The sequence below is a fragment of the Loxodonta africana genome, chromosome 4, assembly GCF_030014295.1.
Source record: "Loxodonta africana isolate mLoxAfr1 chromosome 4, mLoxAfr1.hap2, whole genome shotgun sequence".
NCBI lineage: Eukaryota > Metazoa > Chordata > Mammalia > Proboscidea > Elephantidae > Loxodonta > Loxodonta africana.
In genome coordinates, this window is record NC_087345.1 from 134,122,757 (window position 1) to 134,265,181 (window position 142,425).

At 47.0% G+C, this 142,425-nt stretch overlaps 3 protein-coding genes across 4 annotated transcripts; 2 read left to right on the forward strand and 1 right to left on the reverse strand.

The window, feature by feature from the left end:
• The first annotated feature begins 7,181 nt into the window (after window positions 1–7,181).
• SCNN1A (sodium channel epithelial 1 subunit alpha) lies at window positions 7,182–44,138 on the forward strand. Its single transcript, XM_003410784.4, has 12 exons — window positions 7,182–8,955; window positions 26,096–26,363; window positions 28,795–28,985; window positions 35,299–35,405; window positions 36,031–36,194; window positions 36,633–36,731; window positions 36,954–37,071; window positions 40,251–40,329; window positions 40,461–40,518; window positions 40,684–40,739; window positions 40,896–40,971; window positions 41,473–44,138. The coding sequence occupies exons 1-12, from the start codon at window positions 8,525–8,527 to the stop codon at window positions 41,851–41,853; spliced, it is 2,028 nt and encodes a 675-aa protein (XP_003410832.2). The 5' UTR covers window positions 7,182–8,524; the 3' UTR covers window positions 41,854–44,138.
• A 4,634-nt stretch (window positions 44,139–48,772) lies between these two features.
• TNFRSF1A (TNF receptor superfamily member 1A) lies at window positions 48,773–65,516 on the forward strand. 2 transcript variants are annotated; one of them, XM_064284711.1, is made up of 10 exons: window positions 48,778–49,038; window positions 59,118–59,271; window positions 59,524–59,652; window positions 59,922–60,071; window positions 60,329–60,407; window positions 63,445–63,518; window positions 63,635–63,745; window positions 64,059–64,087; window positions 64,262–64,556; window positions 64,663–65,516. In XM_064284711.1, the coding sequence occupies exons 1-10, from the start codon at window positions 49,000–49,002 to the stop codon at window positions 64,968–64,970; spliced, it is 1,368 nt and encodes a 455-aa protein (XP_064140781.1). In that variant the 5' UTR covers window positions 48,778–48,999; the 3' UTR covers window positions 64,971–65,516. The 2 variants fall into 2 exon arrangements, with proteins under 2 accessions (XP_064140782.1, XP_064140781.1); XM_064284712.1 differs by lacking the exon at window positions 59,922–60,071 and having other exon boundaries at window positions 48,773–49,038.
• PLEKHG6 (pleckstrin homology and RhoGEF domain containing G6) lies at window positions 65,512–82,452 on the reverse strand. The gene is made up of 15 exons (XM_064284714.1): window positions 81,888–82,452; window positions 80,483–80,638; window positions 79,384–79,548; window positions 77,207–77,302; window positions 76,914–76,964; window positions 76,366–76,515; window positions 75,325–75,435; window positions 75,023–75,226; window positions 74,669–74,806; window positions 74,250–74,369; window positions 73,778–73,910; window positions 73,528–73,643; window positions 67,892–68,043; window positions 66,276–66,971; window positions 65,512–66,121 (listed from the first exon to the last, which is right to left on the reverse strand). Exons 1-15 carry the CDS (start codon window positions 82,035–82,037, stop codon window positions 66,112–66,114), a joined length of 2,448 nt encoding a protein of 815 aa, XP_064140784.1. The 5' UTR covers window positions 82,038–82,452; the 3' UTR covers window positions 65,512–66,111.
• Between the last annotated feature and the right edge of the window lie 59,973 nt (window positions 82,453–142,425).

Consider the following 142,425-nt stretch of genomic DNA (forward strand, 5'->3'; position numbering starts at 1 on the left):
CCATAGGGTTTCCAAGTCTGTGGGTTTAATCTTTATGGAAGCAGACTGCCACATCTTTCTCCTGCAGAGCAGCTGGTGAGTTGTAACTGCTGATCTTTTGCTTAGCAGCCAATCGCTTAACCACTGTACCACCAGGGCTCCTTATCCACAGGTATTGTTGTTGGGCACTGTCAAGTCAGTTCCAACTCTTTGCAACCCTTTGTAGAACAGAAGGAAACACTGCCTGGTGCTGTTCTATCCTCACAGTTGTTGCTATGTTTGAGCCCATTGTTGCAGCCACTGTGTCAATCCATCTCGTTGAGGGTCTTCATCTTTTTTGCTGATCCTTTACGTTACCAAGCTGATGTCCTTCTCCAGGGGCTGGTCCCTTCTGATAACATGTCCAAAGTATCCTCACTTCTACAGAGAATTCTGACTATACTTCTTCCAAGACAGATTTGTTTGTTCTTCTGGCAGTGCATGGTATATTCAATATTCTTCACCAACACCATAATTCAAAGGCATCAATTCTTCTTTGGTCTTCCTTATTCATTGTCCAGCTTTTGAATGCATGTGAGGGGACTGAAAATATCATGGCTTAGGTCCTGCACACCTTAGTTCTCAAAATGACATCTTTGCTTTTGAATACTTTAAAGAGGTCTTTTGCAGCAGATTCGCCCAATTCAATACATTGTTTGATTTCTTGACTGCTGCTTCCATGGGTGTTGGTTGTGGATCCAAGTAAAATGAAATCCTTGACAACTTCAATCTTTTCTCCATTTATCATGATGTTGCTTATTGGTCCAGTTGTGAGGATTTTTATTTCCTTTATGTTGAGGTGTAATCCATACTGAAGGCTGTAGTCTTTGATCTTCATCAGTAAGTCCTCTTTGCTTTCAGGTTCTGTCATCTGCATATCACAGATTGTTAATGAATCTTCCTCCAGGCCTGATGCCCTGTTCTTCCTATAGTCTGGCCTCTAGGATTATTTGCTCAGCATACAAATTGAAGAAGTATGGTGAAAGGATACAATCCTGATACATACCTTTTCTGATTTTAAACCATACAGTATCGACTTGTTCTGTTCAAACAACTGCCTCTTGGTCTATGTACAGGTTCTTCATGAGCATAATTAAGTGTTCTGGAATTCTTTGCAATTTTAGCCATAATTTGTTATGATCCACACAATCAAATGCCTTTGCATAGTCAATAAAACGCAGGTAAATATCTTTCGGGTATTCTCTGCTTTCACCCAAGTTCCATCTGACATCAGCAATGATACCCCTCGTTCCATTTCCTCTTCTGAATCCAGCTTGAATAGGGTTAGGTTTTCAATACATATTTTTTGGTGACATGATTCAGTCCATAATACCATGTATCCCACTCAGAACATTTCCTGCACCCCCAAAAGTTCCCTTTATGCTCTTCCTAGTTACCTACTTCACAGGTAACAACCGCCTCAGATCCTTTTTAACCCCAGCTAGCTGAACTGTATTCTTCTTTCTGCTGCCAGTCCCATGCTGTTTCTTTAGCCCTCAGGGGCTCTCTAGGTCCTAAGGAAAGAAACCTAATATCTGGGTTTTAATCCTGGCCCCTTCACTCTTTTGTGCGGTCGACTGTTGGTTTGCTAGGAGATCTATTCTCTGCCCTTCCCTGCTCTGCCCTGTATCACTGGAAACTACATTTCCCAGACTCCTTTTCCCTCTGGCTTCTGGGTAGTTTCAACTAATAGGAGGCACTGGTAGAAGATAGGCAGGTGAGAAGAGGAAGAGACCAGGCTATTTCTCCCCATCTCTATTTGCTACGGAGTCTCCGGGTCATGCAAATGTTAAGCTCTTAACTACTAGTCGAAGTGTTGGCAGTTCGAACCCATCCTGAGAAGATAGGCCTACTGAGCTGCTTCTGAAAGGTCACAGCTTTGAAAACACTATGGAGCAGTTCACATGGGGTCACTACGAGACTTGATGGCAGCTAACAGTAATAACTGTGCTTTCTCGTATCTCTTGCTGAGATTGTGTTTCCTCCTTTCGCCATAATCCCATCTTCTATCAAGCAGTCCCCACGATTTAGTTAGTTTCTGTCAAATAGTCCTGGAGGCTTGTCTCTCCAGCCTTAGAGATGGTAACCTCACCCCCCACCCCCCGCCCCGTTGGCCTCTCACCTCTTCCATCACTTATGTACCAGTTCCCTGTGTTAAATTTCTTTTGTTTGAATGACTTAGAGTGTTTCCTATTTCCTGGCTGGACCATGGTTGATAAGTACTATCAGTAAATGATTGTTATAATGCCTACCCAATTTTCTCCAGGATGATGAAGGGAGGCTCACATGGATAAGATTCTTTGTGGGCAGGGCGTTGTCTTTGCTTCTTTCCTTCCATGTCCTTAAGTTTTATTGAGTTCCACTGGGCAACACCAGACCCAGACTGCTGCAGAGAATCCTAGAATGTGGGAGGGGGCTTCTCTCCCAGGTCTTCTTCATCAGAGGGGATTGCTGACAGATGCTTCTTCCCACAGGTGCATGAATAAGGGAATGGTCAGCAGGAATGGATTCTTCTAAATACTTTCATTCTCTCCTCCAAACTGCTCTCAGCCAATTTGTACCCTTGGGAAGGGTCTGGTAAACACGAAGAAGTACGTGACTGATGAGGGTTGCCCTTTTTATGGGTGTTTGCATTTTCACTGGGGACAATGTCTCAACCCGTTTGTTCTTAACTAGGGGCGATTTTGACCCCCAAATGACATTTGGCAGTGTCTGGAGACATTTTTCATTGATGACCGGACAACGACGGAGGAATGGTGCTAATGGCATCTAGTAGTTAGGGGCTAGGGGTGCTGCTAAACATTCTACAATGCACAGGACGGTCTCCAACAACAAAAAATTATCTGGCCCAAAATGTTAATAGTGCCAAAGTTAAAAACCCTGTTTTAACCCAAAGGAGTAAGCTTTTAATAGTGAGCTTCTGAACATGCTGCCAGGTGACTGGACTAAGAGTGTCAGGGAAAGATTTTCTGGTATATCATATCAGGTTAAAGAGAAATTCATACTACATTAGTGCAGACAAGGGGACCACCATTTTCCACAATGAGAAGCCCAGATAGAGAGCCTTGCTAGCTTGAAGTAATGAGCATAAAGGACTGCATTTAACTGACTAACTCATTTTTATCCTAGAGGGGATAAAGGCTTAAAAGGAAAAAGTTTGAAGGACAGTTAGATAAACTAATGGATCACAAATTAATGGGTTATTAGATGGAATTAAAGGAGTCCTTGTGGCACAAATGGTTAAGGCTTGACTGTTAACCAAAGGGTTGACAATTTGAACCCATCCAATGTCTCCAGGTAGAAAGCCCCAGCAATAGGCTTCTGTAAAGGCGACAGCCAAGAAAACCCTATAGGCAGTTCTACTCTGTCACATGGGTTGCTATGAGTCGGAACCAATTTGATGGCACCTAACAAAAACAACAGAGGAAATTAGGACATTTGATGTTTGGGGGATGCTTTCTCAGCACATCTGCTGTCTTCTGTAGAACAGATCAACAAACAGTGAACACTAGACACTGAGGTCACCTGGGTGAATAAGCCTGGTCCCTGCTCTCAGGGACTTCATATTGTGATCCACACATATATAAACACACCCCAGGATAAGTGCCTCAACAGAGTTACAAACGTGGGTCTCTCTATGGGAGCATGGAGGAGAAAGTGATGAAATCTATCATCTCCTGCTCCCAGGAGAGCAAGGGGCGGTAACTCATAGCACTCATTCAACAGCAGACCCTCTTGTTTCACTTCTCTTTCTGTAGCCCTTGTGCATTTCACAGTCACACCACAGGGCTTGAGGATGGCTAAAGTTGGGAGGGAGAAGGCAGCCCTGGGTTAGAAGGAAGGGCTGAGGCTCTAGGAGAGGCTGAGGGGAGCTCTGAGGGGAGAATATCTTTTTGAGGCAAGGTCTACAAGGCCCTGGCCCCCACAGAACAAGACTGGCCTTCTCTGGAGGTCATAGAAGTGGGACTAAGCTTGGAAAGGGGAGGCTGAGTTCTCAGTCGGGCCCTGTCCTAACTCCTGGGTGACTCTTAAAGCTGGGAAGGCCCTTTGTGACCACATGGACTGTCCTACCCACCCTCTCCTACCCTTTCATTTTTTCTGTGAGAGGACTGAGGCACTTTGGTAAAGTGCCTTTTCCAAAGTCATATAGTTTAAAAGCAAAAATGGAAGTCAGAATAATACCTATACATGGTCCCACTTATAGGGGAAAAACACTATATGTTTTGTTTTTAAAAAATACATATAATCTAAGATACAGTTATTGGTCTTTACTCGTCCAGAGCAGAAGAGAAAGAAGGAAACCAAAGACTCAAAAAGGAAACTAGTCAACAGGACAAATAGTCAACATGAACCATGGCCTCATCTACCCTGACACCAGAAGAGCTAGATGGTGCTTGGCTACCACTACCAACCGTTTTAATCAGAGCCATGATAGATGGACCCTGATAGAATGGGAGAAAAATGTGGAACAGAACGTCAAATTCTTTAAAAAAAAAAAACAAAAACAAAAAGACCAGACTTACTGGACTGGTTAAGACTAGAGACTCCCTGAGACTGTTGCCCTGAGATGGCTACCACCACTGACTGCTCTGACAGGGATCACAATAGAGGGTCCTGAACAGAGCTGGAGAAAAATATAGAACAAAATTCTAACTCAAAAAGAAAGACCAGACTTTCCGGCCTGACAGAGACTGGAGAAACCCTGAGAGTATGGCCCCTGGACACTCTTTCAGCTCAGTAGTGAGGTCACTCCTGAAGTTCACCCTTCAGCCAAAGATTGAACAGGCCCAAGGAACAAAACAAGACTAAAGGGGCGCACCAACCCTGGGTCAGGGACTGGAAGGCAGGAGGGAACAGGAAAGCTAGTAATAGGGAACCCAGGGTTAAGAAGGGGGAGTTTTGACATGTGGTGGTGGTGTTAACCAATGTCATAGAACAGTGTGTGTACTGTTTGATTAGAAACTAGTTTGTTCTGTAAACCTTCATCTAAAGTACAATGAAAGAAAAAAATAAAATAAATGATAAATGATAAAAAAAAAAATCATGTGTATAAGACCAAATGGTCAACAATTACTTTAAAACAAAGATGAGAATGTAAAGGGGCAGGGAAACTACATTAATGGAAATGGAACAACCAGAATGGAAATAATGAGAATGTTCACGTGTTATGAAGAATGTAACTAATGTCACTGAACAACTTGTGTAGAAATTGTTGAATGGAAACCTAAACTGCTGTGTAAACTTTCACTGAAAACATAATAAAATATTGTTTAAAAAAAATACATTTAAGTATATAAAGGCACACAAAAATAAATAGATGGGTACACAAGTCACAATGACCCCTGGGCAGAGAAGTGGGAATGGAATAGGACAAAGGGGACTTCTGTATACTTCTGTATTGTTGAAAAATTGCATTGCAACAGAAATGTATTTGGGCATTATTTCCATACTTTAAAAAATATTTAAAATGGACCTGTGACAAAAGTGTAGGTCTCTGACCCCTGTTTTTCTTTTGACAACCAGCTTGCTCAAGCCCATTCCAGATCTAGAATACTGTGGTGTCTAAGATTAAGCTGCCACTCTTGTCCCCCTAAAGGCAGTACCAGGTCTTCATGCATTCTCCAGCTGAGCCCACACCAGGCCTTATGATTCTTCTTGCAGAACCCTTGAGGTGAAAACTATTTGCCACGCAGCCTTAAGCCAGTGGTTGGATTTCAAGCACCAGCTAGCAAATAGAAAAGTCAGGGAGGTGCTTCTCAGAACCTTTGTGATTAAACAGGCAGGGAGCTACATACCCTTTCGGTAGGTAGGTGGGTTGGTCGTCCCTAGTTTAAGGGCCTGATTCAAGGGAGATGGGAGCTTCTAGAGTATCTGGGTCCCTTGGGGGAGGTGGGGGAAATGTGGAGAGCTTTTCATAGAACGAGGAAGATCATCAGGACCCAGAGAGCTGATAAATTCATGGACTCTGTGTGGGTGTGAGGGTGTGGACCTTTCCTGGCACTCAGAAGCAGGTCCCCTGATTCACTGTTTGTCTGGGAAGTAAATGGCAAAACCATGAAGTAGATCATCCCAGATGGAGTAGAGGAATTCTGAACTCTGTTTTTAACTCTGCTATTTCGTGACCTCAGTAAAACCAGCTTATCCTTGCTGAGGATCCTTTTCTTCCTCTGGAAAATGAAGAAAAAGCCAGCCTTTCCCTCCCCAGAGTCAGTATCATAAACAGGTGTCAAGGTAAGCACTGGAGTAAGCTTAAACTCATGGTTGACATCAGCTTTCACTTTAAGAAGCCACAAGACTGGGTTGTATGTACCCTGAGCCCGGAATACCTTCTTCCCTCTTCTTGGCCTGGGAAACTCCTTATTCTTCAAGATCCAGCTGAGTTGTCAATTTCCCTGGGAAGTCTTCCTGAGTCTTCTCAGAGTGAGCCCTTCCTCCCCTCCCCCATGCTCCTATAGCACTTTGTTCTTATCTTTGCCACCAGGGTCCTTATCTTATTACAGTGCAGGTGTGCATTTACAGGCCTATCTCCTTCCACAAGTCTGTATCAGTGCTCAGCAGGCTTGTGTCTGCACGTCCGCGTAGGGACGCCCAGGCCTGCTGCTCCAGTGTGCGTCCACACGCATGGTGGACCCCTGCCATCACATGCAGGGCCTGGGCTGTGTGCACGACTCTCCTATGTCTCCTTGGGCCCTCTTTTGGGGCCTGATTTTCTAACCCTTCCCCGTCTACTTGCTCACCCCTTTGGCACTTCACTTGGTATCCTCTTGCTGCATGAAGTTTGGGGGAGAGATTTTGGAGGAAAAACACAGCCCCTACCAATTAGCTTCTCCTTCCTTCCAGGGCTGGTGAAGACTTCAGCATGCCCACTGCCTCCCTCCTGCCACCCAGTGCTGACCACATCCCTGCCGGCTGTCAGTGTCTGCTGGCCCTGCCTCTCCCTAGGCTCTAGCCTGTGCCCACAGTGCCCTGACTGGCCCTGGAGCTCTTCTCTGTGCCCACATTCCTACAACCCCGTGACCACAACAGGGGACATTACGCATTCCTGACCTGGCAGCTAATTGTGTAAAAAAGAACAGAATGTCCCTGGGCCCCGCCCAGCCCCCAGCTTCACCTGGGCCCCTCCCTGGCTTGGACAAGGAGGCGGTGGTGTGAGGAGTCAGGAAGGAAGAGGGTGGACCGGGAGGAAGAGGCAGAGGGGTGCTCCCCCTGAGCCTGAGTGTCAGGTTGAGCCAGGACATGTCCCCACTCTCTTGAGCAGGGAGGAACCTGTGTAGAACCTTCTTCTTCCTCTCCCAGACCTGGAGGTGTGGCTAACCCATGGGTGCCCTTGGAGAGATTCCCATGAGGGCGGGATTCTGGAAGCCCACTAGGGCTCCCTCCCCTTGCTCTCCTTCCTGGCTCTCTCCTCTCACCCTCCTCTCTGTCTCTGTTTGTACCCCTCCACCATCCCTCTCCCTCAGTCCTCGCCCCGTCCACCTCCATCTACCTCCCCTTTTCTGCCTTCCCAGTTCTGGCTTCCTACCCTCCTCTCACTCTTCCTGGATCCTCCTTTCCCTTGTTTTGCCCTTCTGGCTTTGTGTTCAGTGTCCTTCTCCTTGTTCAAGATCTCTGACCCTCACCTGCCATTCTGTCTCCCAGTCTCCTTATTGTCAGCTCCCCATCAACCCCCCTAGTCCAGACTCTTTTTCAGAACCTCTCCCACCTGGCTAGTGCTCCCTGGCTTACCTGCCCTCAGGGCCCTTCTCCCTTTGGAGAACTGCCAGCTCAGACTCCTCCTTGGCCCCTCCCACTGCCCTCCTCACTTAATTGAGATGCTAATGAGGCTTCTGTCACTTCCATCCCTGGGCGGGCAAGCAGGGTGGGCGGGCTCCCAGGCCAGGCAACTGCACCTGTCAGGTGAGGGGGAGGAGAGGCTTAGCTGCCAGATTCAACTGGAAAGGAACCAGTCCCAGTCCAGCCACAACCTAGGATTGCAGAGCAGGAGACAGCCCAGAGCTCTTGGAGCTCTGCGTCCCTGGGTGGAGAGGGAGTCAGGACACAGCCCAGGGGACAGGGCTAGAGACAAGAGGACAGAGCCCAAACTGATAGCGGAAAGAAGAGGAGGAAGAGGGAGAGAGGCAGAATCAGAGAGCATACTGAAAGAAGAGACAAGCAAGAAGAGAGCTGAGAAAGACACCCAAAGAGAACCAGAAGGCAGAGAGAGAGAGGAGCTAAGTCCCAGAGACCCTGGAGGGAAGAAGACCAAAGAAAGTGACTAAGAAGAGCAGAGACTGACTATTGTGGAAACAGAGAGGGACGTGCTAGGACAGAAACCAAAACGGCGGCCTTATCAGGGAAGCAGAAGAGAGGCCACTTCAGGGAAGCCCAGCTCCAGCCCTTCTGGCCCAGACTCCAGCAGGTCACCTGGCTCCTAGGAATATGGAGGGAGGGAGGTGTGGGAGAAAGCAGGCTCAGGGTAGGAAATGGGCATGGCCAAGGGCAGCTTCACTTTGAGTTCAAGGCGGTGATGGGGGTGGGGACCCAGAGCCCAGGGCTTAGCCCTGATCCTTACCCTTGCCCTCCTTGTCCCTCCCAAGGGCTCATGAAGGGGAACGAACGTGAGGAGCAGGGGCTGGGCCCTGAACCTGCAGCCCCAGAGCAGCCCACGGAGGAGGAGGAGGCCCTGATTGAATTCCACCGCTCCTACCGAGAGCTCTTCCAGTTCTTCTGCAGCAACACCACCATCCATGGTGCCATCCGCCTGGTGTGCTCCCAGCACAACCGCATGAAGACGGCCTTCTGGGCTGTGCTCTGGCTCTGCACCTTCGGCATGATGTACTGGCAGTTTGGCCTGCTGTTCGGAGAGTACTTCAGCTACCCTGTCAGCCTCAACATCAACCTCAACTCAGACAAACTTGTCTTCCCAGCCGTTACTATCTGTACCATCAATCCCTACAGGTCAGTTGGCCCCTCTGCCACCTCCCTGGTGCCTTGAGGGGTGGCCTGGCTGCCCTGTCAGGGCACGGGGTGCTCATTGAGTAGGCAAAGCCTTAAACCCTGGGTAGGAGCCAATGATCCTGTCCCCAGATAGACCTCCCTTTGGGAACCCCTGGCCTGATGGACTGGCGTCTCTGCCCAATGGAGCCATCCTAGTGCCGGGGGTTTCTCTAAAGTATGGCTGCTGGTCCAACAGTGCACCCCTCTTCCCTTCCCTTCTCCAGCAAGTGGGAGGGAGTACTGATGAGGTCAAGATGCTGATACCTTCCAAAAGGGCAGGGTAGAGATCAGCCCCATCTCTTCCCTGGAGCCAAATGAGAGCAAAGAACAAGACCTCCTCAACCGCAACAGAAGAATCTGATGCTGAGGTGAGGTGAGGTGAGGTGAGGTGAGGTGAGGTGAGGTGAGGTGAGGTGAGGTGAGGTGAGGTGAATGGAAGTAAGGCCACGTCAGGTGCTGTGGTGGTGGATGGTGGAATCAAGCAGGTCAGTCTTTGTTTAGAAGAGGAGTTTGTTTTGGAGAAAGCAAAGTGGGGTGGCAGTAGTTAGAGCTGCAAAGCAATCTAAGAGGCCTAAAGCTGGGGGAGCGGAGGGGAGGGGAGTTACAGACCTAGAAGGAGAAGGGGGCAGGATAGAAAGCAGTCTCCTGTCAAGCTGCTCCCCAACAACCCAGGGTAAAATGCTGTGGAGGTGATCCCTGCTGGGCTGCACTCTTCACCCGCCCAGGTGCCTAACGTTTAACTGCTTGGGTGTGTCCTGAAGTTTTGGGTTTCATCACTGTGCTTTGCCAATTTTTGGTTTGGAAGCTGAAGGGGGTGGTAACCATGGAGAAGAGAGGCAGGCAGGGCTGCGTGTTTGTATGTACCTTTTAGTTGTATTCACTCAGTCATGCCACACCTTGGGAACACTTGTATCAAACCAGACACAGTACTAGGCACCTGGCAAAATAGATTCATTAATAATTCATACTATCTTTATTGAAAGGTCCCTTGGTGGCACAACTGCTTGTGCTTTGCTACCAACTGAAAGGTTGGTGGTTCAAGCTCACCCAGCAGCTCCTTGGAAGAGAAGGCCTGGTGATCTGCTTCTGTAAAGATTATAGCCAAGAAAACCTGAAGCAGCTCATTTCTACTCTGTAACACACGGAGTAGCCATGAGTCGGCCCTGACTCAAAGGCAGCTAACAACAACATCTTTATTGAAGGCTGGGTACTCTTCTAGACATTGGGGACATAAAGATAAAATAAGTCTAGATGGGCATAGCTGTACAATGCAGCACACCGTGATAAGTACAATAGAATTGGTGTGCGTTATAAAGCCTTTGCCTTCAAGGAGTGTGAGAACCTGTATGAGTGCTTGTGTATGTGAGTGGGTGAGTGTGTGTGTGAATGAGCATTTATGTGTGCAAACACACATGTTCAATATGTATATGATTATGGATGATTGAGATTGGTCAAATGTTGTGGGTGGAGACCCACATTTATATGTGTCCGAAGGTATGTCATGGACTAATAAGTGTTGGGTTGTCTTATCCTGGAGAGAAAAAACTGTTGGGTCATTCCATTGATTAGCTGCCATATAATGTCCAGGGAAGGGGCAATTTACTAAAAAACTGCTCTGTGCACCAGACACTGCTAAGTGTCTACAGGTATCTCATTTAATTCTTATGACAATCCTACGAGGCAGGTACTATTACTCTTATTTTACAGCAAAGAGAGACAAGTCACAAGGTCACAGAGATAGTAAGTAACCTAGCTGTGACTCATTCGCTGTTTGCTTAATCCCCAAACACTGCCTGTTTTTAATACCAAGACATGGAACATGGAATAAATGAAATTTCCAATCAGATATTGGTTACATCTCATTTCAGGCTGTCTTTGCCTCCTCTCCTCAGCCTTATTTCTGTTCCCCGGATGCCCTCAGGCTTTGATCATCTTCTTTCTGGCCCTTTGTAGCCCACCTGCCCTAACCTTTTCACCTCCTCGTCCTGATCCCCTCAGGCCATGGTGGGCTACCAGGCTGGCCTGAGCCACCAGGAGCTGGGGCAGGATAGAGGAAGGGGCATCAGGGAGTGTAGCAGGCACTCGATAAATATTTGTGATTGAAGAGATGTCCGTGAGAGATGGAGAGGGACAGGGTGAAGCTGGCATGTTTTCTAAGGTGCTGCTGAGTGCAGGCCCCTGGATGGTCCAGGAAAGAGCCCCAGGGAGTGAATGTCTTAGCCTCTGCCTCCAGGGACTCGCAGGTTGGGGAGCCCCACACCCACATGGAAATAATCCCACCTATGCAAAGGCTGGAGTTCCTGGGTGGTACAGACAGCTGCTGCAGGAGTTAGGATGGAGTGAACACCCGGAACAGGGGTGATCAGGGAAGGCTCTCTAGCTCAGGGGAAGGAAATTTGAGCACCTACTATGTGCTGGACCCTGTGCTGGGTGCTATAGAAACCTTATCTCATTTAATCCTGGCAAGTCCATGCAGGCAGGTATTATTATTTCCATTTTGGAGATAAAGAAATTGAGGCTCAGCAAGGTGAAAGAATTTGATTAAAGACAGCTAATAATAATAACAACAATAATAGCTGACACTTATATAGTACTTAATATATGCCAGACACTTTTACAAATTAATATAAATGAAATTAGTAATAGCGATTAAATTATTTAGTCCTCACAACATTTTTTTGTGTGTGTACTTCAGGTGAAACTTTACAGAGCAAATTGTTTTCTCATTCAACAATTTATATACAAATTATTTTGTGACATTGGTTGCAATCCCCATGTTGTATCAACATTCTCCTCTTCCACACCCCAATTCCCCATTTCCATCATCCATTATTCCTGTCCCTTCCTGCATTCTCATCATTGCTTTCGGGCACGTGTTGCCTTTTTGGCCTCATATATGTGATTGAAGTAAGAAGCATATTCCTCACTTGTGTTATTGTTTGTTTTATAGACCTGTCTCTTCTTCGGCTGAAGGGTGAACTTTGGGAGTGGCTTCACTTCTGAGTTAAAAGGGCGTCCAGGGCCATAGTCTCAGGGGTTCCTCCAGCCTCTGTCAGATCAGTAAGTCTGGTCTTTTTGTGTGTGTGTGTGCATTAATTTGAATTTTGTCCTATATTTTTATTCTGCTCAGCCTGAGACTCTCTACTGTGATTCCTGTCAGAGCGGTTGGTAGTGGTAACTGGTCATCATCTAGTTGGGTTGGGCTGAGGCTGGTGGAGGCCGTGGTTCTTGTGATTCATTAGGCCTTTGGACTAATATTTCCCTTAAGTCTTTGGTTTTCGTCATTCTCCTTTGTTCCAAATGGATGGGACCAGTAGATGTATTATAGATTGTTGCTCACAAGCATTTAAGACCCCAGATGCTACTCACTGAAGTTGGATGTTAAGACGTTTTCTTTATGAACTTTGTTATGCCAGTTGACCTAGATGACCCTCAAGACCATGGTACCTAACCCTCAGCCCCAGTAACTCAGTCCTCAGGGTGTTTGGGTGTGTCTATGAAGCTTCTATGACTTTGCCTTGGTCAAGTTGTGCTAACTTCTATATTGTGCACTGTCTTTCCCTTCACCAAAGTTAACACTTACCTAGTTAACGATTTCCCCTCCCCAACCCTTCCCTCCCTCATAACCATCAGATTGTTTCTTTGTTTCTTGAGTTTTTATAATAGTGATCTCATACAGCATCTGTCCTTTTGTGATTGACTTATTTCACTCATTTATCAGTGCATAGTCTTCCATCGTGTGTATGTACCATAGTTTGCATCTGCATTCATCTATTGATGGACACTTAGGTTGTTTCTATCTTTTTGCAGTTCTGAATAATGCTGCAGTGAACATGGGTGTGCATATGTCTATTCATGTGACAGCTCTTACTTCCCTAGGATATATTCCTAGGAAGGAGATTTCTGGATTGTATGTATTTCTATTTCTAGCTTTTTAAGGAAGAGCCATATTGTTTTCTATAGTGGTTGGACCATTTTACATTCCCACCAGGAGTATATAAGAATTCCAATGTCCCTGCAACCCCTCCAGCACTAGTTATTTTCTCTTTTTTTTTGATTAGTGCCGGTAATGTTGGGGCGAGATGTTATCTCAATGCAGTTTTGATTTGCATTTCTCTAAGGGCTAATGATCTTGAGCATTTCCTCATGTGTTAGCCACCTGAATGTCTTCTTTGGTGAAGTGTCTCTTCATATCCTTTGCCCATTTTTTAAATTGGATTATTTCTTTTTGTTGTTGAGGTGTTGCAGTATCTTATAGATTTTAGAGGTTAGACCCTTGTTGCATAGGCCGTAGCCAAAAATTTTCCCAGTCTGTAGGTTCTCTTTTTATTCTTTTTTAAATAATTTTTATTGTGCTTTAAGTGAAAGTTTATGAATCAAGTCAGTCTGTCACATATAAACTTATGTACACCTTGCTACATACTCCCATTTACTCTCCCCCTAATGAGTCAGCCCACTCCCGCCTTCCAGTCTCTCCTTTCGTGACCGTTTTGCCAGTTTCTAACCCTCTCTACCCTCCCATCTCCCCTCCAGACAGGAGATGCCAACACAGTCTCAAGTGTCCACCTGATATAATTAGCTCACTCTTCATCAGCATCTCTCTCCAACCCATTGTCCAGTCCAATCCATGTCTGATGAGTTGTCTTCAGGAATGGTTCCTGTCCTGGGCCAACAGAAGGTTTGGGGACCATGACTGCCGGGAATTCTTCTAGTCTCAGTCAGACCATTAAGTCTGGTCTTTTTATGAGAATTTGGGGTCTGCATCCCACTGATCTCCTGCTCCCTCAGGGGTTCTCTGTTGTGCTCCCTGTCAGGGCAGTCATCAGTTGTGGCCGGGCACCATCTAGTTCTTCTGGTCTCAGGATGATGTGAGTCTCTAGTTCATGTGGCTCTTTGTGTTCTTTTTATTCTTTTGGTGAAGCCTTTTTTTTTTTTTTTTTTAATCCATTCTGTCACTCTCTGCATTTTTATTGGTGCATTTAGTCCATTTACATTCTGCATAATTATCGATAGGTAAAAAAAATTAGTGCTGCCATTTTGATGTCTTTTTGTGTGTGTGTTGTTGACAGTTTCTTTTTTCCACTTAATTTTCTGTGCTGAGTAGTTTGTCTTTATATATTGTCTTTTCCTCTTTTTCATTGTTGTTGCTTTTGTATTTGCTGAGTCTTTATGTTTTTCTTGTTTTTTTATTTTGTTGTGTAGGATTGTTAGTTTCCTTTGTGGTTACTTTAATATTTACCCTTATTTTTCTAAGTTTAAACTAATCTTTTATTTTTTTATATCACCTTGACTTGTTCTCCATATGAAAGGTCTATGACTACATTTTTTAGTCCCTCATTTTTGTTTTAATGCTGTTATCTTTTAAGTAATGACATCTCTGTTTCCCTGTTTTGTTTAAGCTTTGACTTATTTTTGTGATTTCCCTATCTAGGTTGGTATCTGGTTGTTCTGTCCTGTGTGCTAGTCTTGGGTTGTTGTCTGATGTTACTGATTTTCTAGCCAGAGGACTACCTTTAGTATTTCTTGTAATTTTGGTTTGGTTTTTGCAAATTCCCTTAACTTCTGTTTATCTGAAGACGTCCTAATTTTGCCTTTATATTTGAGAGAAAGTTTTGCCGGATGTGTAATTCTTGATTGGCAATTTTTTTCCTTCAAGGCTTTATATATGTCATCCCATTGCCTTCTTGCCTTCATGGTTTCTGCTAAGTAGTCGGAGCTTAGTCTTATTGACTCTCCTTTGTAGGTGACTTTTCGTTTATCCCTAGCTGCTCTTAATATTCTCTTTATCTTTGGTTTTGGCAAGTTAGATTATAATATGTCTTGGTACCTTTCTCTTGGGATCTACCTTGTGTGGGTTTCAATGAGCATCTTGGATAGATATCCTCTCATCTTTCATGATATCAGGGAAGTTTTCTGCCAACAAATCTTGAACAATTCTCTCTGTATTTTCTGTTTTCCTGTTCCCCCCCCCCCATTTCTGATATTCTAATCACTTGTAGGTTATTTCTCTTGAGAGAGTCCCACATAATTCTTAGGGTTTCTTCATTTTTTTTTTTAATTATTTTATCTGATTTTTCCTCAAACATGTTTGTGTCAAGTGCTTTATCTTCAATCTCACTAATTTTGGCCTTTGTTTCCTCAATTCTGCTCCTATGACTTTCTATTGAGTTGTCTAATTCTCAAATTTTATTGTTAATCTTCTAAATTTCTGTTTGCTGTCTCTCTGTGGATTCTTGCAGCCTATTAAATTTGTCATTATGTCCTTCTCTAATCTTAAGTTCCTCTAATGCTACTTCTGTGGCTTCTTTGGCTTGTTCTGCACTTTACCTGATCTTCCTGATCTCTTAAAGAGTTCTGTATATTAATCTTTTGTATTCTACCTCTGGTAGTTCCAGGAAATTATCTTCATTGGCAAGATTTCTTGATTCTTTGTTTTGGGAGCTAGCTGAAGCCATCATGGTTCTCTTTATGTGATTTGATATTGACTGTTGTCTCTGAACCATCAATAAGTTATTGTATTTATTTTATGTTTGCTTACTGTGTCCTAGCTTCTTGTTTTGTTTTGTTTTGATATGGCCAAATAAGTTGCTGGAGTTTGATTATTGGTGCCTTTGAAGCTCTAACGCCCTGTCACCAGGTGGTTAGAGCTGTTACTAGGTATGTGGGTCCAGGAGTCCATTTACTTTTCTCGTATGGATTCAGCTCAGGTGTCCAGGTGGTCTATCACCAAGTGCGTGGTGCAGGCTCTCACCTACAGTCTTAGATGAGCAGGGATGATTGGTGTAGGCACAGGTATCTGGCTGCAGTAGGGGGTCACACACTGAGCAAAGCAGGGGACTGACAACTGCCCCTGAGTGTCTGTGAGGAAAGCATGCCCCTGTTCCCTAGAGTGCCTAGGTGGGTGGGTTTTGCAGCTGGACTATGGGCGCCCAATGCTGTTGGCTGTAAGGACTGGGAGGCACCACTTAACCTTGGACTCTTGTTGAGGGTGGGTAGATGGCGTAGGTGAAGCCACCAGTCCTCAGGCCCCTGATGTTCGTAGGTGAGGACCCTGTGTATTAGGCAGAGTGGTGTCAAACATCACACACTTGCCTCTCCACCATATAGCTGAACAGTTGAAGTTAGACTTAAGGTATACACCCTGTTGTACTGTGCTAATGAGGGCCTACGTTGTTGAAATGGGCCCACATAGGTCTATGCAGGGGTGAAAGGCATTCAAAATCCATGGACTGCTTATGTCTGTGCCTAGGCAAAGGAGCTGTTTCTGCCCTGAGTTCCCAGCTTAGGGGAGCCAGCAGATTATTTTTCCCCCTTGTTTATTAATTTGTTCCTTCTCCAAGGCTGGGAGGATGGCTCAGGGCACGTGACAGGTCCTACTTCCAGCCCAGGGAAAGTGGGTATCACTGAAGCTGGCTTGGGACCTGGTGCAGAGTGGGGAGGGGTCAGTTAAATGGGAGACAGTTTTTTCCAAAGCGGTGTTTTTTGGTCCGTGCAGTAGATTAGATGCAGGTACTTATGCTGAGAGCAGCATTTTTCGCTGATTCTGGAGGCATGAGTGAACTTTCTGGTGCTCAGTCTCCATCAGTGTGGAAAACGCATCCTGAACACCACTGCTTGTCTCACTGCGCTTGCGCCAGTGGATCCAGCCTGCAGGGTTCTAGTTCTCACCGGGTCAGGTCTGACAACTCCTTGCTGCTTCTGAACCGTCTCTCCCTCCCCCTGCCATTCACCCTGATTCCTCAACTTTGCCTTTGATGTTCAGGGCTCCTAGGTCATCATATATAATCAATTCACTTGTTTTTTTCAGGTCTTTGTTGTAAGAGGGACTGCCAGAAGCATCTGACTACTGCACCATCTTGGCCCTGCCTCCCTGGTGAAGTCTTTTGACGAACATGTGTTTAATTTTTAGGAGCTCCCAGTTATCTAGTTTATCTTCTGGTGCTTGTGCATGGTTAGTTATGGTTTATATCCTATTTATGCTGTATATTAGGGCCCCTAGTGTTGTCCCTATTTTTTCTTCCATGATCCTTACAGTTTTAGGTTTTATATTTAGGTCTTTGATCCATTTTGAGTTAGTTTTTGTGTATGGTATGAGGTATGGGTCCTGTTTCATTTTTTTTTTTACAGATGGACATCCAAGTATACCAGTGCCATTTGTTAAAGAGACTGTCTTTTCCTATTTAATGGATTTGGGGCCTTTGTCAAAGATTAGCTGACAGTAGGTGAATGGATTTGCTCCTGGGTTCTCAATTCACAACACATCTCTTGGAGTAGGTATCACAATTTCTCTGAGTTTGTAGATGAGGAAACCGAGGCCCAGAGACGCTAAGTAACTTGCCCAAGTTTAGACAGGTAGCAAGTGGTGAAACTGAGATTCAAAAATCAAACCCCCGCACCTAGGAACCAGTGGTCTCAAGTTAGTAGCTGAGTCACAAACCAAGTGTGTTTGATTTCAAAGCTCTTTCTCCCATTGCAGCTTAAGGAAGAGCCAGGACAAAGGCAGCCTAGGGTTGGGGGCAATTGGTGGGAAACAGCAACAATAGGAGGGGTGGGTATTTGTCAGGAGTGCAGGAGGGAAGATCCACATGTTTTTGGTTCCTGTTCAAGGAGACAGGCAGGGGTGGGGTGGACAGGTTAATCCTGCCAGGTGATGACCTGAGTCTTAATCACAGCTAATGGTGGTGGGTGGGGGAGGCAGTGGCTGAGATGAGTGGTTCCCTTGAGAAGAAGCAGGGAGGAGGTAGAAATCAGTGGATGAGAGAGAGGGGCACATGAGCTAACTGGAGTGAGGCAAAGTCAGACCAGGGGTATACATTTGCTGGCACCTGAGCACAGACAGCAGAGGGCTGGAGCCAGCAGAGGGGGTGAAGAAGATGGAGGTGTGGGGCCTTATGCTGCTTTGTACCTTCCAGGAAACGGGAAAGGCCTGAAGACCTTTCTGACTCGGCAAGGAAGTGCTAAGCATCTAACCATAAGGGTCAGCCTTGGCATCCCTTTCTTTCTGGCTAACACAAGTTTTTTTCACCCAAGGCAGAGAGCCAGTCACAGCCATGTCCTTTGAAAACAGAGCCCAAGAAAATAGTTTTTGTTCACTCCTGGGAGGGATTTAAGCTGGACTTACAGACAAACTTGGGCTTCTTGAACAACAAAAGAGGTCATGGAGTCTTCTTTTTGGAGATGGCGGAGTAGGGGACATGGCACCAGGGATGGGGAGGAGGGGCAATGCTTCAGAGATAGAAGCTGCAGGGAGGAGAGAGAGGGGTGAGGGAGAGATTCTGAACTGGGGAGTCTGTCCCTGACTATGGTGGGGAGAACCACACGCCTGCACAATCTGGAAACCAGTCTCTGTGGGGCAGGGAAAGCCCAGAATCTTAGAGCCGACTCCCCTACCCTGACATAACGATTGAATCCTTCTCATATCAGGAACCTCATTACCTCTGTATCAGCTGTTAGAAAGTTCTTTCTTGGATAAAGCTACAGTTTACCTCACGATAACTTCCTTCCTCTGGTCTTGGTTTTGTCACTGAAGCAACCCTAAAGAGGTCTCCTCCTTCCTTACCTGACAGCTATCAGTTCCGATGCAGCTATGATAGTGGTAACTGTTCTGCAGTTTGCATAGTCCACTATCACACTTTGATGCTCAGAGCATGCTTGTTAGGGAAGGAGGGCAAGGATAATCCCCACTCCCTGTAGTCAGATGAGAAAACAGACTCTGAGAACCTAAAAAAAAAACAAAAAACAAACAAACCCACTGCTGTGGAATCAATTCTGGCTCACAGCCACCCTATAGGATTGAGTAGAACTACCCCATCAGGTTTCCAAGGCTGTAAATCTTTACAGAAGCAGACTGTCACATCTTTCTCCCACGGAGTGGCTGGTAGGTTAGAACCTAAAGGCTTTGCAAAGGTCACCCAGCTGTTAGTGGAGGAGTCAGAATTAGAATTCAGGTCTTAGGCTCCACTTTTCTTAAGACCACGCAGTAGTTAAGTGGCAGGCAGTTCTCCTGTGACTCCTTAGCCTTTTCTTCTCCAAGCTGAACATACTGCTAATAGAAACTGTCTTAGTCATCTAACGCTGCTATAACAGAAATACACAAGTGGATGGCTGTAGTAAACAGAAATTTATTCTCTCATAGTCTAGTAGGCTAGAAGTCCAAATTCAGGGTGTCAGCTCCAGAAGGCTTTCTCTGTTGGCCCTGGAGGAAGGCCCTTGTCATCAATCTTCCCCTGGACTAGGAGTTTCAGTGCTGCTTTCTTGGTGGTATGAGGTCTCCATCTCTCTGATTGCTTCTCTCTTTTACATCTAAAAAGAGATTGGCTCAAGACAGAATCCAATCTTGCAGATTGAGTCTTGCCTCATTAACATAACTGCTGCCTATCCCACCTCGTTAACAGCGTAGAGGGAGGATTTACAACACATAGGAAAATCGTATCAGATGACATAATGGTGGACAATCACACAATACTGGGAATCATGGCCTAGCCAAATTGATACACATATTTTTTGGGGACACAATTCAACCCATGACAGTAATAATTACAGTAATGATAATAAAAACAACAGCAGCAGTTATACCATACTCAGCCTGCTAGAAGTCCCCGGGGGTGCTAACAGTTAATGCTCACAGCAGCTAACTGAAAGTTTCAAGTTTCCAGTCTACCCAGAAGTGCCTTGGAAAAAAGGCCTGGATATCTGCTTCTAAAAAATCAGTCGACTCGATGGCAACTGGCTTACTGGTATTCTGCCAGGTACTATTCTCAGTACTTTTTATATGTTAACTGATTTAATCCTCTTAACCACCCTATGAAGCAGGTACTATTATTAGTCCCTTTTTATAGATGATGAAACAGGCTCAGAGAAAATAAGTAACTTGTCCAGAGCTAACCATCTAAGAAGTGGCAAGGTTAGGCTGTGAGCTTGGGAAGCTGAGTAGAACTTAGTTCCTTCAACTTTTCCTTGCATGAAATGGTTTCTAGACTTCTTACCATCATTTCTGTCCATCCTCCTTTAGAACAATTATTGGCTCGTGAACATCTATTGTTCTTAAAATGTCAGGACTGAGCTCCACATGTGGCCTGAGAGCTCAGAATCTGCCTGTGAACACGTTGTAGTATAGGCTGAGTTCACATGGGCCGTGTGTGGAGGGACTCCATCAGGGTCGTGTGTTCACAGCCCCCTGCGAGTGACCATGACCTGGGTAGAAGGGCTGGACTATCTGCTGAAGCCCCTTCTAGGTATTCTTTATCCCCTCTCCCGTACCTGGTATCTTCTTGCCAGGATCCTTCTGCTTGTAGGACAAGATCTGATGTCATTAGTATTGCAAGGTGTGAAATCACCTTGCAGAAAGCAATTTAGCCTTTGTTTTTGATGCATGAGAGCCAGTCCACACCTGAGGTTAATGAGATCAAGAGAGACCACCTGGGGGTCCGATGCGGGCTAATCCTAAAGAGGAAGATATAATCTATGAAGGCTATGTTGAAAGACCAATAAGAGCTCTGAACCCGAGGCTCAGATGAGCTTCCTGCTTGGTGACTATGCATAGCAGAAGGTAGCTCGTCTCTCTTTGGGACATAGAAGCTTCATGCGAGAACACCTCCCAGGCCTTACCCTATGTGTCTCTTCATTTGTACCCTTTTTGGTTATAATAAATCTAAGGAGCCTGGGTGACATAAGCAATTTGTGATCAACTGCTAACTGAAACGTTGGCGGTTTGAATACACCGGGGGCTCCATGGAAGAAAAAGCTTGGTGATCTGCTTCTGTAAAGATTACAGCCAAGTAAACCCTATGGAGCAGTTCTACTCTGTAACACATGGGGTTGCCATGAATCCTAACAACAAGTATGGTATAAACCAAACCAAACCAAACCTAGTGCCGTCAAATTGATTCCGACTCATGGTGACCTTATAGGACAGAGTAGAACTGCCCCGTAGAGTTTCCAAGGAGCACCTGGTGGATTTAAACTGCTGACCCTTTGGTTAGCAGCTGTAGCACTTAACCACTACGCCACCAGCGTTTCTAAAGGGTATACTCTCCATGAATTCTGTGAGTCATTCCAGTGAATTAATCAACTCACAGGGGCAGTGAGAGCCAAGAAGGGCTGGTGTCCACCTATTTGGCAGTCTGAAGGAAGGTGTCCTAAATTGTGAGCTTTGATCTAGCTCCTGGTGGCTTGTATCACAGACAGAGTGTGGCCGCTTAGGTGGCTGTCGATGAGGATGGAGGAGTGGGAAGGTGAGGACTGGACCCATTTCCACACTTGGCGAATTGGATTCATGCTGATCCTTACCATGAAGTTAGTGACGAAGATGGGATTTGATGAAGTGGTTAAGCACTCAGCTGCTAATTGAAAGGTTGGTGGTTCAAACCCACCTGGCAGCTTTGCAGGAGAAAGACCTGGTGATCTGCTTGGGTAAAGAGTACAGCCTAGAAGACCCTATGGGGCAGTTCTACTTTGTCACATGGGGTCACTATGAGTTGAAAAAAAAAAAAACAAAAAACCAAACCTGTTGCCACCGAGTCAATTCTGACTCGTAGCGATCCTGTACTACAGAGTAGAGCTGCACCATAGGGTTTCCAAAGAGCGGCTGGTGGACTCAAATTGCTGACCTTTTGGTTAGCAGCCGAGCTCTTAACCACTTCGCCACCAGGGCTCCTACAACAACAACAACCCCTTGCTTAGAGCAGGTGTGTTTTACCAGAATTCAATTTTCTTAGCTCTAGGTGTAAACTGAAAGGCTCTGCTTCTGATTATAGGAATTTCATGTATCAGGGAGTTGGTGAAAGGTGTATTTCTTTTTTGAGGGGTGATATGTGAATACTCCTTCCTGCGCTAAGCTAGTAGAAAGCAGAGATACAGACTTTGGAGAATGAAGAGGTTCTGTGTGGAGCCTGACCTCTCCTCTTCTAGAGGCCTTGTCACAGGTGTGTGTTTTGGGGGTGGAGGAAGTTAGGAAAATCAAAGGCTGGAAGAGCAGGTTGTGGGGGTGGGTCATCAGAGGTCTCTCCGGAAGAAACAGGAAGAGCTGTATATGATGAGGGGCATGGCAAAAGGGCAGCATGGGGCTCAGTGGGGAGTTATGATGTGACCAGAGAGGGGATAGACAGCTTGGAATTGGTGTGGAGTGTAAGGGAGATGTAGGAGGCAGAAGAGATGCACAGAGAAATGAGGGACCTCTGTGTGAGGGACGTGAGCAAACTGGGGAGCAGGGTGGGAAGGGAGGCCCAGCCAGGGATGTGGTAGAAATAACTCCAGCTAAATTGGGGGATGTGGATTCTTCCTACATGATCTTGAGAAAGAAAATTTTACTTTCTTTCCTGGGCTTCAGGATCAGTGTCTTTCTGATATTCTATGGCCTCTTCACTTTTAACGTTTTCTCATTTAACCTTTCAAGAGCTTCATGTGGTAGGTGGATCTGGTGTTATGCACATTTTACTGATGAAGAAGCCAGGGTTGAGAGTCAGAAAGGTTGGGTTATTTATGCAATATTACACAGCTAGAAAGTAGTGTGCTGGAACACCAGTACCCATATCTGGCCAGCTCTGGCTCTGATGCTCTTTTTGAGCACCATGCCCAAACCAAAACCAAACCCAAACCCGTCGCCGTTGAGTTGTTTCTGACTCACGGCAACATTATAGGACAGAGTAGAACTGCCCCCATAGGGTTTCCAAGGCTGTAAATCTTTACGGAAGCAGGCTGCCACATCTTCCTCCAGTGGAGCGGCTGATGGCCTTGAACCACCAACCTTCCGGTTAGCAGCCAAGTGCTTAACCACTGCGCCACCGGGGCTCTTTGGGTACCATGCAGCCCTTCTAAGATAGCTGGAAGTAGCAAGGTCAGAATCAGGGACTGTGTGATTGATAGTTAGAGTGCTTCCTGACACATTTCCTTGCCATGTGACCATGCCTCAGGTTTTTTACCCATAGGAGGGAATGACAATAGTAGCTAATGAAGGCTAATAGTTACCTAACAGAGTTACATTGAGGATTTAGTTAAGTAATGGACATTCTAATACCTAAGTGCTTGGCTCATAGTAAGTGCCTAACCCTTTCAAGACCCAATTATTTTCTGCTTTGAATTTTTTGTTGATACCATGTATTTTCATTCATGGAAACATGCTGAATCATTGAGTGTTGTTGAATTTTTGGTGGGTAGTATGGATTTTTTTGTCTCGTCCCCTCCCACAAGCCTACTGTTAGAGTCCAGAGGAATATAATGTCCCATTAATTTTACCCCCAGGATCTCTCTGACCCTTTTCAAAATTTCTATTTTTCTCACCAAAAATGCACACACCTAACACAACACCCAGTAGAAACAGTAATTTGCGATACATGCCCATTTTATTCAATTTCAAACAATCATAAAGGCTCCTCCTGCCTTTTGGCAGCATGCACTGTCAATGGGAAAGCAGCTTCCCAATGAGTCTGAGAGGCAGAAGATATTGGTGGGCAACTGTGTATCCCACTGGTCATGAAAAGGCTAATACATGTTCTTGTGTGTCATCTAGTCAATTTTGACTCCTAGTGATCCCATAAGACAGAGTAGAACTGCCCCATAGGGTTTCCTCGGCTTTAATTTTTATGAGAGCAGATCACTAGGTCTTTTCTCTCACAGAACCCGTGGCGGGTTCGAACCACTGACCTTTTAGTTAGCAGCTGAGTGCTTAACCATTGCACAGCCAGGGCTCTTTGCTTAATACATAACAGTCATTACTGCCATTCTTTTAATTACAAATAACAAGCGGGTCTCTCAGAATACCAAGTACACACCTTAGAACTTTTTCCTTGCACGTTTAAAAAATGGTTTGCTTTTTTTCTTGTTGATTTCTAAGAGTTCTTTATATTTTAGGATGAGTCCTTTGTTAAATATTTTTTCTTATTCTGTGGCTTACCTAATCATTTTCTAAATGCTGTGTTGATGAGCAAAAATCTTTAATTTTTATGAAGTTTAGTTTACCATTTTTTTCTTTTTAGTGCATTTTCTTTGGTGCTTTTAGTGTTTTGTCCAAGAAATTTTTGCCTACTCTATTGTCACTGGGTTTTTTTCCATTGTCATGGAGATATTTTTATGTTTTTTTTTTTAGAATCTGTATGATTCTGAGTTTTATTTTAGGTCTATGATCCATCTTTAATTAATTTTTGTGTAAGTGTATGTGGTAAGGTAGAAAGGAGCCCTGGTGGTACAGTGGTTAAGCGCTTGGCTGCTAACCTAGAGGTGGGCAGTTTGAATCCACCAGCCGCTCCATGGGAGAGAGATGTGACAGTCTGCTTCCGTAAGGATTGCAACCTTTGAAAGTCTATGGGACAGCTCTACCCTCTCCTATAGCATTGCTATCTATGAGTTGGAATTGACTCAAAGGCAATGGGTTTAGTAAAGTAGACCAAATTAAAAAAAAAAAAAATCCATTGCTGTCTAGTTGATTCAGACTAATAGCTACCCTATAGAACAGAGCAGAACTGCCCCACTGGATTTCCAATGGATGGCTGATGGATTCAAACTGCCGACCTTGTGGTTAAGAACTCTTAACCACCGCACCACCAGGGCTCCTAGTAAGGTAGAGGTCTAGGTTTATTTTTTTCACCCATACAATATCCAGTTGTTTCAACACCATCTGTTAAATTTTTTTTTATTTTCCCCATTGAATTCAATTGGTGCTTTGGTCAAAAATGAGTCGACCATATATGTGTGAGTTTATTTCTGGACTCTATTTTGTTGATCTATTGTCTGTCCTTATGCACCATACTGTTTTGATTACTTTAAGACATTATACAAAAAACCACCAAACCTGTTGCTGTTGAGTCGATTCTGACTCATAGTGACCCTACAGGACAGAGTAGAACTGCCCCATACAGTTTCCAAAGAGTGGCTGGTGGATTAGAACTGCCAACCTTTTGGTTGGCAGCTGTAGCACTTAACCGCTACGCCACCAGGATAAGACCCTACGGTAAGTCTTAAAGTCAGGTAGAGTAAGTCCTCCAGCTTTGCTCTTCTTTTCCAAAATTATTTTGGCCATTCCAGAGCCTTTGCATTTCCATTTAAATCTTAGAGTCAAGCCTGTCAATTTGCTCAAAATTGTCTGCTGAAATTTTGATAGGCATTGTGTTGAAGTTAAAGATCCATTTGGGGAGACAACAATAATGAGTGTTTTGATCCATGACCATGAGTATCTATTTATTTTGGTCTTTCTTTTGGCAGGGTTTTGTAGTTTGCAGTGTGGCGGTCTTGCACATCTTTTATTAGGTTTGTTCCTAGGTATTTGATGTTGTTTATGCTATTTTCCAATGGTATTGGTTTTGCGATGTCATTTTCCAACTTTTTGTTGCTAGTATATAGAAGGTTCTGAATCCTGAGATGCTGCTTACTTCACCTCTTAGTTCTAGGTGTTTGTTTTGTTTTTGGTAGATTCTATCCCTAAGGCCTTGCCATTCTGAACTTTCAGGTGGAGAAGGTAATAGGGTGTATAGTGAGAAGAAGGAACGTGAAGATTTGTACTAGAGTGTTTAACGTTTGATGTTTGAGCCCTACCTGACACTCATTAAACTGAATCACTGGGGGTGGAGTGGTTGAGTGTTGTATCCCGTAATTTTAAAAGTTCCTCAGGAGATCTTAAACGTGCAGTTGAGAAGCCCTGATTTGGGAGGTGCCTGGGGGCAGGCAGACACAGGCGCAAAGGCAAGGGCCAGACGGGTGAAAAGGCAGGATGACCATCACACCTTGGGTCCGAGGGAGAGACTGGGCCCAGGGTAAGACCCACCCCTCTCCTGCCTTGGGAAAGGGCAGACAAGCTCCGGGTTTCTTTTTCCAGGTCCAGGCGAGTGGGAGAAGAGCGCCCCACCTGCAGGCGCCTCCTGCCTCTCCCTTTCAATAAACAGGCGACAATAAATGCTGTCCCCGCCGGGGCTTGCTGTCCCCTCCACCTCCCCCCTCACCCTGCAATGACAGCCCTGGAAACACCTGAGCGCGCGCCGGTAGGCTTCAGCGCTCTCACCCGCTCTCCGGGATGAACTGACCTCACCGGTTACAGAGGAGGAAGGCCCAGAGGGGCCAGGAATTCGCGCGAGGCCGCCCCCTAGTCCGACCCTTTTCTTGTCACCCCCTCCAGGTATACCGAAATTAAAGGGAAGCTGGAGGAGCTGGACCGCATCACAGAGGGGACGCTTTTCGACCTGTTTAAATACAACTACTCTAACACCCTCGGGGCCCATCCCCGCAGCCGCCGCGACCTCCGGGGGACCCTGCCGCACCCCCTGCAGCGCCTGCAGGTGCCGTCCCCGCCCCACAAGGCCCGCAAGGCCCGCAGTGCGGACTCCAGCGTGCAGGACAACAACCCCCAGGTGAACAGGAAAGACTGGACAGTCGGCTTCCAACTGGTAAGGCCCCGCCCCCAGGCAACCACGCCCACCGACCGGGGAGAAGCCCCACCCGCTCGCCCCTGCCCTTTCTCGCTCCGCCCACTCCCTGGCCTCCGCTCACCTTCCTGCCCCTGCCTCGGTTGCCCAGGGAAATGAGGCGGGCCCGAATAGGCTTGCTGGCAATGAATGAATTAATGAATAAATTATCACATCTCTCTGCCCCGCGGCTTCCGGGGTCTCTTGGCCGAGGGACTACGTGGAGCGTTTACGAAGCCGGGAGTCAAATCTGCTGTGGAAAGTGCACCTTTCAGAATTCCAGGAGTGTCCCCACCTCATCTCCCCCCCCTCGCCCCCCATCCCTCGCTCACCTTTGGACCCGCCAGTATGATGGGAAACCGAGGCTCTGAAGGCCTAAGAGGAGTATAAGGAGACAGCAAAGAAGAATTAAAGAAAAAAAAAAAAAGATTTTAAAATTAAAAATACAGCAGAGAATAAGAGGAAATGGGAAAGGAGGAGAGAGAATGAGAGAGGGAGGCTCCCTGTAGTGAGAGTGTGCCATTCTACCAGGAAACGTGACTTCTAGTCCCAGTTCCTGCTGCTGGGACAAACCTCTTGATCCCTCAGTCTTCCCATCAGTGAAATGGGAGAAGATCCCTTGCCCCACCCACTTTTGGAGGCTGTATCTCAAAACCAAACTAGTTACCGTTGAGTCAATTTTGACTCACGGCGACCCCCTATGTTTTAGAGTAAAACTGGGATCCATAGTTGTCAAGGATGGGACCTTTTGGAAGTAGATCACCAAGCCTTTCTTTCAAGGTGCCTCTGGGTGGGTTCAAACCGTAATTTTTTTTTTCCTGTTCAATTGTTCTTCTTTTCTGTTTTTTGAAGATGATATTTTTATTTGCCTTACAAGTGGTGTGACTATAATGTAAGTGGTTTCATGAATGAGAAGGTTCCTGCTCATCTGCAAGCCCAAACCATTCACCCTTCTGAAGCACAGAGAGCCTCCCAAACTGGTTGGGTTCTGTTGGAGTTAGTTGTACTCATCTTTCCTTTTCTAATTATAATTTTATTGTGCTTCAGGTGAAAGTTTACAGAGCAAGTTAGTTTCTCATTAAAAAATTTATACACAAATTGTTGTGATATCAATTGCAGTCCCCGCAATGTGACAACACTCTTGTCCTCTCCACCCTGGGTTCCCTGTGTCTATTCGTCCTGTTTTTTCCTGTCTCTTCCTGCTTTCTCATCTTTGCTTTTGGGCAGGTGTTGGCCATTTGGTCTCATATACTTGATTGAACTAAGAAGCATGTTCCTCATGTGTGTTGTTATTTATTTTTTTATAGGCCCGTCTAATCTTTGGCTGAAAGGTAGACTTTAGGAATGGCTTCACTTCTGAGTTAGCAGGGTGTCCAGGGGCCATAGTCTCAGGGGTTCCTCCAAACTCTGTCAGACCAGTACATCTGGTGTTTTTTGTGAATTTGAATTTCGTTCTGTATTTTTCTCCCACTCTGACTGGGACTCTCTATTGCAATCCCTGTTGGTGGTAGTAGCTGGGCACCACCTAGTTATTCTGGGCTCAGGCTGATGGAGGCTGTGGTTCATGTGGTCCGTTAGTCCTTTGGACTAATATTTTCCTTGTGTCTTTGATTTTCTTCATTCTCCTTTGCTGCAAACAAGATGGGACCAATAGATGTATCTTAGGTGGCTGCTTGCAAGCTTTTAAGACCCCAAACAGAACATTTTCTTTATGACCTATGTTATGCCAGTTGACCTAGATGTCCCCTGAGACCGCGGTCCCCAGCACTCAGCCCTAGTAATTCAGTCCCTCAAAGTGTTTGGATGTGTCTGGGAAGCTTCTATGACTGCCTTGGCCAAGTTGTGCTGACTTCACTCACATTGTGTGTTGTCTTTCTCTTCACCAAAGTTAACACTTACCTACTATCTAGTTAGTGATTTCCCCTCCCCATCCCTTCCTTCTCTTGTAACCATCAGAGGTTGTTTTTTGCTGTGTGTAAACCTTTTCTTGGGTTTTTATAACAGTGGTCTCATACAGTACTTGTCCTTTTCTGATTGACTTATTTCATTTAGCATAATGCTCTCCAGATTGATCCATGTTGTGAGATGTTTCACGGATTCATCAATTGTACTGTATCGTTGTATAGTACGAACCACCAATTTTTAGTAGTTGAATGTTTACTGTAACCATTTGCGCCACCCAGGTACGTCTTCCTTTTGCCCATCACTCCGTTAATCCCATGCTCTCCTGGTCCATTCTCTCCCTCTGGATTTCTGCTTCTCTCCACCTGTTTCCTCTTTCTGCCTTACCCCTGGCTCTCCACTCCTTTCTAGCAGTCTTCAGGACCCTAAACCTTTCATTCCTTGACTGTGACCCTGCTGAGCTACCTGTCTCCTGTTGCAAGTCCTCTGACCCTCTGGTCTCTTTGTTCAGTGCAACAAGAACAGATCGGACTGTTTCTACCAGACTTACTCGTCGGGGGTGGATGCGGTGAGGGAGTGGTACCGCTTCCACTACATCAACATTCTGTCGCGCCTGACAGACGGCTCGCCATCCCTGAAGGAGGACGCGCTGGGCAACTTCATCTTCACCTGCCGCTTCAACCAGGACTCCTGCAGTCAGGCGTGAGTCCTTCCTGCCTGGGCCTGTGCTCCTGATAGAGCTCCCTTCCCTGGGCCAGCCTAAGGCCCAGCCTGGGCAGGACTCAGGAAATGCTTGTCGATTAAATAAGTGCCTGCTGGCTGGGAAGAGGGTAGCCTTAATCTCAGGTGCACACCTCTGCCCCATTGGATCACGCTGCAGACTTACCTCTTCCTGCTGTGCTGGGGCAGCCCCATATGGATGCCCTGGGAAACTTGGGCCTTGAGTTCTGGCTTTGAGAAGCCAAGGGCTGGAAGCCTGGTTGTTTCTGAGGCCTTTTTCTCACTAGCATCAAAGCTCAAAAGGGCCTGGGAGGTCATCTGTCCCATACTTCCCTTTCTCAGATGAGGTGGGCAGTAGTGGTGTGATAAAATAGCCTTGGATTGAGGGTCCACACCTGAATTCCAGCTCTGGCTCTGTTACTTCCTGGCTAGGTGACTTTGGGCATTTCACATCACTCCTCAGGGCCTCAGTTTCTTTGTTTATAAAATGGGGGGCGGGGAGGAGGAGATTCATTCCGTATTCATTCAACAAATATTTTTGAATGTCAGGGTTATATGACAGTCATTGTTCTTGGCATTTGGGGTACTTCAAAGAAAAAAAATGTAATCCTAGCGCTCTTCGCACTTTGACTCAAGTGATGAAGATGATAATAACCCACCTGGAGAGTTACACCAACTGCATAGGTAACAAATATGAGGGCTCTTTGCAAGCCACAAGATGTTTTGGGAAAGTGGAGTCTCATTACTTTTGTACTCAAAGAGGTGAAGTGACTTGTCCAAGGTCACAGGCAGCCCTAGCTAAGGATTCTTCCCACTCTGTTGTAATGCCTGCCAGGTTTCTTTCTGTTACTACCCTTCGTCATAATACCCTCGCAGAGAGGTCGTGGTGTGCCAGCTCTCGAAGCCTGGGAGAGGCTAGGTCCCCTTCTGTAGCCTCTGGCCCATTTCTACTCCTACCTTCCCCTCCTACTTCTGTTCCTCACTTCGCATGGGCCATCTCTCTGCCTCTGTCTGCCTGAGGAAGGGCCCTAACGCAGCACTCCACAGGGAACCCTCCCCTCCTGTGTCACTGGAGAATGGCAACAGGGCCAGGTGTCACCTGCTTCTGCCCCCGCACTTCACATACTCAGTCTGTCCAGCACACAGTTTTGTTCCTGTCTCTAGTCTTTGTGTTTGAGGACAGAAGCTGCCAGCTGGGAAATGTGGCAGTAGCAGCACCTGCCCACACCTGCCACTTGAGTTGCTCTGTCACTTTCTTGCCTTCCCACCTGTAGTTTTCATCCTGGGCCTCTGACTCTGCCTTCCTATGCTCCCATCCTCCTCATTAACGGAAAGTCTATAGTACATCTTTGTCTTGGCACTTAGGTCACCTTTGCTCAGAGCCTCACCATTTCTCACCTAGATTGTTGTAATCACCTCCTAATTTGCCTTCCTTTCTCTAAACCCTTCCTTCACTCTGCAACCACAGGAGTCTTTATACTTCAGTATTCTGATTCATGGCTGTCAGAATCAAGCTGAAGCTCTTTAGAACGGTTTTCTCATTCCACCTTCCTGTCCTACACCCCCCCATAATCTTATATATATATATAACTTATTTCATTTTGTTAATGTTGGGAAAATACACAGCAAAAACCAAACCAAAACAAAACAAAACCCATTGCCGTCGAGTCGATTCCGACTCATAGTGACCCTGTAGGATAGAGAGTTTCCAAGGAGCTCCTAGTGGATATGAACGCCGACCCTTTGGTTAGCAGCCGTAGCACTTAACCACTATACTGCCAGGGTTTCCAATACACAGCAAAACATACACCAATTCAATGATTTCTAATGTAAAATTCAGAGACATTGATTACATTCTTCAAGTTGTGCAACCATTCTCATCTTCCTTTTCCAAATCGTTTGTTTCTCCCCCGCTAACATAAACTCACTGCCCCTAAGGTTCCTGTCTAATTTTTCGAGTTGCCGTTGTTGGTTTGATCCCATATAAATAGACCTTAAAAGAGCACAATGCTCAAGGCAGACATTATTTACTAGTTAAGCTATTGTTTGGTTTAAAGAGGACGTCAGAGGATATTTTTGGTTTAAGTATAATCTTTTTGTAATAGTTGCTTTATGGAGATATAATTCGCATATCATAAAATTCACCCTCTTAACATGTACAATTCAGTGGTTTTTACTATATTCAGAGAGTTTTGTAACCATCACCACCATCTAATTTTAGAACACTTTTGTCACCCCGGAAAGAAACGTATACCCATCAGCAGCCACTCCTCATCACCCTTCTCCCAGCAACGGCAACCGCTAATATACTTTCTGGATCTCTATGGATTTGCCTTTTCTGGACATTTCATGTAAATGGAATCATACAATATGTGGCCTTTTGTGGCTGACTTCTGTCACTTAGCATAATGTTTTCAAGATTCATTTATGTCATAGCACTCATCATAAGTTCATTCCGTTTTATGGTCAGATAACATTGCGTTGTAAGAATATACTATGTTTCGTTTACCTATTCGTGAGTTTGATAAGACATTTAGGTTGTTTCCATTCTTTGGCTAATATGAATAAGGCTGCTATGAACATTCATGTACAAGTTTTTCTGTGAACATATGTTTAAATTCTCTTGAATATATAACTATGAGTGGAGTTGCTGATGGTGCAGCAGTTAAGCACTCGGCTGCTAACAGAAAGCTTGGCAGTTTAAACCCACCTAGTGGCTCTTGCTCTGGAGAAAGACCTGGTGATCTGCTCCTGTAAAGATTACAACTTAGAAAACCCTATGGGGCAGTTCTACTCTGTCACATGGTGTCTCTGTGAATTGAAATCAACTCTGTAGCCCCTAACAACAACAACAACACGGTAACCCTTTGTTTAACCATTCCAGGAACTGCCAAGCTGTTTTCCAAAATGGTGGCACTATTTTATGATCCCAACAGCAATGTATGAGTGTTCCAGTTTCTCTACGTCCTCCCCAACATTTGTTATTGTCTGTCTTTTTCATTTTATCTACTCCGTTTCCCTAAATCTTAATTGCAAACTTACATAGCTCTTACTATTTACTAGGCACCATTCTAATTTAAATCTCACAACATCCCTGTGAAGTAGGTACTTTTATTATCCCCATTTTACGGATGAGGAAACTGAGGTACTGAGAAATTAAGTAATTTGTTTGGTCCCACAGCTAATACTTGTTAAAGCTGGGATTCAAATAATAAGTAGTCTAGTTCCAGAGTCTGTGCTCTCAACCATCATATTACACTGCCTCTCATAGACAACAATGTTAATATGCTTAATATGTATCTCTTTGTATGTGTTTTGTAAAATATGTATTTAATTTACACAAATAGTATTGTGCTACATGTCTCATTTCCCCTTACTTTTTTCACTAACCCCTGTTTTTAAGATCCATCCATATTACTCCATCTAATCTGTTGCTTCCAGCTGTCAGATACTGACCATGGTGGGCACTCACCACGTTGTATCTGTCTATTCTCCCAGGGAGCTGGGCTTCAGGCCTTCAGGTCTGGCCTCTGCTCACTCTGTAGTGTCTTCTTCCATCACTCCCAGAAACCAGCCTGTGCTCTGGAAGTGCTGACCTCCTAACACTTCCTAGAAGATGCCACAGTGTTTCAGCTAATAACAACAACTAACAATTATCCTGTGCCTTCAAGGCCAATGGAATATTCCAGATCATCTAGTTCCAATCTTGCTTTACAGATGAAGTGAATGAGCTTAGAAAAAATGACTTGCCCAAGTTTATACTAGGACTCAGCCTCCTCACTCCTTATCTCCGTCAGCCTTCTCCTCCCTCCTTTTCCCTCTTCATTCCTCCCCTGCCTCTCACAGACCAAACCCCACCTCCCTCTCCCCTGCTCCCATTCCAGCTCTAAAATGTCAGCATAGTTGGAACGCAGATCTCTTCTGCCCCCTTGCAGGCTCTTGCTGCAACCTGGCACAGCCTCCCTATTTTGGAACCTGTGATTTGCTGTCAAATCCTATTCCTCTTGCAGCAACGTTGCTGCTGTGACTCCTTTCCCTTTCTTTGCAAACTTGTTATAGCCCAGCTTTGGCTCTACAACGCAAGACATGCTGATGCAAGAGGCCTCAGGAAAACACTTGGTCTCATTCTTACCCTGGGAGCTGATCTTCCTCCCCTCAGCCCATGCTCTCCACTGGTCTCATTTTTTCCTCTAACCCTGTTCCCTTCTGTCTCTCCATTTCATTCATTCACCTAACAAACATTTATTAGCTCTCTCTTAAATAAGAGCCTTCACACAAACAGATATATGCACACCCATGTTTATTGCAGCTCTGTTTACAATAGCAAAAAGCTGGAAGCAACCAAGGTGTCCATCAACGGATGAATGGTTAAATAAATTGTGGTATATTCACACAACGGAATACTACGCATCAGTAAAGAACAGTGACGAATCTGTGAAACATTTCATAACATGGAGTAACCTGGAAGTCTTTATGCTGAGTGAAATTAGTCAGAGCAAAAGGACAAATATTGTATAAGACCACTATTATAAGATCTTGAGAAATAGTATAAACTGAGAAGAACACATACTTTTGTGGTTATGAGGGGGGGAGGGAGGGAGGGTGGAAGAGGGTTATTTACTGATTAGTTAGTAGATAAGAACTACTTTAGGTGAAGGGAAGGACAATACTCAGTACACCGAAGGTCAGCTCAACTCGACTGGACCAAAAGCAAAAAAGTTCCCGGGATAAACTGAATGCTTTGAAGGTCAGCGGAGCAACGGCAGGGGTTTGGGGACTATGGCTTAAGGGGACTTCTAAGTCAATTGGCAAAATAATTCTATTATGAAAACATTCTGCATCCCACTTTGAAATGTGGCGTCTGGGGTCTTAAATGCTAACAAGCGGCCATCTAAGATGCAGCAATTGGTCTCAACCCACCTGGATCAAAGGAGAATGAAGAACACCAAGGTCACATGATAACTATGAGCCCAAGAGACAGAAAGGGCCACATGAACCGGGGACTTACATCATCCTGAGACCAGAAGAACTAGGTGGTGCCCGGCCACAACCAATGACTGCCCTGACAGGGAGCACAACAGAGAACCCCTGAGGGAGCAGATCAGTGGGATGCAGACCCCAAATTCTCATAAAAAGACCAGACTTAATGGTCTGACTGAGACTAGAGGAATCCCTGCGGTCATGGTCCCCAAACCTTCTGTTGGCCCAGGACAGGAACCATTCCCGAAGACAACTCATCAGACATGGAAGGGACGGGACAATGGGTAGGAGAGAGATGCTGATGAAGAGTGAGCTACTTGTATCAGGTGGATACTTGAGACTGTTTTGGCATCTCCCCTCCAGATAGGAGATAGGAGGGTAGAGAGGGTTAGAAACTGGCAAAATTGTCACGAAAGGAGAGACTGGAAGGGCTGACTCATTAGGGGGAGAGCAAGTGGGAGTACGGAGTAAGGTGTTTATAAACTTATATGTGACAGTTTGACTTGATTTGTAAACGTTCACTTAAAGCTCAATAAAAGTTATTTTTAAAAAATTTATTAGCTCTCTCTTATGTGACAAGAGGAGCCCTAGTGGCGCAGTGGCTCAGAGCTCGATTGCTAACCAAAAAAGGTCAGCAGTTTGAATCCACCAGCCGCTCCATAGAAACCCTGTGGGGCAGTTCTGCTCTGTCCTATAATGTTGCTATGAGTTGGAATTGACTCAATGGCAATGAGTTTGGTTTGGTTTTATGTGGCAAGAACTGTGCAATTAGCTGAGAGGGTATTAAGAGGATATAGAGATGAGCGAGCTATGGCTCCTGTCCTCAAGGGGCTTACAATCCAACTGGGCAGCCAAGATTTAGACATGTGAGAACTTACTGCAAGGATTTTCATAATGCAACACAGCAACACAAGAGAGGTCACAAGGCAGCACATAAGCCAAGGCTAGTGAGGCTGGATTGCCTGGTAGGGACAGCACTGGGCTAGAAGGTAGACGACCTGGGTTTGAGTCCCAGGTTCATCATCACTGATTGTGTGTCCTTGGGCCAGTTACTTGACCTCTCGGAGCCTTAGCTTCCACTTCTGTGATGCAGGGATGATACCTTCACAGGCTATTGGAAGTAATGACTGAGGGAGCTTGTATAAAGCTCCCAGCGTTGTATGGCACATAGTAGGTGATCAGGAAACAGATGGCTCTGAAAGGCATATATGCAGCAGGAGTTTGAGGGAGAGGAGATTTTCCTCTGCCTCAGCTCCCTGCTGCCTCTGATCCCCTGCACTTTCCCCTCTGACTCTATTCCCTCTCTCCTGATAAGGAATTATACTCGCTTCCACCATCCCATGTATGGGAGCTGCTACACCTTCAATAATCACAAGAACAGCTCCAACCTTTGGATGTCTTCCCTGCCAGGGATCAACAATGGTGAGCACCTCCCCCTTCCCTCAATTCCAGACCTTGACCTCAGCGCTTCCCACCACCTGGCCCACATTTACTGGCCTTGAGCTCACATCCCTGTAAGTAGAGATGCTGTGTACCGTCTGGGCCTACATGCCCACCTCTATCCTGGTAGGAGTCATCTCTGTTCCTTCTCCCTTGTGGGCACCATGTGGTCCATTCCAGGCGTGATAGGAATCCTGGCCCAGGCTTTCCTGCCTGCCCCCAGACTCCAGCTCTGTTATTGTTATTTTGTGCCTTTAAGTGGATTCTAACTCAAGGGACCCTATAGGACAGAGTAGAAGTGCTCCACAGGGTTTCCTAGGCTGTAATTTTTACAGAAGCGGATTCCCAGGTCTTTGCTCCAGCAGAGTGGCTGGTGGATTCAAACTGCTGACCTTTCGATTAGCAGCCAAGCGCTTTAACCATTGCACCACCAGCGCTCCTTTAATTCTAGCTCAGGGGTTGCCAAATCCATTTGTAGGTCTTCCTGGCCTTCATCTCCTCAGAGTATTAGAGACTAGGTGGGATGGACGGGTGGGTTTCCATCCCCTAACTCTTCTCCACAATTCTTTTTCTCTCCCTTTTCCTGCTCCCACCCCCATGCTCCCAGGCCTGTCCCTGGTGCTGCGCACAGAGCAGAATGACTTCATCCCGCTGCTGTCCACCGTGACAGGGGCCAGGGTTATGGTGCATGGGCAGGATGAGCCTGCCTTCATGGATGATGGCGGCTTTAACTTGCGGCCTGGCGTGGAGACCTCCATCAGCATGAAGAAGGCAAGGATGCTGGCTGGGAGATCTGGGAGGAGAGCCCCCGATTGGAGAGGCTCTGGGAGGTGAACTTGGCATCCAGAAGACCGTGGAGGAAAATCATGTAGGGTGGGCATTGAGCTTGTGGAGGTCTTCAGGAGCAGAAATGAGGGGCTGGGGGCTGGCAGAAAGGGCGTTCAGAAGGAGGACCCTGGGGAGTGGGCTTTGGGCGGGAAGGTGCTGAGAAAGGGGTCAGGGGATGCTTGGGAATGGCTCTCTGGGCTCGGTGTCCTTGGAAGTAGCACTGGGATGGGCATTGGGGGCTGCTGGGGACACATGTTCTGAGATGGTGAGCTGATAGAAGAAGCAGATAGGGTGCGAGACCCTGGGACTGAGGGAAGACAGAATCCAGGCAGTGGCCTGGGCTACTTGTTCTGATTTCTGACATTGGTGTGGGGTTCATAGGAAGGCCTGGACAGACTTGGGGGCAACTATGGTGACTGCACCGAGAATGGCAGCGAAGTCCTTGTCAAGAACCTCTACGGGTCCAAGTACACTCAGCAGGTGAGGTCCCACCTATTGGTCAGCCAAGGTGGTAGAGTGTTTTGTGGGAAAGGAAGGCCGAAGGTGGGGCATGGTGAGGAAGCTTGTGGAAAGGGGGCTGGAGGTGCTGTGCGGAGAATTTTTGTCCTTCCCTGCACTACCCCATCTGGGCTGTGTGAGGGGAGGGGGAAGGCAGTCTGTCAGGTCTGAACCCCTTTTCCTCTTCATTCTCCTCTCTTCCAGGTGTGTATTCACTCCTGCTTCCAGGAGAGCATGATCAAGGAGTGTGGCTGTGCCTACATCTTCTACCCAAAGCCCAAGGAAGTGGAATACTGTGACTACCTGAAGCATACTTCCTGGGGTGAGACTCCAGGGAGCCCCCACCCCTCCCCACCTTCCCCCAGGACTTTCCCATGAGCTCTCATGGGGATGGCCTCCGGCTCCCACCAGCCCTGATGAATTCTCCCTCTCATGCTTGTTTTTCAGCCCTTGGCTGTTTTCCTCTCACTCTTTCTGTCTCTCCTCTCTCTGTTCCTTCTTGACAGTTTCTCTTTCTTTGTTTTGGGTTCTGTGTGTTTGTCAAGGAATTGCCCCATTTAAAAATAACCTGCAGCATAAGGAAGGAAGAGCACATGAGGGCGAGGAAAATCTGGAGCAGGAAGGGGCCAGTCATTCCAGTGGTTCCGTGCTCTGTGCACTGAGATTTCAGCCAACATTCTGCCCACTGCTCCCCCAGCTCAGCCCTTGGGCTGCTTACCAGGGATGGCTATTGCCAACACCTTACCCAGCCTCTAGGGTGCTGGTCTCCAAAATGGAGTGCTGGAGAGCACGATACAACTCACTGGAGTGCAGGAAGAAAATGTTAGAAGTTACATGTATTGATCTCATTCCTTAACATTTTCCATTTTATGTATGTTTTATAATGTACATTTTAAATGTATGCAGTGGTTAGTGGGTATAACGTACAGGTATGTAATTTATAAATCATACACATGTATTGGAGGTGCTCGTGTAAAGTTTTTTTACCCATGGGAGGACACAATCAAAGGCAAGCACTGAAATCTCCTTATCCTGGTCTAGGGGAGACAAATCCCTTTTTCTTTCCACTTCAGCTGAGTTATTCAGCAAAGAAGCTGTATACTAGGAAGCTGAGAGAAAAAGCAAATCCCAAACCAGAAAATATGGAACTTCAGGAGTTTGCATTCCTGGTGAACATATTCTCATCTAGCCAGAGATAGCCTTGGCTGGCACAGCTGACCAGGCCTCTCGAGGCCCCTCCTTCTCCTCCTCCCACAGGGTGGTGAGGGAGTGGGTGGGCCACCCATGCTGGGGGAGGGGGAGCCTTCAGGCTCCTCAGGAAACATGACCATGGACACTGCAGACATGGAGGTATTTCCTTTCCCTTCCTCCTGAAGGATTGTTTCACCCCAGAGTTTAGTGAACTTCCCCATCTTGGTTCTGTCTGTTTATCTTTCTTTCTGCCTCATTTCTTCTCTGGGTCTGTTCAGGCCCCTGTTAGCTCCCCTGTCTGTACTTCCTGTCTCCCGCTACCTCCCACTTCCTGTCTCTCTGAACTTTGAGGATCACAGAACCACAGAACTGGAGGGAAATTCAGAGGCCATCTAGCCTCACCTTCTCCTTTCGCAGACGAGCAAACTGAGGCCGAGAAGGGGGACGTGACACATCCCAGGACATGCACAGCTGGGACTCCTAGCCCACTAACCCCTACCCACCAAAAAAAATGACTTCTAAGTTGTGAGTTTGAAGAAGACCTGTGAGAGAAAAATAACAATATTAATTCCTGGGAAGTTGTGAGGACTAGGATGAGGAACTAAGGCTAAAGACAAGGTCTGAGTCTGTTGAGTTTCCTAAGGACTGCTTACTCCCCAGAGAAAAAGACCCAGCTGCTTCTCATTCTTCCTAATTTTAGATTTCCCGGCACTGGTAGATGTAGGGTTTTGGGTCAGTAAATCGGTCCCCCAGACTAGGGGAGATGTAAGAGGGAGGTCTGAGTGACTACAAGTAGCAAGAATGATGAAATAATCTTACTTAGAACTTGGGAAATAGGGCATCCATAATCCCATTATTATTATTACTTTTTAGTGTTTATGTTTCTGTTTGTTTAGGTAAATACCTTGTAGAGGAATAGTTGAGTTGAACGGTAGAGTGTATGTTTGACTTCATGGGAAACTGCCACATCTTTTCCAAAGAGATTGTACCATTTTACAATCCCACCAGCAGTATATGAGTTCCATATCAAAATTCCCATTAAAATTGGTATTGTCAGTGTTTTTGTTTATGCCATTCTAGTAGGTGTACAGTGATAGCTTATTGAGATTTTTAAAAATTGTGGTGGAATATATATAATAAAACATTTGCCATTTTAACCATTTTTACATGTATGATTCAAAGACATTAATTATGTTCACCATCACCAGTGTCCATTTCCAAATTTTTTCATCACCCTTAACAGAAACTCAGTGCCTCTTAAGCAATATATTCTTTTTTTTGGTAAAAGTTTTATTGAAGTATAATTCATGTTCCATACAATTAACCCCTTTAAGTGTATAATTCAATGGTTTTTCAGAATACTCGGAGAGTTGTGCAACCATCGCCACAATCAATTTTAGCACATTTTCATCATCCTGAAAAGAAATGCCGTACCTATTAGTCTCTCCACAATCCCTCTACCCTACCCCACTCTACCCCCAGACTCTGGGAAGCACTAATCTACTTTCTGTCTCTATGAATTTGCCTATTCTGGACATTTCATATAAATGGTCCTTTGTGACTGGCTTCTTTCACTTGGCACAGCATTTTCAAGGTTCATCCATGTTGTAGTATGTGTCAGTACTTCATTCCTTTTTATGGCTGCATAGTATTTTATTTATCCATTGATGGATATTTGGATTGTTTCCACTTCTTGGCTATTATAAATAATGCTGCTATAAAAGTTTGTACAAGTTTCTGTGTGGGCATATATTTTCAATCCTTTTATATACTTAGGAGTGGAATTTCTGGGTCATGGTAACTCTATGTTTAACCTTTTTGGGAACTGCCAGACTGTTGTCCAAATTAACTGTACCCTTTTATATTCCTAGCAGCATACGAGGGCTCCAATTTCTCTACATTTTTACCAGCAAGTGTCAGTATCTGTCTTTTTGATAATACCCATCCTGGTGGGTGTGAAGTGGTATCTCATTGTGGTTTAGTCGCATAATTCTTACACAACAATTTTTCCTACTTTTCTTTTTGACTTTCTAATTTTTGTCCCTATCCCACACATCTTTAAATAGGCATCTCCTGTTTTTGTTTTTCTTTCTTAGCTTAATTTCTTACATGTTTTTTGATGCTGCATGAATACTCAAAAGGATCACTATAATGCTATATATAAAACCATATATATATATATACGTATAATATATGATGTTCTTGTGAAGTGGATGCCTAGGGATCTTTAAGATAAGAGGAAACCACTTGGGTGTGGGGTGGAGAAGGTTGTGGTGCCCTAGGGAAACAGGTACCTCTCTGCACCCACAGGCTATTGCTACTATAAGCTCCAGTTTGCCTTTTCCTCGGACAGTCTAGGCTGTTTCACCAAATGCCGGAAGCCATGCAGGTGAGTGTCCCTTCCCTAGGTCATAGGCTGGGCACCTGGCTGCTTGCCTGGGTAGAATACTGGGAACCTAGCTAAGCGTTTGAGTGGGAGAGGCCGACCCGGCACCACTGAGCACCTTTCCCCATCTCCAGTGTGACCAGCTACCAGCTCTCTGCAGGTTACTCACGGTGGCCCTCAGTGACATCCCAGGTAAAGGCGAAAGGGGGGGGATATGAGAATGTGTGTGAGTCTGTGTGTGTAATGCTGTGGTCCTCCCTGGGCATATGTGTGTAAGGTATGTTTGACCCCACTCCCCAACCCCATAAGTATAAAGAGAATAGGGGTGACCCCACTGATGTCCCCATTCTTCCCCAGGACTGGGTCTTCCAGATGTTATCCCGACAGAACAATTACACCATAAACAACAAAAGGTCAGTCCTAGCCTGGTCCCAGCCTTGGAAAGCAATCCTTGGGAGGGAGCAGATCAAGGAAGAGGAATTAATACACTTGATTGGAGGAAGGTGCTTGTGAGGGTCTGAGAAGTTAATCCCCTGTCATTTTTTCCCACCCTCTCCTCCATTCCAAAGAAATGGAGTTGCCAAACTCAACATCTTCTTTAAGGAGCTGAACTATAAAACCAATTCTGAGTCTCCTTCGGTCACGGTATGTCCTGCCTGAATAGAGCCTGTGATTCTCTTGGGGGTCTGAGCAGGGCGGCTGTCAGAGAAAACAAGGGTTGCCTTTGGGGCGGGCCAGAAGGGTTTGATCCTCTAAAGTAGGTTACCAAGGACAAGGGGCAAGGGATCAAGGGTGAGGTTGAGAGGGTTAGAAGGAGGGGAGCTCAGGCTGGGCGGGGAGGGTGAGGTTTCTGGGGTGGTGGGAGAGATGGGGATGCCAGATGATGGGGAGAAGGCCCTTGAGACATGTCTCAGTTTCAGTTGTCCTAGACTGTGACCCCAACTGGACTGATGGCCACCAACCAGAAGCTGTATGCTCCCAAGGGACAGAAGCAGAAGCAAGGGGCCCAGGGGGCCACTGAGAGACCGAGTGGGGCGGGCTGAGTCCTAGGAATAAAGGACGATGTCTTGGCTGGGGGCAGGGGGCTGTGGGGTTGGAGTGTAGTCCCTCTGCCCCAGTGGTCAGTGTGCCTCTACCTCCTCACAGATGGTCACCCTCTTGTCCAACTTGGGCAGCCAGTGGAGCCTATGGTTTGGCTCTTCAGTGCTGTCAGTGGTGGAGATGGCTGAGCTCATCTTTGACCTCCTGGTCATCACATTCCTCATGCTGCTGCGGAGGTTCCGAAGCCGATACTGGTCTCCAGGCCGAGGAAGCAGGGGTGCCCAGGAGGTGGCATCCACTCCAGCTTCCTCCCTTCCCTCCCGTTTCTGCCCCCACCCCACGTCCCCCTCCCCGTCTCAGCCTGGCCCTGCTGCCTCCCCAGCCTTGTCAGCCCCTCCACCTGCCTATGCTACCCTAGGCCCCCGCCCATCTCCATTAGGGTCAGCAGAGCCCAGCTCCTCTGCTTGTACTATGGGGGAGCCCTGAGGGAGCAGGAAAGTGTTCCCCCACCCAGGCAGGTGCTTCCCTTGGTGGGAGGGGGCCACCCTTGTCAGGATGAAAGGATGTTTTGGGCTTCCTCTCAGAGCTGCCCAATTGCCTTTGGTGTCGGGGAGGGAAACAGGATAGGTAAGGGGCTTAAGAAGTTGCTCTAGAGAACAGGGTTCAGTGAAGTGGCCCAGAATTGCCCCAGCTCCTGCCCTGTTACCCCTGCCCCTGTCTCTAGAGCACTTTGATTTCCCCTCCTAAGTGCAGACAAGTTTCCTTTTCCCTTGGATCAGCCAAGTCAAACTTGGAGCTTTGGCAAGGAACTTTCCTAGGCAACGACTGATAGCCAGAACAAAACACAAACAAGGGCATACAAAGGCGTGCACAGGTTTTCTACCCAAAGACTACTGAAGCCAGCCCTGGACTGGCCTGGCCACACTGCTTTCCTGTGACACAGACAGCTGCTTCTCTTCTTGAACTTGGGTGGGGAACCCCACCTGAAAGCCCCCTTTATTTGTTCTTTGGCAATTCCCCTTCCTTGATTCCCCAGGGCAGGGGCTGGAGCTGACCAATGGAGTGATGGCTTGGCCATTCCCAGTCGGCCCTAGGACTTGTCCATCTTCATCTACCCCATGTCGCCATGGAGCTGCAGCCCTGTGCCTCTGCCCTGTGTCCTTCACACCTCAGCATATTTGCTCAAGCTGTTTCCTCAGCCTGGAAGTTTCCCCCACCTTCTGATGGTTAACTCCTACGCACCACTTAGTACCCTGCTCAGATGCCAGCACTTCTGTGAAAACTTCTGCTTCATCTTGTCTTCCCTAGAATTTATCACTCCCCTCTCCCCTGGGCTCCCATAGCACACTGTACCATATGTTGGAGTGCTGATGCTGTATTATACTTTCTTGTATACCAGATTGGGAGGGAGCTCCCTGTGGTCGGGAACTTAGTCTTGCTCATTTATGTATGCTCAGGGCCTAGCCCAATGTCCTGTTTGGAGCAGGTAGGTAGATGCTCAATAAATGCTTGTTGCATAAAGAAATGGCTATAGAGTCTGACTGAGACTAGAATGACCCCGGAGGTCATGGTCCCCAGACCTACTGTTAGCCCAAGACAGGAACCATTCCTAAAGCTAACTCTTCAGACAGGGATTGGTCTGGACTATGGGACAGACAATGATAATTGTGAAGAATGAGCTTCTTGGATCAAGTAGACACATGAGACTATGTTGGCATCTCCTGTCTGAAGGGGAGACGAGAGGGTAGAGAGGGTCAGAAGCTGGCTGAAGGGACACAAAAAGAGAGAGTGGAGGGAAAGAGTGTGCTGTCTCATTAGGGGGAGAGCAATTAGGAGTATATAGCAAGGTGTTTATAAATTTTTGTATGAGAGTCTGACTTGATTTGTAAACTTTCACTTAAAGCACAATAAAAATTAAAAAAAAAAAACTAAGTTTATTAAATACAAAAAAAAAAAAATGGCTATAGAGTTGGATAAGGGCACCATGAAGGCAGGAGGGGGTGGATGTAAGTCCCTGGGAGCCTGTACTCCTGGGAGGTCCTAGAGGGGGAGGGGACAGGCTTCCATGCCCCTTGCCTTCACCATGGACATAACCATTCTTCTTGGGCCTTGAGAGTTGGGCTGTCCTGCTGGTTCTGGAGAACCCTTCCTCTATGGGCGTTGTGGACCATCTGCTCTGTGTTCATCACCATGTTCGAGTGGAAGTGGAAAGGCAGAGCGCCTCCCTTTGGGGACCTACCATGCAGTCATTGGGAAGACTCTCCCACATCTAACATCTGAACCTCCTTTCTTTCCCTACCTTTGTTACCATCATCATTAATCCTCTGAGTCCCCTTTGGTGAGTCCCATCCACCACCCAGCAGCAATTTCACATCCTCACCTGCTCACTTCTCTATCTCCCCATCAATTTCCAGGTACTGGTGGAGGAGGGTGAGACTTAGCCCAATTTCTTCTGGAACCTCAAAACCTGTATATATTCTTGTTCTCATGTCATTACAGAGGGAGGAGCAGAGGGAATCCTCCCAGCTTTATTACAGGAGAAATTGAGGTTCAGGGAGAGGCTAAGAGATGTCTGTATGGAAACTCTGGTTTTCTGACCCCCAATTCCCCACCCCGACACCAGCATTAGTCCTGGGACCCAGAAGTCACCATTCCTTATTATCTTTGGGGACACCTCCCCTGCTGTCTTGATCATATTCCCCTTAATTACAGTTTCTCTGCCCTGAGGAGCCAAAGGAGAGAGTGCATCTTTGGGGAGGGGAGAAGGGAGTAGGGAGGTAGACAGGGTCATGACCAGGAACTGATGTGACAACTTCTGACTTCCCTTTCCCAGATTCAAGCTGATGAGGGGAGATATGGTAGCGTCACAACAGTCTCTTCTGCTAGAGCCCTCAGGGTCAGCCTGCCTTCCACTGCTGTCTGCCACAGCCTTTCAGCCTTGCCCCACCCCTACCCCCGCCCTCTTCCCAGCTCCCCATCCTTTGCTGGGATGGACAGAACCTGCTGGATAATGCTGGATCTCTTATGGCCTGCAAACAGCTACCATTTCTCCTCCCCTGATGCTTGCGTTTCTCCTTACCTACCTTCATTTCCACCCTGAGATGTTCTCTTATCTCCGTCCCTCATCTACGGGCTACCCTTGGACCCTAGGGTTAAGAGTTAGAATCCCAGCATTAGACAAGAAAGGGTTTAAGTTGGCCCAGTTCAACTGCCTCATTTTCCATCTGGGGCTTAATAGGTGAAGTAACTCACCAAAGTTTTTATAGATGATTCTTACAAAGCCTGGAAGCCAGGTCTCCTCCTATGACCCATCCTGCATTCCTGTCACAGAATCGGAATGGCAAGGTTGAGGCTAGAACCCACATGACCTGAACTTGGAAATGCCCTTTTGATCACTAGGTGTTGCTGTGAGTGAAGTGTGTATGTGTGTGATATGGGGAAGATGAGGTGGGGGAGGTTCTCTGCTATCTGAAGTTTTCTCTTCATCCCTTTGTTGTTGTTATTGTTGTGTGCCATAATTACCCCTCCACAAACCTTAACAGTCAATTCTGTCATCCTCTGTTCCTTTCCTATTTCTCTCTCTCTCCTTCACCATTATTTCTTCTTCCCTAGAGGAAGTAGGGTCTTTCATTTTTACCTCCTCCATGAAACCAGTTAGGTTTTCATATTCCTAGTTCCACCCACCTCTCACCATCTTTTTTTTTTTTTAAACAGAAGTGCAATAACATTTCTCCTAAACAATGAAAGAAATTCTCTATTTGTGCCAGGCTATGTGTAATGGCCTTGCCAGTTTGCACAATTAAAAATCCTTTGTGATATTAAAAAAGGACACGGATGTTATTAATTATTATTACAAAGTATTAATATTGTTATCATTTCTCGAATGCTTACTACATGGCCAACACTGCTAAACACTTTATATTCATTTAATCATGAAACCAGCTCTGCAAGGGGTACTGGCATGATTCTCATTTTTTAGATGAGGATCCTGAGGCTCTCCTCTCTTCTTCACATTGGAAACTGGGCAATCTGACTCTAGCACTTTATTCTAATGACCCTGTTTCTTCAAGAGCTCTGCTTCCGGTCCACTCAAACTGTACTGTGGTCCTCCCTGTGTGTTGGTGGAAAGGTGAGCTCTTTCCCCTGTGAGTCCAGCTTCAACCCTCAAGTCTTCAAAAGCAGGAGGGTGGGGTGAAGTGAAGATGGCTCCCCCCAGTGGTAGGGAGCGCCCAAGCTCCATTGTCAAGTAGATCCCTGGGATCACAGAGGGGAGGAAAGGGAGAGCCAGGGAAAGCGGACGCGGGTAGGTGGTCAGCTGGTAGATCAAAGGGTGAAGAGGCTAGGAGCTCTGATTCCAAGTCACAAAGCCCTAGGACCTCAGTCCTCTCTGGTCTCCCTTCATGTCTGGCAGCTTCAACAGCTGGAGAACCTTTGGCCTGGGCTGGGCATTGTTTGATGGCAGTGGGTTTGGTTTGGTTGGTTTGGGCATTGTTGTTGTTATTGTGTGCCGTTGAGTCAATTCTGACTCATAGCGACCTATATGACAGAGTAGAATTGCCCTATAGGGTTTCCTAGGCTGTAATCTTTATGGAAGTAGACTGCCTCATCTTTTTCCAGAAGATCGATGACCGGCTGGTGGGTTCGAAAAACTGACCTTTTGGTTACCAGCCCAGCGCTTAACCATTGCACCACCAAGACTTGCTTAACCATTGCATCACCAGGGGCACACCAGCCCAGGGACAAGGACTAGAAGGCAGGAGGGGACAGGAAAGTTGGTAATAGGGAACCCAAGGTCAAGAGGGAGAGTGTTGACATGTCATGAGGTTGGTAACCAATGTCACAAAACGATATGTGTACTAACGTTTAATGAGAAGCTAGTTTTTTCTGTAAACATTCATGTAAAGTACAATAATAAAAAAAAAAAAAAGAATCTAATGCCCTTTTGGTCTTTGAACCCTGTGAGGTAGATACGATTAGCTCCCTTTTAGAGAATTAAGTAGCTAGCCCAAAGTCATATAGCTAACAAATACTGGAATTAGTATTGGAAATGAGTTATCTGATTCAAGAGTCCTTTTTAAAGTAATACTACAAAACTTAATTTCAGAGTAACTTAAAAGGTTGTCATGGATTGAATTGTGTCCCCCAAAAATATATGTATCAATTTAGCTAGGTCATGATTCCCAGTAGTGTATGATTGTCCACCATTTTGTCATCTGATGTGATTTTCCTGTGTGTTGTAAATCCTCTCTCTATGATGTTAACGAGATGGGATTAATGGCAGTTATGTTAATAAGGCAGGACTGAGTCTACAAAGTTAGACTGTGTCTTAAGCCAATCTCTTTGGAGATGTAAAAGAGAAAAGCAGGCAGAGTGACAGGGGGACCTCATTCCACCAAGAAGCAAGAGCCAGGAGAATAGTGTGTCTTTTGGACCCGGGGTCCCTGTGGTGAGAAGCTCCTTGACCAGGGAAGATTGATAACAAGGACCTTCCTCCAAAGCCGACAGAAAAGAAAGCCTTCCCCTGGAGCTGATCCTCCTGAATTTGGACTTCTAGCTTACTGGGCTGGGAGAGAATGAACTTCTGTTCATTGAAGCCAAAAAAACAAAACCCGAATCTGTTGCCATCAAGTCAATTTTGACTCATAGTGACACCATGTGACAGAGTAAAACTGCCCCATAGGCTTTTCTTGGCTGTAATCTTTACAGGAGCAGATCACCAGGCCTTTCTTCTGCAGCACCACTGGGTAGGTTCAAATTGCCAACCTTTAGATTAGCAGATGAGTGCAAACTGTTTGTGCTACCCAAGGACCTTATAAAGATATCTGTAATTTCCAAAGCTTTTTCTTGGATGTGGTCTTGTTACTGGAATAAGATTCTTGCCTCTCACTGGTCAAGAATGAGCAGGTAAGGCACGTAAAGTTTTCCACAGGAGCAAAGCTTTATTGAAGAGGCTTGCAAGCGGAGATGAGGAGGGCCTAGAGCAACACTTACGCCTGCCTGTCTCACAGAACAAAAGACTGGCCTGGGTTTTTAAAAATTCTTGGGGTGCGGGAGATTCATGTTTATTCATAGGCACAGGCGGGGATATGTTAACTATGCAAGCAACAGCTTTCTAAGGTGTCTAAGATGGCTCCTGTCCCAAAGGCCTCTGGGATTCGTAGCAGGACTTACTATGGGGTGTCGCGGGATTCGTAGCAGGACTTATTATGGGGTGTCCCGGGATTCGTACCACGACTTACTATGGGGTGTCGCGCTGCACCTGTGCAGTCTCTCGCTCCCTGGGTTCGATTCCTAAGCTGCTGCTGCAGCCCTCACTGCCCTTGGTGGAAGGTCACACAGCAGTCACAGGTGGATGTTCTGCGCATGTCACATGTTGTTGGGGCTGGTTTTCTCCAGCTGCTTCTGAAAAATAGCTTTAAAGAAGTTTACAGGCTATTTTCTGATACCCTGCCCCATTTTTCTGGGGAATGGCTTTGTTTCAGTGCCCTAGCCCATTTTCCGTTACTCTGTTTGCAGTTTTAGTCTCATTAATCCTCAGATAGGCCAGCCATTGTTACCCCATTTAATAAATGAGGAGATGAGGCTCAGTGGAGGTCCTGCCTGAGGTCACACTTTTGGCTGGTGGCAGAGCCAGGACCAGCAGTTGGGGACCTGGCCAGAATGGGGGCGTCAGGGCCGCAGGCAGACCATAAACCTAGAGGTAGGACTTACTCTGAGGTTTGGGTTGGAGGGGTTAATTCCTGAGCAAGTGGGAAGGTGTCAGGGGGAATTCTGGGTAAAAGGGGAGGGTTCCTAAGGAACTCTGAGCACTTACCAAGTGTCAGGTACTTTTTTTGTCCTTTCTTAATAAATCCTTACAGCGACCCTATGAGAGAGGTTATCTCCATTTTACTAGTTGGGAAACAGGCTCAGAGAGGTTAGGTTATGTTCCAAGACCACAGAGCTAAAAAGTGACCAATCTGGAAGAATATAACCAATATCACTGAGTTGTACATGTAAAAATTGTTGAAATAGTGTATCTTTGGCTTTGTATACTTTCACCAAAATAAAAATATTAAAAAAAAAAAGTTTAAACTATAGTTATGTAGCTATGGGGGGGGGGGGGGAAGTGGAGAATTCTGTACTGGAACCCATTGAATTTGACTCCAAAGCCCGGGTCTTTCCGTTGCTGTTCCATTTAGGGAAGGCCAGCTGGGGGTGGGGAGGGAGGGAGCTTACTGCACCTTGGTGACCAGCTGGGAGTGTAAAACTGGCGGGCTGGGGGCACAAGGTGACTGGATCTGGAACTCCAAGCTCTCTGACTGGACTACAAACGGTTAAGAACCTTTAACCCCCCCCTCCCCCGCCTCCTCCCTTGGCTCTTCCTGTCCCGCGGATGTTGCAACACAGCCACACTCCCGTCCCCTCCCACCTCTTCTCTCCTTTCTAGTTTTCTCGGAGCTCTTCCGACTCAGGCCTTCGGAGTCCGAGGTCCCTGGACAAGGACGGGATCTCTACTCGCGCCTCAACTTTCGAAGTCCCGCGCCCCAAGGCCTAGGCTCCACCAGGGAACTCGGGATCCCGCGGACCCCAGGAGACCGCCGCCACTGCCCTGAGCCCTGATGGGGGAGTGAGAGGCCACCCTGGCCGGACATGGGCCTCCCCACCGTCCCTGGCCTGCTGCCGCCATTGGTGAGACCAGGGATCCAGAATGGAGTGGGCTGGGGCGGGGCAGAAGGGGGCGAGATCCCGGCTGGCCCCAGCCTCGGGCCTGCTCAACCCAAACACGGTTCACGTTTCCCCATTCTTATGCCAGTGCAGAGAGGGAGCCGACAAGGCCGATTATTTGAGGGAAATGGAGAAGTTTGAAAGGGAAAGAGTAAAAGGGAGCCCTGGCCCCTGATAGCCAAGGAAGTTTGGTGGGGCCAGGGGGCGTCCGGGAATGTGCGGCAGGTGATAGGCCAAGGATGCAGTAGATTTGGCGGGGGAAGGACAGAGTGGGAGAAGGAAGACCCGTCCTCTCAGTCCAGAAGATTCAGGATTCTGTCCCTCTGGTCAGTTGGCAAGGAGCCCTGGTGTCGCAGTGGTTAAAGCGCTCGACTGCGAACCGAAAGGTTGGCGGTTTGAATACACCAGCCTCTTAGCGGGAGGGCAGTCAGCTTCCTAAAGATCTACAGCCTTGGAAACCCTGTGGGGCAGTTCTACTCTATCTTACAGGGTCGCTGTTAGTAGAAATCCACCGGAACGCAATGGGTTAGGTTTTTGGTTTGGTTAGCTGGCTAGCCGGGCCTGTGTTAGGCTGTGGGGAGGGAGGCTGCCTATGGAACCTGGTTGAGCAAACCCTGTTAGAGGGCTGGAGTTGGATGGCTAGTGAAGCCGGGAAGCTGAGTCCAGGAGAGGGTGAATTGTGGGGTAGGTTTGGGAGGCTACATAGTGGGGGAGTCTTTGGGAGTCGAGTGGGAAACTGTAAGGGGGAAGGACATCTAAGTGGAGAGCGCCCCAGTGCCCTCCCAGGCCTCCCACTTGGGGCATTTGTGGCCCTTCTGCCTGTGGCTCAGCTCCCAGGCAGGGTAGCCTCTGTTGGAATAACACCTCCACCTCCCCACAAGTAACTAGTACCACCTCCACCCAGTATCCCTGCCCCTGTCCTCCCAGCCCCCTCCCTGTAGAACTAAACAACAATCCTTTGGTTTCTCCTTCTTCAGCTCAGTTTGCGGAAGTTGGTAGAAAGTTGTTTTCGTCACTGGTCACTGGAAAATGTCCCTTTCTCTTCCCTCCACCTTGTTTCAGTGTATCCTTGATCTTCGCTCCTTGTCCTTGACTCATCTTTTCCAAATGCCCTGAGCCCCTAGATTCCCCATCTAGTTGGATAGATTATCCCTGCCTGTGCTGACCAGGTCTTCTCTTTCTCCTGGGCCCCTGCCCTTCCCTGGCCCACCTCTTGCTCCCACCATCTCCCCTGTCGTTGGCATCTTATACTCTCTCTCCCAATCATTCCTCCCTTTTCTATCACTCTCCCCTTCTCAGAGTCTCCTTTTTGAGACCTTTTTTTCTCTTATTCTTTCTTGCTGCCCCACTTCTCTGCTCTAGTGCCATGTTTCTAGACCCTGGTTACCCCAAGCACCTCTCTCTATCATGGTCTCACTATTCTTCTCATTCGCTCACCTCCTGTCTCCCTACTCCCATCTTCTCTTCCTTTCTTTCATGGGTGTCCTGCCTCCACGATCTTCCCCCAGTTTACAGCCCTGACATCTTCTGTTCTCTCTTTGGGGTGGATCACCTGGGTTTGAATCCTGGCTGTACCATGTAATAGCTGAGCAAGTTACTTAACCTCTTAGTTTGTTTGTCTGTAAAATGGACATAATAGTCATTACCTCACAACGTTGTTTTCAAGATTAAATGGAATAATGTATGTTAAGTACTCATTGATTTATTAAGTGCCTGGGTGGTACAAGCGCTTAATGTGCTGGGCTGCCAACTGGAGGTTTGAGTCCACCCAGAGGCACTTCAGAAGGAAGGCCTGGTGATTTACTTCTGAAAAACCAGCCATTGAAAACCTTATGAAGGACAGTTCTACTCCGATACATGTGGGGCTTCCATGAGTTGGGATTGACAACTGGTTGTTGTCAGTCTTCATTAGGCACTGTTTTAGGCGCTGGGGTTACAGCAGTGAACAGAATTTCTGCCCTCATGGAGTTTAGTAGAGGACTGTTGTTTTTGTAGCTGCCATCTAGTTGATTGCTGTGAGTTGGGGTGCTGGCTGCAGATGAGGTACATTGGCTGGAAATCAAACCCAGGTCTTCCACATGGAAGGTGAGAATTCTACCGCTGGACCACCAAAGTCCACTAAACCAGAAAACCAAACCCATTACCACTGAGTCAATTCTGACTCATAGTGACCCCACAGGACAGAGTAATCTGCCCCACAGGATTTCCAAGGCTGCCACATCTTTCTCCCGTAGAGTAGCTGGTAGGTTTTAACCGGTCACCTTTTGGTTAGCAGCCGAGCTCTTTAACCACTGTCACCAGGGCTTCCAGCGCCCACTAAGACCAAATGAAACCTGTTGCTGTCGAGTTGATTCCAACTCATATCGACCCTAATGCCCACTAAAAAAAAAAATGCCCGCTAGGGTGTAGAAAATAGAAAGCACTCAATAAACTAGCTCTTCTTTTTTTTTAACGTTAGCTTTTATATTATTAGTATTATTGGTAATTACTCAGTGAACATCTGTGTCTGGAAAACAGAGGGTAAAGTTAGACTGAACAGATAAAGGAAAGTGCCTGGGGGCTGAGGCTGATCCAGCCCAGGCCAGGGTAGGACTGTTACTGGAAAGGAGCCCAGCTTGGAGCTGGAAGGGGTGGGGAACGAAGGGAGGTATGTAAGGCCGCTTTAGGCTGGCTATGAGCTTTGCAATGTCTCATTCAGTGGCCACATAGCACCCAGTGTCTGCTTGTGTGCGTTTGTGCACATGTGCATAAATGAGAGGGCCTGGCCAGTGCATGCACCTGCAGGTAGGGGTGGGAGAGGATAAGGGGAGAGTGTGACAAAGCAAACAGGAGACTGATCCCTGTTCTCACAGAGCTTACAGTCTAGGAGCCAAGACCGCTTAAAGCAAAAAATGATTTCAGAACAATCCAGAGGAAAATATCCACAAAAGCATTGTGACAGATGTCGATGTCCCTGGGCATTGAGAGAGGCAGAACCGGGACGGAGATGAACCTCAGTGTAAGCTGCCTTTGAATTTTTAGGAGATCTCAGCTTTAGTGCTCCACTCCAGGAAACCCGTGACCTTACCCAGGCTGATTCAAGTGCCCTTCATCATCCTCCTACATAGATCAGGGGTCTCCAATCCACTTGTCCCTGACCCAGCTGAGAGCTCTTGAGCACGTGAGCTGTGTATTATCCATCTCTGCCTCCCTGGGACCCAGCATAGGGCCAGGGTGCAGGCACACAGTTGTTGTCTTTCTTAGGTGCCATCAAGTCAACCCCACGTGACAGAGAACTGCCCCATAGGATTTTCTAGGCTGTGATCTTTACAGGATTACAACTGTGAGGATGCCGCAGGACGGGACAGTGTTTCGTTCTATTGTATTTAGGGTCACTATGAGTTGGAACTGATTTGATGGCACCTAACAACAGGAACAATCTTTGTGGGAACAGATTGCCAGTTTTTTCTCCTGCAGAGCCACCAAGCAGGTTTGAACTGGCAACTCTTGGGTTAGCAGCCAAGCACTTAACTGTTGCTCCACCAGAGCACATTCCTCCCCCCTCCCCGACCCCGTTGAATCGATTCTAACCCATAGCAACCCTATAGGACAAAGTAGAACTGCCCCATAGGGTTTCCAAGGCCATACATCTTTAAGTCACATCTTTCCTGTGGAACGGCTGGTGGGTTCGAACTGCCGACCTTTTGGTTAGGAAGCCAAATGCTTTAGCCACTGCGCCACCAGAGCTCCTTCCAGGGCACATCAAACCAAACCAGTTGCCGTTGAACAGATTCTGGCTTATAGCGACCCTATAGGACAGAGTAGAACTGCCTCATAGGGTTTCTAAGGAGAAGCTGGTGGATTCGCACTGCCAGCCTTTTGGATAGCAGCCAAATGCTTAGCCACCCTGTCACCAGTGCCCTCCCAGGGCACACAGTGCCCCTTAAATATTTGTTAAATGAATTAAGGAACAGGGACAAGGGATGGAATGAGGGAGGGAAAGCCTCAAAGAAAAATGAATTTGGAGCTGACATTTTAAGTCACTGACTGGCAGGGTGGCTAGAAAGGAGGGAGGCAGAGGAGTAAGGAGACTGTGTGAGGGAGAATGGAGGAATGGAGAGATGGGATTTTGTGTTGGGGGTGGTGGTGGCAGGTAGCTGAATACCTTGTCTAGAGTGGAAGGACCATGTGGAGAAGAATGGCAACATTGGAGGAAAGGATGAGGGAATAAAAAAAGAGTCTTGAATATGATCTCAGGTGCAGGAATTCATTCATTTGCTCATTGATTCACTCATTCAGAATATATTCTTTGAGGGCCAACTGCCTGGGACTGCTCAGAATAAAAGTGAAGTATGACAATAAGAACTTAAGCAAGAGGGGAGTGACCCAATGGAAATGATGTTTCAGATCAGGCCCTGGAGAGGAAGATTCACACACAGGTGGGGATGAGTTGAAGCCTGAGAGCAGATAAGAAAGCATGTGGGATGGATTGGAGCAGGGAAGAGGCTGGTGGCTGAGCAGTCCCTGGAAGACAGTTGCATAATCTAGGTGGTAGGCAGACTGTGGATGTGGAGAGGACTGAGAGACAGAAGATTAGGGACTGATGAGGTGACCTGACATACTGAATGGCAGCAGGGGAAGGAAGGAGGCCTGGACGGAGGCGTAACAAAGTTCTTGGCATTGGCGCCGTTTATCAAGAAGTTGGTAAAATGACATTTGTCTACGGGAGGAGATTGATGACTTCAGCTTAGGGCATGTTAAAGGTCAGGGGAATAGCCAAGGGGAAGTGTGTACCTGACAGGCTAGAGTAGAAGTTCTGAAACTTTTTTCTACCTTCATAGCACTCATATAGGGGCCCTGGTGGTGCAATGGTTAAGCGCTCAGCTGCTAACCAAAGGTTGGTGGTGCAGTGGTTAAGCGCTTGGCTGCTAACCAAAGGTTGGTGGTTTGAGCCCACCCAGCGGCTCTGAGGCAGAAAAGACCTGTCAATCTGCTCCCGTAAAAATTACAGCCTAGGAAACCCTATGGGGCAGTTCTGTACTGTCAGTTGGGTCGCTCTGAGTCCAAAATTGACTCCATGGCACCTGACAACAACAAACACTCCTATGTGCTGCTTATACTCCTCAGTGGTTCTCAGAAGGTGCATGGGCAGAATCTCCAGTAAGGGGGTGGGTGTGTGTGTGTGCAAAACTCTCCCCCCGGTAAGGGTGTGTTGTGTGTGTGTGTTTGGAAAACTCCCTAGAGATAAATATATTCCAACAGGGGTGGGAAACACTGGTTAACTGGATTTAAAGACAGATCGTTATTAGATCAATCAGTTATATTTATTTTGCCCCGCCAGGTTTCAAGGCCTGGTTCTGGGTGCTGAGAGGAAACCAAGGAGGATAAGACTCTCACTCTGACCAGAACTCTCTCTGATCTCTCATCTCATGGGGTTATGGTCTGTTTGGGGAGATCATATCTACTCACCCAAGATAATCATATTATGATAAGAACCAAAAAGCAGATATAGTTAATTCATGTGATTAAGGTTCACAGGGGCTGAGCTAAGGAGCTTGGATGGGGAAGTTTCACTGATGGAGGGCTTCATGGGAGGGAGATGGGACCTCAACTGGGACCTTGGTGGAGGTGCTGTCATGAGCTGCCAAACATACTGGCATTAAATGAACAGATTTTAATTTAATGAGCAGATTAACTTAGGGAGGGGGATAACTAAGCGGGTCCACATGAGGTGGCTGGGTCAGGGTTAGACCACAGGATCGATCTTAGTTTCCCAGCCCCACTGTGCAACCACAGCACAGGAAGTCACATTTTAAAGCCTCCCCCAGCGGAAGTTGTGGGGGAGTTGGAGGGGTGCTGGGGCCACCTCCTCAACTGTTTCTCCACCAGCCCCCGCCTGCATCCTGCCCTTCCCCTGCGCACTGCGCCAGGCTGGAGTCTGGTTGCTCAGAGCTCACCTCCTGTTTCTGGTGTTTTGCTTCAAGACGGGGCCTCCTCAACAACTACTAAGAATTGGGCTCACTGGAGCCAGCTGGTGCCAACAAATGATGCCTTTGTGGGGAGCCTCAGGGCCCTGGCTTCTAGGGGTCAGAGTGGGCTGGCCCGGGGACAGCTGCAGGTCCACCCTGAGAAACCTGGGCAACAGTGTTGGTTTTGCATTATATCCCTTCTTGCTTGCTCATCCCTAGAAGTGGATGTTCAGGGTGCTGGAGTTTTTCTTGTGTGGCCAGTGGAGCTGGGGGAGGGGCTGTGGAGACTCAGAACTGGACTTATTTCCTCAGGATTGTCTGGGGACTCCAGGGAGGCCCCCAAACCCAACACAACTGACCAGAGCCAGCCAGGCTGTGGGAATGCGGTGAACCCAGGATGAGAGGGCAGCCTTAGTTTGCTTCTTGCTTGAACTGGGGAGTGTCAGGGGGCTGGTGCAAGAGCCCAGGGAACGGGTTTATCAGAAAGAGACCTGGAGGAGGAACGGGGTGGGCGGGGCCAAGTCTAAAGGAAGGATGCCGAGGGGCAGCTGCGGGAGGGGTGGCTAGTGATCTGATGAGAGGAAGCCAGGGGTCGGAGGGAGACTTCCCTTTGGGATGGAATGGGTAGGGAGAGCCATTTCCTGAAAATGGGGGCCAAGTGGCACAGGGGTCCATTGCTTGGCTCTTTTGGGGGGAGGAGGAGAAAGGGGGCTCTGAATGGCGCTGAGAGGGAAAGACTGGCCCACAGGAGGAAGGGATCAGATGGGGTCCCGATTTCTGGCTAGTCCCTTCTGTCTTTCTGCTGACTCATGACCCTTGAGGAGCTGGGGAAGCAGTTAGTTCCCTCTCCCTCCTTCTACCCCCTCCCTCCTTCTGGCTTGAGTCACTGGGGTGGGGCTGCTGGGAAAAGATTTCCCTTTCCCGGATCTGACTTAACCCTCCAAGTGCTGGAGAGGGAGGGGAACAGGAGGCCTGAGAAAGCCAGGCTCTCTACCTCCCCCTCGTGGAGACCCATTCCCCACAGGCCAGAGACCCCTGAAAAGCTCCTCTAGAGGCTGTGTGGGGGCTGAAGCCTCCCAGCTCTTCTTCCTGACTCTGTCTGCTGCTTGGCTTTGCTTCAAGCCCCCTGATGGGATTCAAAGGGCCAGTGACCTCAGGTGCTCGGAACTGTTTTGTCTTCTGGGAAAGGAACCATAACTTTCAGGACTTTCAGGATTGGGAAGTTCTTCCCCTAACCACCCCAAACTTTTCCTGTTGCCCTGGCAGCTCCAGTCCTGTTCTCTGGAGAGATGGCACAGCGTGGGGGCTGACCAGCAAAAGCTGCTGCCCTCTGAGTAGGGGAGGAAGCCCCTGCTGAGGCTTCTGAGCGTGGCTTCCCCAGTTTGTGGCTGAGGCTCTGGCTTCCGGGGGTGCAGCGTCTGGCTGCAGCATCTCCCAGTGGGTGACTCGGGGTGTGACCTGCTCCAAAATGGGAGGCCACTCAGGCTGCAGGGCTGTTGCTGGGCTGCCAGGCCTTCCTTTCGCAGGCTGGGATTTCTGTGATCTGAATAGTTTGTTGCTCCCCAATGTTTAACATACTTAAAGAACATCCTCTTAACTTTACATAAGGTGACTCTTATAACCCAGGAGGAGAAAAAAAAAATCAAGGTCGGGGAAAGCCAGAAGCTAGTCAGAGATCAAAGAGCAAAGTCTGAGTTGGAGCTGAACACTGACTCCTGGCTTTGCTTTCCCGGTATTGAAGCCAGCAGAACAGGCAAGTGATTCAGCTGCCATGTGGTCGGCTGGCCTGAGGTTGTAAAACTTGCCTTCTAGAATGCCCTGGCGTGCAAAAGGCTACAGGCCTTCCTGGCACACCCTCAATGCTAGCTGCATATGACTTAACATCCCTTTGCCCATTCCTGGAAACCCTGGTGGCATAGTTGTTAAGAGCCACGGCTGCTAAACAAAAGGTCAGCAGTTTGAATCCACCGGGCGCTCCTTGGAAACCCTATGGGGCAGTTGTACTCTGTCCTATGGGGAATCGACTTGATGGCAACAGGCTTGGTCCCCACGTAAGCTTTGTGATACACTCTCTAGTGCTGTTCTAACAGAATACCATTAAGTGGGTGGCTTTGAAGAACAGAAATTTCTTTTCTTACAGTTCAGGAGACTATTGGTGGTGGCGGTTGTTAGTTGCCATCGAGTTTGCTCTGACTCATGGCCACCTTATATATAACAGAATAAAACATTGCCCGGTCCTACACCATCTTTATAATTGTTGGTATATTTGAGCCCATTGTTGCAGTTATTGTTTCAGTCCATCTCATGAAGGGTTTCCCTCATTTTCACTGACTCTGTACCAAGCATGATGCCCTTTTCCAGGGATTGGTCTTTCCTGATAACATGTCCAAAGTAAGCAAGATGAAGTCTTGCTATTCTTACTTCGAACGAGTATCCTGGCTGTACATGCTCCAAGACTGACTTGTTCATTTTTCTGGCAGTCCATGGAGTGCCAGAAGTCCAAATTTAGGGTGTGACTCTAGAGGGATGTCCTTCTTTGTCTACTTCAGCTTCTAGTACCTGGCAATTCTTAGAGTTCCTGGGCTTGTAGATTCATCTGCTGCCTTCAAAGTCAGACAGCATCTGCCTTTCCCCTGTTCACAGGTATAGGGATTAGGATTCCAACACATATTTTGAGGGGACTCAATCAGTCCATAACATCCACCTATTCCATCCTTGACCCCTGAACTTCCATCCTTGACCCCTGAACTTCCCTTTTACTCCCTTCCCCATATGTCTTTGCCAACCTGGGCTGGGGTGTTTGTGTAAATTTAGTGGTGGAAGGGGATGGAAAATGGAGTGTGAGGACAGGATCCTGAGTAAAGTTTTGATACAAATTTATAAAGAAACTCTCCTTTTGTCTCTACCCACTCACCAGGAATGGTTCCCACCAGAACATCACTCGCTTCTACCCTAATCTGACTTTTTTTTTTTTTTAACTGATATCACACAATACAGGCAGGTACACAGATCCTCAGTGAATCTTCACCATGTGAACACACTGTGAACCAAGCACACAGGTGGGAAAGCATGTCCCCAGGCTTTGGGGCTGCTTGTTGGAAGTGCCAGTTTCTAATTAAAAAAAAATTTTTTTTTTCTTGAGCATCTGCTCTGTGTCAGCTCTGTTAACTGCTGTGGGGGAACTCAGAATACGGGTCCATAGAGTCCAGGTCTGAAGCCTACTAGCCTTGAGTTGGAGGAACAAAATTAGCATCCAGAAAACAATTGGTCTGTATTCACCTGCAACAACAGAGGAAGGAGAGCCAGGAATAAGGAGGAAGAAATGGAATGTGTGGCTAACTGCTTCCATGAACATCTGCCGCCTTTGCCATGAGACCAGAAAAACTGGATGGTGCCTGGCTATCATTGCTGAACATTTTAACGAGAGATTTTTCCTAATCAAAAGGGGGAAAACGGAGAATTTCAAATTCTCATGGAATCCAGTTTTTCTGGAGCCATGGAAAAGCTGGCTGAACCCCTGAAACTATTGCCCTGAGATCATTTTTAAATCTGAAACCAAAAGTAACCCCTGAAGTCTTGTTAAAACCACACAGTAGTTTAGCCTAACTAGTAAAGAATGTCTGCCTTGAGCATTGTGCCCTTATAAGATCTTCCTGTATGGGATCAAATTGACAACAACAACTAGAAAGCTTAGATAGGAAACTTAGGGGGCAGTAAGTTTCTGTTAATGGGGTGGGAGCAACTCAGAAAAGGATGAGAATGGTTGCACCACTCGAAGAAGGTAATCAGTGTCACTGAATTGTTCATGTAGAAACTATTGAATTGGTATATGTTCTGCTGTGTATATTCTCAACAACAACAAAAAATACATTATAAAAAAAATTAGCACCCAGGACAATAGAGAACAGTTATGCACTAGATTGTACGGTGTGCCAGCTCTCTAGGTTTAGAGGAAGAACACCGTTTGTGAGCAGGATGGCCTGGGGGGAATGTTCCACTGACCAGGGAAGCTGTGGGCTGGGGAGGGTTTCGACTTGTGACCTCTGAGATTCCTAACCCCTGCCTCCCCTGATGGATGATCTGATCCTTCCCTAGGTACTCCTCTCTGTCTTGGTGGAAATATATCCCTCAGGGGTTGTTGGACTGGTCCCCCACCTTGGGGAACGAGAGAAGAGAGATAATCTGTGTCCCAAGGGGAAATACAACCACCCTAAAAATAGTTCCATCTGCTGTACCAAGTGCCACAAAGGTAGGAGAAAGTGTTAACCATGAATCCCCCTCAGTTATGGGGGTCTGCTTCTTCCTTTGCTTTTCCCAGATATTTCTAAACCTGGGGTCCCTCCCTGCAAGTCCCCTAACTTTGCTCCATTTCCTGGGCTGGGATTTTCTTCCTCCTTTCTTCTCCTAGAGACTTGAGGGAAGTGGCCCTGGCCATGTTTCCTGGTGTAGGGCTCCTTCCTTGAACACTCAGCTGCAGCCTGACCCTACTGCCCAATCACAGGCACCTACCGGCACAGCGACTGCCCTGGCCCAGGGCTGGACACGGACTGCAGGGAGTGTGAAATTGGTACCTTCACTGCTTTGGAGAACCACGTAGCACAATGCTTCAGCTGCTCCACGTGCCGAAAAGGTGTGTCTTAGGAGAGGGCAAGGGCTCTAAAAGGAGCGTGTGTGTCTGGAGAGTCAGGTGGGTATTAACAGTGTATGGTGCATGTCTGTGAGGGGGTGCAAACGTGCTGGTGGGTGTGGGAGGGAATGTATGTGCGTATGTGAGTGTGCATGGGTGTCAGCATCTGTTAGAGTGACACTGTAGGGCCAAGAAAGGGTGCAGGGAAAGGACAAGTGGAGTTAATATGGACATGGGGACACGGGACTCATGCAGTCTCTTCCCCTCCCTAGAAATGGACCAGGTGGAGCTCTCTCCTTGCACAGTGTCCGAGGACACCGTGTGCGGCTGTAGAGAGAACCAGTATCGGCGTTATCAGAGTCTCTCCCTTTTTCAGTGCCTTAACTGCAGCCTTTGCCCCAATGGCACTGTGCGTATTCCCTGTGAGTATTGCTGTCCTGTTCCCAAGCCCCCTCCTAACCCCAGGGTTGGCCTAGTCCTTGCACCAGGGGCGAAGGTCTCCAACTTTCCGTATCATCTCCCCCATGAGGAATCAGTTCCTGTCCTTTCTCCCACAATTCCTAAGTCTGAGCACCACTCTTCCACTTTGGCTGTCCATCCCCTGCCCCTCCTCACTCTTCCTCCTGCCCTCAGGGTGCAGGGCTGTCCTCCTTTAGCTGTGCTGCACTTCTGCCCACAGGCAAGGAAAAACAAGACACCGTGTGCACCTGCCATGCAGGGTTCTTTCTAAATGGAAATGAGTGTATCGCCTGTAGCAAGTGAGTATCCCTGCCGGCTGCTGGGCACGAGGTGAGGAGCATGGGGTGGGGTGGGACGGCTGTGGGGGAGAGCCACTAGCAGGGCAAGGGAGATACCCCAGGGTGCTCTGGCTCCTACTGGCTGTCTGAAGGGGAGACACGTTGTGTCAAGACACCAGACAGTCCCTCCTGCCCAACTTGTCCCTCAAATCTTAAGAAGTCTTTGGTGATTGAAGTTCATATCTCTGAAATTGGGATGCATCTCTCAGTTGATGACGTATCGTGGTTTAATTGGCAGATTTATGTTATGCGTGTGGTGCATAAGTAGTGGTGCCTCTTACTACTTACTGATGGCACCTTAGGTTCGATGCAATACCATCTCTTTGGCTGGATCGTCTCATTTCCTCCTCTGGCCCCACAGAGGCTGCCCCTGCACACTCACTGGGCCCAGGTGCCCAGGGTGTGCTTGGGGATCTTCACACCATAAGGACAGAATGATGAACCTTAGCACACCTGTCCGTGACCCCACTTAGACCTATAACCAACACCTCGTTGTTGTTGGGTGCTGTCCAGCCAATTTATGACTCATAGCAACCATAGAACTGCCTCATAGGGTTTTCTAGGCTGTAATCTTTACGGAAGCAGATTGTGAGGTCTTTCTCCCACGGAGACACTAGGTGGGCTCGAACTACCAGCCTTTCAGTTAACAGCTGAGTGCTTAACTGTCGCGTCACCAGGGCTCACTAACCAAGATCTAGCGCTCAGTGATTCTCTACAAATGCACAGGCCTTTACAGTTTACAACATGCTTTTACACACATTCTCATATCTGATCCTCTCAACAAACCTGTAACAGACAGAGGTACCAAAAACAAACAAAAAAAAAAACAAACCTGTTGCCATCTAGTCGAATTCTGACTCATAGAGACCCTGTAGGACAGAGTAGAACTGCCCCTTAGGGTTTCCCTAGGAGTGGCTGGTGGATTTGAACTGCCAACATTTTGGTTAGCAGCCATAGCTCTTAGCCACTGTGCCACCAAGGCTCCAGACAGAGGTAAGGCAGGTCTTAATTCCAGCTTTATTTAACACATGCAGAAACTGAGTCTAGGAGAGGTTAGGTAACAAGATCAAGATCTCTCAGGAAGATCCTGGACCTATACCCAGGTCTTTTCACTCACTCCAAGTCCAGTGCTACTCCAGTAAAGGATGCTGTCCCCTTGGGTGGCCACCTGAGCTGCTTTTTACAGAAATGACTTTGGCTTCTCCCAGCTCCCTTAGTCCTCACTGTCAGCAACCTCCTATTTAAAGCAGCACTGTGTGTGATACACACCTAGGATAAATACTGCCTAACCATTTGCAAGTTACACAGAAACACAGCAAAAGCTAATTTATTCCCTTCCACTTTTTCCCTTTACATGGACTACCCCACAAGTCCCATTTATAAGGATGCTGCTACTTGTAAGGGTGCTCTATTTAGAGCACCTCTGGCGGCTGTTTAAAAAAGCCCTTCCCAAGAGGTGCTCCTGTGTGTGCCTACCTTGTGTGTATGTAAATGACCTCCCCACTTCCCCTGCCCTCTGCCCTATTACTTGCGCCTTTTGGAAGGACCTCCTATTGTGGGGCAAAGAAGAAACTCTGAGGCCTCGAGTTAAATGGCTTGGGTTCAAACCCCAGCTTAGCCACTTAATCGCTTTGTGACCTTGAGTAAGTTACTTAATGTCCAAGCCTTAGTTTCCTTACCTTTAAAGTAAGGATAATGACACCTACTTTGCGAAGCTGTGAGAACCACAAAAAATAGCTATAAAGTGCTGACACAAAATTATTTATTTTCCAGTTTTTCCCACCAAGCTTTGTCCCTTCTTGAAAAAGCTTTTGTACCCATTCTCTGTGGTTCTTAGCGTGATGGTGTGAGGTGGGCACGAAATGCTTCTTTCTGCTTTCAGACTTCTGTGGGGGACTCACCCTCTGAAGGTCCTTCCAGGCCTGCCTTGCCACGGATCACCCCCTGCTGCCCAGTAATAGCTCCCCACATGCGAGAAGATGTGCTTGCTTGCTCTAGGGTGCTCTCTGGCTGCCATCTGCCATATGGATTTAAAAAATTTTTCACGTGTACATTTGACCCCTCTTCCAGTCAGGTATTGTATTTAAGTAGCGTCATCTTGAGAAAAAGCCCTTTAACCTCTCTCTGTCACAGGAGTCTCATGATATAAAACAATGATAAAATAACAATACAATAACTGTTACCATTTATGGGGCACTTACTCTATTATCGCTGAGTAGGAATCGACTTGGCCATGATTTTTTTTGTTTTCTATGTCAGAGTCCCTGGATGGCGTAATGGTTAATGTGCTCAGCTGCTAACTGAAAGGTTGGAGGTTTGAGTCCACCCAGAGGCGCCTCAGAAAAAAGACCTGGTAGTCTACTTCTGAAAAATCAGCCATTGAAAACCCTATGGAACACAGTTCTACTCTGACACACATGGGGTTGCCATGAGTTGGAATTTTTTTTAATTGAACTGTAGATGAAGGTTTACAGAACAAACTAGTTTCTCATCAAACAGTTAGTATACACATTGTTGTATGACATTGGTTAACAACCCCACAACACCTCAACACTCTCCCTTCTCAACCCTGGGTTCCCTATTACCAGCAACTTCTGGTTATTCTATGATGGGCATACTTACCTCATTTACTCTTCAGTCCTGAGAAGTGGGTATGATCCCTGTTTTATTGATGAGGAAACAGGCTTAGATGTTAAATGACTCGTCTCGAGTCATGCTGCTAGTCAGTGAATGAGCTGGAATTGTATCTGAACTAACTGCTTTTAACTGTTTTTCTACACAGTCTTTTCAAGGTGCCTTCCGGTTCTAAAATTAAATGATTCTGTGATTAACTATGTTTCATTCCTCTGCAGTGATTCTCAGTGATATAATTAAATTTCATTATAGCAAGAGACAGCTAAAATATTTGTAAAGCAGAGAATTCCCAACAATCTGTGGCTATTTCCCCATGTTCCTCCTGTGGTAGGACCCTACTCACTAGTGTCATCTGCTTTTTTAGCTGTAGAAATGACCAAGATTGCGCAAAGCTGTGCCTGCCCCCAAGTGAAACTGTTAAGGGCTATCAGGACACAGGTGAGGAGAAATAGCCCATGCTCACCTGCCCTCTCCCTAATCCTTGACCCTCCACCTGTCCACCCGTCCTTGCTGTCTTCTGTGCCCTGTCTGACCACAGTCTACTTTGCTTCCAGGCACCGCAGTGCTGTTGCCCTTGGTGATCCTCTTTGGTCTTGGCCTTTTATCCCTCTTCATCTGTATAATGTGCCACTACCAACGGTGGAAGCCCAAGCTCTACTCCATTGGTGAGTGGGGCCTTTGGGAGGGGAAAGGGTGCTGGTGGGATGTGGGAGGGGCTTTGGTGGCTAGATGGACTAGCACGGAAGGAGATGAGAGATTTCCTGCCAAGGACTCCCGGCAGGAGGTGGTGGCCCTGGATGGCTGGTGAAAGGTCATGCTGCATCAGTAGTTCTTTCGTCCCTAGGGCCACACAGGCCCTGAAGCATGTCACCACAAGTCTCCATAGCCATCCCCAGTAGAGATTATGAGAAGGGGGAGGCGGGTTGGCGATGAGATGTGAAGAGAAGTTTGTGACGTTTTATTTATTTTTTTTCTCAGTTTGTGGGGAACCGACACCTGTAGAAGAGGTGAGGTGAAATCAGGGACCTACCTGAAATAGCCAAACCACCTGGTATCAACAACAACAACAACAAAAAAATCAACAAAGGGCTCCCCTAATTCCCTCGAGCCCCACTGAGCATCCAAAGAGGGTGGGGTTGTGCTTCCTCCTCCCCGCTAATGCTGTGCTTTCTGTCTTTCAGGGGGAGTTTGAAGGAGTTATTACAAAGCCCCTAGACCCAGGGTACAGCTCCTCTTCAAGCTTCAGTCCCACCCCGGCGTTCAGTTCCACCCCGGCCTTCAGTCCCACCCCAGGCTTCACTCCCACCCCGGCCTTCAGTCCCACCCCGGGCTCCAACTTCTCCCCCCTGGGCTGGTCCAACTTAAGGAATGCATCACCTCCCAGAGATGTGGCCCCACCCTTCCAGAAGGCTGGCCCCATTCTCACCGCGGCCTCTGCCTCCACCCTTACACCCACCTCTCCTCAAAGCCCAGATGGTAAGTTCCTAGTGGGATCCCAGCGCGGGGCTCAGGTGGAGCTCCTAAGCGGCGCATGCGCCGGGAGCGCCTGGCTGGAGGCTCAGGGTTCTGCTTAACCCCGCAGCCGACCCAGCGATGCTGTATGCTGTGGTGGACCATGTGCCCCCGACACGCTGGAAGGAGTTCATACGGCGACTAGGGCTGAGGGAGCACGAGATCGAGCGCCTGGAGCTTCAGAACGGACGCTGCCTGCGCGAAGCGCAGTACAGCATGCTGGCAGCCTGGCGACAGCGGATGCCACGACGCGAGGCCACGCTGGAGCTGCTGGGCAGCGTGCTTTGTGACATGGACTTGCGCGGCTGCCTAGAGGACATTGAGGAGGCACTGCGTGGCCCCGCCCCCCTCGCCCCAGTGCCCCTCCTCCCCCGATGAGGCCACGCCTACTGTCTCCTGGGCGGGGCTTGCCCTTGTGACAGTTGCTTCCTGCCCAGGGGCGGCCTAGAATGATCCTGCAGGAAGGACAATCCTACAGGCCCTCTTGACTCCTCTTTTTCCTGGAGAGGAAGGGCATGGAGGAGCAGCCACGGGCTTGCAGCCACTTACTTGGTGCTACCCACTCCGTGTATATAGTTTTTCTCAGCGGTGTGTGTGCGAGAGGTGTGGTGCATGTGTGATCGTGAGGGTGAGAGTGTGCTGTGAACCCACGTGGGTGGTTGCAAGGATAAAGGGCGCCATACCTCATACCCAGGTTGGGTGTGAAGGACCCAGCATGGCTGCGTTAGGGACCCCTGAGCCTTTTCACAGTAGATAAGCAATTTTGTATCAATCATGTTACTCTAATAGAAACTTGGCACACCTTGCCCCCTGCCTGGACAAGCACAGAGTAAGCTGAATTGTCTCAAGGCAGGACAAGCACAGAAAAATGTGCTGGAGCTACGTATGGATTTTTGTAAATACACTAAAACTGAGTTAAAACTGCTCCTGGAGGGAGTGGTCTGTTTCTGGGGTTGGTGTGGGAGGCCTGGACAGAGACCTGGATCCCGGTGGTTGGGATGGGGGAAGCCCTGAGCTAGGGCTAGAGAAAGGACTCCTAGTGGCGCAGTGCTTAAGCCGTTGGCTGCTAATGGAAAGGTGGTGGTTCCAACCCATCAGTGGCTCTGCGTAAAGATTACCGTCTAGGGAAACCCTAGGGGCAGGTCTGCTCTGTCCTATGGGGTTGCTATGAGTCCGAATTGGCTTGACGGCTCACAACAGCAAGGCCAGAGACCCCGCCACCTTTCACACCCACTGTCAGAGACACAGACGGCCTTCACTCTGACACCCCTCCCTCCCAGGTTCTTCCCATTTAGCACTAGGTAGTCATTTTTATGCACAACTTTATGTGAGAATCAGGTGTGTCTATGATACATAAATTTACAGTTGTTGATCCCAAAGCCCATAGAGGAGGGAGGGCAGGATGCCTGGGCCAGGCTTCTCAGCAGGAGGTATGGTCCTTGAGGTAGAGTCCAGGGGTAACGTGCGCTCTTGGGGTGAGGTTTTCTCTGGGAGAAATGCCATAGGTCCTCGGTGTCCCTCACACCTCTCTGAAAAAGAAAGGAGGTAGCTGTTAGGTAAAAGCGACAGTGAGAGCATGAGGGTCAGACGTGGGTCAAGAGGGGCTGAGGACCCGTCCCTGCTGAGGCCCCTGCTCTGGCCCCCCACCTGCCCCCTCCGTGCCAGCTCCCCTTCTGCACTTACGATGTGGACAGGGGCGTGTCCAGCTGTATGATGTGGGGCCCTCGCATCCTCTGCAGCTGCAGCCGTGTCAGCTTCCGAGGCCTGGCGCTGGGCGGCTCTGGGGCGTCTTCGACCCTCTGGCTGGCCAGCTCCTCCCGGATCTGCCTGAGCATGTCCTCAGCCTGGAGGGGGCGTGGCGAGGGCACGTGGCTGGGCTCCAGGAAGAGGGACTCCTCGTCTTCATCCCCTGAAGAGTCCCAGGGGCTTTCCCCAGCAGAGTCGACGTGGATTGGGGAGGGGGAGAGCTGCCCCCGAAGTCTGGCCCTGTGCAGGGTTCCCACGCCCGCATTCCCGCCCCCTGAGGTCCCGTCTTCTTCCTCAGACCAGGTGGGAGGGTCTCCCTTGGGAAGACTGCTTCCTCTTTGGATGCCTTCCTCTGGCAGGTCAGGGGCGCTTCGGCGCTGGGGCGCTTGGGAGTTAGGGGGTTGGGGGCGCAAAGGAACATTTCGGAGGTCCAGGGTGGAGAAGGTGAGTCGAGGGTCCCGCCGAAGGGCTCGCTGGCGTTGACGGCTCAGCGGGGAGCGGGGCCCCTTGGGGGAGCCTGGGATCAAAGTGCTGTAGCCAGAGTCTGAGGTATCATCTGGTGCTGAGGGAGCATCTTCATCTGTGTCTTCAGTTACCACCAGGTGGGGGATGATGGTTGAGAACTCAGGAGCCCTACAATTAATAGTGAATGGTCAGAAGCAGCGGCCAGAGGCCTAGGGGTCAAATTCAAGTCTAGGAAGTGTCCCTTGACCACTCCTTCCAGAAATGACCCCTCTGGACCTATTTCAGTATCACCTTTACACAGCACTGTGTGATTATTATCCTCAATCCCTGGCTAGACCCGAGCTTTGAACCCATGCTGACAACTTGCACATCTAACAGGTTCCCAGGCAACGCTAATGCTGCTGGTTAGGGACCAATTCTGAGAACCACAGTAGTGGTTCTTAAAATTTATCACACATAAGAATCACCTGGGGATCTTGTTAAAAAGTAGATTGTGATTCAGTACATCTGGGGTGGAAATGCTTTGAACTGGTTTGAAGCCCTGGGCTAGATTGTAAGCTTAAAAGTATGGACTGCCTCTGAGCTATTTTAGCCACAGGACCTGGACTAGGACCTTGCATCAAGTAGGTGCTCAGAGCTCACCTGAGATTACCGCCCCCCCCCCCCAGCTATGGATTGCTTTCTGTCCATATCAACCATGCTGCTAAGCAGCTATGTAATCCTGGGTCACTGAGTGCCCCCTTACCCTCGCTGGACCTCAAGGGATTTGGACTAGCTGCATCCCTGCAGCTCCAATATTCTGCAAGTCCATACTCCTCTTCACTCTCCGCCCTGGCTTGCAAGTCTGCTCCTCTCACGGACTTTGTGTCTTGTATGTTTCCTTCACCCTGTGCCAACCCTAGCCTGGCTAGTCCCATAGGCTGCCTCACATGACCCTTTACATGGCTGGTGCCAACCTACTTGGCCCCAGCCTGTAGCCTGGGCTCCCCGATCCAGTTCCAATCTCTTCAACAGCTGGAATACCATTTCTTGGCCTTGTGGGTTCCTTCTCTCTCCCTCCCTAACCTGCAGCCTCCCTCCCTACTTACCTCCCCTCTGCACTGCCCTGAGAGCCCTCTGGGGAAGGAGTGGAGGGTCTGGTGCCCGGGGACTCCTGGTCCCGGTCCCGGTCCCGATAGAGGGCCAGGAGGTCCCTCTTCTGCTGAACATACTCTTCTATCTTCAGCTTCTGCAGAGTGGCCTGGGGCAGAGATGCTTTCATTATTAAGGGCTATCAAGAATTGAGTGCTTGCTATATGCCAAGCATTGTGCTGTTTTATCATTTATACATTATCTTATTAATCTTTACAACAACCTTATGAAGCAGATATTTTTTTACCCCTACTTTACTACCAAGAAATAGAGGCTCAAGGGTGAAATAACTTGCCCAAGATCACACAGTTAGAAAGTGGATGGAGCCAGGATTTGAGCTCCAGATGGCCATGGAACGGTTCAGCTGACGCTGGAGTAGGGTGGGGTGAACAGAATGCCCCTTTCCTACTTGCACGGTTCTTCCTGTTTCTCATGTTCTCTTGCAAGCCCACTATCAGGTCTGCCACCTCCCTTGGGAAGCCCACCCTGATTGGTGGGGATGATGGTATAAATGCTCTGAATTGTGCTGGGCCCTCAGGTCGCTCCTTCAAGAGCATCTCTCTGCCCCCGCCTGGGCCTCTGCCCTGAAGCCGGAGGAGTAGGAGGGCAGAGGGTGGGCAGGGGCAGGCTTTGCCCTAGGCTAAGGGCTCCACTGTCCTTCAGAGGGATGAAAGCAGGCTGTTCCTAGAGTCATGAGGAGAGGGCACATTATATTTTCTGTTTTCCTCCATCAACATTTTCCTCCAGGTACCATCAGAATAAAATAGTGACATATAAGAAGCAGATTACAAAGCACCTTCGTGCGCCTGCGGTCATCCGGAGCACACCATCACCCTGCAAGGGTTTCCATCCTGCATGGATATTAGCTTCTTTTACAGATGAAAACTAGACATAGAGAAATGGAGTGACTTGTTCAAGGTCACACAGCTGGGGAGAAGCTGCCTGCTGTCCCTCCTCCTCCCCAAAGGAATACTGCCCTTTAGTAGCCCTTTGCCCTTTAAGGCTGCAACTTGAAAAGCAGTGCGGTTACTAAAGGAGCAGAGGCAGGACCACCTGGGGGCCACCAGCACACCTGAGCCAGGGCCAGTGCCTACTTGCCTCCCCCAGGCCTCATCCCCCACCTCAGCGTGGAGTGTGGGGAGGAACAGCCACAAAGGCGGGCCCATCTGGGAGTGTGGAAAGGGCTGTATGTGGGGCCAGCACTGAGGCAGGAGCAGTCTGCTTGTCCTGCTGGGGAGCCTTGCCCTTTTGTCCAAATTCAGTTTTGTGTCTAGGAAGTCCAGAACAGGGATGGTGTGTGGAAGAAAAGAACTGGGAGGAAGGGGTATTTGTGAGGAACATTCAATGACAGCATTTCTACTCTTCCCTATTTCCCTAAATTTGCCCCTTGTCCTACCCTGAGAAGAAGCAGGAGGTGGGGAGGTGGGCTGAGGGGAAAGGGGCTGTCTGAAGTACCTCTCCAGCAACTCTGTGAGGATTTTCTTGGCCATTCCTGCAGCTTCGGTAAGAGGAGACATGAAGGGTAGGGTTGGAAAGGAAGAGGAAATTGGTACCTGAGCAAGAATGTGACACCCCACAAAGCTGGGAAAAGGAAGGGAGGGCTGCCCGAGAGCATGACTCTTCTTCCTTTTGTCCTCCTTGGGATCTGAACCTTGAGAGGAAACGCCTCCTCTCCCTGCGTCCTCTGGAGCGACTCCCAGATTCACCTACTTCGCGCCCCAAGTTCCCCAGCACTGGACTAGAACTGACTTCCTGACAATCCTCACTGACTTCCTGAGCGACAGATGCCGAGACATGTCTCCACTCAGCATCTGGGCCTGTCCAGGCAACACTGACTACCTCTTTCTTCTAATGATGACAATAACCACCAGTTGCCATTGAATAGGTTCCAGCTCATGGTGACTCCGTATGCGTCAGAATAGAACTGTGCTCCACAGGGTTTGCAGTGGATAATTTTTCAGAAGTAGATCACAAGGCCTTTCTCTGCACCACTCAGGGACTCTAATGGCAACAATAACTAACACATATTGAGAGCCTGTTAATTGCTGGGCCTTGTGCCAAGCAGCTTACATACATATTTCTCCCATTTTCCCTGCATGGTGCTTACCATTTTTACTGTAATTTCCCAGATGTGGGACCAAGCTTACAGAAGTGAAGTAACTCACTCAAGAACACAGATAAATAAGAGAGCTGGGTTTGGGCTCTCCTTCAGACCACGGATCTCACCCTTAACTGCCTTTTTCAGTTAATTTCTTGGCCTCTGTCTCTGACAGCTCTCTCTCTGTTCCGCTCACTGGTTTCTTTTCCTCTTCCCACCCGCTAAATGTGGGGAGCCAAGATTCATCTTTTTCCTCCTAGAGAAACTCATTTTCTCTAAAGGCTTAAGCCACCACTACTAAGCTTGCTGTGAATAAATCTACATCCACATTTCTATAAGGGGGAGAACAAATAGTCTGATCCTTGGGGATTGCCCTATCAAGGGAGATAATAGATAATCAGCTGCCCTCTTCAGTTTATAAAGACTGAGAGTAATAGAAGGAAGGATTACCTAAGAACTTAGTGTGAGACAGGGAAAGAAAACTCACTTCAAAGTTTCAGGGTTCTTTGCGGAGGCCCAGAAGCTTCAGTGGACTGCTGGGTTTGGTATAAAAAATGACCTCCCTTCCCCCACTAGCCTGGAATGGAGAGGTGAGACTCCTGGGGGCTAAATTAATTTGCATAAAACCAGTAATTTTTAGTGGCCCCCTGGGTGGTGCAAACTATTAAAGGGACTACTAATTGAAAGGTTGGCTGTTCATACCCACACACAGGCACCTCAGAAGAAAGGCCTGGCAACCTGCTTCCAAAATGTCACAGCCTTGGAAACTTACGGAGTATAGTTTTACTCTGACACACATGGGGTTGCCATGAGTTAGAACTGACTCAACAGCAATGCATTTTGTTTTGGCGGGGGTTCTAAAGGGAGAAGATGAGGGATGGTGTTGTCATGGTACTAGGAACCAAGGCAAGAGGAGAAAGTTCTGCGCGTGGTGATGGTAAAAAAAAAGGGGCTGCCTGCCAGTAATGGGCACTCCCATTTTCTGTCCTGGGGAGACGGGGGTTCTAGGAACACTGATGCTAGTTTGCGGTTGTGTTCTCTAGCTCCCCTCTACCTCCACCCTTTAGTAACACCTGATTAGCCACTAGAATGGTGTCAGTTGCCAGTCAGTTCAGCCTCATTTCCACAAGGGAGAGCTGTGTTTAGGCTCAGGGAGAAGTAGTGTGGAGGAAGGCAGCTGACAAGCAAAGAGAAAGGAGTATGAGCTGAGCCTGGAGCAGGGGTTAGGTCAGATGGGAGACCACCTTTGCCACATAAACTGCATACCTTCTCCACTCTGGTCCCTTGCCTTTGTCCCAGAAGATCTCAGAAACATCAGGCTGGGCCAGCCTGGGCTTCTTGGGGACTGCCGCCATCTTATTTAGATATCCAAGGAAGTGGCAGCCTCACAGGACTAGAGGACACACTCTTGAGGTTCCATCTTTCATCCTTGTTTCTCACCTGAACTCCAGGCCCATGTTTCCACATTTCCAAAAGCCCTTAAGATAGCTTGACTTGGCTATCTCCTACTACCGTAATTTCAAAGTGCTTAAGGACCTCTGGTGGCATAGTGGTTAAAGCGCTTGGCTGCTAACTGAAAGGCTGGCATTTCGGACCCACCAGCCACTCCATGGAAGAAAGATGTGGCACTGGCTTCCGTAAAGATTTACAGCCTCGAAAACCCTATGGGGCAGTTCTACTCTGTCCTATAGGGTTGCTATGAGTTGCAATCAACTCGGCGGCAATGGGTTTGGTATTTTTTGGTTTTCTGTTTAAAACTAAATATTACAACCTAGGCTCACCCTTCCCAGGAAACACCACCTAAACAAGTAGGTTTCCCTTTCTAATTATTTCATTTCTCTCCAGGGTACCGTTGCCAATCCAGTCTTACAAGCAGAAACCTCAGGAGGGAATCAGTCTCTCTGTCCTTGAGTAATTTGAGTTAATTGAGGATTTACGAGTGCTGGCACCATGCAGCTTGCTTAAGCTGAATGATTTCTTTGAATCTTCCTCAGGAGACAAGTACTGTTTTTATTTATCTCCATTTTGCCCTGAAGAAATGGAAGCTAAAGGAGACCATATAACTTATCCAAGGTCACACAGCTTGTAAGTGGTAGAACTGGTGTTTGAACTTGGATTTTTCTGAGTTCAGTCTATGGTCTCCCTAAGATTCACCTATCTCTTCTTTAGCTTTTTTTGGCTATGTCTCCCTAAAGCCAGGGCACTAACTTTCAATGGTTTACACCCAACTAGTACAATAAATCTGCCACCAGTGTCTCCTTCCTCCAGCCCATCTAGCCACACTGCTTCCTTGATTTAAAAAAAAAAAAAACCCAAACAAAGCACATTGATTTCACCACGTCATTCCCTTGCTCAAGAATCGATGGTGGTCTTCTCTTGTCAATCCAGCTCAATCCACTCTTGCCCAGCCCACACTCTTCTACAGCTCGCAGGGCCTGGAGAACCTGGCCTCTCAGCCCTCTCTCACACAAACCCTTTGTTCCAGACTCCAGACAGACCAACCTGTCCTCAGAAATAATCCAGCCCGATGGCTCCCCCAATTCTTCTGCTCACAGTCTCCTTCATCCTTAAAAGTCCAACTCAAATCTTCTCCCTTCTCTGGCCATCTTGCCCAATTTGAATCTCTCTTCTTCTGAACTCCTTTTGCTTTTATCACATAAACCTGGTCATGTCACTCCCCTGCTTAACACTTTTACTGGCTCTGTGTCATCTCTAGGACAAAGTCCAAGTTCCTTAGCATGGCATCCAGGGACGGGCAGGACCTGGATGTGCTTATCTCCCCAGCCTCTCTCCTGCTGCGCCTGCCTTTATATGCTAGCAGTACAGAACTACTGGGTCAGTGGTTCCTCAACACACACACACAACCGCTTCACAGTTCAGGGCTTTTTACATTCTACTTTGTTGTTTTGAACACCCTTCCTCCCTACCCTCCTCCCCCTGACATGTTCCTAGACATCCCTCCGCGTGGCCTTCAGACATCAGACTTATCTCTCCCTGCACTGTCCCCCCAGGCCAAATGCATTACTTCCTTCTTTGGGCTAGTTCCGTTCTTAGTACATGTTTCTATTAACTTGTATACTGATATGTCTAGCTAGACAGCAGCACATATTCCTTGAGGGCAGGGGTGCTTTTTTATTTCTTTCTAATTCCATAGCACCCAAAGCAGTGCCTGTATACAGCAAGTACCCATAGATATCTGTTGAATGGAAGATGAAGTTTAGGAGGCCAATGTTTCAAGGTGGAGGAACTGTTAGGGGATGTTTGATATGTCTTGGGGTTCTTCCAGCAACTAGCACAGTAGCTGGCCAAAGGCTCTCTTCCATTTTCTTACAGACAGTCAAGGTTGTGTCTCCCTTGAGGGAATACCTGAGGGGCTGACAGCCAGTTGGACTCTGCATCTACCAGAGCCTCTCCCTCCTCCTCCTACCCACTTGTGCTCCATCTCTGAGCACGGAGGCCCCTGCACACTCCTCCCCACACCCCGCGCTCACATACCTGGGCCTTCTGGGTCTTTTCCAGCCACTGGGCACGGTCTGTGGAACTGGGACAGTACACAATGAGGGCGCTAGAGACACACTGGAATTCAGTGAGGTTGATCACCAGGAAGCTGCCTGGGTAGAGGAGAGGGGTCTGCTTCAAGGCCTGGGCCTTATTGGAACCCTGTCCCGTCCCCTCCTTCCTCCCTTGCTGAGAAGAAGGGAGAAGGAGAAGGCACCTAGGAAAGCCCCCCAATGGGAAGACATACTGGGGTCTCGGAGTGGTCGGAACACAAGCTTCTCCAGCATGAGTGGGGGGCGGATGACCTTGGCTTTGTCTGCCTTGCGTTGGGGCTTGGTCACCAGGAGCACATCAGTGAAGAGGAACAGGTACACGTCCAGCTGAGGGGGGGAGCATAGAGACAGGGATCAGCTGGAGCAGGGGGAGGGGTCAGCTAAGGATGGGGCTTATATGTGGGAGTGTGTGTATGGGTGCACACACACACACCAGGCAAGTGATGAACCATGGGATGCTAGAGCTTGACCTAACCTCTTGCTTCGTGGGCTAGGAAAAGGGCTGGCTCAGGGTCATGTAAATAACCAGAGCTTAGCCGGAGCAGGTCCTCCTCTCAACACACACATACATATACCCCTGTTCCATTTCCAGCTTTTCTGCCTCCTGGGTCCCATCATCCCTCCCTCCTTCCTCTTCATTTCAGCTCCTCCCCACATCTCCCTCACCTTGGCTTCTCGTCCCTCCTTCACTCGCACAGCGCCCTCCAGCAGCAGCTGCCTGGTGTGCTCAGGGGAAACCCCTAACATGGGGGAAGTCAGGTCCAGGGTGGAGAAGGGACGCAGATTCTGAGGGACCCAGAGGGGAGAGGATCAGGGGATGGGCAGGGCTTGTCCCCAAGTCCCAGCCAAGGGTGGCCTCTGTTCCACCACTAGCACCTTCTCTCTCCACTCTTCCCCCACTTGAAGGAAGAGCGAGTGTTCAACCTCCTTCTCACTCTTTTGAACTCTGCCCCTTGGACCCTCACAACCCAGAGGAAAGTGGGCATACACCCTCTGTGGCATCCAAGTACACCCTTTACCTCCAGGCCTCTACTCCATCCACTTTCCTGGGCCTCACTTTTTCTAAGCCCTTTGGCCTCTCTCACCTTCTCTACCTCCTCACTGGATGGCTCTAGCACCTCGTAGGGCCCAATACGTTGGGCCACAGCCACCAAGCTCTCCTGCTCCTCACCCTGGCGGACCTGCCGGTTGATGTATCGCAGGAATGACTCCACAGATGCAATCTAGGAGGTGAGGGAGGACGCAGGAGGAGGTATAGCTCAGCTCTGCACCCTGTACACCCCACCCAACCAACCCAGACCACAGCACCTTAAACAGGCTGAGCCCATCAGGGCCCACTGCTACACACAGATGAGAAGACACTACCCTCATGAGATCCCGATCAGTCCCACCCACCAGCACCCAACTCTCAAGGGTCCTGGCCCAGCCAGGGCACCTACCATGGTGTTCAGGGCCTCTTGGGCTCGGGCCTCAGGGCTCCTCTTGAGCACAGCCTGGAGCAGCAGTGGGTACTTGGTGATGCGCTGGTGGGGCTTAATGAGCAAGTCACCCAGCATCTGCCTCCCCGAGCGCTTGTGCTTCTCACACCACTGCCAGGGGAAGCAGCCAGGGGTCAGGAGGCCACACGCTCCCTCCTGCCCCAACTAGTGATGAACTCAGCCTTGGACCCAGGTGCAGAGTGGGATGACCTGACCGTCTGGGATCCACCCCACTACCCTTCCCTGGGCACTGCCTCTCCCACCTGCACGAAGATCTGGAAGAGAGGGTTGTTTTCTTGCTGTTCCCGGGCGTAAGCCATGGTCTGTTTCACTCGCAGGCAGTACTGGACGTAGGGGTGGAACCGCTGGCCAAACTGGAGAGACAGATACGGGGGGTGGGGGACAGCCAGGAGGGAGAAGGTCATGAAATAGAGGCTCTGACTTCAGATCATGGGAGCATGGTGGGGAGATGGGTTCACACAGACCCTCTGTCCAGCTCTTGCCAATCCTTACCTCCCACAATCGTGTTCAGAGCCAGTCCCCTGTCTCTGGATTCCAAGGAGGTCCCAAGAGGTAGACCCACTGCTGCTTTTTGAGCTCCTTCCATCCATAGCCCTGGTCATGCCCTGCTGCTCTGGCCTTACTGCCCACTCTCCCACCATCAATAATTCAGCCGGAATGTTTTCAGGCCACTGCAGATCCTATATCACCCCTGGGTGGGGATGGGGGTGGGGGTGGGTGGCAACCTGAAGGTTGTCCAGAAGCCCTGCTCCTATACAAGGGAGTGCCTAAGGCTTCCAGGAGACTGTTCCCTCACCTCTCCACCCCATCCCAACTCAGCAGGGCCCATAGTTTCCTCACTTGGTAAACCTATGGAGGAAAGTTTGATCCTAGGCCCTCTTATTTCTCTTATCACTCTCCTCCATGCTCCTGGTGCCTCTGCCCCCAGTCATCCTAAGGAGCACTTTGACTGGGCCCCATTCTTGCTCCCAGCTGTCTGTCAGTGAGTCTCTGTACATGACTAATATTTTGTAGTTGATAAGCGCTTAAGTGTAACCCCGCCCTGAAACAGCTGCATTTTCATTTCATAATGGTCTCCAGAAGACCAAAGAATGTTTAAGACAGAGGTCATGCTGGCATAACAAAGGGGAGGGGGTAAGGTGATATTTTAGGATGGGGGTTGTGCCCTGTGGCACCCTCAAATCATGGAGGAATTTGAGTCACATAGGCAAGCCCTAGCGGCAGGATTCCTCTGGGGTCTCCTGGTCCTGCCCCATCCAGATATAGCCCCTCACATGCCTCACCGTCAGGAAGCCATTTTGCAGGCTGACAGGGTCCAGAGGCTGGCCTGAGGCTCGAGTCTCCTCCAGGGTGGGTCCCAGCACCTCCTCCCAAAAGCCCCGGTGGGCTCGAATCAGGCTGGGGACGTTTCCAAACAGGGTCTCAACAGATACCTGGAGGAGGGAGCAGAGCTTAGCGATATGCCTTCAGCAGACTCATCATCAGGCAGCACTGGCTGTGGACACAGGGGACCCCTAAGCTGGGATCTGGATGGGAGAGGGGGAGGTTGAAGGTGTGGGGAGGAGGCATGAGCCTGAGAGTGGGCCTGAAGAATCTAAGGGCTCCAGCTTTCTCTTCCACCTCGGTGACTTCAATGGGCTGAGTACTGGGGGACCTGGAGCCCGCTTGGGGTCTAGCGCAAGAAGAGATGTAGATTAGGCAGCGGTTGTCCCAGGAAATGGAGAGTGGGAATTCAGACTGGGCAGCCTGGAGGGCTCCTGTGAACCCATCCCTCACTCCCTGGGTTCAGAGCTCAGGGTGGGCAGGCTCCTCCTCTTTGGCTCCCACTCACTTCAGTCAGCAGTCCCACTCGCTGCAGGTTCAGCAATCCAGCAGCTAGGAGCTAGACACAAGGAGAGAAGCAAGGGTTTTAGGGTGACTTCACTCCTCTCGGGCCCCCAGCCTGGCAACTTCAATGTCCCCCAACCCCAAATTCAGTACTTCCAACCTCTCTCCCCACACCCCAGGCAGGTTTGAAATCAGGAGCCTGCCCCTCCCTTCTGGCCTGGGAGAATGGGAGATAATGCAGGACAGATGGGTAAATGGCTGAAGATGGGGCCAGGACCGGGCTTGAGGGAGGCTCACATCAGTCATGATCTTGAGCTTTGTCACGTAGATCACCTCTGTGGTCAGTAGCTCCCACAGCGCTTCCTGTTGGTGGCAAAGCTCCCGGCTCATCTCCTGGGGTGGGGATAGTAATGGTACAGTTGGAATGATGACAAAAACAACAGCTCAAAATAAATAAATAAATAAATAACCCTTGCCATCCAGTTGATTCTGACTTATAGTGACCCCTATAGGACAGTGTAGAACTGCCCCACAGGGTTCCCAAGGAGCAGCTGATAGATTTGAACTGCTGACTTTTTGGTTAGCAGCCAAACTCTTAACCACTGTGCCACCAGGGCTCCAAAACAACAGCTTGTTGTTGTTAGGTACCATCGAGTCGGTTCCGACTCATAGCGACCCTGTGCACAATAGAACGAAACACTGCCCGGTCCTGTGGCATCCTTACAATTGTTGTTATACTTGAGCTCATTGTTGCCTAGATTCATACTTCATGCATTCCAGGTTCTGATTATTGATGGATGTTTGCAGCTGTTTCTTCTCATTTTAAGTTGTGCCACATCAGCAAATGAAGGTCCCGAAAGCTCTACTCCATCCACGTCTCTAAGGTCGACTCTACTTTGAGGAGGCAGCTCTTCCCCCCTCATCTTTTGAGTGCCTTCCAACCTGGGGGGCTCATCTTCCAGCACTATATCAATGTTCTGCTGCTGTTCATAAGGTTTGCACTGGCTAATGCTTTTCAGAGGTAGACTGCCAGGTCCTTCTTCCTAGTCTGTCTTAGCCTGGAAGCTCAGCTGAAACCTGTCCTCCATGGGTGACCCTGCTGGTATCTGAATACTGGTGGCATAGCTTCCAGCATCACAGCAACACGAAAGCCCCCACAGTATAACAAACTGACAGACACGGGGGGGAAAACAATAGCAGCTACCTTTTATTAAGTGCTACTGTAACCTACTTAATACTTCTGGGTACCATAGCTGTTGTTAGTGCTGTAGAGTCGATTCCAACTCGTGGCAAACCCATGTGTGTCAGTAGAACTGCTCAATAGAGTTTTTTTTTAATTTTTTAAAATTTTTATTGTGCTTTAAGTGAAAGTTTACAAATCGAGTCAATCTCTCATACAAAAATTTATATACATCTTGCTATATACTCCTAGTTGCTCTCGCCCTAATGAGACAGCACACTCCTTCTCTCCACCCTATATTTCCATGTTCCCCCTGGCTTCTGTCCTCCTTCCTCCTCTGCCTTCCCATCTCCGCTCCAGACAGGAGCTGCCCACATAGTCTCACGTGTCCGCTTGAGCCAAGAAGCTCAGTCTTCACCAGTATCATTTTCTATCTTATAATCCAGTCCAATCCCTGTCTGAAGAGTTGGCTTTGGGAATGGTTCCGTCTTGGGCTAACAGAAGTTCTGTGGACCATGACCTCTGGGGTCCTTCTAGTCTCAGTCAGACCATTAAGTTTGGTCTTTTTATGAGAATTTGGGATCTGCATACCACAGCTCTCCTGCTCCTTCAGGGATTCTCTGTTGTGTTCCCTGTCAGGACAGTCATTGGTCGTAGCCAGGCACCACCTAGTTCTGATCTCAGGCTGATGTAGTCTCTGGTTTATGTGGCCCTTTCTGTCTCTTGGGCTCATAATTACCTTGTGTCTTTGGTGTTCTTCATTCTCCTTTGCTCCAGGTGGGTTGAGACCAAGTGATGCATCTTATATGGCCTCTTGCTAGCGTTTAAGACCTCCATAGGGTTTTTTGGGTTATAATCGTAATGGAAGCAGATCACTCAGCCTCTTCTTCCATGGTACCACTGGGTGCGTTCGAACCACCATCCTTTAGGTTAGCAATTGAACACAAACTCTTCGGGCCACCTAGGGACTTTCACGCACTCTGGTAGACATTTTTTTTTTTCTGGTAGACATTTTAAATACTGTATATGATCTTTTAGTCTTCAAACCAAGCCTCCAGTGTATAAGCAGTATTATCCCCATTTTATAGAGGAGGTGACTGAGGCTCTGAAAGGTTCACTGGCTTAACCAACGTCTCACTAGTAAGAGGTAGAGCCAGGATTTGAACCTTGATATGGGTGTCTCCACATGCTTTTTCACATGGCCCCACTTCCTGAGGCCTTTCCCTCCTCCCAGGGCACAGATGAGATGTGTGTCTATAGTGAGGTGGGGACAGACACTGTGTTATAGGCCCACCTTGTGCCCAGGCACCAGCTCCCTCCAGGTCTTTTCGATGGCCAGGCCACTGTCACTGCTCTCCCCTATCTCCCAGTGCCGACGATCCTCAGGGGGCAGGCGGGGCATCCCAAACATGCTGAACGTGTGCAGCCGCACTTTCAGCTCATGGGCCTTGGTGACCTCCTAGGGGAGTCAAGAAAGGGATTAGTCTTGACCACAGCCCTGGTGCCCAGCCTAGCTGGCTTGGGGAGAGCTTTGTGTATGCATATGTGCATGTATGTGTGTGCGCGTGTGTGCGTGCGTGCATATGTGTGTGTGTGTGTGTATCTGGGAAACAATGGGGAATGGCAAGCAGCACTGAGTATGAGCAGGGGCAAGGAGGCCTTGAGGACAGGGATCAATTCCAGCTGGGATGACAGGGGAAATGGCACTGCTGGAACATGGACAGAGAGATACCTTGGCCTGCAGAAAGAAGGCCCTTCTGCAGGGGCCTGACTTGGGCTCTCTGGCCGGAAACATTCCTTCCAGGAGTTTCCTGAGATGGAACCTTGGGACGGGGGTGCAGAATCAGACCCTTTAGAGGGACCTTCTGGTGGAAACCACAGTAGGACTTAGGGAACCAGTGATCTCAGCCAACATTTTTATATGGGCATTTTTTTTGAGGCAACATGGCTTAAATTTTACAAACATCTTTTTTTTTTTTTTGGTACCAAGTAATATGTACAAAAATATTCCTGACCTTCACACCATCCTCAATTTGGCTAGGGAGGAGAAGTGGGAGGCTCACAGTTGGGGTGAAGGATGAAGCGAGGCTTGGGGTAGAGTAAGTATATCTGGTTCTCACAATATTTGCTAATTTTAAGAAGCTGGAAGTTTAATATTAACAGTTTATCCTTTAAACTATGTCAAAATGTCCTCAGTCCAAGCCACTGGGTCCAATGGCATGGACCAAGTAGGGTAGAGACAGATCCCTGAGGGGGTCTCTAGGCAGAGCCATATCTGATTTCTTGGAGGGGCTCCAGGCAGAGACAGCCTCCTCGCCCTGTGCCCTCAGCCCTTGGGGTTCGCTAGGCCTGATCTGGGTGAGCATGGGGGTAAGAGAAGCAGGACCCCTTACCTTGAGTTTGGGGGAGTGGGGTGTGCCAGCCCCCAAATGGCCACCATGCCGCTTCTCAGGCTCTGGTTCTCGCAGCCATATGGGAGCCAGGCCCCGGGTCTGGCCAGAGCTCTTGACGAAAGGGACATAGTTCTGGAGGAGGCGGCGACTGGGATCCTGGAGGAGGAGCAGGGCAAGTGATGAGGGGTCCCTCCCTTCCCCTGGAAGTCCCAGGCAAATAGTGGGAGGCCAGGCTTGGCTCTAGACATGGCTTTCTCCTGAAGTTGGGTTGGCTCATCTCTCCCCTTAAACCAGTTTGGTGTGGCTGCTCCTGCCCTGAGTCATGGCCACTGCTGCCAGCGAGACCAAGCTGAGCTGGGCAGAGACATGTCGACCTGGCTTCCCAAGTGGGCCTGGAGGCAGAGTCCTCGGCCTTCCCCAGAGCCGGAGCACACACAAGCACATGCCACCTGTGCTCGCCCTGCACACGTGTGCTCTCTGCACCATGGGTGTGCACGGACAGCACAGGGGGCACGCTGCATCTGGTCCCGCTACTTTCCGTTGGTGGCCAGCCTCCCTCACACGTGGGGCATGAGGACACACACATGTGTGGCCTCTACCCCTGGGGCATCAGTTGGCCTCTTATCCAGTTGGGAGCAGCTGCTCTTCTGTGTAAGAGGTGAGGCCATGGCTAAGTCCCCTCCTGGGCAGGCCTGGTCACATTCCACCATCTGACTGTGGCCTGAATTACCCCACATACTTCCTAGTCTCTCTTCCTGCCCTCAGCCTGGGTAGTCACCCTGGCTGTCCTCTTCTCTGAGGGCCAAGTCCTCCTGCAGTGAGGCAGGGGATACCCCAGCAGGAAGAATTGTTCTCAAGGTGGAGGGGAAGCCTGGAGGCTGAGGGAAAGACCGGAGCTTCCGCCTTCACACCTTTTTCCTTGGTCGGATTGGAGGTGGGCCAGGGGTAGACCCAGGGCAGGCCCCTTCCTATAAAGCAGGGACACCCTGAACCTTTGCTCTTCCTCCAGCTCTGACTCAGAGCGGGCAGGTCTAGGGAGTCCACAGGCTTCTTCCAAGTAGAGGCGGGAGCCGGGGTGGTGCCAGTCCTGGGGTTTGGTGACCTTACCCCTCAGCTCTGTGCCTCAGACCTGTCTAACAGCACCTTCTCTGTGGGCCTGGCTTCTTCTGGCTCTCTGCCTCACCTATCCAGGCTGTCTGGGACTGGAGTTCTCAGTCCTGGGAACCTGGTCCAGGCACTGCCCTTTCCTCCCATGCAACCCAGAAAAGGAGAGTGGGGGTAAGGAATAGGAATAGAGAAGCCCATGAACTTGTAAGGGGACAGAGACCTGAAAGCCTGGGTGTCCTCCCTCCTGCCCCACCCAGGTCACCTTTGGGGCACAGTGTAGGGAGCAGCCTGGACTTACCGGCACAGCACCTCCTCGGGGATAGAGACTGCCAGCAGTGCTCTGGGTGGAGGCCCGATGCCGGCCCCCATAAGTCTCTATGAGGGAGGCCACAAGGCCTTGGAGGGGGCCCTCATCTGGAGGACCAAAGGTCTGCATCCTTTCTCTCATGGGTCACTTCCAAACGGCCATAGCGCCAATGTCCAGGAGAAGGGGGACCCCTGAGGCTGAAAGAGAGAAAAGGAAAGAAGGGAAGGGTTAGGTCAGTGGGTGACACTAAGCCTAGATCAGTGGGTAGCACCAGCCTGGAGACTAAGGGCTGGGAGGACGGAGGTGGAATGGGAAGGAGAAGGCCAAGGGCTTGGTCACTGTGTGTGGGACGGAGCATGGCTGTCTCATCTGTGAGGGTGGGGGATGCCCAGGCACATGTTGGGTAGAAAGCCCCTTGGAGATATATCTCCTCCCACACATGTGCACAAATTCGGGGTCCAAGCTACTACACTGGCCTCAAAGGATGCTGTAGTCCTGAGAGTAGCCGGGAGCAAGGGTCACAGATAGGTTCCTGGCTTTTTGGATGCTCCCAGGTGCGAGGACTCCCCTTGTACCCACCCCTCATAGGCAGCCTGGAGAAAAGTGGGGGGTGGGGGTAAGCAGGAGGGCTGGTGACTGACTGCCCAACCCACTGTCTGTTTTTGTACAGCCCGCAAGCTAAGAATGGTTTTTACATTTTTAAATAGCTGAAAAAAAAAAAGAAGAAGAATATTTCATGACATGTGAAAATTATACGAAATTCAAATTTCAGTGTCCATAAATAAGGTTTAATTGGAACACAGCCACACTTCCTCATTTACATATTGTTCAGGGCTGTTTCTGAGCTAGTTGTGACAGAGATCATGTAAAGTCTAAAATATTTACTATCTGGTTCTATGCAGAAACATTTGCCCATTCCTTACCTGGACCCTCCTGGCCTCAGACAGGACGGTGAGGCTGGGACAACTATCAGGCCCCTAGCCTTAGAGATCAGCCAGGAGGGAGCAGGGTTTCTGGTCACGGGCTACCATGGTTTTCCACAACCTTGGAGAACTCTTCCATGGAGCTGGGAGACAGGTATGGGGCTCCATTCCTTTCCCCTAAACCTGGATAGAGGACCTCTCCTCCAAGTGGGCAGGGCCTGGAGACCAGAGGTCGCCTAAAGGGGGATGGGGTCGGTGACGCTCTGTTGGTGCTGGTGCCCCAACCAGGAGCGCCCGAGAACTCTCCTTTACTTCTTTGATTCTGCCTTTCTTATGAGCAGGAGAAAAAATCGTGCATAATCTCTCCGCTCCGCTCCCGATGGATAATCTTCCGTGAAGGCCTCTGTCTTCCTCTCACTCCTCGCTACCCATGGTCCTTTTACAGCTTGGCCCCATTTCTCTTCCCCTCTCCCTCGGGAGGCCAGACCTTTGCCCCGCGCCCGCGGCTCCCAGGGTCCGGGCCACTGCCCGCTCCGCCCCCCGCGCGCCCAGCGCTCAAGTCGCTCACCTGTGCCTGCAGGTGTCCTAGCACCCGCTCCCCGCTTCCCGCTCTGCCGGCCCCCGCCCGCGGGGCTCCCGGTCGCCGACGGCTCCCGCTGAGATGCCGGCCCAGCTGCCCCTCTGACGGGCTTGGAACTGGGACCGAGCGGCCGGCGGGACCCGGGCGGCACAGAGCCGGGCTGGGAGTGGAAGGTGCCGGGAGAGGGGCGGGGACGCGGATTGGTACCGCCCCGTCACCGCGGACACTGCCCGACCAAGCAGTGCGGGCGCAAGTAGGGCGCCAGGCGCAGAGGGGCCCCGGCGGACCGCGACGCAGCCACCACTCTTCCCTCGGCAAGGAGCGCTCACTTCACATTGCCCTCTTCCCCTTTTTCCTTCTCACAGGAACTTACCACCCACCTGGTCCTGGCGGAAGGGCTCGAACCGCGCGCGACTCTTTCCCCCTCGCCGCCTGGTCAGGCCCCCGGGAGACGCTGGAGTAATGAGGGTAAATGGAAGGCAGGGCTCCACCGGAGGAGGCCGCGAGGGCGAGGGTAGCGACCGGGTGATTTGTGGCAGGTGCCCGACCTTGCTGGATGCAGTGGGTGGCCGGCTATCCCCCTCTTCTTCCTGCCTCATCTTCCTCCATTAACCTGGCATGGGAACCCCGCAGTCAGCGAGAGGGGTACAGGGCCTGGGTACCCTGGCCGCGCTCACGCTGCTCTCTGACTGTACAGTCCAAAGTGTGTCTCTTATCTCTCAGTAGGCCCCGCTTCCCGGCCCTGACGATCCGATGGCCCTGATGATCGGATGGAAGGCTTCTTCTGGACTTTGCCTTTGCTCCAGGGATGGGGCCACATGCTAGGCTGAAGCCTGGCCCATTACTTTTCCCATTATCTAGACTGGGGTGGAGAGGAAGACTATGAGAAGGGGGACCCTCATACTTCGCTGGCAAATGAGTCTACTCCAGGCTTCACAAGGGCCACTTCTCCCCCTGACCCCCAGCACCCCTGCATCTATCCCAAGGCCTGTCCAGTTGATAGGACTCATAGCCACCCTGTAGGACAGAGTAGAACTGCCCCACAGGGTTTCCAAGGCTGTAATCTTCATGGCAGCGGATAGCCAGATCTTTTCTCCTGCAGAACAGCTGGTGGGTTTTAAAGGATGACCTTTCAGTTAGCAGCTGGGGCTCCTTTTAAAAACCAAAAAACAAACTTTTTGCCTGCGGCCTAGATTTTCACTCATAGGGACCCCATGTGACAGAGTAGAACTGCCCCATAGGGTTTCCTAGGCTTTAATCTCTATAGCAGCAGATCGCCAAGCCTTTCTCCCTGAGAGCAGCTGGTTGGTTCCAACCTCGGACCTTTTGGTTGGCAGCCGATTGCTTTAACCACTGTGCCACCAGGCTCCTTAAGCATCTGTAGTGTCTGCTAAAATTAACATTTTTCAAGGAAAGGTGCCTAGCTGAGAATTACATGAAAGGACCACATTTTCATGTCCCCAATTCGTGACACGTTGTCTGACACCCATCTGACAAAAGTGCAGGATATTTGAAATCACAAGTGTCTCATGAAGGGGAGTCATTGCTTAGGGGCACCGAGCTTCTGTAATGGTGACGGGGAAAGTTGGAAATGGATGGTGCCCATGGTTGCACAACATGATCAAAGTATTTAATGTCACTAAAGTGTGCTGAAATGCTGAAATGGCAAATGTTTTGTTGCATATATATCTCCATCCCACGGATGTGTGGTCATTATAATCTTATAATTGTGAAGCCAAAGACCCTGTAGTGGGGCTGAGGGGCAGGTCCACCTCCTGGAATGGGCTGTGAAGAGATTGATACAACTTCGTACTTTTGTGGAGAATTCTAAAGCTTGTGAAACACTTTCAAAAGCATCATGTCATTTGGATACTAGAAGGGTCCCTGTTCTCCTCACCTGTCTAGCATAAGTACATAAATGATCTGAAGGGCTTTAGTCTTCACTCTGCATCTGATGCCTCTATTTTGTCCAGGAGAGGAGTTTCTTTCTTTTTTTTTTTTTTTTAATAATCATTTGATGGTTTCTAATTTTGCCTTTGCTGTCCCCATCCTCATATTTGCCTTGCAATATTCTCTTTTTCTGGCCTGTTACGTGATTGCTCTGGTGGTTCAGGTGAGTCCCCTGTACCTCTACTCTGCATCCTGCCTCCTGCTTCCTAGTTGAACAAGGGAATCAGTTTTAGGGAGAGAGGTGGGGTAGGGCAGAAACTGTAGGGGTGAGAAAACTATGTTTGTGTCTTTCCTAGCCCATTCTCTTCCCATTGTGTGTGTGTGTGTGTGTGTGTGTGTATGTGTGTGTGAGAGAGAGAGAGACAGAGAGAGAGAGAAAGGTAGAGAGAGAGAGGGAACTAAGTTAGAGACTAAGAGAGAGAGAGAGACAGACATACCTGGGGCATGCCAAGAGTAGCCACAAGGGAAATCACCACTGGGGAGGTAGTAATTACTGACAGTATTAAATGACACCCCAGAGAGAGCCGGTGCCAAGGGCCCTTAGTGCTTCTCCCCGTGTCTCCCAGAAGGAAGTGGAAAGAGGAAAAAAAAAAAAAAGGTCTCCCAGAAGGAAGTGGAAAGAGGAGTAGGAGGGAAATTTGAATTGAGAGATCACCAGAGACAAGCCTGGACTCATAGCCCCCTGGGGTGAAGTGGCTGGACTGGCCCAATGGACACACACACACACACACACACACACACACACACACACACACACACAAAAGAGTTAACCCTTTCACTTCCCTCAAGGCTGAGGTCCAATCTCCACCTACCACTGCTCCAGGGCCTGTCTTCAGCCTCTCTGGGAGGTTCCCAGGGAAAGTTGGAGTCAAGAAACAGGAGGTGTGGTGGCTCAGCACCAGCTGTGGGCTGGGAGGTGGGGCTCCCGTGTTCTATTAACTCTGTTCTGGGCTTGTTGTCGGATTGACTTTCTTACAACCTCAGTTTTCCCTAGGCCCCCTTGTGCTGTGGAGAGAAGATGCCTCCAATGGGCTGAGAAGGAACACAGCTCAGGGAGCTGAATGAAGTCTAAGGAGTTGGGCGCTCAGGAGCACCAGGCTTTGGACCAGAGTGGAACACCTGGAAATTTATCTTTCTTCCTGGCTGTGCCCCAGACTTTCTCACATAGCTGGCTTGAGTCATAGCCATCCTCCATGTCTCAGTTTCTCCGGTAGTGCAGGAACTTTTGTCAGTCCCCCAGCTCAGCCCCACAGCTGATGAGAGGATGTCTGTCTGTCCAGGACTGACACTCTGAGGATCAAAAGCTTTTTGTCCAATGGCAGCATGAGGGTGACTTTCTGGGGGCTGACATGGGGGCTCTAGGCCCCTTCTCTCCATCCTCACCAGGAAGGGCAGGGAGACTCATTTGGGTATTTGGAACCACTGAGCCTTGAGTTCTGTCCAGCCCATACCTCTCAGGGCAGCGGTGGGGACCATCTGGGTTAATGACGTGCTAGCAGTCACCAGCAGTAGGAGACAGCTAATGGGACCTTGTGTCCTCCTTGCCAGAGTTGGGGAGAGGATGGGAAACTGAAGACTTGAGCTGGGAGGTGCCAGAACATGCAAGGCAGGAAAATACCACTGAGTACAGTTGCCAGGTCCGAAGACCAGAAGTTTCCTTCTTCCCTCCTTTCCTTCCATATCCACTGGCAGTGTGCACCTGTGCAAGGTGCAGGAACATATAGATGAAAGAGACAGTCCCTGACCTCAGGGAGCTTACAGACTAATGGAGAGGCAGACTGGTGAACAGGACATTGACGTATATTAAAGAGAACGAACCAAGATCTGTGGGAGCACTTTGGGGAACTAGTAACTGCTCAGGTGAACCAAGGAAGGTTTCATAGAGGAGGTGAACTTTGTGCTGGTACTTTAAGGGTGAGTAGGAGTCTGCTGGGCAGAGAAAGGAGAAGGGTATTTCTGGAAGAGGGAACAGCATGAGCTAAGATACAGAGAGATGGAAGAGCATGTTTGAAAAAGAAAGCAGGAAAGGACAGGCTTCCCCAAAGGGCACCATCATCTGACCTGATGGTGCCCTGGGGGCATCTCATTCTCCAAGCAGTAGTCCCCGGGTGGTGGCTTAGAAGGACAAACTCTCTTCCTGGAATTCAAAGATCTCCACAATATGACCCGAATTATACTTCCCACCTTTCACCTGTTACTCTTCTACTCCATCCCTGGATGTGTCCCTGTTTCGTGAATCTGCATCCACTGTCCTCGTTTCATGCTGTAGCTCAAGTCGTTCCCTCAGCTGGCATAGCGTTTAGGGGCCCTTGTCCTCCCATCTCCTCTTATACCTCCTTCAACTTCTTTCCCAAGGGCTGCCTCCCTCAGGAAGCTTTTCCTGACAATCCCCCAACCAGGGTGATCACTTTCCTCCCTGCTTTCAACGGCCCTAGCCACTGTGTTTCTTCAAAAGGCACTACCCTTATTCTGCCTTCTACTGTTGCTATTTGCATATATGCCTGTGTCTCTCACTAGACAATGGAATCCCCGAGGGCAAGGACCAGCTCCTAGCATAGGACCTGGCATAGGACTGGCAGCTAACGTTTGTGGGGTGGAAGTGAATTGACTTGCTAGAGGAACCAGACAATAGGTAAACAGATACTGTCCAGCCGACTCTGACTCATGGCAAGGCAACCTTACCTACAACAGAGCAAAATGTTGCTGGGTCCTGTGTCATCCTTACAATCACCAGCATGTTTGAGTCCATTGTTGTGGCTATTGTGCCAACCCATCTCACCAAGAGTCTCCCTTACCCTCGATGGTCCACTATTTCACCAAACACGATGTCCTCCTCTAGCAATTGATCCCTCCTGATGACATATCCAACACGAGTCCGACAATGTTCTGTTGAGATTCATAAGGTTTTCACTGGCTAATTTTCAGAAGTAGGTCACCAGGCCTTTCTTCCTAGTCTGTCTTAGTCTGGAACCTCCACTGAAATTTGTCCACCATGGGTGACACTCCTGGTACTTAAAATACCAGTAGCATAGCTTCCAGCATCACAGCAGCAGGCATGCCACCACAGTATGGCAAACTGACACACAGAACAGACTTATAGGTAGACTTACCTGCACTGTCTTTTCTCTTCCCTTTCCCAAAGGAACCACCTTTGTTTTTTAAGTACCTGGAATTTTTTCATAACCTCAGTTTGGCATTCTATGTTCATTACTCTAGTTTCATCATTTCCTCTGTGCTCTTTCTAAAATCCCTGACCCCATCAGGACAAACATGTCACATTACTTTGCAGGCCAGTTATTATAGATTGGTAGTGGCTTCCTAGAATATTAGGTGAAGAAGAGGATTCTGGGATGGTGTGGGCCCAGCTGAAAGTGTGCTGTGCTGTGTGCTAAAATGGCTCAGCAATGTGTGCCTTGAGGGTAGGAGCCCTGACTCCCAGCCTCGGTTAGTTTACCACACACTTTTCTTGCATTGAGCCAACACTGGGACACTGTAGGAGCGTGGGGCCTTTGTCTCTGGTGGAAGCTGACAGGGTGGTGGGGAGAAAGGGGCAGTTTGTAGAAGGGGAGCTGGGGGCTTTTCCTGGGGCAGACCTTGAAGTCAGGTATCTGAATGTTCAGCTCTGTTCTCTCTGACCACACCCCCTTCTGCTCTTGGCATCATCAGCCCCACAGGGCCTTAACCAGACCAATAGGGTCTTCTTGGCTCAGGATTCCCAGCAGGGTGGGGTCATGAGGTTAAGGGAAAGACGCCAGGTTCCCCACTTGCAGGAATGTTCCTCACTCCTCTGTCCTCCCAGGCAGCTCAGGCCTTCAAGAATAGTAACGTGTGTCCAAAGTAAATGGTTTCTAGAAGTTTTTTATTTCATGGCTTTCTACCTTTGTCTCTTTGCTCCTGGGAGGCATGGTCTCCCCTAGAGGCATTTCCTGAAAATATGGTTAGATTTGACTTGGTCTTTGGGACCAGGAGGGTGTCCCTGGTAAACTGTTAACGCACTTGGCTGCTAAAAAAGGTTGGAGATTCGAAGCCACTGAGAGGTGCCTCGGAAGAAAGTCCTGATGATCTACTTCTGAAAACTCAGCCACTGAACACCTTTTGGAGCAGTTTACTCTGACGCACACGGGGTCACCACACGGGGTCACCACACGGGGTCACCACACGGGGTCACCACACAGGGTCACCATGAATTGGAGTCTCCTGATGGCAACTGTTTTTTTTTTTTTTTTTTTTTTTTGTGGGGGCAGAAGTAGACAGGCTCCCAAACCCTGGCCTCTCTGAGTTGAATGGGGTGCATGAGGTCTTCTAGTCTAACATTCCTCCCCATGTGGGCATGCTGGCCTAATGTTCTTGGCAGACAATCCCTGGCCTCTGACCAAAAAACCTCCAGCGATGATTCTCCCAGTGTCTGTGCCTTTGTTCAAATGGTTCAAATCAGTGAAAATGTGGTCACTTTCTTCCAAACCCCTTCTCCAAGCAGTCATTTGATTTCCTTCCTCAGGTTTATACTGACACTGAGTTCCACCTCTTCAGCTTGAGGGTGACTCAAAAGTGTATGCAACTAGGTGGTTTAAAGCTCTGGGTCAGTCCTTGCAAATGCTTTTAAAGCTAGAACAATTCCTGGCTCTCTGGCCCTTGTCACTTATTCCAGGGCCATACCCAGCCCTCACTCGTGGTACGTGGATTTTGAGGCTCATTTGCCCAGTGTACTTGACTGTCTTGGCCCATCTCATTATGACACACCTTGCCCAGCCCAGGAAGATGGGCATATGTTTTTTTCTTAGAATAGACCTTAGCACAACAGCCTTAAATCATTATTTCTAATTTAATTTGACAATCTTGACTTTCAGGAAGTTCTCGCTCATCTTTGGCCCAAATACCTCCAGCTCAAGCTTAATGTTAATTTCCTCATGCTCTGGAGAATATCCTTCTCTGCAACATGAACCACCCCCCCTTTGCATAACTGAATCATGATTGAGGTCATTTGAGCAGATTCAGAAACCCTGGATCCTTTCACCTCCCTTCAGAAACCCAAGTTCTCAGCTGGCTTCATACGGGCTGGCAATTAGGCCCTAGGGACCCTCCTATGTGTGAGCACTTTGTTGGAGATTCAGCAGTGACTATTCAATTTTCTCCCTACAGCAACAAAATGGGCAAGGTACTACTGATATTAGCCCATTTCAGAGATGACAAGATTGAGTCTCAGAGGTAGAATAACTTGACTAAGCTCACAAAGCCAGTATGTGGAAAAGCTGGGGTCTAATCCGTAAGTCTAGAAAGGCTTTACAGCATGCATTTCATCCAAATACCAGACTCCAAACTGGAGACCACTGAGAACATTGGGACAGATGGCTTCCTCTGACCTTGCTCCCATTTTATGCTGCTGTCCACCCTAATTGTACATTAATCCCTTCTGCCTGCCTAAATGACCTTCAGTTACAGTCACATGCATCTCTCACTGCTCATGCATACCTGGTGTGATGATTAAGGTTGTGTGTCAACTTGGCTGGGCCATGATTCTTAGTGGTTTGGCAGTCATATGATGTTGTGATCATGACTGTGATGAGATTTGATGTAATGTGATCACCTCCATGATGGGATCTGCTGTGAGTAGCCAATCAGTTGAAAGGAGCTTACTTTGGTGTGTGGCCTGCATTGAATATAACTGGACGTTCTGGCAAAGCTCATGGGCTTTTGCTCGCTCTGGCTCCTGTTCATCTGACCTCTGGTTCTTGGGACTTGAGCTAGCAGATTAGCTGCAGTCTTGGCTGCCAATCTTGGGATTCTTCGATCTTTGCAGCCTGTGAGCAAGAGCCCTGCTCTCTGACCTGCCAATGCGGTTCAGCAGCCACTGTGGCTATGTGAATCAGGAGAAGCCTCTGTTCTGACTCACGGACTTGGGATGTTCTAGCCTCTACAACTGCATGAGCCATTTCTTTGATAAGAATCTTTCTCTCTATATATTTATCTGCTTTACCAGTTTTGCTTCTCTAGAGAACCCAGCCTAAGACACCTGGGTTCATTGTTTTTAGATTACAGATGAGCTGTGCGGCCCTCACAGGGACAGCCTTCAGAGGCCAGAGCCATCTCTCTGTTCCTGAATATGTCTTTGCTCACAGGGAAGCCCTCACATAGGCTTTTGAGGTAGGTGGCTTTGGGTTCCTGCCCCAGCCCCAGTAGTTAATAGCTGTAGGTTCTTGGACAATACTGGACTTCTCTAAGTCTCCATTTCCTCATATGTAAAATGAGGATAATAACTCTAGTTTAGGACTGTTACAAGAATAGCAGCTAACTTAAAAAAAAAAAATTATATATGAAGAACTTGGCATCAGGATTGGAAGAAGACTCATTAACGACTTGTGTTATGAAGATGACACAACCTTGCTTGCTGAAAGTGAAGAGGACTTGAAGCACTTACGGATGACTATCAAAGACCACAGCCTTCGGTATGGATTACACTTCAACATAATGAAAACAAAAATCCTCACTACTGGACCAATCAGCAACATCATGATAAACGGAGAAAAGATTGAAGTTGTCAAGGATTTCATTCTACTTGGCTTCACAGTCAACACCCATAGAAGCAGCAGTCAAGAAATCAAAAGACACATTGTATTGGACTAATCTGCTGCAAAAGACCTCTTTAAAGTGTTAAAAAGCAAAGATGTCACCTTGAAGACTCTAAGATGCTCCTGACCCAAGCCATGGTGTTTTCAATCGCCTCATTTGTGTGTGAAAGCTGGACAAGGAATAAGGAAGATTGAAGAAGAATTGACACCTTTGAATTACGGTGTTGGCTAAGAATGTTGACTATACTATGGACTATTAAAAGAACGAACAAATCTGTCTGGGAAGAAGTACAACCAGGATGCTCCTTAGAAGCAAGTATGGCAAGACTACATCTCACATACTTCGGACATGTTATCCGGTGGGACCAGTCCCTAGAGAAGGACATTATGCTTGGTAAAGTAGAGGTGAGCGAAAAAGAGGACGACTCCGAAGGAGATGGACTGACGCAGTGGCTGCAACAGTAGGCTCGAGCATAGCAACAATTGTGAGGATGGTGCAGGACCGGGCAGTGTTTCATTCTGTTGTACACAGGGTCACTATGAGTTGGAACTGCCTCAATGGCACCTAACAACAACAAGCATAATTAAGCATTTTGCATGGCTTATCTCTTTTACTTCTCACAAAAACACCATGAGGTAGATATTATCATCCTCCTACAACAGATGAGAAAACAGGCTCAGAGAGATTACTCAATATGTTCAAGATTACAAAGTTGGTAAGAAGAAAAGCCAGGATTTGAACTCATATTTCTGACTCCAAAACTTGCACCTCTAACTACTATTCTATAGTAAATTAGTGGGTTGCTCTGTGTAAGCCTTGCTATAGGGAAAGGAACTACTTTGTCACCCCAGCTTTCAAAGAAACAGGCATGTCACTCCCAATACCTTGAGGCATAATTTTTTTTTTTTTTAATGTGGTGAAAATATACACAACAAAACATTGGTCAGTTCAACACTTTCAACATGCGTAATTCAGTGTTGATGGTTTTTGATAAAGGCTGTTGACCCCGAGCACAGGGTCCTGGCACTTACCACACGGCAACCTTTCCTTAAAAGTGATTTCACACGTATTTCTCTCCCCAAAATGTCATGCCTCATAGCATCTATTCAAATCTCTCTCCCTCTCTCTTCTCTGTCTCCTTGCAAGCCTCTTACCAAACTTTCCTCTCCTGTAGCTCCATTCCTTTTCCTCTAAGAGCCATCCACCCTTGCACCCTTGTCTTCCCTTTGGCAGACTTGTCCTTCCTTATGCTCAGTAAGACCAAAGATTTTTCTGGGAACCCTCCATCCTCATAAAGGGGGATAGTAAACGAATATAACAACGACATGCTATTGTCCCTGGCATGGCGGGAACTCAAAGCATGTCTGAGGCAGATAAAAGGAAACCCTAAGGGGCTGGATGACAGACGGGATTTAGAAAATCACTTTCCTTATGAGTCTCACATGTCCTCTCTCTTTTTCTTCCCCCTCCACCAGTCCCTGGGGGAGGCAGGAAAATGTGGGGTTATCTAGAGTCGACGGCACTAGTTTTTTTTTTTTTTTACTCACCATCTGACTCAATTCTGTGCATTCTTCAAGACCCAGATCAGTCCCTGCCCAGACTCTCCCAGGCCACTCCAGTCCACTGTAGCCTCCCTTACTGAGGATTCCTGTTGCTTTTGCCACCTGTATCATTTGTCTGGAAACCCTGGTGGCATAGTGGTTAAGTACTGCAGCTGCTAACCAAAAGGTTGGCAGTTCAAATCCACCAGGCACTCCTTGGAAACTCTATGGGGCAGTTCTACTCTGTCCTATAGGGTCGCTATGAGTCCGAATCAACTTGATGGCAATGGGTTTGGTTTTTTGTTTATCGTTTGTCTTGCCTTTATTGTTATCTATAGTGGGTGTCTCGCCTTCCTAACTAGACTGCAAGGTCTTTACAAGTAGGACCTTGTCCCTTCCTGGTGCCCATTGAGGTGCCAGGTAAATGAATTGATGGAACTTTGAATAGCTGCTAATAAAAGATTTGATAGAGAGATGGCTGTGGAATAATGGCTAAGAGCGAGGTCTCTGAAGCTTGCATTCTGGCTCCATCACTGTGGAAGAAGCCCAGAATAGCCTTTTGGAGGATGAGGAAGAGAGCTGAGTCATTCTACCGGAGGCCATCCTAGACCAGCTAGAGTATGGCTGACCCACGACTGCGAATGCTTGAGTGAATCCCCGTGAAATCAGCCTATTGTTAATTGCTGTGGAATCTATGGGGCAGTTGTACTCTGTCTTGTAGGGTCGCTGAGTCGGAATCAACTCGACGGCACTGGGTTTTCGTTTCAGCTCAGACTCATGACAACTCCACGTGTGCAGGGTCTTCCGAGGTGCCTTTGGGTGGATTCAAACCACCAATCTTTTGGCTAGTAGTCAACTGCTTAACTGTTTGTGCCACCAGGGACTCCAAAATCAGCCTAGTTTGTCTCAAATCAGAAGAATCACCTAGCCACCCTATATAGGCTCATGAACAAAAAGTAAATGTTCATTGTTACTAGCCACTGAGATTTTGTGGATATTTCTTATGCAGCATTAATGTGCCAAAAGATTACTGACACAATAGTTTACCAGCTCTGTGGCCTTAGGCAAGTTATTTAACCTCTATGTACCTCAGCTTCCTTGTCTGTAAAATGGGGATATAGCAGACGTTGTTGATGCCTTGCAGCTGAGTCTCCCCTCCCAGTGATTGCTTCCACTGGGAGGTTCTGCCTCTTCCCTAGTGCAGCGGGCATCCAATGACTGGCTGATGTGGAAGAATAAGCGTCTGGCCCCTTGTTCCAATCTGGAAAACTCTGCAGGGCCATCCTAACCCCAGAGCTGCCTGTGGGATCAGTTAAGGCCTTTGTTGTGACTGCTTCATAGTCTGTCTTCTCCTTCTGTCTAGTTCTGCTTCATTTTCTCCTCCATAGGAGTTGAATCCAAGAGTCTATCCCAATTAACTTCTTAAATTCAAATCTCCATCTTAGAGTCTGATTTCCTGGAACTAACCTGTGAGAGGGGATACAGGTGATCGTGTGGCAAGTTCTGGCCAATGGAATGAAAGCAAAAGCTTCACAAGACAGTTGGTTTCCTGGAATGTTTGTACTTGTTACAATACCAAATAAATTTGGGGAAACTATACAGATTTTTTTCTTTTTCTTTATTGAGGTAGAATATATACAACAAAACATTTGCCATTTCAACCATTTTTTATATGTACAATTCAGTGACAAATGTTGCATTCTTGCACATTTTTGAGATCTAGAATTTTTCTTTGAGCACATTATCAACATTAACATAAAATAAAAGAAGGCACTTTAATTTTAACTTAAAAAAATTCAGATTTACAAAAAAGTTGCAAGAATAGTATATCCACCACCACCTCCACCACCGCTCATTGCTGTCAAGTCGGTTCTGACTCATAGTGACCCTATAGGACAGAGTAGAACTGCTCCATAGGATTTCCAAGGCTGTAACCTTTATGGAATAAGACTGCCACAATCTTTCTCCTGCAGAGTGGCTGGTGGGTTCGAACACCAGCCTTTCGGTTAGCAGCTGAGCACTTAACCACGGTGCCACCAGGGCTCCTGAGAGTAATATAAGGGCTTTGTCTTAGTCATGTAGTGCTGCTATAACAGAAATACCACAAGTGGATGGCTTTAAAAAAGAGAAATTTATGCTTTCACAGTCTAGGAGGCTAGAAGTCCAAATTTAGGGTGCCAGCTCCAGGGGAAGGCTTTCTCTCTCTGTTGACTCTGGGCGAAGGTCCTTGTTATCAAACTTCCCTTGGTCTAGGAGCTTCTCAGTGCTGGCACCCCAGTTCCAAAGGATGGGTGTCATGGATTGAATTATGGTCCGGCCATGTGTGGTTGTCCTCCATTTTGTAATTTCCCTGTGTTATAAATCTTTGCCTGTGGTTAAAAAGATTAGGGTGGGATTGTAACACCACTCTTACCCAGGTCACCTCCCTGATCCAAGGTAAAGGGACTTTCCCTGGGGTGTGGCCTGCACCACCTTTTATCTCTCAAGAGATAAAAGGAAAGGGAAGCAAGCAGCAAGTTGGGGACCTCATAGCACCAAGAAAGCAGCACCAGGAGAAGAGTGTGTCCTTTGGACCCAGGGTTCCTGTGCCTAAGAAGCTCCTTGACCAGGGGAAGATTGAGGACAAGGACCTTCTTCCAGAGCCGGCAGAGAGAGAAAGCCTTACCCTGGAGCTGATGCCCTTAGTTTGGACTTGTAACCTACTAGACTGTGAGAAAATAAATTTCTCTTTGTTAAAGCCATCCACTTGTGGTATTTCTGTTATGGCAGCACTAGATGACTAAAACAACGGGCTCTTCTCATGGCTCTTGTTTCTTGGTAGTATGAAGTTCCTATGTCTCTCTGCTTACATCTGTCTTTTATATCTCAAAAGAGATTGATTTAGGACACAACCTAACTTGTAGATTGAGTCCTGTAACTGCCCCTAATTCCACCTCATTAACATCACAGAAATAGGATTTATAAAACATAGACAAATCACATCAGATAACAAAATGGTAGACAATCACACAATACTGGGAATCATGGACTAGCCAAGATGACACACATTTTTTGGGGGACATGATTCAATTCATAACAGACCTCCTATATATCCTTCACCTAGACTCAATAACATTTTGCCCCATTTGTTCTCTCTTTCTCTCTTCATATCATCATAGTTATTATTAGTGGATAACTGATCAGAACAACAGAAATATATTTCAAGTACATATTAAACCTAAAAGGAAAAACTTTATTGGAATTGTACTTCCCAATGAGATAGATAGAACTTCCTGTCCATGTCCATTTTTTTTTTTTTTTTTTTTTTTCACAGAGAGGCAGCATAGCACACCAGTTGAGGTCATATATGGAGCTGGGCAGTCTTGATTTGAATCCTAGGAGGCACAAATGATTTTCATTCAACTACTGACCTAAAGGTTGGCAGTTTGAACCCACCCAGTGGCACGGTAGAAGAAAGACCTGGTGATCTGCTTCTATAAGATTATAACCAAGAAAATCCTATAGAGCAGTTCTATCTACCTGACCTATTGCAAACACAATTTGCATCTATGATAAAAATAAAATACATCAATGGATGAAAATTATTGCTAGAATAAGTTAGGGTTCAGAACAATCACTAGTAAGTTTGAAGATTGTGAAAGATGTATCAATGATTGTTGTTAAATGTATTATTTACTCTTCAGGTAAATCACCATCTTATTAAGTTAATCTAATATGAACATGGAGAGAATAAATAAGGAATCCTCAGGTGGCTCAAACAGTTAACTCATTAGGCTGCGAACCGAAAGGCTGGAGGTTCGAGTCCACCCAGAGGTGCCTCAGGAGAAAGGTCTGATGATCTGCTTCCAAAAAATCAGTACTTGAAAACCCTGTGGGACACAGTTCTACTCTGACAGAAGTTGAAGCTGAGTTGACAGCAACTGGTTTTAAGAATAAATAAATGCTTAAAGAAGTGATTGATAGGTGCCAGCAAATAGGAACCATGCCTCCAAATTAAAAAAAAAAAAATGTGGCTTACAATTATCCAATGATTTGGGGGCAAAGTTAATGAAACAGTTCCTTCTACAAGTCTAAATACATATTTATGAAGCCTCTTATATGTGTTCTTTTTATTTGAAGATATAATGTTAATCTGTGGGAGGAAGATGTAGCAGTCTGCTCCCGTAAACATTTACAGCCTTGGAAACCCTATGGGGTTTGGTTTTGAAATGTTAATCTGTTGAAAGTAAATGTGAAACTATTTGCTTCCTCCTCCTTGAAATCATGCAAAACATGCAAAGGAGAACAGACCCAGACAGGATGGCCGTGTGCGCTTGCGAAGCTTTTTTTTACTCCAAGAACAGTGTGAGGGCAGGGAGTGCATGGCAAAGCAAACTGGCACTGCCCAGTGCTTTTGAAGAATCATGAGGATTCTGTTTTTAAGATAGTGTGTTAGTTTCCTATTGTGACTTATCATGGATTGAATTATATCCGCCCCCCCGCCCCGCCCCATGTGTGTATTAATTTGGCTGGGCCATGATGATTCTCCTGTGTGTTGTAAATCCTGCCTCTATGATGTTAATGAGGGAGGATGCGTGACAGTTGGATTAGTGAGGCATGACTCAATCTACAAGATTGGATTGTCTTGAGGCAATCCCTTGAGATATAAAAGAGAGAAGTGAGCAGAGAGACAGGGAGACCTCAAACCACCAAGAAAGCAGTGCCGGGAGCAGAGCGAGTGTCCTTTGGACCCAGGTCCCCAGGGTCCTTTGGACCCGGGTTCCTGCACAGAGAAACTCCTAGTCCAAGGGAAGATTGATGAGAAGGCCGACAGAGAAAGAAAGCCTTTCCCTGGAGCTGACATCCTGAATTTGGACTTTTAGCCTACTTTACTGCGAGAAAATGATCTCTTTGTTGAAGCCATCTGCTTGTGGTATTTCTGTTACAGCAGCACTGGAAAACTAAGATACCACTACAACACAAATACCACAAGCACATGGCTGTAAATTAATTTTCTTATAGTTCTGAAGGCTAAAAGTCCAAATCAGGGGCTCAGCCATGTTGATCCTTTCCTTGTAGGTAGTCTTGGGTGTTCCTTGGTTTCTTGGCTTATAGATGATCCTCACATGGTGTCTGTCTTCCCCAGCATATTGGTGCCTCAGTGTCTAATCTGTTTTTTTTTTTTTTTTTTTTACAACTCAGAAGAGATTAGATTTAGAACTCACCCTATGCCCTTTATCTCCACTCTTACTCAACACTGTGCTGGAAGTCCTAGCTAGAGCAATAAGGCAAGATAAAGAAATAAAGACCACCCAAATTAGCAAGGAAGAAGTAAAACTACCCTTAATCGCAGATGATATGATCCTATATATAGAAAACCCCAAAGATTGCACAAGGAAGCTATTGGAATTAATAGAAGAATTCAGCAAAGCTGCAGGATACAACATCAACATACAAAAATCAGTCGAATTTCTCTATACTGACAAAGAGGACTTCAAAAAGGAAATCAGCAAAACAATGCCATTTACAGTAGCCCCCCAAAAGATAAAATTCTTAGGAGTAAATCTAACCAGGTACAAAGAAAACTACAAAACACTACTGCAAAAAACCAAAAGAGACTTTCATAAATGGAAAAACATACCAGGCTCATGGATAGGAAGACCCAACATTGTGAAAATGTCGCTACCCAAAGCAATCCACAGATATAATGCAGTCCTGATTCTAATTTCAACAGCATTCTTTAACAAGATAGAAAAACTAATCATCAACTTTATGTGGAAAGAAAAGAGGCCCTGGATAAGCAAAGCATTGTTGAACAAGAACAAAGTAGGAGGCCTCACACTACTTAATCTCAGAACCTGCTATATAGCCATGGGAGTCAAAACAGCCTGGTACTGATACAACGACAGACACAGACCAATGGAACAGAATTGAGAACCCAGCTGTAAATCTATCCACCTACTATAAAGAAACAAGAAAAGGTTTTCACACAGAAAAAAAAAAATCTCTGATAGTTACCAGGGATGGGATGGGGAAGGAGGGAAAATTACCAAATAGATAGAAGACATGCATTAATATTGGTGAAGGGAAAGGGAACACACAATGTGGGGGAAGTCAGCAAAACATGACCAAGGCATGGGAGAACAGTGAGATCAATGAAAGAACAAAGGGCAGCAATGGTCATTACTATAGCATAGACAATTCTGCAACAATAGTATTAACAAACACAAGTTTAAGAATGGACACATAGGTAGATAAGTATACCAAGAGGTGTGGGAAGATGTAACAGAACACACCCACTTGCAGATATTGGTTTGGTGGTGGATATTTCTACATACATAATTCTGGTGCTTCTTATATATTAATATAGACAATACAGCACACAAAGGCCATAGTCAGGGCAACTTCTCAGACATAACCAAACATCTCAAGGGACTAAGTTCCTAGGCTTGAAGGTGAAGGACTATAAATTCAGGGGTCATCTACGTCGATTGGCACAACATAGTTCATAAAGACAAAGTTCTGCATCCTACTTTGGTGACTATCGTCTGGGGTCTTAAAAGCTTTCCAGCGGCCATCTAACACACATCTCTTCCTGTCTGGAGCAAAGGAGAGTGAAGAAAACCAAAGGCTCAAAGGAGCAATTAGCCCAAAGGACTAATGGACCATATGAACCACAGTCAACATGACCCAGAGACCGGAAGAACTAGATGGTGCCTGGCTACCAATAGTGATGGATCTGACTGGGATCATAACAGAGGGTCCTGGACAGACTGGGAGAAAAATTGTAGAACAAAAAATCAAATTGACAAAAAAGACCAGACTTCTGGTCTGACAGAGACTGGAGGAACCCTCAAGACTATGACCCTAAGACATCCTTCTGGCCTGGAACTGAAGCCATTCCCAGGAAACACCTTTCTGCCAAACCACAGACAGGCCCATGAAATAATAACATCTGAGAGGAATGTGTTCCTCAGAAGAATCAATTATACGAGATCAAAAGGGCAACATTTGCACAAAAGCAAAGAGGAGAAGGCAGGAGGGATAGAAAATCAGGATGAAAGGAAATGGGGAACCTAGGATAGAAATGGGGAGAGTGCTGACATGTTGAGGGGACTGAAATCAATGTCATGGAATACTTTACGTACAAACTATCAAATGGGAAACTATTTTGCTCTGTAAACTTTCACCTAATGCAAAATAAAAAACTAAAAAAAGAACTAATCTACTCAGGTGTGTCTAATTAACACAATAAAGAAAACCTTATTTCCAGATGGGATTACATCCACAGATATACCAGTTACCTCTGAGGCAATCCTGACTCATGGCAACCCCACGTGTGCAGAGTAATACCGTTCCGCCGGGCTTTCAAGGGTATCAGCTTTCAAAAGCAGATTGTTAGGCCTTTCTTTCAGGTTCATCTGGGTTTGAACTGCTAATCTTTAGGTTACTAGTCAAGTGATTAACCATTCGCACCACCCAGGAACTCCTCGGAGTCCTGGTGGCACAGTGGTTAAAAGCTCAGGCTGCTAATCAAGAAGTCGGCAGTTCGAATCCTCCAACCACTCCTTGGAAACCCTATAAGGCAGTTCTACTCTGTCCTGTAGGGTCTCTATGAAATGGAATTGACTTGACGGCAGCGGCTTATTATTATTATTAAAATAGGGACTCCTTATTCACAGGAAACCCTGGTGGCCTAGTGGTTAAGTGCTACTGCTGCTAATGAAATGGTCCGCAGTTAGAATCCACCAGGCGCTCCTTGGGAACTTTATGGGGCAGTTCTACTCTGTCCTATAGGGTCGCTATGAGTCAGAATCGACTCGACTGCAGTGGGTTTGGTTTTTTTTGGTTCCTTAGAATTCCAACGCATAATTTTGGGGGACACAACTTAATCCATAACAGATATTAAGGCATGTTGCTCTGCCTTGAGTTTGTCACCTGGATGATACAAGGCACCGTTACCTTCACTATTTCCTACCATCACTCTCTTTGTTTTGTGCTCAAGGGACTTTCTTGGAGTCAGGTATTCTTGGACAATTTTGGCACATGGAAATGAATGTCATCACTCCTGCTGCCCACTTTATGACATATCTGAATCCAAAACGTCTCAACATTTTGTTGCTAATTCCACATTTTGCCCTTAACAAAATATACATATGACAGAAGACTTGAAGACCTACCACAGATTTGTGGAGACTTGATTAAAAGAGGCTTCATCAAAACTGATATTTTTAAGTATCTTTTTGTTTGGGATCTTGGAGCTTTCACACCTGAAGCACTATATCTTAATAAAATTTGGAAGGAGTGAGAGGTTGGGGTGTACCTAAAGTATCTGACACTTGGCGTGGATTATTTTTAACACCTCCCTCCTCTGTGAGACAAAGTTATTTTCAGTAGTAATTATGAAATGATCATATCTCATGCATCAACTAAAGTTTGCCCTCCCCAAATAAAAATATTACAACTTGCAATTTGTATTCTATTTCAGTCTTTTATATATTTTTTATTATTGTTGAAAGTATTCACAGCAAAACATAGACCAATTCAACAATTTCTACACGTATGATTCAGTGATGTCGATTACAACCTTCAAATTGTGCAGCCATTTCTCACCCTCTGTCTTAGTCATCCAGTGCTGCTATAACAGAAATGCCACAAGTGGGTGGTTTTAACAAATTTATTTGCTCACAGTTCAGGTGGCTAGAAGTCTGAATTTCAGGGTGCTGGCTCTGAGGGAAGGCTTTCCGTCTCTGTCAGCCCTGGAAGAAGATCTTTGTGTCTCTTTAGCTTCTTTTCCTCGGCGATCTTCATGTGGCTTGGCATTTATCTTCTCCTATCTTTGCCTGCTTACTTGGTTGCTTGTTCAGTTGGCTGTTTTTATATCTCAATAAGTCAATCACAGAAGGACAAATATGGCATGAGACCACTATTTTAAACACTCCAAAAAAAGTTTTACACACAGAAAGAAACAATCTTTGGTGGTTATGAGGGAAGGAAGGGGGGAAAATCACTAATTAGATAGTAGACAAGTGTTAAGTTTGGTGAAGGGAAAGACAATACACAATATAGAGGAAGTCAGTACAACTTGACCAAGGCAAAGGAAGACACTTAGAGGAACACAAGGAAAAAAAAAAAAAAGAGGCAACCACCGTAAATACCACAGTGTATACAACCCTACAACAACAGCAAAGCAAATAATAACTTACAAGCAGATATGTAGGCAGATACACGTATGCTGAATAGGGGAAGGAGAGCGTATAGGAGTAAATCTACGTACACGTATAGGTTAGGCAGTGGATATTTGTATGTACAGCATGTATATGCACATAAGGGGGCACATAGAAGCTTCCTAGACACATCCAAACACCTTGAGAGACCGAGTTCCTGGGGCTGAGTGCTGGGAACCATGGCCTCGGGGGATGTCTAGGTCAATTGGCATAACATAGTTCATAAAGAAAATGTTCTACATCCTATTTTGGTGAGTAGCATCTGGGGTCTTAAAAGCTTGTGAGTGGCCATCTTAGATACACCTATTGGCCCATCCTGTCCAGAGCAAAGGAGAATGAAGAAAACCATAAAACACAAGGAAAATATTAGTCCAAAAGACTAATGGATCACATGAACCACAGCCTCAACTGGTCTGAGCCCAGAAGAACTAGATGGGGCATGGGTACCACCACTGACTGTTTTGACAGGGATCACAATAGCGGGTCTCGGACAGAGCAGAAACAATTGTAGAACAATTCTCAAATTCACAAAAAAAGACAGACTTACCGGTCTGACAGGGACTGGAGGAACCTCTGAGTCTATGGCCCCCAGACATTCTTCTAATTCAGAACCGAAACCACTCCCAAAGTTCACCTTTCAGCCAAAGATTAGACAGGCCTGTAAAACAAACAATAACACATGTGAGGAACGTGCTTCTTAGGACGTTCTTAGGAACACCTGTTCCAAAGCAAAGGTGAGAAGGTAGGAAGGGACAGGAAAACTGGGCGAATGGAAACCGGGAAACTGGAGTGGAAAGGAGGAGTGTGCTGACACATTGCCGGGATTGTAACAAATATCATAAAACGATTCCTGTATAAATTTTGGAATGAGAAACTAATTTGCTCTGTAAACTTTCACCTAAAGCACAAACAAACAATAGCTTAGCTTAACTAGTAAAAAAAGTCTGCCTTGAGCATGATGCTTTTTAAAGAACTATCTATACGAGACCAAATTGACAATAGCAATTCAAAATATTCGATAGGAAGTTTAGGCGGCAGTGAGTTTATGATAACGGAGGAGAAACAACTCAGGAGGGTGAGAATGGTTGCTCGACTCGAAGAATGTAACCAGTGTCACTGAACTGTACATGTAGAAATGGTCGAGCTGGTGTATGTTTTGCTGCGTATATTCTCAACAACAGCAAAATAAATAAAAGTTTTTAAAGAAGAAAAAAAAGTTGATTTAAGACACGTGCACTAATATGGCCTTCAGTAAAATGACAAAGAAAACCCATTCCCAAATGGGATTATAACCACAGGTATGGGGGTTAGGATTTTGAACGCACATTTTTGGAGGACACAATTCAATCCATAACACCCTTCTTTTCCGATTTGTTCCTCCACTATTGACATAAACTCACTTCCCCCTTAGGTTCCTATCTAACCTTTCAAGTTGCTGTTATCATTTTGATCCCACGGAGATAGCTCTTTAAAAGAGCACAATGTTCACGGCAGTCACTATTTTAAATTTAAACCCATATAAAAAGTCCAAGTAGGCAGATGTGAAATAACTCAAGTTATTTCTTCATCTCTACAAAATCACTGTGCTATCTATCATTATTTCTTTTGAATCTACTGTTTAGATGCAGAGATACGTAACTCCACAGAGACAGAGGTGCGGACCAGCCTGAGGGGAGCTGGGATGATTCGGAAGGAACCATTATAAACTTACTCAGGAAAAGAGTGATGCTGCTGAGCCTGGGCCGGTGTCAGGGGGCCCATCGTATAAGCAGCGTGACCCAAATTGCTATGTAGAATACAATGTTAACTGTGCTAATTTCAAGTTTACATATGTTATTAAAACTCAATAGTAACTATAAACAAAAAACAAACCCGCTGCCATCGAGTTGATTCCGACTCATAGTGACCCTATAGCAATCGTTTAAATTTAGAATTTAGACCAATGAAATATTTTTTCAGGGAGGAATATTTTATCACTGACATTTTTGGAATTACTGGCTAAGGGGGTAATACAAAGCAGCAGGCTTTCGGTTGATTTATTACTGTTTTAAGATTCTCTAAGACAATGCAGAGTCCATGGGTGGTGCAAATGGTTAACATGCTTGGCCATTAACTGATAGGATGGAGGTTTGAGTTTCCCCAGAGGCACCTTGGAAGAAAGACCTGGTGATCTACTTCTGAAAAATCAGCCACTGAAAACCCTAGGGAGCACAGTTCTACACTGACATATACGGGGTCACCGTGAGACAAGGCTGACTTGATGGTAACTGGTTTGGTTTTATGCGGCAGCCAGCAGAAGCCCCTCAGCCCTTCTTCTGCTTTGGTCCTTTCTCCATCCTGCCATCTGGAATGCAGATGCTGCCCTCATGGACCATGAGGCTGAGGGAATCACCAAAAAGATGGCAGAACAAGAAGGAGCCTGGGACCCTGGAGACTCCACAGGGAGGGCTCCTTATCTCCAGACTTAGTGTGCAAGAGAAATAAGATTCCATCTTTTACCAGATTCCTGGCATTTCTAGGGGTCAGGGAAGGTCCTGACATTTAAGCTGAGTTTTAAAGGATGAATAGGTGTAATCTGAGTAAAAAGAAGGGGGAAGAGAATTTCAGTGAGTGGGAACCTCAGGTAGGAAAGTCAGGAGGCCAGGGACAGTATGGTGGGTTTGAGGAACGGAGAGAAGCTCAGGCTGGGGGACTCAGAGCTCACGGGGAGCGGGGGGAGTGTTGAGAAGACACCCCAGGAAAACGGCAAACGATTTATCTGTGCCCACTGACATTGCCTAATATCATGGTTAGAGAACTCTGGTGTCCTGGAGGTTCTCAGAGACTGAACCAATTAATCCAGGGCCCAGCCCTCCCAGGGTTGCCCCAGGCAACTTCTGTTAGTAAATAACCCTGTTTATGACCATCTGACTCATAGTCACCTGCGGTTTCTATGGTTCCCACCAACGATGAAACATAAATCCATTCCTAGAGGGTGGAGTCTGCAGGGTGGGGCTGTCCCTCTCCCTTTTCTGGCTCAGAATCCAGCAGAGCTTCCCAGCTTAGAGTAGGGGTGACTGAGTCTTTGTCTATGAGAATATTGGCCTGGGTTTCCGTGGGAGGGGATGGGAGAGAGGCTGGGCAAGGAGATGGGTGGGGTTAAGGGACAGACGTCTTTGGTCAGGGCTGGGAGGTGTGCAGTGTGTGAGAGAGCTGCACCTCTCCAAGCTGCTCAGGAGCCCCACTCCTTCCAGATGATTATGGGAGGAATCCCAGGATATGGAAAGAGACAGAGCAGCTTAGGGAACTGAAGGGTTAGAACAAGATTTCAGGAGAAAGGTCCCTGAGTGGCACAAATAGTTTGCACTTGACCGATAACCAAAAGGTTGGCGGTTCGAACCCACCTAGTGGCTCCACGGAAGAAAGGCCTGGTGATCTGTTTCTGTAAAGATTACCACCAAGAAAACCCTATGGAACAGTTCTACTCTGTAACATGTGGGGTCTCCTAAGTCACAGATCAACAACAAAAACAAAATGAACAACAAAATGTTTCAGGAGACCTGGCCACTTTCTTCCTCAGGGACAGGTGTAAGAGTAAATACAAATAGAAAAAAAAAAAATTTTTTTTTCCCTTGTACAAAAAGGGAGACACCTCTCCCTTAGAGCATTGACTTTAGAAAATTTGCTACTGCAACTTCTTTCTCTGCCTCTTTGAGGTGTATGTAAATCTTTTTTAAAATTAAAGTAAGCCTGTTACCAGATTTATAGCTGAGGACAACCTCAAGGACCTGGCAGCCATCTCTCTGAAATGTAAACAATTGAAGAAGATAGCACCCCTAGCTCCCAGTTGCCTGGGAGGATGAGAACTTCAGCTGGCACCTGGTTCCAAGTTGCAAACCCACCTCTGGTCATAAAGATAGGAGAAATGTGTTTTTCCATTGGATAAAGGCAATTAGCAAACACAGGTGGCTACTCCAATTATCAGGTGAACTTAGGATGGTGCAAATGGTAACTGAAAGGGTGGAGGCTCGAGTCCACCCAGAGGCACCTCAGAAGAAAGGCTTGGTAGTCTACTTCTGAAAAATCAGCCATTGAAAACCCTCTGGAGCACAATTCTACTCTGATGCATGTGAGGTTGCCAGGAGTCAAAATCGTCTCCATGGTAACTGGTACAACTCATACTGGTACATGTAACACCTACGTGGGGTCACCATGAGTCAGAATTAACTCGAGGGCAACTGGTTTTGGTTTTGTATGTGACAAGGAGTCCCTAGGTGGTGCAAACGGTAAACACACTCAGCTGCTAACCAAAAGATTAGAGGTTCAAGTCCACTCAGAGGCACCTTGAAGGGAAGGCCTAGAGATCTACTTCCGAAAAATCAAAATGTGATCTAATTCTGAAAAATGTGGAGCGCAGTTCTACTCTGACACACATGGGGTCGCCATGAGTTGGAGTGGACTTGTTGGCAACCGGTATATGTGACAAATAGCAGGGTCAAGTTCTCTGAGTTAGGACTAGTTATCGCTGATCTTGAGAACATGAATGAAATGGGTTGCAACTGCTTGACTATTACAGGGTTAGGTTTCTTGCCATCTTTGCAATCTCTTTAGTGGATTACCTGTGATGTATCACATTTTGGTTTAACACTTATTCAATAATAAAACTGTTTTCTTTGCCTTCCAATTTTGGGAGAGGTTTTCTGGGTTGCTAGGGGGTTTTGTTTCTAGTTACATTTACCAAGCACGAACAGGGCTTATCCTCCCAGGTGGTGGCAGGGACAGGCTAGGTTTATGAATGCAAAGCCAGGGGGAGCAGGTTGTTTGACAACTGGTGGGGATGACACAAAGTAACCGAAAAAAGAGAAGCCAGAGGGACAGGTAGACTTTTTAAAGGTTATTGTAAGTCTTACAAGTACAATGTACATGTACATGCATTTTCTCATTTGCTTTTCATAGAAGGCCTGTGAGGGAGACAGAGTAGGAAATACCATCCCATTCCAAAATGGGGAAACCACAGTTTATAGAGGTTGGTTAACATAACTTAGGTGAAAAACAGGAGTGGATAGTGGCCATCTAAGATACATCAATTGGTCCCATCTTGTCCGGAGGAGAGGAGAATGAAAAAAAAGGAGACAGAAGGAAATAATTACTCCAAAGGGCTAATGGGCCGCCTGAACCACAGCTTCTACCAGCCTGAGCCCAGAACAACTAGATGGTGCTCGGCTACCACCACAGACCACTCTGACAGGGATCACAATAGAGGCTCCTGGACAGAGCGAGAGAAAAATGTAGAACAAAATTCAAATTCATAAAAAAAAAAAAAAAAAAAAAAGACCAGACTTACTTGTTTGACATAGACTAGGGGAACCCCTGAGATTATGGCCCTGGATATGTTGCCAACTCAGAACTGAAGCCACTCCCGAAGTCTACCTTTCAGCCAAAGATCAGACAGGCCTATAAAGCAAACAATAACACACGTGAGGAATGTGCTTCTTAGTTCAATCAAGTATATGAGACCAAATGGGCAACACCTGCCCAAAAGCAAAGACGAGAAGGCTGGAAAACTGGTAGAATGGACACGGGGAACCTGGAGTGGAAAGATGGAATGTGCCGACACATTGTGGGGATTGCAGCTAATGTCACAAAACAATTTGTGTATAAATTTTTGAATGAGAAACTAATTTGTGGTGTAAACTTTCACGTAAAAAAACCCATAAAGCACAATAAAATCAATCAACCAAACAAACAAAAAACGGGAGTAGAATCTGAACCTCCTGGCTCATAGACCAGCGCTCACTTTACTCAGTCAGTGTTTCTCAAACTTTTGGCGTGCAAGGACCACCTTAAACGGTGTCTGCTACACATACAAAGCACCAATGTAAAAAACTGTCACAGATTTTAAAATAAGGTAACAAATAAAACATTTAAAAATTAATAACAACAGCTTTGTTTTTTTAAATTAATTTTTATTGTGTCTTAAGTAAAAGTTTACAGATCAAGTCAGTCTCTCATTTATAAAAACTTATATACACCCTGCTTTACAAATCGACTCGACGGCAGTGTTTGTTTTTTTTTTTTTTTAACACTCCTGATTGCTCTCCCCACAATGAGACAGCACACTCCTTCCCTTCACTCTCTCTCCTAGTGTCCATTTGGCCAGCTTCTGGCCCCCTCTACCCTCTCATCTCCCCTCCAAACAGGAGATGCCAACATAGTCTCATGTGTCTGCTTGATCCAAGAAGCTCGTTCTTCACAGTTGGCTTTGGGAATGGTTCCTGTCTTGGGCTAACAGAAGGACTGGGGACCATGACCTCCAGGGTCCTCCTAGTCTCAGTCAGACCATTAAGTCTGGTCTTTTTACGAGAATTAGGGGTCTGCATCCCGCTGCTCTCCTGCTCCCTAAGGGGTTTCTCTGTTGTGTTTCCGTCAGGGCAGTCATCGGTTGTGGCCAGGCACCATCTAGTTTTTCTGGTCTCAGGCTGATGTAGTCTCTGGTTTATGCGGTCCTTTCTGTCTCTTGAGCTCATAATTACCTTGTGTCTTTGGTGTTCTTCTTTCTTCCCTGCTCCAGGTGGGTTAAGACCAATTGATGCATCTTAGATGGCTTCTTGCCAGCGTTTAAGACCCCAGATGCCACTCTCCAAAGTGGGATGTGGAATGTTTTCATAATAGATTGTATTATGCCAATTGACTTAGATATCCCCTGAAACCATAGCGTTCCCAAGGTGCGGCTGGTGGATTCAAACTGCTGACCTTTTGGTTGGCAGCCAAGCTCTTAACCACTGTGCCACCAGGGCTCCAATTGTGCCACCAGGGCTCCAGGATTCTAACACATATTTTGGGGGGAACACAATTCAATCCATAATATAAAGGTGCAACTTCTTTTATTAGAATTTCAATTCTCCCTTGTTGTTCCCCAAACTAGTACTTCATCTGTACTGACTCTATTAAAACAAAACACTCTCTCTTGTATTTCTTGTACTTTTTCATTATATAAGTTTCCCCCATTCTGAAAGCTATTTCACAACCTTTACATCAATGACTTTGGCCAACCATACAGAGAACTCTATACTAGCACGCAAACTTGATGGGGATTGCTCCTCCAGGTGGTTTGCTACTGTTATAGGGCATCCGACAGCGACGTTTGATCAAACTGCTAAGTCTTTCTGTCATTAATTCCACAGCTGCCTTGTCCAGCTTCTCTCTCTCTTTTTACTTATTTTTTATTGTTGTAAAAATATAGATAACACGTTTGCCGATTCAACATTTTTCACATTACAATTCAGTGAGCCCATTTACATCAATCATGCTGTGCAACCATTCTGGCTCCTCTCTTATGTGTGGCTCGTACCTGTATTTGCTCTGAGGACCGAGGGATGGCAATGCTGAATGATGGTGCCTTTCTCCACCCTTAGCACAAAATTAAATTTGTGTTCTGGGAAATGTTATTTTGTGCTTATTCAGGAAAAAATCAACAGGCTCTGAGCGCAACACATATAAAGGCTTCAGTGACTGTGAGCCATGCTTTGACATTTCACAGCAGATAACGCATTGGGGGCAAGAGTGAAAAAAAAGAAAAAAAAAAGAGTGAATAGTCAATAAAACGCAGTTGCCAGATCTTCTTTGTGGTAGTTCCTATCGGAAGTTCCTTTTTGGCACTTATGTAAAATAATTACTCTTACATTTTTCCTTGTCCCAGCACCTATGACACTGTATATTCCCACTGAAATCCTGTTCGCTGTATCAATGACATTGCTCTGAGTTGTCAGATTTATGTTACTACCTTCATTGCTACTTTTATGAGTTGGTGAAATATTTTTGAGCCATTAATGACTTTTTATAATTTGGGATTGTAACATAGTACAACTGTATGAATACATAAAGCACTTTTAAAAGCATAGACAAATAAACAAAATATGCTATATACAGACAGTGGAATATTGTTGTTGTTAGGTGCCATCAAGTCGGTTCCAACTCATTGCGACCCTATGCACAACAGAACGAAACACTGCCCGGTCCTGAGTCATCCTCACAATCGTTGTTATGCTTGAGCTCAATGTTGCAGCCACGGTGTCAATCCACCTCGTTGAGGGTCTTCCTCTTTTCCGCTGACCCTGTACTCTGCCAAGCATGATGTCCTTCTCCAGGGACTGATCCCTCCTGACAACATGTCCAAAGTATGTAAGACGCAGTCTCGCCATCCTTGCTTCTGAGGAGCATTCTGGTTGTACTTCTCCCCAGACAGATTCGTTCATTCTTTTGGGAGTCCATGGTATATTCAGTACTCTTTGCCAACACCACAATTCAAAGGCATCAATTCCTCTTTGGTCTTCCTTATTCATTGTCCAGCTTTCACATGCATGTGATGTGATTGAAAATACCATGGCTTGGGTCAGGTGCACCTTAGTCTTCAAGGTGACATCTTTGTTCTTCAACACTTTAAAGGGGTCCTTTGCAGCAGATTTACCCAATGCAATGCATCTTTTGATTTCTTGACTGCTGCTTCCGTGGCTGTTGATTGTGGATCCAAATAAAATGAAATCCTTGACAACTTCAATCTTTCCTCCGTTTATCATGATGTTGCTCATTGGTCCATTTGTGAGGATTTTTGTTTTCTTTATGTTGAGGTGCAATCCATACTGAAGGCTGTGGTCTTTGATCAGTAAGTGCTTCAAGTTCTCTTCACTTTCAGCAAGCAAGGCTGTGTCATCTGCATAACGCAGGTTGTTAATGAGTCTTCTTCCTCCAATCCTGATGCCCCGTTTTTCTTCATATAGTCCAGCTTCTCGGATTATTTGCTCAGCATACAGATCAAATAGGTATGGTGAAAGAATACAACTCTGAGGCACACCTTTCCTGACTTTAAGCCAATCAGTATGCCCTTGTTCTGTCTGAACAACTGCCTCTTGGTCTATGTACAAGTTCCTCATGAGCACAATTAAGTGTTCTGGAATTCCCATTCTTCGCAGTGTTATCCATAGTTTGTTATGATCCACATAGTTGAATGTCTTTGCATAGTCAATAAAACACAGGTAAACATCCTTCTGGTATTCTCTGCTTTCAGACAGGATCCATCTGACATCAGCAATGATATCCCTGGTTCCACGTCCTCTTCTGAAACCAGCCTGAATTTCTGGCAGTTCCCTGTCGATATACTGCTGCAGCTGTTTTTGAATGATCTTCAGCAAAATTTTGCTTGCGTGTGATATTAATGATCTCGTTCTATAATTTCCACATTTGGTTGGATCACCTTTCTTGAGAATTGGCATAAATATGGATCTCTTCCAGTCAGTTGGCCAGGAAGCTGTCTTCCATATTTCTTGGCATAGACGAGTGAGCACCTCCAGCGCTGTATCTGTTTGTTGAAACATCTCAATTGATATTCCATCAATTCCTGGAGCCTTGTTTTTTGCCAATGCCTTCAGAGCAGCTTGGACTTTTTCCTTCAGTACCATAGGTTCCTGATCACATGCCACCTCTTGAAATGGTTGAACATCGACTAATTCTTTTTGGTGCAATGACTGTGTGTATTCCTTCCATCTTCTTTTGATGCTTTCTGCATCGTTTAATATTTTCCCCATAGAATCCTTCACTATTGCAACTCGAGGCTTGAATGTTTTCTTCAGTTCTTTCAGCTTGAGAAATGCCAAGTGTGTTCTTTCCTTTTGGTTTTCCATCTCCAGCTCTTTGCACATGTCATTATAATACTTTACTTTGTCTTCTCGAGTCACCCTTTGAAATCTTCTGTTCAGTTCTTTTACTTCATCAATTCTTCCTTTTGCTTTAGCTGCTCGACGTTCGAGAGCAAGTTTCAGAGTCTCCTCTGACATCCATCTTGTTCTTTTCTTTCTTTCCTGTCTTTTCAATGACCTCTTACTTTCTTCATGCATGATGTCCTTGATGTCATTCCTCAACTCATCTGGTCTTTGGTCACCAGTGTTCAGTGTGTCAAATCTGTTCTTCAGATGGTCTCTAAATTCAGGGGGGGATATACTCAAGGTCATATTTTGGCTCTTGTGGACTTGCTCTGATTTTCTTCAGTTTCAGCTTGAACTTCCATATGAGCAGTCAGTGGTCTGTTCCACAGTCGGCTCTTGGCCTTGTTCTGGCTGATGATGTTGAGCTTTCCCATCATCTCTTTCCACAGATGTAGTCATTTTGATTTCTGTGTGTTCCATCTGGTGAGGTCCATGTGTATAGTCACCGTTTATGTTGGTGAAAGAAGGTATTTGCAATGAAGAAGTCGTTGGTCTTGCAAAATTCTGTCATTCGATCTCCAGCATTGTTTCTATCACCAAGGCCATATTTTCCAACTACTGATCCTTCTTCTTTGTTTCCAACTTTCACATTCCAATCGCCAGTAATTATCAATGCATCTTGATTGCATGTTCGATCAATTTCAGACTATAGCAGCTGATAAAAATCTTCTATTTCTTCATCTTTGGCCCTAGTGGTTGGTGTGTAAATTTGAATAATAGTCATATTAAATGGTCTTCCTTGTAGGCGTGTGGATATTATCCTATCACTGACAGTGTTGTACTTCAGGATAGATCTTGAAACATTCTTTTTGACGATGAATGTAACACCATTCCTTCTTCATATTGTCGTTCCCAGCATAGTAGACTATATGATTGTCTGATTTGAAATGGCCAACACCAGTCATTTCAGCTCACTAATGCCTAGGATATCGATGTTTATATGTTCCGTTTCATTTTTGATGATTTCCAATTTTCCTAGATTCATACTTTGTACATTCCAGGTTCTGATTATTAATGGATGTTGGCAGCTGTTTCTTCTCATTTTGAGTCATGCCATATCAGCAACGAAGGTCCCGAAAGCTTTACTCCATCCATGTCATTAAGGCCAACTCTACTTTGAGGAGGCAGCTCTTCCTTACTCATCTTTTGAGTGCCTTCCAACCTGGGGAGGGGCTCATCTTCCAGCACTATATCAATGTTCCGCTGCTATTCATAAGGTTTTCGCTGGCTAATACTTTTCAGAAGTAGACTGCCGGGTCCTTCTTCCTAGTCTGTCTTAGTCTGGAAGCTCAGCTGAAACCTGTCCTCCATGGGTGGTATCTGAATACTGGTGGCATAGCTTCCAGCATCACAGCAACACGAAAACCCCCACAGTATGAAAAACTGACAGACACGTGGGGGAGTGGAATATTACTCAGTCATAAAGGTGAATGAAGTTCTGATACATCCTACAACATGGATGAACCTTGAAAACACTATGCTGGGTGAAATCAGCCAGACACAAAAGGATAAATATTGTATGATTTCACTTACAGGAAATATCTATAACAGGCAAATACAGAAAGTAGATTAGAGTTTACTAGGAGCTAGAGGGAGGGTCGCTATGAGTCTAAATTGGTTTGATTTTTGTTTTGAGGGAGGGAAGGAATGGGGAGTAAGTGCTTATTGGGTACAGAGTTTCTGTTTGGGGTGATGAAAAAGGTTTGGAAATAAATAGTGGTGATTGTTGCAAAAAAAGAAAAATGTAATTCCTTCACTATAATATTAGGTAATTTAAGATATATGTACCTGAACATAAAAAAAATATACAAAAACACGCAACAAGAAAATAAGATTAGCCAAGGTAAACTGCCCCATTAATAAAAGCCATCCTGGAAAGCCATCTACAGCCATTAGGATTGTTAATAATTACTAAGAACAGAATGAGATTTCTGTGACAAACGCAATCAATGCCATATTTCAAATTTGTGAAAGGTAGGGAATAAAATTGTTAAATGCTTTTCCCCTGAAACTACCAGCCCACCCGAGGACCTGCTAAAACATTTCACTGCTCCAAGATATTTTAAATTCCCAAGAGATGGGGTTCAAGGAAGATGGTTGAAGGGTAGATAAGTGAACCCAGACCATCTGAAGTGTTGAAGGGAGACAGAGTTGTCAGGAGCACTTTCTTGGAGTCTTTCATTTCTTCCTCTGGCCTGGGAGCCCTGTGTGATAGCCACAGTCCACCACCAGAGGGCACTGTAGAACCAGGGAAGCCAACCTTGGACCAGAAACAAAAAAACCTGTTGCCGGATTCCAGCTCATAGCGACCCTATGGGACAGAGTAGAACTGCCTCAAAAGGTTTCCCAGGAGCACCTGGTGGATATGAACTGCCAACCTTTTGGTTAGCAGCCAAACTCTTAACCACTGTGCCACCAGGGCTCCTGGACCAGAAAGCAGAAGCCTTCAATTTGATAACGACTCATGGTGACCCTATGTGTGTCAGAGTAGACTGTGATCCACAGGGTTGTCAGTGGTTGATTTTTTGGAAGTAGATGTCCAGGCCTTCCTTTCAAGGTGCCTCTGGGTGGACTCAAACCTCTACCCTTTTGGTTTGCAGCGAAGTACTTAATCATTTACACCGTCCAGGGATTCTAGCCTTGAATCAGGTGGATCTGTTTAGAAGCCTTATTCTCCAGGCGTTCTTGAGTGCTACCCACCCCTCAGCTCTTTAACCATATTAATTTTGTTTTTCTCCCTATATTTAGGATTCTTAACCTAATGACAAGCCCTGGTGGTGCAGCGGTTGAGTGCTTGGCTGCTAATTGAAAGGTCGGGGCTTCGAACCCACCAGCCACTCTGAGGGAGAAAGATGTGGTATTCTGCTTCTGTAAAGAGTCACACCCTTGGAAACCCTGTGGGGCAGTTCTGCTCTGTCCTATAGGTCGCTATGAGTCAGAAACGACTCGATGGCAATGACTTTTTTTTTTTTTTTACCTGATGACCACGGTTGAGTTCCTGATGGTCAGTGAACAACTACAATTTATATGTAAAATATGTGTGCAGGTGATTATGTGCATTTTTCAATCTGGAAGTGAAGCAGGCAGTCACAAAAGGGTTCTTAAGGGTTATTAACCATTCCGTAATAGTTGGTTTTTCAGAAAAGTCTACTACTCTTGCTACATTTTTGTTACAACTTTTATAGCACTTCACCATGATTGGTTGAATCCCAAGGTTTCTTGTCTTCTCCTGGCAGAAGGCCAAAGTGCAGGTGCACTGACTCCGAGCCTACCCGCTATATGACCTTCCTGGGATGGCAGTAGCTAGCCGTTGCCATTTTTTCAGGGCTGTTTGCATAATAGTTTTAGAACTGTGCACAAAAACCCATTCACTAAAATTATGCAGACTGCGCACACATCACAAGACTGAAGATCCTTCCCTCACTGTTCATGCATATATGTATGTCACTCCCTATAAAAGGAGCAAGTCTGCCCTGGTTCAGGAAGCTGGCAGCCTTAGGTCATGAGGCTCCACCTGTCTCCCAGCTTGCAAACTGTGAATAAACTTTTCTGCTTTTCCAACTCTGTGTCTGGCTGACTTCAATTCGCTCGTCTGCTTGACAAGAACCTATTAGTTGACGGCTTCAGAAGGAAGCTTTATAGTTTTAATTAAACTCTCGAAGGGATTTGTGAGCTGCACCTCTCCCACCAAAAGTCAAGAACTATTGCCCAAGCACCCTGTATTCCCTTGAATACATAGAATACAATGATAAAAATATTAGATACTAATTTGTTGACCATTTACCAAGTGGAAAGCACTTTATATATATTATTTAATAGTCAAAACTATCTTGCAAGATATCCCCATTTTACAAATAAAGAACCTTAAGTTCAAAGAGGTTAAAATACTTTGTCCCAGGTCACACAGCTAGTCAGTGGTGAAGCTGCGATTCAATTTCAGAATGTCTGACTCCCATTTGTGCTGTTGCTACTTTGAGAAAAAAGTGAGCGAGTGACTCATTCACTCATCAACAAATATGTATGAGACACTGAGTGTGTGTCTAGCTCTGTACTGGGTGCTAGGGATGGAGTGGGGAACAAAACAGGCACATCTCCTGCCTTCCTGGAGCTTAGCCCTTGGAGGTGGTGGTGGTGGTGGTCATCCTAGTGAATGACAGACAATAAACAAATAACCAAACCCATTGCCATCGAGTCAATTCCAACTCATAGTAACCCTACAGGACAGAGTAGAATTGCCCCATACAGTATCCAAGGAGCACCTGGTGGATTTGAACTGCTTCTTTCGGTTAGCAGCTGTAGCTGTTAACCTCTATGCCACCAGTGTACCCCAAACAAATGACATGTAATTATAGATTGAGAAAAGGGCTCTGAAGAAAATAAACAAGCGGTAAACAAGAAAAAATCAAACCATTGCCGTCGAGTCGATTCTGACTCAGAGCGACCCTCTAGGACCCTCTAGGACAGAGGAGAACTGCCCCATAGAGTTTCCAAGTAGTGCCTGGTGAATTTGAGCTTCTGACCTTCTGGTTAGCAGCTGTAGCCCTTAACCACTACACCACCAGAGTTTTCAAACAAGGGGTAGCAATATAGAAAAATGGTGACACTACTTAGGTTGGCCAGGGAAGGGCTGTCTAAAGAAATAGCATATTATCTCACACTGAAAAATAAGAGTGAGGCACTTGCTGGTTGTTCAGTGGTAGAATTCTTGCCTCTCACGCAGGAGACCTGGGTTCAATTCCCGGCCAATATACCTCATGCACAGCCACCACTGGTCTGTCAGTGGAGACTTGTGGCACAGCTTTCTTTGGAGCTTCCAGACTAAGACGGACTAGGAAGAAAGGCCTGGCAATCTACTTCCAAAAATCAGCCATTGAAAACCCTATGGATTGCAACAGAACACTGTCTGATCCATGCCCCATCATGGGGATGGTGTAGGACAGGGCAGCATTTCTTTCCATTGTGTGTTGGGGTGGTTTGACAACAACCTCAACAATAAAGGATGAGAAGGAGCCTGCTTGACAAGAGGTGGAGACAGCATTCCAGGAGGAGGGAAGAGTGTGTCTGGAGCAGGGACCCATGACCAGAGAAGAGGTTGACAGGGAACAGAAGTCATCAGGGCTTTCTAGGCCCGGTAAATAATTCAGTTTTATTCTATGTGAAATGAGAATCCATTGTAGGGTTTAAAACAGGGGAGATACATGATATAATTTATGTTTTTCTGTTCCTTTTAATTAATGTTTTTGAAATTATGATACACGCACTTGGTACAAATTTCAAAAGGTACAAAATTGCTCTGGTTGGGGTGGAGAGGAGATTGGGGGCAGTCAACAAAAGTGCAAGGATGTTACCTGGCTGAGGTAAGGGATGGGTGGCCTGTCCCGTGTTGGTGGGCCTGCTGATGGAGAAGAGTGGACAGTGTCGTTCCGTTTTTAAGCACTTGGGAGACATTCAAGTGGAGATATTAGGTAGGCAGTCAGATATGAGTCTTGAGCTCAGAAAAGAGTCTTTAGGAGTTGCCAGCATAGAGATGGTATCTAAGATCACGGGGATGGCTGAGATGGCTGGGGCAGAGTATAAGGGGTGAAAATGGGAGCCTAGAACCAGACACTGATGGTAAGAGTTGGGTAGAGGAGGTGGAAGCTGAAAAGGAGACAGAGGAGTGGGAGGAAAAACAGGAAGACTTGTGGGCTGAGGAGGAAAGTGTCCATGGGACTGCTGGGGACCTGGACAAGGGCAGTTCCAGCTGCGTGGAAGGGGTAGAGGCCGGACGGAGTGGGCAGAAGAGAGGTTGGAGAGGAGAAAGTGGAGACAGCGTGAGCAGACAGCTCTATCAAGAAGCTGGGCTCTGAAGGCCAGCATAGAAATGGGGCAGTCCTGAGCATGGGCCAGGGGGTGTGGGAAAGAGAGGTTTTTTTTCTTTTTTTAAATACATTTGTTACAAGACCATGTTTCCATCCTGAAGGGAATGGAGAATGAAGAGACAGGGAGAAGATGCAGCAAGCAGAGTACGGGATAACAGCAGGAAGTGAGAGGATGGAATTGGGGCACATGGAGATGCTGGCCTTTGAGAGGAGAGACCCTTCATCTGTGGTATCAGGAGAGGAAAAAGAGCCGGGTTCTGATGTAGGCAGGTAGATGTAGTCATGGAAAGCTGTGGAAGCTCTTGTCTATGACTCTACATTCCCAGCAATGTGAGAAGAAAGCCGTCAGGAGAAACCAGGGAGGGGGAGGGGAGCAGGACAGTTCTGAGGAGCAATAGATGTGTAGGTTAGCCATATTGAAAGTGGGGAAAGGGAGATGTGACGATTGCTGGATGCTGTTGGGAGTCCCTGGGTGTTGGTGAACATAGAATTATAGCACTCCCATCTGCCTGGCTGGTTGTGTTTCTCCAGCAATGCTTGGTTCCATCCTTGCAGCCCGGAGGAGCTCATCCAAGGCTGAGGTTTTGTCAGCAGAGAATGACGGCAGGGAGAGAGAGGGATTGGAATTGAGGACTCTTGCAAGGGACTATATCTAATGAGGATCCACTGACTCTCTGCTGGATGAAGAAAGAGAAGAAGCCTGAGAGGAACGACGGCAGGAAGTCTCTGTGGCACCAAAGAACTGGTTCAAAGGAGGTTCTTGAGCAGGTGGTCAGAGAGTGGGATGATGGAACCAGTGCCTGGGGAGGCGGTTTGGTTTCAGGTAAATAACAAGATCCAGGTGTGGCCCTGGGAATAGGAGGGTGAGTTGGAGGAAACAGTCATCAGAAAGGAAGAGGACAAGGAACAGAGAGGCCATGGTGACGGATGGGTCACCCACATGGATGTTGAAGGTGCCGAGGATAATGACAGGGGTGGGAGTGGAGAGGAAGACAGAGCCTGGAGCTCAGTCTTCAGGAAAGGAGTGGGGAGTGATCAGGAAGCAAGAAGATGACAGCAAAAACAAGGTGAGGGCAGTCAACTGTATGCCCTCATTCTCAAAGGACAGATTATACGGACAAGCACAAACAGAACATTAACAGGTAAACTCCCTAGGTGAAAATAAAGGAACTCCCCTCCTCTGTTGCTTTCTTTAGAATTTACTTCAGATAACTTGTAGTTGTAAATTTTGTCTTTCAAAAAAGCATGTAAATATAACTACAGGTAATCCTCCTCTGTTGTTAGGTGCTGGTCCAGTCAATTCTGACTCACGGTGACCCTATGCACAACAGAAGGAAGCACTGCCAGGTCCTGCGCCATCCTCATGATCACAGCTGTGCTTGGGCCCATTGTTGCAGCCACTGTGTCAATCAATCCCTCTCATTGAGGGTCTTCCTCTTTCTCAACGATTGGTTCCTCCTGGTAACATGTCCAAAGTATGTGAGACGAAGTCTCTTCTACCTTCCTGTTTTTCCTGGAAGGAGATTAGCATAAACTCAGGTGGCCCAGCTTTATCTCCGGGCAAGAGGGATAAAAAAGTAACACCTATCTGTCAAATATAAATGCAACCATTGTACCCCCTTCCCTATATAATGGTTAAGATTCCTTTCTGTCTTTGCGATCTCTTAGCATCACGTTCTGGTTTGATGCTTAAAAAAACCAAAACCCATTGCCTTTGAGTCAATTCCAACTTATAGCGACCCTGCAGGACAGAGTGGAACTGCCTCATAGGGTTTCCAAGGAGCAGAGGGTGGATTCGAACTGCTGACCTTTTGGTTAGCAGCAGAGCTCTTAACCACTTTTTCAATAATAACACTTTTCTTTTTCTTCTAATTTTGTGGAAAGGTTGTTTGAGTTGGGAATAAAAAAAATTTTTTTTGTGGAGAGGTTGTTTGAGTTGGGAGTAGTTTCCTTTTTTTTAAGTAATTTTTCACCAATGGTTTCCAAGGGGTTTCAGGGGTGGGAGTGGGTAATTACTTCTGGAAGCAGCTGTGGGGACCCTGGAGGGCCCAACCTTACTTCCTGGCCCTAAGGTATGTGTGGAATGTGAGAATAAGATCGAGGCTAGATTAGAGAAGGCATTTCCTGATCTCTCAGGATATCTGACAAGTAAAGGAGCCCTAGGCGGTGTCTTTCTTTCCTGGGGAGGTTTAGGACCAAAACCAAATCCCACCTCATCCTTCATTTCCCATTCTTCCTTCCAATCTTTTTGAGACCTGTTAGGGGCTGTCTGGTGTGGAGATTTCATTCATTCAACACAAATTCACTGAGCCCCCACACAGGCGGGCACTCACCGTTCTAGGCACTGAAGACAGACCCCACAGTGAACAAAGCAGAGAAAAAGAAACCCTGCCCCCAACCCCGTAGAGCTCACAGTCAGGCAGGGGAGTTGTTTCCGCTTTGTTCTTGGTGCAAAAGCTACCAGAAGGGAGGCTGCTGGCAGGTGCTGGAATCTGGACTCGGAGTGAGTTAAGATAGTGAGTCACTTTTGCTGCCTGGGGCAGGAGGGTGGGGTGGGGTTGGGGCTGTGAGGAAGAGGGGGAGGGACAATGGAGGAAAATGGAAAGAGTGCTGAATTTGGCGTCTGCAAGCCTGGGACTGTACGACATTGAACAAATCATTTACTTTTCCTGACAACTGTTAGCTGATCAGTAAAGCAGGGAAGAATTCCTGAGTTGCTGTGGAATGAAACCAAAGTGTTACTTAAATACTTAGGTGTTACACAAAAGATCATTATGCCATTACTTAAATCTTTGTTCCTTCTCTGAGTATGGGCAGGATAATAGCACCTGCCTCCCTGGGGGTGTTTGTGAGTGTAAAATAAAATAATACGTGTAAAATGCCACATGGTACTGGGTAAATGTTGACCACTGTCATTAGTCCAGTCATCTCCAATGAATTCTTTGTTGTCTCAAGGCCAGGCTCCACCTTAAACGGGAAATAGGTAACTGTCCCAGGCTGAGGGTTGGGGTTAGGCAGAGCTTCAGGGTGGGAGCAGGGTGCTTGGGGCCAGGCGTGGAATCTGCTTGGTCTGACACAGTTGGGGGCCCACTATTACAGCCTTAGTTTCTTGGAAGAGGAGGAAGAGGAAGAAGGCACTGATGAGGAAGTCCTGTGAGATTTTTAGGTGAGTGTAGCTGGAGGGGCACCCTGGTGGCACAGTGGTTAAGCATTTAGCTGCTAACCAAAAGGTCAGCAGTTCAAATTCACCAACTGCTCCTTGGAAATCCTACAGGGCAGTTCTACTCTGTCCTATAGGGTCAATATCAGTCAGAGTCTACTCCACAGCAATGGACTTTTTGGTAGCTGGAGGAAGAGAGGCTGGGACCCCTGGATCCTTTTTGCCTGCTTCCTTCCCCTTGCACCCGAAAGCCCCTGGTTCATCCATTCATTTGGTACATTTTTACCAAGGACCTACTATGTGAAGAAGATACTGTGGGGTCACTGGTCTCAAGGAGCTACATTCCAGAGGTGGATGGGGTGGGTAGGTGGTTGGCCTGATTGCTCGCCTTTTTCCTGTAAGTTATTTCTGGTCTTTCCCCCTGGGAAGGGTGGTGGTGGGGTTAGGAGGGTTATCCCAGCTTCCAGTCCCAATTGGAACTTGGCTTGGGATCCCCAGCAAACGCCCAGAAACACCTTTGAAAAGTAGAATCATATGGTTCCAGGAGTGGTGCAAACTTTAAGTGCCCAAAAGGTTGGCAGTTTGAACCCACCCAGAGAAGACCTGGGAGAATGGCCTGGTGACCTGGTTTTGAAAGGTCACAGCCTTGAAAATCTCTACTTGAAAACTTCTACTCTGCACATATGGGGTCACCATGAGTCAGAATGGACTCCATGGCAACTAACAAAGAGAGAAAGCAGAGAGGGGAAGAAGGGGGAGGGGAGAGGGGAGAGAGACACACAGAGGGAGGGAAGGAGGGGTCTCCCTTCTCCAAAATTTTATTTCGTATCCACAGGAAAACTGAAAAAAGTACTAAAATGAACACTATATACACTTCCCTTAGATTCCCTAATTGTCAGCATTTTGCAGTTGCTCAGATGCTGGTAGAGGGCGGGGAGAGAGAGGGGTCCGCAGAAGGGCGGCTGAGGCGGGGTAGGAGCAGGCCACGAGGGGGCGCCGCCGGTACGGCCCGAGGGGGAAAGAGTCGGTTTTGTGGGGCCGCAGCTCTTGAGGGTGACTCACTGCGGGGGTGGGATGATGAGTCAGCCCCCGCCCCCTCGGGCTTCCTGCGCCCCTTCTGTCTCCACCCCACAGCCGCGCCCGCCCTAAAGCTGGCCCTTGGGAGACGGCTCACCCTCAGGGGTGCGGCTGTGTCTGTGTGCCATCTTTCCTCGGCCCTGCCCTCTTGGGGCCTCGTTTTCGGCCTGCAGCGCCGGCCTAGAGACCCCAGGCATTCCCCGAAGCTCGGGCCTCCCCACAGTCCTGCTCCGAGCCGCCCGCGGCTCCTCCCCAGTGCGCGCTCGCTCCAACTATTCTGTCTTCTGGGGCCAGAGCTTCAGGAAGAGGCTTTGTGGTGACTGGGGCCCTCGGTGCTCCCCGGGGATTCCACGGCTACGCCTCTTCCCCTCCCCTTTCCCGGGATTCCCTTTCTTCTAGGAGACCGGCGTCTTCTCTGCGCGAGATTAAAGGGCAGACTGTGCGCGCAGGCTGCGGGCCGGAGGCGCTGTCCTGCGGGGAGGGCGGACGGCCGGGTAGACTCTGGGGCTTGGTTCAGAGTGGCATTTCCTGCGGGGCGGGTGTCACTTATCCCCCTGCCTCGCCTTTCCTTGGGCCGGGAATGGCTGCGCAGCCACTCGGTCAAGAGCGGGGTTCAGGGCCCCGCCCCGTCCTGGACCGGAATCCGAGGGACATCTCTGTGTGTGCCGAGGCTGGGCAGTGGCCAGCGGCCACAGAGGGAAACATGCCCCCTGCCAAAACCACACACACAAAAATGTCTGGTCTGTTCCTTGGGTGTGCCAGGGCGTTTTTGCCTCTTCAAAGGGTTAGGAACCCCTGGGTCTTATCTGCAGGTTGAAGAAGGTGCTTGGAGACGCTCTGGCCCAGACTCTTAGGAGGTTAAAGCTGCAAGAGATCTCATAGAGCCTGGATCACTTTGGAGACTAACCCAAGAAAGAAAGTGACTTGTCCGAAGGACCCCAAAGCTGAGCCCAGAGCTCCTGCCTCTGGGCCTCCACTGGCAAGGTGCTGGGGGTACCTAAAATAGCGCCTGACACACTAAAAACAAACAGTTGCTATCCAGTTGACTGGACTCATAGTGACCATATAGGGCAGAGTAGAACTGCCGCATAGGGTTTCCAAGGCTGTAATCTTTACGGAAGCAGACTGCCACATCTTTTTCTGATGGTTTTTACCTTTTGATTAGCAGCTGAACTCTTAACCACTGTGTCTGGCATACAGCCAGTCCTTGATAACTATTGTATGTATTATACTACATCTCCAAGCCTGATGCCATGTTCATCTTCATATAGTCCAGCTTTTCGGATTATTTGCTCAGCATACAGATTGTACAAGTATGGTGAAAGGATACAACCATGACACACACCTTTCCTGACTTTAAACCAGGCGGTATTCCCTTGTTCTGTTTGGACTGCCTCTTGTTCTATGTAAAGGTTCCTAAGGAGCACAATTAAGTGTTCTGGATTTCCCATTCTTCAAATTGGTATCAGTAATTTGTTATGATCCACACAGTTGAATACCTTTGCATAGTCAATAAAACACAGGTAAACATCTTTCTGGTATTCTCTGCTTTCAGCCAAGATCCATTTGACATCAGCAATGACATCCCCATTTCCTGTCCTCATCTGAATCTGACTTGAATTCCTGGCAGTTCCCTGCTGATGCAGCCATTTCTGAGGAGGACTTGAAGCACTTACTGAGGAAGATCAAAGACTGCAGCCTTCAGTATGAATTACACCTCAACATAAAGAAAAAAGAAATCCTAGAAACTGGACCAGTAAGCAACATCATGATAAATGGAGAAAATACTGAAGTTGTTGGGGATTTCATTTCACTTGTATTAACAATCAACACCCATGGAAGTAGTAGTCAAGAAAAAAAAAAAAACAACGATGTATTATTGCACTGGGCAAATCTGCTGCAAAAAAACCTCTTTAAAGTGTTAAAAAGCAAAGAGGTCACTTTTTGACCTAGGTGCAAAAGCCATTGCCTCATATGCATGTGAAATCTAGATAATGAAAAAGGAAGACCTGAGAAGAACTGATGCTTTGAATTATGGTGTTGGCAAAGAATATTGAGTATACCACGGACTGCCGGAAAGCAAACAAATCTGTCTTGGAAGAAGTACAGCCAAAATGCTCCTTAGAAGGGAAGATGGTGAGACTTTGTCTTGTTCACTTTGGACATGTTATCAGGAGGGACCAACCCCTGGAGAAGAATATCGTGCTTGGTGGAGGATCAGCGAAAAAGAGGAAGCTCCTCCATGAGCAGGGACAGATTACCCAATAAGCCCACGTTTACTGGTTAATCCACCCCGTCAACGAAATGGATTGACACAGTCACTGCAACAATGGGCTCAAACATTCTTACTCTTGTGGGGATGGCACAGGACTAGGTAGTGTTTCACTCTGTTATACACGGGGTTGGTGTGAGTTGGAGCTCATTCGAAGGCACCTGACAACAACATGCTACATCTACAAATACATTTTATTGTTAGTTGCCCTTGAGTTGGCTCCAACTCATGGTACAGCGGACCAAAAGGATACCCAGTCCTGCGTTATCCTCATGACGGTTGGTGTGCTTAAGTCGATTGTTACAGTCATTGTGCATTTTGAGTCCCTTCCAACCTAGGGGCTCATCTTCCAGCACTATTTTGGTCAGTATTCTATCGTGGTTCATGGAATTCTCATTGGCAATTTTAGGAAGTAGATTGCCAGGCTTTTCTTCCTACTCTGCCTGGAAGCTCTGTTGAAACCTGTTTACCATGGATGACCCTGCTGGTTTTTGAAATACTGGTGGCATGGCTTCCAGCATCAGAACAGACCACAACTCATCACAGTATGACGAACTGACAGGCAGGTGGTGGGCATATACATATGTGTGTGTGTATGCTAATAGCCAACCTTTATAGTGTATCTTCTGTGTGACAGGCATTGTTCCAAGTGCTCTTGTGTATTAATTATCTCATTTGATTCTTACAACTACACTAAGATGTAAGTCTTATTGTTACCCCATATGGCATCTGAAGAAACAGAAGCTCAGAGAAGTTAAGTAACTTGCCCAAGATCATACAGCTAGGAAATGTGGTATAGGATTTAAATCCAGAACCCTTGACTTTAGAGGCTGTGTGCTTACCTACTGCACAGACTAACTTAATATATTGGTGGAGTCTATTAGTAAAAATGGTTTGTGCCTTCCGAGTGTCTGAAGAGCACAGGGTTAAACTCAGCCCTGAGAAGAAGAGCCATTTCCCTCACAGAAGCCCTCTGCCCCTCTGTCAGCAAACTAAGCTGCAGTTTTCCCAAGGTGACACAGAGCCAGAAGAGAATCGCTGTGTCACTGTTGTTACTTTTTTGCTGTCCCCTATTACCCCAGGACCTGGCCTCTCTTTCCCACCATTCCCCACTGTTGGCTTTGTAGACCATACTCCCGGTTATCGGGAGAGTTGCCTTTAGCAGCGTTTCCCAAATACCTGTCAACAGAGCGAGGCAGATTGTGGTTCATTAGAATCGCTTGGGGAGCGTTATAGATTGAATTGTGTCCCCTAAAAAGATACGTTGAAGTCTTAACACCTGTATCTATGAATGTGACATTGTTTGGACGTAGGATCTTTCTTTTGTTATCAGTCTAATTAAGTCGTACCAGAGTAGGGTGGGTCCTAATCCTTCTGAGTGGTGTTTTATTATAAAAAGAGTCACACAAAAAGAGAAGACACCATATGAGGATCCACCTACAAGCAGAGGAACACCAGAGATTGTCGGCAACCACCAGAAGCTAGGAGAGAGGCATGTAACAGCTCGTCTCTCAAAGCTCTTAGAAGGAATTGACATGGCTGATACCCTGATTTGGACTTCTAGCCTCCAGAACTATGAGAAAAGAAATTTCTCTTCTTTAAAGCCATCCACTTTGTGGTATCTTGTTATGATGGCCCTGGAAAACTAAGACTGGGAACATGTTAAACACACAGAGCCCCAGCCCATTCTAGAGCAGCAATTCTCAACTTTGGTTGTGCATTGCTATCTGGTGGGCTTGAAGAAACCGCTGATGTCTGGGTCCCATCCTCCAGAGCTTTCGGTTCAATACGTCTGGGGTCCAACCTGGGCAAGAGGTGATTTAACAAAATTCTCAGGTGATTGATTCCCAGGTGCATCTGAAGTTGAGAACCACTGCTCTGAAGATTGAGTTGGTAGGGTTGAGGCGGCCCTAGGAACCTGTATTTTTAAGCAACAGCTCATGTGATTTCCACATGCAGCAGTGTTTGCAAACCTCTGGTCTAGAACTCACTTTTTTCTAATTGGCTTTGAAAAATGTCCGAGATTTTCCCAAAGGGAGTACCAATACCATGTGTGGAAGTCACATCCATTCTCATCCTCTGCTGGTCCCTGCCTTGGTTTATAGGGTTTCTTTCCTTACTGGGCACCAGTATTCTCGCTCACACAATAGCATTCGTCACAGATTCAGAGCAGGGTGGTCACCCCTATAAGACTCCACCTGAGGCTGGGACCCTTGAACACTGAGGACTCAGACCAGGTGTGCTGGTAGCTCAAGTACCTTTGTGAACCCATGCATCTTCCTCTGATTCTCTCGTAGACCATATTATGACATGTGAGCTGGATGGCGTTAACTGCTTCCTCCCCTCTTCTGGGGCAAGTTGTTCATACTTTTCTTTCCGTAACCACTGCATTCCATCCTGGTGTGAAGTGCGAAGTTAGATCTGTTATTTCCCAGTTTGAGAGTCTTTTTCACTTGTCTTTGGTTGATTGCACATATTGTTAGGTTAGGAGTCTGCTAGACTGTGTGCCCTTGGGCATGTCACTGAACCTCTCTGATCCTCAATTTCCTTATCTGTTAAATGGGCTTATGTGCCCTGCCACTTTACAAGGTTGTGTGTTCAAATACGATAGTCTGCAAAGATGTGCTTTGGTGATTGCAAATCACAATACTAATGAATCTATAGTTACTGAATTGGATAAATGGAGCTTTTTCTTTCCTAGTTGGCAGATTCAGGGGCAATTTGCCCTTTCTTAGGGAATACCCCAGATGGCAACAACATCAGGTATTAAAGTCCCTGGCATTGGTAGAACCTAGAATCTTACTTCCCTTCCTCATCAAATCAGAGTGTACTCAATGAGCTCCTACTACTGTATGCACCCAGCACTGGGGTAGGTGTGAAGGGATTCCAGGCCGTTTGCTGAAAAGTAAGACAGTAGGAAAATAAGTGGGTAATGTTGGGTGAAAACAGACTGCTAGAGGCGGTGAAAGCTTTGGGGTTGCAGAGGGAGAGTGCAGCATAAATGGCCAGAGAATAAATAGCTTTTGCAGAGGAAAGGACCTGAACCAGACAACTTAAATACTTAGGTGTTACACAAATGATCATTATGCCATTACTTAAATCTTTGTTCCTTCTCTGAGTATGGGCAGGATAATAGCACCTGCCTCCCTGGGGGTGTTTGTGAGTGTAAAATAAAATAATACGTGTAAAGGAATGGCCAGAGAATAAATATCTTTTGCAGAGGAAAGGACCTGAACCAGACAACCCCAGAAGGACAGGTAGGATTTGGGTGGGGCAGAGGACGATGTGGTCAAAAGTGCTCTAAGAGGATGGAGAAGTGCCCTGAGCAGAGGTCCCAGGGAGAGAAGGCTGGATTGGCAGACCCTCCCTCACTGTTATTGCTACAGTAACCCAGCCCACTGGGACAGATGCAGGCGTGAAGCCTCTTACACACCAGCATCAAAAAATGGTGTCATACTTAGGAGCTTCATGTCTTCTTCCAGAACTCATGGAACTGTGGCAGGCTAACTTGTTGTCTTGCAAAGAGGGTAAAATCTCAGACCCTGGACACTTCTTGACACTCGAGGCTGATGTAAATGTTCGGTTACCTGACCCCTCGTGTACACGTGGGAGGTTTTCTCTGGGGCAAATACCTAGAAGCTGGATGGCAGGATCACAGGGTACACACAGCTTCCTTCCTCTGTGTATGATCATCTCAAATGGCTCTCCAAAGTGGTTGTATCATACGCATCACACCAGCAATGAGTGAGAATTCCCATTGTTCTGATCCTAGCCAATACCTGGTATTTTTAATTTGTACCAATCTAGAAGGCAAGAATTGTTAATGCATGGTCGTTTGTACATTTTGTTCACAACAGTGTCCACAGAAGCTAGAACAATGTTTACACATAGTATATGCTCAATAAATATTTGTTGGTGGTTGAAAGAAAAAATAAATGAATGAATGTGACAGAAAAAAAAATGGTATCATAAAGCAGTCCCCGAATGAGGGTGTGGCCTTGTCCCTTCCTTGCCTTTGCTTTTCTAAGGGGAAAGGATTATCCACTCTTCTTTTTCCAGTTATCCCGCTGAAGTGCGATCTGGTGCCCTCTCCTCTAGAATCCACAGCTCACTGGCAGCCATTCTGGTGCACTGACAGGAAAGGATGAATCAAAAGCCCCTTTCATCTGGGGCTTCTCCTTCCATCCTAGTGGCAGGAGCAGGAGCAGGGGCAGCCAAAGCTTGATATGTCCTTATGGTGCCAACGCCATAAAGGCTGCTTGTTGACAATAGTCTAAAAGTGTTAGGTTGCCAGGTCACACCTCCCAGATAGCTGCGCTTCCACATAGTCCTCTCTCCTTCACTCTGGGTTCTCTGGAAACGCTGGTGCCACCTCACGCTGTTACTTCCTCTGCACTCCCTGCCTCCGAAACTTCACATCTTCTAACCCTGCCAATGCCCCCACCCTCCACCCAGAGCGTCGTCCATTGTCCTCATAAAAACTACTTGGGAGCGAATGCCACAAGGGAAATCGCTGTTTGGGGGCCAGGAAGAAGAGGATGAGAATGGAATGGGTGAGTGATGGAAAAAGTGACTTCTAGCCATTCCCCGGGCTTGGGCCTGGACGGCAACTCCAAGTGGTTGCCATGGTGTTGACCAGAACAGCACACTGCCTTCCTCCTTCCCTGAGAATTGAATAATGCTCGTTGTGCCTTCTTCTTCCTACTTTAATCGTCAGGATTCTGCCTGGTATGGAGTGCAAGTTCCCCAGGCATAGCCACTCTTGCCTCAGTTTCCCAACCTGACCAGAGGAAGCAGTGGGTAGTCACTGGGATAGAGAGAGTGGGCTGGATGTTCCCTGTTTGCACATCCAGACCTGCTCTTCACCCTGCCCCACCTGCTCTGTGCCCAGCAGACTGACCTCTCTGGGCTGCTTCTGCTGGGCTCCTTGGCCTCTGGCTTCCCGTTAGCCAGTGGGAGGCGCCAGCAGGAATTGGAGCGTGAGAGGAGAGTGGGATGGGCTCGCTCCCTGCTGGGCTGCTGGTTGGCAGTGGCTGCGCTCCTCTGACAGCCCACTCAGAGCCCATAGCTCCTGTCAGGTAGCCCTCTCCTGCAGCTCCAGGTCTCACTGGGGTCTGCAAATTGCTCCCTTCCCCTTGCTTCCTCAAGCCTCAGAGTGGCAGTGGCTTCCAGCTGTTGCTAACCCTGGGGTATATCACCACCTCTATCTGGTTTCCCTCATCCCTGCCCACGCCTCTATGATCCATTAAACTCTTCTCAGTCAGCCCTTATGGGTACATTCTCTCTGTTTGTTCCTGTGATGCTGACTGATAGGGTGAATGTCTTAACAATGAGGAAGAAAGGAAGGCAGTTGACTCAGGACTCTTTTGAGGTCAGGGCTCTGACATATATATGTATCCAAGAGAATTTGTCAAAGTGTTGGGATGTCATTTCCAAGATTAGGATATAAAAGACTGTGACTGTCATCTTGCAGGCACTCTTTCTCTCTTGCCTGCTTGGCTTTGCTGAAGCAAGCTGCCATGTTGGATAGGCCCATGTGGCAAGGAACTGCGGACGGCCTCTGGCCAACAGCCAGAGAGGAACTGAGACCCTCAGTCCAATATCCAGTGAGCAACCAAGTCCTGCTGATGGTTATGTGCAAGAGCTTGGAAGTGTATCCTTCTCCAGTTGGCCTTGAGGTAACCGCAGCCCTGACCAACATCTTGATTTTAGCCTGTGAGAGACCCTGAAGCAGAGGACCCAGCTAAGCCATGCCCACATTCCTAACTCACAGAAACTATGAGATAATAAATGTTGTTTTTGTTTTAAACTGCTAAGTTTTGGGGTCATTTGTTACACAGCAATAGAGAACTCAGACAGCCTCCAAAACTGTGCTCACTGTACGTCCTCATCTTTGTCCCTGGGTAACTTTATGACCTCACCTTCTACCCCTGCCCCCCACTCTACTCCACCCATACTGGCCCTCTTGCAGTTCCTCAAAGGCACCGCACCTTCCCTCATTAAGGTCTTTGTACTTGCTGTTCTCCATGTCTGGAACACCTTTCCACCAGATATCTGCCTGGCTAACCCCTTTCCTCCTTTATTGACTTCTCAGCAAGATCTTCCTTGACTGCTCTATTTGAAAGTAAAATGTCCCTGGGTGGCACAAACAGTTTGCACTCAACTACTAAACTAAAGGTGGGTGGTTTGAACCCACCCAGTGGGACTGCGGAAGAAAGACCTGGCTATCTGCTTCTGTAAAAAGAAACCTTACGGAGCGATTCTACTCTGTAACACATGGGTTGCCAGGAGTTGGAATCGACTTGATGAGAGTAGGTTTGGTTTTTTGATTTATTCGAAAGTACAATCTGTTGCCACCACAGGCACCTTTGATCCTCTTTATTTGGCTCTTTGCTCTATTTGTTTTCTTATAGCACCTATGGCCTTCTAACGTATTACGTAATTTGCTTTTTTCTTACCTTTTTTGGGTTTGCTGTCTCTCATTGTTAGCATATAAGGCCCACAAGGACAGGGGGTTGGTCAGTTTTGTTCACTAATGTGTCCCAACGGTCTAACAGTGCCTGACACATATAGGTGCTCACTAAATATTTGCTGAATGAATGAATGAAGAATACACCTAAAAATGAAGCCAACACTGAGAAAAGCAGAGCTGAGAAATGGACAAAGCCAGACTAGCCACTGGTGGTCCCGCTTGTGCGCTAGGGCCAGCTGTACCAGGCTCCGTTTGTGGACTTGCTGGTTACATAAAGCCAGTGAATCTCGTTTTACGGAGTAGCGAATCTGAAAAAGGTTTACTGTCACTTGCAAACCAGAGCCCTGAGTAATTTACAGGATTAATGAGGAGTGGGTGTGGCCGTGATGCTGGGGAAGGCCAAACCAAAAACAAAACAAAACAAAACAAAAAACCCAAGCCCATTCCTGTCGAGTCCATTCTGACTCATGGCAACCCCATGTGTGTCAGAGTAGAACTTCTCCATAGGGTTTTCTTGGCTGTAATCTTAGTGGAAAGGAGCCCTGGTAACACAGTGGTTAAGTGCTAACTAATAAGTCGGCAGTTCGAAGCCAACAGCCACTCCGCAGAAGAAAGATATGGCAGTTGGCTTGCGTAAAGATTATAGCCTTGGAAACCCTATGGGGCAGGCCTACTCTGTCCTATAGGGTCGCTATGTGTAGGAATTGATTAGAAGGTAATGGGTTTTTGGTTTCAGGTTAATCTTAATGAAAGCAGATTGCCAGATCTTTTCTTCTGAGGGTGGGTTTGACTGCCAAACTTTAGCTTAGCAGACAGCAGAGGAAAATGCAGGGGGAGAGAAGGAGTGGGGAACACGTCGCTGTTGTTGTTTCTAGGCACCATTGAGTCTATTCTGACTCATAGCAATTGTTATGGATTGAAGTGTCCCCCCAAAATACGTGTGGTAAATCCAAGAACTACGGCCGTTAACCAAAAGGTTGGCAGTTCGAATCCACCAGGCACTCCTTGGAAACTGTATGGGGCAGTTCTACTCTGTCCTATAGGGTCGCTATGAGTTGGAATCGACTCCACAGCAATGGGTTTGGTTTTGGTTTTTTTTTTATTCCTGTGGATATAATCCCATTTGGGAATGGATTCTTTGTTATGTTAATAAGACAGTATTAGTATAGGGTGTATCTTAAATCGGTCTCTTTTGAGATATAAAAAGGGTAGATTAAGTGCAAGCAAGCAGATAAGCAGAAATGGGGCAAGATGGATGCCATTCCACATGAAGACCACCAAGGAGCCAAGGAACAAAGATCTTCCCCAAGAGCTGACAGAGAAAGACTTACCCTAGAGCCAAACCCAGTGTCATCAAGTCGATTCCGACTCATAGCGACCCTATAGGACAGAGTAGAACTGCCCCACAGAGTTTCCAAGGAGTGCCTGGCAGATTCGAACTGCTGACTCTTTGGTTAGCAGCCATAGCACTTAACCACTATGCCACCAGGGTTTCCACCCTAGAGCCAGCACCCTGAGTTTGGACTGCTAGCCTCCTAAACTGTGGAAAATAAATTTGTTTGTTAAAGCCACCCACTTGTGGTATTTCTGATATAGTAACACTGAATAACTAAGACAGTGACCCTTTATGACAGAGCAGAATTGCCCCATAGGGTTTCCTATGCTCTAATCTTAACCTGAGCAGATTGCCAGGTCTTTTCTTCCTCAGAGTGGCTATTATGTGCCAAGGAGTGGGCTGGGTTTGTCACACACACTATTTTTCCAATTCTCATGACAACCTGTGAACTGGGTATCATTACTCCTACTTCACAGATGAAGAAACTGAGGTTCAGTGAGGTTAATCAACTTGCCTAAAGTCATATAGCTAGTAAGTGGCTGAGGTAGGAATAAAATCCAGGTCTTTCTTTTATTTTCTTTTTTTAAAGAGGTAAACTTTTAATTTGGGACAATTTTAGATTTACAGAAAAGTTGCAACGATAATACAGAGGGATCCTGAATACCCTTCACCCAGCTTCCCCTAATGCTAACATTTTACATGATTCTGGTACATTTATCAAAACTAAGATTTTAACAGTGATATGTTACTATTAATTATACAGATGTTTAGATTTCACCTGTTTTTCCACTAATTTCTTTTTTTCTGATCCAGGATCTAATCCAGCTAACCACATCGCATCTAGTAGATTCACTGAATAAAAAAAAAACAAAAACTTTTTTTCTTCCAGTCTTTTCCATTGTCATGTATATATTTTTTGTTGTGACCATCACATTATCCAGTTGTGTCTAGTTTTTATTTTTCACTTAATACATCTAAAATTATTTTATGCATCAGCAGAGCTTCTAGACTTGGACAGACTAAGAAGAAGGGCCTGGTGATCTACCTCTGAAAGTCAGCCAGTGAAAACTCTATGGATCACAACGATCCGATCCCCTGTGCATGAGTCACTATGAGTCGGGGGCCAACTCAACAGCAGCCAACAACAACATCTTAATGTGTAATTATTTTTAAGGCTGTTGAATATAACTTATTAAATTTACTGAACCGTCTCTTGTTGTTGGGTGTGATAGAGACCACAAAGAAATGCATATCTTAGTGCAGAAGCTCCCGAATGTTCTCAGTTCATCGTTGTTGTTAGGTTCCTTAGAGTTGGTTCCGACTCATGACAACCCTGTATATAACAGAAAAAAACCTTGCTTTGTGCTGCGCCATTCTTACAATTGTTACTATGTTTGAGCCCATTGTTGCAGCCACGGTGTCAATCCATCTCTTTGAGGGTCTTCCTCTTTTTTGCTGACCCCTGTACCTTACCAAGCATGATATCCTTCTCCAGGGACTGGTCCCTCCTGATAACATGTCGAAAATGCTTCTGAGGAACATTCTGGCTGTACTTCCTCTAAGACAGATTTGTTCATTCTTCTGGCAGTTCATGACACATTTAATATTTTTCGCCAACACCGTAATTTAAAGGCATCACTTCTTCTTTGATCTTCTTCATTCACTGTCCAGCTTTTGCACGCATATGAGGTGATGGAAAACACCATGGCTTGGGTCAGGTGCACCTTAGTCCACAAGTTGACATCTTGCTTTTTAACACTTTCAAGAACTCTTTCACAGCAAATTTGCCCAATGCAATGCGTCATTTGATTTCTTGATTGCTGCCTCTATATGCATTGGTTGTGGATCCAAGTAAAATGAAATCCTTGACAACTTCAATATTATCACCATTTATCGTGATGTTGCTTATTGGTCCAGTTGTGAGGATTTTTGTTTTCTTTATGCTGAGCTGTAATCCATAACTGAAGGCTGTAGTCTTTGATCTTCATCAGTAAGTGCTTGAAGTCCTCTTTACTTCATAATACCCCTAAATTTTTCATGGCATCCCAGGCCAGAAGTTCTGTTTACAAAGTAGTTAGGTCATACCACTTAAGCAGTGTTCATGTTCTAACAACTTAATAGCCATTTGAAAAACATAATACACATATCAAAAGAAAATATTTTTGTTTCATTCTTCAATACCTGTAATTACTCACGAATGGGATTTGTGGGTCTGCTGGGCTCTTCACAACTCTAAAACCTTAGATTGGACACCACCTGTGATGGTTGTGTGTCATCTTGGCTGGGCCATGATTCTCAGTGTTTTGGCAGTCGTATAACGTTGTGATCACTTCCCTGTTGAGATTTAACGTGTGATCACCTCCATGATGGGATCTGCTGTGAGTAGCCAGTTGGTTGAAAGGGAGTTTCCTTGAGTGTGTGGCCTGCATCGAACATAAGCAGACATTCTGGCAAGGCTCGTGGGCTTTTTGGTTGTGCTTGATCCTGTAGCTGGCTCCAGTTCGTCTGGCCTCTGGTTCTTGGGACTTGAGCTAGCCGCTTACCTGTGGTCTTGCATGCCAGCCTTGGGATTCATTGATCTTCATAGCCTGTGAGCAAGATCCCTGCTCTCTGACTTGCTGATCTTGGGTTCACCAGCCCCTGCGGCTATGTGAATCAGGAGAAGCCTCTACCCTAACCCACGGACTTGAAACGTTCCAGCCTCTACAACCGTGTGACCCATTTCTTTGATATAAATCTCTTTCGATATATATTTGTACACTTTATCGGCTTTTCTTCTCTGGAGAACCCAGCCTAAGACATTTGGTACTGGAAGGGGTTCTGGAGAAAAATCCAGACCTTTCTGATTTAAAATTCCATGCTTTTTCCATGGTTTACTTTCTTCTATTTTTGTGCCCATGAGTTGTCCAAAATCTCCAAATATTTTCATACTGCTAGAGTCCTGGCAAAGGCAGCAAAGGCAGTGGCTGCCAGAGGCTGGGGCAGAGAAGAGCAGAGGGCGAGTGTCCCTGTGGGGCCCTTTGTAGTCAGGTATTTATAAATCTGGGCCTTCTCCTTTTTAATTAGTATGGGAAGTATTTCTTCTGGCTCTCGGACTCAGGGAAGTTGCCTGGCCTCTGTTCACAGGACCACATCCAGGAGGGGCGGTGCTGCAGGTCAGGTGAGGCCAGTGAGCCTGGAGAGGTAAGCTAAGGCTCCTGACTGAAGGTGTCCTATATACCCTGTGACTGCCCTGCCAACAGCCCTTTTTGAGCGAAACAGAGCTTTTCACAGGCCACTTGCCTAACAATTGCTAAGGCATAGGTTTTTTCGTCCTGAACCACACAGCTTTTCCCCTTTTGGCTACAGCTCCTTGGTCCCAAATCTGTGCCAACTCAAGTGTAAGGGCTGTGCCCAGAGAGCAGGAGCCTTGAGCTGGGCCTCCTGGTAGAGGATGCAGAAGCAGGAAGACACTAAGGAAAGGCAGAAAAGAAGGCAGCTCACCAGAGAGAAAATCCAGTCTCTGGAGTGCCTTAGAGTCCCTGGATGGGCAAACAGATAATGTGCTCAGGTGCTAACTGAAAGGTTGTAGGTTCGAGTCCGCCCAGAGGTGCCTCAGAATGAAGGCCGGGGGATCTGCTTCCAAAAAATCAGCCATCGAAAACCCTGTGGAGCACAGTTCTACCCTGACACACACAGGGTCACCGTGAGTCAGGGTCGGCTCAATGGCAACTGGTTACCTGGTTGTGGAGTGCCCTGGGTCCCCAGCTCTGTTTGGGCCCTGAATTATGAGGCTCACCAGTGTGGCTGTCCCTGGCTTCCCATGAAATTCTCAGGCTCTTGCTGCTGTGAAATCCTTATGAGAATCCCATTTCTAGACTTAACTTGAGAGAGTGATTGTGGCAGCCAAGAGAGGTGAATGAGGACGGTCTGAGATTGTAGGGCCTGCTGTGGCCTGTCCTGCCTCATCTCACAGGGCTGGGACTGTGGGGCCTGTGACCTTCCACACTTGGGTCTGGGGCTTCTGGTTCCTGTGGTTCATAGAGACGCCTCAGGGACAGAGCCTGGTGTAGGGGCAAGGATTTGGGCTATAAGCCAAGGGGGGCAGAGAGGAAGGGCCAAAGGTGACCATGGGTAGAAAAGTAAGTTCTTAGTCATGAGATCACAACATGACATCACAAACACACCTCAGTTGTGGGATGGGTTTCAAGTAGTTTGTTACTCGTAATAGTCAAAGTACTCATTTGGGAGTATTTTAAAACAGTATTTATTTAAATATTTCAAAATTCAAAAGGCACAGAAGGTTATATACTGCAAATACTCCTTTCTTCCTGTTCTAGCTCCTCTTCCCCCAGGGCAACCATTGTTACCAGGTTCTTCAGTTTGCTTCCAGAAATGTTTCATGCGTATACAAGCAAATGTACTCACATGCACATTCTTCTTTTCCCCTTATTATAAAAATGCTAGCATACTATTCCCAGTGTGCTGCACCTTATTTTATTTTTTTCAGTTTGTGAATAATTAACTTTTACCACTAATCAGAGCAGATTTGAAACCATCCCTATAATAGGGTCATTCTCACTTGCATTCCAGTGTGGCTTCCTGTAAGAGAGAGAGGGGGAGTGGTTGGCAGCAGCCTGGGGCTTGACCAGGGCCCTGAGGAGTATGTGTATGTGTGTGTCTGTGTGTGTGTGCGTGTGTGCATCTGAGCTTCCAGGGAGACCCACAGAAGAGCCCTAGTGCAGAGGCCCCATTAGGAAGACCTGGCACTAGGGCCAGGGCCCCACTAATGAGCCTGGGGCCTTAAGCCCCTGCATCTCAGTCTCCTCTCCACAAAGAGGAATGACAAGAATATTCCCTGGGGTTGCTGAAAGGATTGAATGAGGAGAGTTGAGAAATTGCCCAAACAAGGGGTTATTACCAGTGTGACGTCTAGCAAATTTTCTCCTCCATTGAGAAATTGCCTTGCAAACCCTCAAGTCTTGAGCAAGGGGTTATTACCAGTGTGCCATCTAGCAAATTTTCTCCTCCGTTTCCTTCAAGGTTATTTCTGACCTTTTTCTTTTACCTCCCACCCACCTCCTCATTCCCAGCTGTGGAGTCAGCTCTACCTTCTGGAGTAAATAGAAAGTGGCTGCCCCAGGTTCCCCCCACCCCAACCTACTCATTTACTGGCATCTGCCCCTCGTCCTGTCACTCCCACCCTCCCTGGGACACCTGAAACCACCTGCATGGGCCCTCGGCCTCCTCCAGACAGCTCCACTGTTTATGCGAGCCCGCCCTCCCCCAGCCTCAGCCTCTCCCTCTTCACTGGCTCCTTCCCATCAGCAGCACCTTCCAATCAGCAGTTAAACATGTTCAGCTTTTTCCCATCTTAAAAAGCAAATCTGCCCTTGACCCCACAGCACCTTCAGCTATGGTTGTTCTCTTCCACTTGACAGTTGAACTTCTTTAGAGATTAGCTTACTCTCAGTACTTATTCACCCCCACCCATCATATTTTTTAATCTAACTTTTATTGAGCTGTATAATTGAATACACCAGAAGAACAAACAAATTTGTCTTGGAAGAAATGCAACCAGAATGTTCCTTAGAAGCGAGGATGGGGAACTTTATCTCACTTACTTTGGACATCTTGTCAGGAGTGACCAGTCCTCTGAAGAAGGACATCATTCTTGGTAAAGTAGGAAAAACCCATGGCTGTTGAGTCTATTCTGACTCGTAGCAGCCCTATAGGACAGAGTAGAGCTGCCCCATAGGGTTTCCAAGGAGCGGCTGTTGGATTCTAACTGCTGACCTTTTGGTTAACAGCCAAACACTTAACCACTGCGCCACCACCACCTCTGGTAAAGTAGGGGTCATCGAAAAAGAGGAAGACCCTCAATGAGATGGATTGACACAGTGCCTGCAACAATGGGCTTAAACTAGCAATGGTTGTGAGGATGGCACAGGACTGGGCAGTGTTTTTTTCTGTTGTATATAGGGGCCGCTGTGAGTCGGAATCGACTTGATGGCACCTAACAACAACATGTCTCAGATGAGTCCCTGGGCAGTGCAAACAGTTAGCACTCAGGTACTAACCAAAAAGTTGGCGGTTGGAATCCACCTAGGAGCACCTCGGAGGAAAAGTCTGGTGATCAACTTCTGAGTGGTCACAGCCACTGAAAACTGTCCAGAGCACAGTTCTACTCTGAAACACATGGGGATGCCATGAGTTGAAATTGATTCCATGGCAACTGTTTTTTTTTTTTTTTTAATCAGTTGTGGAATCTAAACCAGATAAGGTAACATCACAAGGGGGTAAGGCAGTGAGAAGATGGTAAGGTCCATGGATTAGAGATTCCAGGTAGGGTGAAAAGTACTCGGATTTGGAGTACTGGAAGGAGCGAGTTTGAATGACAGGAAGTGGTAATAGAGTGTCATACCTGAATCGAGCTAATGAAGGGTCCATTTGTTCTCCTACTTCTTTGGCTACTCTGTCTCAGTCTTCTTTGTTGGTTCCACCTCAACTTTTCTTTTTTTTATTGTACTTTAGATGAAGTTTTACAGAATAAACTAGTTTGTCATTAAACAGTTAGTACGCATATTGTTTTATGGCATTGGTTAACCACCCTACGACATACCAACACTCTCCCTTTGCAAACTTAGGTTTCTTATTACCAGCTTTCCTGTCCCCTCATGCCTTCTAGTCCTTGTCCCAGGGCTGAAGTGCCCCTTTAGTCTCATTTTGTTCCATGGGCCTGTCCAATCTTTGGCTGAAGGGTGAACCTCGGGAGTGATTTCATTACTGAGCTGATAAGGTGTCCAGAGGCCATACTCTCAGGGTTTCTCCAATATCTGTCAGGTCAGCAAGCCTGGTCTTCCTTTTTGAGTTAGAATTTTGTTCTACATTTTTCTTCAGCTCTGTCTGGGACCCTCTATTGTGATCCCTGTCAGAGCAGTCAGTGGTGGTAGCTGGGCACCATCTAGTTGTGCTGGACTCAGTCTGGTGGAGTCCTTTGGACTAATCTTTCCTTTGTGTCTTTAGTTTTCTTCATTCTTCCTTGCTCCCAGAGAGGAGAGACCAGTGGAGTATCCTAGATGGCTATTCACAGTCTTTTAAGAGCCCACACGCTATTCACCACAGTAAAATGTAGAATATTTTCTTTATAAACTATGTTATGCCAGTTGAGCTAGATGTTCCCTGAGACCAGGGTCCCCACAGTCCTTAGCCCAGCAATTTGATTCCTCAGGTTCCACCTCAACTTTTTGATTTCTAAAACTGGAGTGAAGTGATGACAAAGTGTAGGGCAGTGTTTTTCAAATTGAGAGACATAGGCCATTAGTGGAGGGTAAAATTAAATTCCTGGGTTGTAACCAGCATTTATAAAAATGAAATAGACTACAATAGGAAATAGTAGAGCCTGTTGAATGTAGGAAGGGTAAGTATTGTATTACAAAAATTTATTTCACTTATGTATCTGTAAAAATGTGTTTATTTATATGTGGTGCTTATGTCTGCTGAGTTACACGTATACCCGGGTGATGAACAAGCAAGTTTGAAGCCACTGGCCGTGAGAGTGGGTGAGGAGGTCAAAGAACTGAGTGACAAGGTCACTGGAAGTGTTTTACTGGGAATCCTGAAATCACCAACAATTTATAGGGGTGGTGTTGAAGAGAAAGATATCTTACCAGGTACAAAAATCTCCAGGCAATAGAGTTTGTAGGTGATTTCAACAAGACGATCCTTATTTCTTGTTCCCAGACTTCTAAATCTAACCCCTTCCCGCCTTTCCCCAGACCTGAGCCTGTTGCTGCTGGATCTTTCGTCACCAGCAAGCATATTCCAATCTGCCTTAGCAGCCCTGGCAACCTGGCTTCAACCTGCTGGATCACAGCCCAGGCCTGCATGTCCTCATTTATGCCTCTCCCACTCAATCGGTGTGGGAAAAAACAAACAAAAAACCCAGATGTCATTGAGTCCATTCCGCCTCATGTATGTCAAAGTAGAACTGTGCTCCATAGGGCTTCCAATGGCTGATTTTTCAGAAGATATCTCCAGGCCTTTCTTCCGAGGCACCTCTGGGAGGATTCAAACTGCCAACCTTTCATTTAGTAGCCAAGTGATTAACTGTCTGGCCACTCAGGGACCTTACCAGTGATACTAGCAACATCATAACAAGGCCAATAACTAGCCCCTCTCTGTGCTCTATTGCACACTACTGTAAGGTAGAAATTACTGCTCATTTTATAAAGGAGATCCAGGAGTTCAGGGGTTAAGGGACTTGTCCAAGGTAAGTGGTGGAACCAGGGCTTGAACTCAGTTCTGTCTCCCTCTCAGTGAGGCCCTTGCAATTCACTCCACAGCCTCTCCCGTCAGCTAATTGATTCACTCTTGCAGGCCATTCTCACAGCATGAGATTTAGATTTCATGCTTAACTACCAATCCAAATCACTACATTTCACGGATGTCAGGTTCGTTCCCAAAGTGTCAGAGTTAAAATTCTTGTGTGACTGCTGTCCCCACTGAATGCCAACTGTGCCATGCCTTGGGGATGTAGAGAAAAAACGAAGACTCAACTCGACCTCAGGAGTTTACAATCAGAAGACTTGGGGCCTTAGAGATTATCCATGTTTAACAAATGACAAGACTGAGGCCTCTGTCACAGTGCAGGAAAGAAGTAGCAGTCTTGGAGCAAACAGTAAGGATTATCTCGTAATCATTTATAGACTCCTGGGTCATTCACTGTCATTTCTTGAAGATTGTAGACCAGTTGCCATTCTGCTGATTCCAATTCATGGTGACCTGTGTGTGTCTATGTGCTCCATAGGATTTTCAATGGCTGATTTTTCAGAAGTAGATTGCCAGGACTTCCTTCCAAATTACCCCTGGGTGGACTTGAACCTCCAACCTTTTGCTACCAGCCTACTTCATTAACCGTTTCCACCGCCCAGGGACTCCTTGACGATTGCAGTACCCTATAAAGTATCTCTCCCAACACTGCGTCTATAAAATCTTGGTGATTTCACAATGCAAGTCTCCTGTCCGGCAGTTTATGCCCTTGGAAGGGTTGAGAAGATAAGAAGTCAATATGTGAATCTGGTTTACATATTAGGACCTACCCAGCAGCCATGCCCCACCTCACCCCAGGTGTCTGGAGGCTGGGACCCTGTGCACCTGGGCCTGCAGCCACGAGTGTTGCTTATGAGTCAGAAGGGACTGGATGGCAACCGGTTTGGCTTGGGGTTTTTTTGCCTTGTTTTATAGGTCTCTGGGTGGAGCAGATGGTTTATGCTTGACTACTAACCTAAAGGTTGGTGGTTCAAACCCACCCTTCAGCTCCGTGGAAGAAAGGCCTAACAGTCTGCTTCCATTAAGATTGCTGTTGTTGGGTATTGTTGTCAATTTCCACTCATAGAGACCCCATGTGAAAAGTAGAACGGCCCCATAGGGTTTTCTAGGCTGTAATCTTTATGGAAGGAGGCCACCAGGCCTTCTTCCTGCCGAGCCACTGGATATGTTCGAAGCACCAATCTTTTGGTAACAGCTGAGCACTTAACTGTTAAGCCACCAGGGCTTCTTCCGTAAAGATTACAGGCAAGGAAACCTTATGGCGCAGTTCTACTCTGTAACATATGGGGTCATCATGAGTCGGAACTGACCTGATGGCAACGGGTTTTTCTTTTTTGTCATGGTTTAAGGATGGGCAATTCCCATCTGAGGGAATTCTGGGATTGACTTTCATATTCTTAAAACAGGAACATTTTCTCTCCCAGCCTATTTAGACAAAGACGTTGTAAGAGGAGATGAAACCTAGAGTTGTTGCAGCCAGTTCGTGACCACGAAGGGACAAACACAAGGGCAAAAACCAGCCTGCTGCGGGTGGTTG

Bases quoted from the DNA above. Each gene is read 5' to 3' on its own strand.
- SCNN1A (XM_003410784.4), top strand. From the start codon at position 8,525: ATGGGGGTGGGGACCCAGAGCCCAGGGCTTAGCCCTGATCCTTACCCT. The intron at 35,406-36,030 runs GTGAGCACCTCC...CCATGCTCCCAG, and splicing joins CCTGCCAGGGATCAACAATG to GCCTGTCCCTGGTGCTGCGC. The intron at 37,072-40,250 runs GTGAGACTCCAG...CTGCACCCACAG, and splicing joins CCTGAAGCATACTTCCTGGG to GCTATTGCTACTATAAGCTC.
- TNFRSF1A (XM_064284711.1), top strand. From the start codon at position 49,000: ATGGGCCTCCCCACCGTCCCTGGCCTGCTGCCGCCATTG. The intron at 60,072-60,328 runs GTGAGTATTGCT...TTCTGCCCACAG, and splicing joins TGGCACTGTGCGTATTCCCT to GCAAGGAAAAACAAGACACC. The intron at 63,746-64,058 runs GTGAGTGGGGCC...TTTTTTTCTCAG, and splicing joins GCCCAAGCTCTACTCCATTG to TTTGTGGGGAACCGACACCT.
- PLEKHG6 (XM_064284714.1), bottom strand. From the start codon at position 82,037: ATGAGAGAAAGGATGCAGACCTTTGGTCCTCCAGATGAGGGCCCCCTC. The intron at 79,549-80,482 runs GTAAGGGGTCCT...TGACTCCCCTAG, and splicing joins CCCACTCCCCCAAACTCAAG to GAGGTCACCAAGGCCCATGA. The intron at 74,370-74,668 runs GTGAGAGAGGCC...TGGGTCCCTCAG, and splicing joins CCAGTGAGGAGGTAGAGAAG to AATCTGCGTCCCTTCTCCAC.